This window comes from Apodemus sylvaticus, chromosome 5 (genome assembly GCF_947179515.1).
Source record: "Apodemus sylvaticus chromosome 5, mApoSyl1.1, whole genome shotgun sequence".
NCBI classification, from domain to species: domain Eukaryota; kingdom Metazoa; phylum Chordata; class Mammalia; order Rodentia; family Muridae; genus Apodemus; species Apodemus sylvaticus.
The window spans coordinates 63,463,984-63,608,162 of NC_067476.1; the positions used below are offsets into that span (position 1 = coordinate 63,463,984).

General features: G+C 36.6%; 1 protein-coding gene across 2 annotated transcripts; it reads left to right on the forward strand.

Annotated features, from left to right (window-relative positions):
• The first annotated feature begins 23,835 nt into the window (after window positions 1-23,835).
• Window positions 23,836-102,680, forward strand: Fsip2 (fibrous sheath interacting protein 2). 2 transcript variants are annotated; one of them, XM_052181173.1, is made up of 23 exons: window positions 23,836-23,934; window positions 24,208-24,333; window positions 25,975-26,136; window positions 27,322-27,411; window positions 28,524-28,663; window positions 29,969-30,110; window positions 31,185-31,295; window positions 34,328-34,451; window positions 37,062-37,148; window positions 42,241-42,356; window positions 44,428-44,494; window positions 45,066-45,151; window positions 46,735-46,798; window positions 49,126-49,183; window positions 58,489-58,522; window positions 60,307-69,256; window positions 70,003-79,637; window positions 92,299-92,793; window positions 94,068-94,159; window positions 95,961-96,007; window positions 99,106-99,149; window positions 101,262-101,331; window positions 102,544-102,680. In XM_052181173.1, exons 1-23 carry the CDS (start codon window positions 23,836-23,838, stop codon window positions 102,678-102,680), a joined length of 20,976 nt encoding a protein of 6,991 aa, XP_052037133.1. The 2 variants fall into 2 exon arrangements, with proteins under 2 accessions (XP_052037133.1, XP_052037134.1); XM_052181174.1 differs by having other exon boundaries at window positions 44,428-44,464; window positions 45,048-45,151.
• Window positions 102,681-144,179: the final 41,499 nt, after the last annotated feature.

The window sequence follows — 144,179 nt, forward strand, 5'->3', positions numbered from 1 at the left end:
GCGCTTTGGGGAATAACCCAAAGCATATGGCCTATGTGTTATTCTGTAAACGTTAAATTATCCCATTTTACCCCATAAACATATATAATTATAGTGTATTGATTAAAAAATTTAGGAACTGGAAGTTCTATGCTTGGTTTTAAACGTTAATTAAAGCAATATATTTCCTCATTAAAAATCAAAATCTCTAAATCAGCTATTAATCTCTTCAGATTTTAATTACCAGGGTATCTCTCTATGTTTGGAATATTTAACTGAATGTACTAAATAAAAATGCAAGTAACCTATATGCTTTCCATTTTTTCTACCATATTAAAGGCATTAAAGATTGTTTTTAATGGCACTCAGAGGTTATCTAAGAATCTTTATTATCCTTTGTGTTATAACTTTCAGCCCCATATCCCATTTCATTAAACTATGTTTTTTAACTTGGTTGTTAGTGATTGCCAAATAGCCATAGATAAAATCAAGCAACTAAAACAAGAGATAGTCTTTATTTGCTATGCATAGGTAGTTCAAAAAATCATGTGTAAATCATAGGGTTGAAACACCTAACAACCTATTTCTCCTTCAATGTCTACTGTAGCCATTTGTAATGCATGCCTTTTCCATAAATGCAATGCCATGAATATATTATTCATTATAATAACAAATCACTTTAGGATGAGCAAAAGAGGTAAAAAAATCAATTTCTAGTTTTAAGTCAATCCCATATGCAATCATTAATATAGTTTTTGAGCTTATTAGCAATTAGTTGGAACAAGAATTGGTAAAGGGGAGAATACAATTTAATTCCCTTGAAATTTGGTCTTAGTATTAATTACATAAATCATATTAATATTCCTCTATACATCATCTTAGATCATTTCAAAATATGTATACTTTAAAAATGAATATAGATTATATTGCAATTTTAGGAGCTTTAAACTATTTTACAGTACTATCTCCATCCTTTATTTCTATCTACTTTGTAGTTTCTATCTGGTACACAGAATGACATTTTATACTTGGATCAATATAGCCCACCCTCTTAACAAGAAATAACAATTAATATTGTCTTCATCTTCTTGTCATTACAGATAACATTTTAATAAACATTTGTCATGGATGTCCTGCATTGAATTATATGTGTTAGTTGATAGGCAGGATTAGAGGAGAAGATGTTGTCTTTTGGGATTGATGTTAAGTATTCCCATAGGATATTTATTTTTATCTTCTCAAAACTCAGAAAACTTGCTTAAGTTTTACATAAATGCCTCATTCTGCTATGCTAAACTCTTGGGTAAAAAGTTAGTCTGTCAAGAGGAGATAAGGGGATTAAAAGTAAAGATTTAATTATTGCAATCAAATGTACAGATTCTGTAAGTACAAAGACAGAAATAATCTGAAGCTGAGAAAGGAAGGTCTCAGATTCTGCAAAGAACCTAGGGAAGAGAGACATTAATGAATCCTTGTATCCTAGAATTGTTCCTACCATCTTCTTCATGAAAGAAAATTCTCTGGCATGTGCTCTAAAACTGTGATGAGTATCGTAAATTTAACTGGCTGTTGGCTGTGCAATTCCTCTGCAAATAGATCTTGCTATAAATTGTTTGCTGTTGCTTTTAACCTTTCTTCCTGACCTATCTAAAATAAAAGCATGCTTCCAGTCTCTATATTTATCCAAAAGAGAAAGCCATATATTTTCTATACCTCCATTCCCAATTATTCTGTGAGGTTGTGATGGAAGCCACCTATTTGATGATATGAGTAGGTAGGATACATTCTATTAACTGCCTTTTTGTTGTCAACTAAAACCAAACATTCAACTCAATTATTTAGATTGAACTTATAACCTTTTAGTTTGCCACATTAGAGGTATTTTCTACATGGGTCCAATATTGATCCGATTGAGAAAGGGGATGTGATCATTGCTTCCTTTGTGCGTTCATATACCCAGGATTTTATATCTTCTGTGCAAGCTAAGCATGAATGTAATTGTTTTATACATACCTGGCGATTGTTTTTTGTTTTGCCTTTAGAGTATTCATAAATACATTGCAAGTAGTTTATACAGCTCTCACCCGATTAAGGAGTTTTGGGAAAACAAGAAATTTAGTTTGATGTGTATGTTCCAAGAAAATTTCCCTGTACTAATAGTCATTCCATTAAGAAAGTTGGTACCTAACTCAGCCCCAATTTTAGTTGAAGTAATTGATGCCAAGTGAGTTAGAAAATGAATTCAGGTCAGTATGAACTCCCTAGACAGGGTAACTAATACTGTACTGCTTCTCCAGAATTCTTTGTGAATCAAAATGAAGACTATACAATGACTAATACATACTGTTGTATCTAGATTAATGCTTTAGCTCAGGTGGAAAGGTCAAAAATGTTTTTAAAAGATATTTATGTACTTTCTAAGTAGATTTCATTAGGATTTGTTCAAAAATAGAGGTTGACACGCTAGGAGTAGACCTAGCTAAATAATGCAGATTAACACTCCATCGTGATGGTTTAGTACTTTGGTGGAGGCTGTGTGAAGTATGAAACAAGGTGAATGGATAAGGTAGCATCCTTCTTTCTCATCTACCCCCTCTTCTAGGCAACTATCCTTTCCACTATTCCATTCCTTCATGCCACCATTTTAGCAGATCCCCATTCTTGTATGACAGGATCCCCACTAATCACACCTAGCAGGCAAACCACAGACACCAGATGCTCCTAAAATCCAGGCTTCCCTGGATTTTACAGAAACAAAGGAGCAAAACACAACTTTTCCACAAAGGCAATATCTGGAATTGCAATCATCCCAAACCAGATGATCAGAAGCCAGCATAAAAACACAGTGTCCTTACAAGTGTCCATCAAGACTACTGAAATAGGCCGGCCAGGAGAAATAAAATACAGTTGACGCACAAAACAAGAACTTGATGTTATATATGATAAAGTATCTTCAAGGGGATATAAATAAATCCATTAACAGAACCTATGAAAACACAGAGTAGAATGGAATGAAAACTGTTTAATACATGAAAGAAGAAATGAATCAATAACAAATACATTGGGGGGAGTATGTATATGTTGTATATGTATATATATGCATAAGATGTATATGTACATGATATCTAAGAATATGATGCCTATGTATATGATGTATATATGTGTATATATGATGCATATGTATATATGTATGTGCATATGTATATGTATATTATATGTATATATGTATAAGTATATGTACATTGTATATAGATATATATGTATATATATGTATATGTATATACATCTATTTCACATATGTATGCATGTATATATTATATTGGTACATGTGCGTATGTATGTATATTATATATGTATATGTACATGTACATGCATATGTATATGTATATGTTATATTTATTATATTATATTATATTATATTATATTTATTATATTATATTGGAATGTCTTACAGGACACAACACAACTAATCAAACAATGCCTAGTTGTGAATGGAAAGTTCCAGAATGTAAAAGTTACTCAATCACACAAGGCTGGGTGTCTCAGCTGGTCTTTTATATAACCTGAAATCTTGGTGAAGTAGACTACAATGCTAGTTAAGGAATGGATGTGCTAGGACAAGCAGACAATGAACAATATCTGTCTTTTTCTTCCATTTTCTTTATATAGATTTTCAGTAGAAGGTGTGGCCCAGATTACAGGTGCCCAAATTAAATGTGTGTCTTCCTACATCAAGATCTGGATTAAAGGCCTATGTCATCCTGCCTGCAGATCAAAACCTGATCTTCCAGCTTCAAGATCCAGACCAAAGGCATGGTAACTTCCGGCCTTAAAATCTGGATCACAGGTATGCCCTCTAATTTTTGCTTGTAGTTTATTCCAAATTCTGTCAAGTTGACAATAGAGAATAGATCTCACAAATAGAAATAAAGAAAGATAACAAAATCCAGGTCAAAGGCTCAGAAAATATGTTCAACAAAATCATAAAAGAAAAATTCTTTAACCTAAAGAAGGAGATGCCTATCAAAGTATGAGCAGCATACAGAACATCAAATAGACTGGACCAGGAAAGAAGTTCCCTCAGCACCTAATGTTCAAATACTAAATATACCTGACAACAACAAAAAAGAATATTAAAAGCTTCAAGGAGAAAATACCAAGTACTATAATAAAGGCAAAGATATTAGAATAAGAACTGATTTCTCAATGAAGACTTTCAAAGCTACAAGGCCTTGATAAATGTCTTATCAACTCTAAGCAACCACAGATGCCATCCCAGAATATTATATCCAGCAAACTTTCAATTACAATAGATGGATAATTAAAGACAGGCTAGGGTAAAATTGAAACAATCTCTGTCTACAAATTCAGCCTGACAGAAGATGCTAAAAGGAAACTCCAATCTATAGAGATTAACCATACCCAGTAAAACAGAATGAATAATCTCAGACAAGGAAATCAAAAGAGGTGATGAGAATCCAAACTTTAATAACAAAATAACAGGAACCAATAAACACAGTCTATGGATAATTCTCAATGCCAATATTCTCACATCCCTGATAATATAGTGCAACTAAACAGATCATATATGAAAACAGGATTTATCCTTTGTGCACCAAAGGAACATACCTTAACATCAAGGATGGGTACCATCTTTGTATAAAAATAAGAGAGAAAGATATTCCAAGCAAATGGAACCTCCCCCCAAAGTACTGCAGGGTAATCATTTAATATCTGACAAAAATACTTCAAACCAAAACCAATAAGGAGAGATAGGGAAAAACGATTATCTTCACCAATTTAGAAGATGGGAAGGTATGCCATGGCCATGGATCTATGGGATAAATATAGTAAAACACAGTTTTCCTACCAAAAGCAATCTACAGATTTATGCAATTCCCAACAAAATTTAAACCTATTCTTTACAAAAATTGAAAGGACAATATTCAGCTTCATATACACATGCGCAGAAACAAACAAAGCAGGATAGATAAAATAATCCTAAATAATAAAAAAAAAACCTAGAGGTATGACCATCTCTAACCTCAAATTATACTAGAATGCTATAGTAATGAAAACTACACAGAAGATGCACACATAAATCCAAATAGCTAAATGGATGCACCCACCCACACTTTCAGGACCAAGGTCACCTGTTATGGCCATGAGGAATAAAATCAGGCTAGCATGGGGGAAAGCATAGCACAACTGAGGCTGTAATTATTTTATTGAGAGAAATCAGACTTTTCATACCTTATTCAGAAACAGAATAGAATGGCAATTGCCATGATCAATACAGTGGTAATTGCCTAGATACAATGATCTTTGCTAGTTATACAAGATATACAAGATTAATGTCTAAGACCAATTGTCCTGTCAAGCTTCCATGCTTCCTTGACTAGTAATAGAACATACAGAGAAACGCAAAGCAGCCTGAATGGTTCACTGCCTGGGAGAGTATATCAGTCTCTCAAGAACAGGAAGGCACATCGTGCTCCAGGAGCCATGGACTATAATGGGAAAAATCAGCGATGCATGCCTTTCAAGAAAGCAGGGTCAGACCAACTCCTTGCTTCTCTGCCCCAATGGATACCTGATTTTTGATGCAGCTGACCATTGTTGGGAAGTTGGACTACAGACTGTAAGTCATCAACAAATTCCCTAACTATATAGAGACTGTCCATACGTTCTATGACTCTAGAGAACCCAGACTAATACAATGACCAATCCAGACAGATGAAATCATAGAAGTTAAAAGGATAGTGGTCATGTAGGCTGAGAAAGAATGGGCCTGGAGAATGGTTAGCTAAAGCTATTACAATTAGGATGAGAAAAGTACTTTTCTCTCATGCGAATAGTTAGTAAGTTCCAAAAAACCCATTTGACATTTTTTTTAATTTTTTTGTTGCATAATAGCTAAATCAAGTTTCATGTTTTATACACACACTGTGTTTTCTATAGATTTATTATTGAAGTAAAGACTATTTCACAATAAAACATTTTAGTTCTTATAACCGTAGACAATAGAAAACTATGGGTTTTTCAATTTGTTTTTATTGATTCTTTGAGAATTTCATATTTTAAAATGGTCTTTCATTATCTTCTACCTCTCAAGTCCTTCAAGATGCCCTCCCCTCTATTACCCTCTTCAATCCACATTTTTAAAAACAGTCCACTATTTCATATCCTGAATTCCTTCCTGACTCTGCCTCTAATTGTCTTTCTTCCTTTTCTCTAAAAATATTTTTTAAAGGATGATTTTTAATTTTTCCATGAAAGCTCTTTTCTAAGATCACTTTATTGAGCCAAAATATCATTATATTAAAACCTAGGTGTGATTATAAACTGCTCACATAATAAATCAGCTAAGATTGTTATTTAGATTTATTATGTGTATTCAGATATTTTAGCAGTTTTCCTTTATATTAATTACTGATTAATCACTTCAATCAAGTGAATGAATAATGCAGAATCTATGCATGTGGCTATGTCTTATGAATTTACCTGCTCATGTGAGATTACAAGATTTATTTGTAACCAGAATTCAGGATTCAGAGAAAGATTCACCCTTTTGAACTTTCCTAGATTAAATAAGAAATAACTTTGAACAACAGATTAATATAGAATATACAAGATTATTTATATTCTGAAGCTAATCCAAATTACTCCATAGGTGCATGGAGTCCATAGCACAGGTAAAAAGAGATAAGTTGTGAGAAAAATGAGAAAGGAATACAATGCAGCATATGTTTATAAACATGCATGAGGACTGTAACCCACAGAATGTAGAGGCATATTTCACATATTGTTATGATTTGTCTGTACATGACTTAGAAAATATGGTGGTTTAAATATCAGTGTCCCCATATGTGGGACAGTGAGCTATACCACCAGATAGAAAAAATTGTGAGGTCGAGCAGATTAAGGAACCCCAGCAGTTCTCATAATTGAGAATGGTAGGCATTTAAATCTACTCCCAATCAGGTTTATGTCCTGGGGTATGTGACCATGACACTCCACTAAGAGGATCATGACAACTGACCAGGTAGCATAGAAACCCAGAGTTCTTCATGTTAAGGACCTATCTAGCTAGGATCCAAGGGTTTAGACAATAAACTTCCCTTCTACAAAAGGTATTTAATCTCTAGTTCACTCTAAGTTGTATGCATCCTCATTTGTCAAGAATAAACAGTTTGAACAATTAAGGACTGTCTCCTTCATCAAGGAGAGTCAGGGTGATGTCCAACCTTCATTATACAGAGATGTGCCTAAGTCTCATGCAGGAGGCCCATCCACACTCCCGGCACTCACCTTGAACTAAATTAGAACCTCCCACTGCTACCCCAGGCTCATCTCAGGCCCACAACCTGTTCTCAACTCCTCATGGTCTTCAGTGGTGTCTGGGTACACAGGGGTATGGGAATTCCATTCTCAGCTCTTCCTGGTTCCCAGCCTTGTCTGAGTGCTGCCCAAGAGTTTGAGAACCACAGCCTTACCTGGAGAAACATGGGCTGGGTCCCTTATCTTAGGCTGCCTGTAGTCTCCCCTGAGCATCTGAGAAAGGAACATAGTGGTTCCCCTCTCCAAGTGGCAACTCAGTGGCATTCTGACACCCTAGTTGTGAAGAAAAATGCAGAACCACACCCAGAGGCTCATATATTTGAATGCTCACTCATCGGTGAGTGGCACTATTTCAAAGGATTTTCTTAGTTAGGGTTTTACTGCTGTGAACAGACACCATGATAAAAAGCAATTCTTATAAGGACAACATTTAATTGGTGTTGGCTTACAAGTTCAGAGGTTCAGTTCATCAAGTAATATAGGAACTACATACATACAATTTTGATAAATTTCTTAGTGTCTTGAACATACGTGAGTAAGTTAAGTTCATTTAAGTAATAATCAGTATCAAAGATTTTTTTCTGTGACAATAGTTAATTTATGTAACTTTGCTGTTTTTATTCCATACTTACAATAAACTTTAGTTCTCTAAAATGTTATATTAGCCAGAGCAGTCTTGAGGAAAAGAGAATACAAATGTAGACATTGTAACATGTAACCTGTGGCAAGCAAAATGGTATGGTATAGGCATAAGAACTTGGCAGACAAAGAAAATATAAAGAAGACCATAGAAATAAATCCATTCATCCACAGTCAATTAATTCTTAAAAATTGTGAAAATCATTGTGATATGCTTACATATTTTATGAAATAGAATCAATATAAATATTTTGTAACATTAACATTTTTAATGTTAGAATGCTATCAATTAGAAAATGTGTCATTATTAATCATTAATTTCATATAAAAAGTAGGAATTTAAATTATTGGTGTCTGAATATCTTCACAAAATTAATGATACTAACTTTGAAAGTTTTCTCCATAACAGTAACAGCATTCTTAATAGAAATGGAAGTATTCTGTCTCAAGTTATTTTGATAAAATTGGAGAAAATTGACAGAAAGTCTGATTTATTTGAGTACAGATTCAGTGAGAAAAATTAAGAGCATTCAAGAAACTGAGTATTCACTTGAATTATTTTGGTCATAGAAAGTATAATATATTAAAATTAATGCACTAATTAATTGCTTGCCTCTATAGATAGAAGATAAAATGCTAATGAGAGCAAGTAGTAACATGTACTAAGTCACATCTGTTAACAATTGCACAGAATCTTCTTGCATATTATTTAAAATGAGTGCTATAATATTTTTAAATAGGTGTTATCATTGCTATCATAAATTGAGATCCTGATGTTTAGGATCCAGTTGGTTGAGAATTAGGTAAGCATAGGCTCTGATGTTTAAATACTTAGTTTCTCTGACAAAGATACCTACCATATAGGGTCAACAACTGTAAACTATGTGACTAAAAGAAGAATTTGAGAGTTTAAAAACTCTAGCCAACTCTAGTTTGATCTCTCAGCTTTGTGCTTGCAGTTAAAGAAGTGCATGATGCCACACTTGAAGCTTCCCTGTGATGATAATAAACTCTCTTCCCTCCGGAACTGTAAAACTAAATAATTCAACTCTTCCTTTTGTAAGTCGCCTTGGTCATGGTGTTTTATCACAGAAATAGAAAAGTAAATAATACGTGATATAAATTTACAACTATCTGACATAAATGCCTACTAGATTTTGCTTTGTTTTATTGCTTGTTTTTAGCGTAACAAAGAAAACTTGTTTTACTAAGATAACATTCAATACCTCAAAAGTATGACAAATATTCCTTTTCTATTCAGTAACACTGCCCAGTCTATTAAGTCTTGAGAAAACTCTAAGGCTTACATTTTCAAATAAGGCATACATGATTTGTGAACCTTATTTGTTATAAAGATTTACTAGTAATGTTAAATGTATACAAATTAATAACACAGACTAATCACATTTAGGAATTATCTGTTTTTACTTTAGTCCTGTCTTATAAAAATACCTTCCTATAAGCTATATGCTCAGAGAGTCCCTAAAAAAAAGTTTACAACAGAAGTTAGGGAGTAATAACAACATAAAAATTAGCACCAAAGAAAGACAAGATATTAAGCATCTTACAACAAAGCAAAAAGTAGGGAATCACAAGGACATAAAATCACCTACAAAAACAAACATATCAGGAACCAACAGTCATCTCTCTTTAATATCTCTCAAAATTAATGAACTCAGCTCACCTTTATTTTTTTAAAATTTTATTCGATATATTTTTTATTTACATTTCAAATGATTTCCCCTTTTCTGGTCCCCCATTCACTGAAAGTCACATAAGCCCCCTTCCCTCCCTCTGTTCTCCCACCCATCCCTTCCCACTTCCCTGTTCTGGTTTTGCCCTATACTGCTGCACTGAGTCTTTCCAGAACTAGGGGCCATTCCTCCATTCATCTTGTACCTCATTTGATGTGTGGATTATGTTTTGGGTATTCCAGTTTTCCAGGCTAATATCCACTTATTAGTGAATGCATACCATGATTGATCTTTTGAGACTGGGTTACCTCACTTAGTACGATGTTCTCCAGTTCCATCCAGTTGCCTAAGAATTTCATGAATTCATTGTTTCTAATGGCTGAATAGTACTCCATTGTGTATATATACCACAGTTTTTGCTTCCATTCTTCTGTTGAGGGAAACCTGGGTTCTTTCTAGCTTCTGGCTATTATAAATAGGGCTGCTATGAACATAGTGGAGCATATATCCTTATTACACTCAGCTGACCTTTAAAAAGACATAAAGTAACAGACAGGATACATAAACAAGATCCAGCATTTTGCCTTTAATCCTAGCACTTGGGAGGCAGAGGCAGGCAGATTTCTGAGTACGAGTCTAGCCTGTTCTACAAGTGAGATTCAGGACAGCCACAGCGATACAAAGAAACCCTGTCTAAAAAAAAAAAATCCATCATTTTGTTGCATAGAAGAAACATACCTCAATAACAAAGACAGACAGTATCTCAGAGTTAAAAAAATGGAAAATGTTCTTTCTTCCAAGCAAATAGTCTCAGGAAATAAGCAGGAGTTGCCATCCTAATATCCAATAAAATAGATTTTTAACCAAAAGTCATCAAGCATGCAGAAGAAGGACACTTTCATAGGGAAAAATCCACAAATAGAAAGTATCAATTTTAAACATATATGCCCTAAATGCAAGAGTACCCACATTCATAAAAGAAACTTTACTAAAGCTCAAAACACACATTAGACCCCACACAATAATAGTTGAAGGCCTTCTCACACAATAATAGTACCTTCTCCAGGCATCCTATCAGATCACCATAGCTTAAGGATGGCCTTCAATAACATCAAAACTACATCTAGCCCACATATACTTGGAAACTCTTTACTCGATAATAACTTGGTCAGGAAAGAAAGAAATAAATTAAAGACTTACTGGAATTTAATGAAAATGTTGACACAAAATATCCAAACTTATGGGACACAACGAAAGCAATGGAAAGTTCATAGCACTAAGTACCCTAGTAAAGAAACTGGAGAGATCTTGCACTAACAACTTAACAGCACACCTGAGAGCTATAGAACAAAAAGAAACAAACTCACACAAGAGGAGTAGATGGCAGTAGTCAAACTCAGGGCTGAAATCAACCAAACAGAAACAAAGAAAATAATGGAAAGGATCAACAAATACAAAAGCTGTTTCTTTGGGAGAATCAACAAAATAGATAAACCTCTAGGCAAACTAATGAAAGGGTAAGAGGCAGTATCCAAATTAACAGAATCAAAATGAAAAGAGAGACATAATAAGAGAAATGGGAGAAATAAAAAACCATCAGATCCTACTATAAAAGCCTATACTCAAAAAAACTGGATGGTTTTCTAGACATATTCTACATACCAAAATTAAATCAAGAGCAGATAAAGTATCTAAATAGGCCCATATTGCACAAGGGAATAGAAGATGTCATTAAAAACTTCCAAAATAAAAGTGCAAGGCCAGATGGATTTAGTGCAGAATTCTACCAGACCTTCGAAGAAGAATTGACACCAATTTTCCTCAAACTATTCAATAAAATAGAAATTGAATGAAGACTGCTTAACTCATTTTATAAAACCACAAATACTCTAATACCTAAACCACACAAGGATCCAACAAAGAAAGAGAAAGTCAGACCAATCTTGCTTATGAATATTGATGAAAATATACTCAATGAAATTCTTGTAAACTGAATCCAATACCATCAAAACATCAAACCCATCATTCATCACAATTAAATGGGCTTCATCCCAGGGATATAAGATCGGTTTAATATACAAAACTCCATTAATGTAATCCACAATAAAAACAAACTCAATCAAAAAGCACGTGATCATCTCCTTAGATACAGAAATGCATTTGAAAAAATAAAACATCCCTTCATGTTAAAAGTAATAGAGAGATCAGAAATTCAAGGCCCATACCTAAACAAAATAAAAGCAATTTCCTGCAAAGCAACAGCCAATATCAAATTAAATGGAGACATACTTGAAGCAATCCCATTGACATCAGGGACAAGACAAGAGTGCCCACTCTCCCCTTATCTATTCAATATAGTACTCCAAGTCCTTGCTAGATCAATAAAACAGCAAAAACATATCAAGAAGATACAAATTGGAAAAGAAGAAATAAAGATGATATGATAATATACAATGCGACCCCAAAAAATTCTACCAGAGAACGGATCCAGCTGATAAACAACTTCAGCAAAATAGCCGGATATAAAATTAACTCAAATAAATCAGAAGCTTTCTTTATACAAATGATAAAAGAGCTGAGAAAGAAATTAGGTAAACAACTCTCTTTACAATAGCCACAAATAATATAAAATATCTTGGGGATAACTGTAACCAAACAAGTGAAAGACCTGTATGACAATAACTTCAAGTTTCTCAAGAAAGAAATCAAAGAAGATCTTAGAAAATGACACAATGGAGTACTATTTAGCCATTAGAAACAATGAATTCATGAAATTCTTAGGCAAATGGATGGAGCTAGAGAACATCATACTAAGTGAGGTAACCCAGACTCAAAAGGTGAATCATGGTATGCACTCACTAATAAGTGGATATTAACCTAGAAAACTGGAATACCCAAAACATAATCCACACATCAAATGAGGTACAAGAAGAAAGGAGGAGTGGCCCCTGGTTCTGGAAAGACTCAGTGAAGCAGTATTTGGCAAAACCAGAACGGGGAAGTGGGAAGGGGTGGGTGGGAGGACAGGGGGAGAGAAGGGGGCTTATGGGACTTTCGGGGAGTGGGGGGGGCTAGAAAAGGGGAAATCATTTGAAATGTAAATAAAAAATATATCAAATAAAAAAAAAGAAAATGGAAAGATTTGTCTTACAGAAACTTTGTAATTTTATGAGGTTCCATTTGTCAATTCTTGATCTTAGAGCATAAGCTATTGGTGATCTGCTCAGGAACTTTTCCCCCGTACCCATGTCCTCTATGGTCTTCCCCAGTTTCTTTTCTATTAGTTTCAGTGTGTCTGGTTTTACTTGGAGGTCCTTGATCCACTTGGAATGAAGTTTAGTACATGGAGATAAGGATGGATCAATTCGCATTCTTCTGCATGCTGACCTCCAATTGAACCAGCACCATTTGTTGAAAAGGCTATCTTTTTTCCACTGGATGTTTTTGGTTCCTTTGTCGAAGATCAAGTGACCATAGGTGTGTGGGAACATTTCTGAATCTTCAGTTCTATTCCATTGGTCTACTTGTCTGTCACTGTGCCAATACCATGGAGTTTTTAATACTATTGCTCTGTAGTATTGCTTGAAGTCAGGGATACTGATTCCCCCAGAATTTCTTTTGTTGTTGAGAATAGTTTTAGCTATCCTGGGTTTTTTGTTATTCCATATGAATTTGAGAATTGCTTTTTCTAACTCTGTGAAGAACTGAGTTGGGATTTGATGGGGATTGCATTGAATCTGTAGATTGCTTTTGGCAAGATGGCCATTTTAACTATATTCATCCTGCCGATCCATGAGCATGGCAGATTTTTCCATTTTCTGAGGTCTTCTTCGATTTCCTTCTTCAGAGACCTGAAGTTTTTGTCATATAGATCTTTCACTTGTTTGGTTAGAGTCACACCAAGATACTTTATATTGTTTGTGGCTATTGTGAAGGGTGTCATTTCCCTAACTTCTTTCTCAGCCTGCTTATCCTTTGAGTATAGGAAGGCAACTGAATTGCTTGAGTTAATTTTATAACCAGTCTCTTTGCTGAAGTTGTTTATCAGCTGTAGGAGTTCTCTGGTGGAGGTTTTCGGTTAAAAGGACAAAATGGTAACCGTCAAATTTGGAAAGAATATTCACTAACCCTACATCTGATAGAGGGCTAATATCCAATATATACAAAGAACTCAAGAAATTGGACCCCAGGGTACCAAATAACCCTATTAAAAAATGGGGTCAGATCTAAACAAAGAATTTTCACCTGAAGAAATTCGGATGGCCGAGAGGCACCTTAAGAAGTGATCAACATCATTAGTCATTAGGGAAATGCAAATCAAAACAACCCTGAGATTTCACCTTACACCAGTCAGAATGGCTAAGGTAAAAAACTCAGGAGACAGCAGGTGTTGGCGAAGATGTGGAGAAAGAGGAACACCCCTCCACTGCTGGTGGGACTGTAAGATGGTACAACCACTTTGGAAATCAGTCTGGCGGTTCCTCAGAAAACTGGACATGACACTTCCGGAGAACCCTGCTATACCTCTCCTGCGCATATACCCAAAGGATTCCTCGGCATGCAATAAAGACACATGCTCCATTATGTTCATAGCAGCCTTATTTATAATAGCCTGAAGCTGGAAAGAACCCAAATGCCCCTCAAAGGAAGAATGGATACAGAAAATATGGTATATTTACACAATGGAATACTGCTCAGCAATTAGAAACAATGAATTCACAAAATTTTTAGGCAAATGGTTTGATCTGGAAAATATCATCCTAAGTGAGGTAACCCAGTCACAAAAGAATACACATGGAATACAATCTCTGATAAGTGGATATTAATTAGCCCAGAAGCCCGGAATACCCAAGGCACAAATCACATAACAAATGACTCCCATGAAGAAGTATGGAGAAGGTCCTGATCCTGGAAATGATTGATCTAGCACTGGAGGAGAATATAAGGACAGAGAAGAAAAGGAGGGAGGTAATAGGAGAATGGATGGAGAGAAGAAGGTTTATAGGACATATGGGGAGGGGGATCCTGGAAACGGGAAATCATTTGGAATGTAAACAAAGAATATAGAAAATAAAATATTAATTAAACAAAAGAATATATTTAATAAAATAGTGAAAAAATAAAAAATATTTCTTACCAATTAAAAAAAATGAAGAGATCTCCTGTGCTAATGGATTGGCAGAATTAACATAGCAAAAAGGGCCATCCTACCAAAGGCAATCTATAGATCCAATGCAATCTCCATCTAAATTCCAACACAATTCTTCAAAGACATGGAAAGAACAATTCTCAAATTCATCTGGAAAGGCAAAAACCCAGAATAGCAAAAACAATTTTTAACAATAAAAAACCAGCTGGGAGAATGACCATCCCTGACCTCAAGCTTTATTACAGAGCAATAGTGATAAAAACTGCATGGTTTTGGTACAAAGACAGGCATGTTGATCAATGGAATAGAATTGAAGACACAGAAATAAAACCACACACTTTCGGACACTTGATCCTTGACAAACATGCCAAAAATATACAATGGATAAAAGACAGTATCTTCAATAAATGGTGATGTTTTAACTGGTTCTCTTTATGTAGAAAAATGAAAATAGACCCATATTTGTAACCTTGCACAAAGCTCAAGCCAAGTGAATCAAGGACCTCAACATAAAACCAGATTCATTGACTCTGATAGATGAGAAATTGGGAAAGATCCTTAGACTCATTGTCACAGAGAGAGATTTCCTAAACAGAACTCCAATGGCTCATGCTCTAAGATCAAGAATTGATAAATAGTACCTAATGAAACTCAAAGGCTTCTGTAAGGCAAAGGACACAGTCAATAAGACAAATTAGCAACCTACAGCTTGGCAAAAAAATCTTCACTAACCCCACATCCAGTAGAGGGCTAATATCCAAACCATATAAAGAACTCAAGAAGCCAATCAAACCAAACAACCCAATCAAAAACTGGGGTGTAGAACTAAGCTGAGATTTCACAATTGAGGAATCTCAAATGTCTGAGAAGCACCAAAAGAAAATTTTAGAGTCTTTAGTGACCAGAGAAATGCAAATCAAAATGACCCTGAAATTCTACCTTACTTCAATCAGAATGGCTAAGATCAAAACCTCAGATGACAACACATGTTGGCAGGGATGTGAAGAAAGCACTCCTCCATTGCTGGTGGGATTGCAAATGGGTACAACCACTCTGGAAATCAATCTGGAGGTTCCTCAGAAAATTGGGAATAGATCTACCTGAAGACGCAGCTATACCACTCTTGGTAATATACTTAAAAGATGGCCCACCATGCCACAGGAGCCCATGCTCCACTGTGTTCATAGTGGCATTATTTGTGATAGCCAGAAGCTGGAAACAACCCAGATTTCCCACAACAGAAGAAGGGATACAGAAAATGTGGTTCATTTACACAATGGAATACTACTCACCTATTAAGAAGAGAGGAGATCATCCTGAGATTTGCAGGCAAATGGATGGAACTAGAAAATATCACCCTGAGTGAGGTAACTCAGACCCAAAAGAATATGCTTGGTATGTACTCACTCATAAGTGGATATTAGCCAGACCAAAACAAAACAAAATATATAGAATACCCAAGATACACATACTTCACAGAACTCAAAAAGGACAACAGCTGAAATGCCCAAGTTAAGAAACCTCAATACCACTTGGAAGGGAAAAGAAAGAAATCACAAGTGGGGAGAGAGGGAGGGACCTTGGAAGAAAAGTTGACCATGGGACAGAAGTGTGGGGGGGAGGGGTAGAGAAACATGATTTGGTATTGGGTAAGGTAAAAGGACAGAATTCCTGAGGGCCAGCAGAAAGAATGGAAACAGTCAACCTCAGGAGGTAGGAGGTGGAGGGGGTTGTGCAACAGAGACCTGGCAGGTGAGAGACTCTCAGGACTCAAAGGGAAGGACCTTAAATAAAATGCCTGACAGTAGGGAGAGGGAACTCATAGAGCCCACCTCCAGCAGGAAGGCAGGGCAGCATCAAATGTGTGGGTGGAAGAGCGTGGGGGCATCCCACAGTCACAAGTCTGACCCATAATTGTTCCTTTCTGAAAGAATTACAGGGATGGAAATGGAGAGGAACCTGAGGAAAAGAAGATCTAGTGACAGGCCCACGATGGGATCCAGCTCAAGGGGAGGCCCCAGGGCCTGACACTATTACTGAGGCTATGCAGTACTCACAAAAAGGGACCTATCGTGACTGCACTCTGGAAGACCCAACAAGCAGCTGAAAGAGTCAGATGCAGATATTTGTACCCAACCAATGGAGAGAAGCTGCTGACCACTGTGGTTGAATTAGAGGAAAGCTGGAAGAAGCTGAAAAGGAGGGCTACCCTGGAGGAGGGCCAGCAGTCTCAATTAACCTGGACCCTTGAGATCTCTCAGACACTGGAGTACCAACCAGGCAGCACACACCAGCTGATAGGAGGCCCCCAACACACATACAACAGAGGACTGCCTGGTCTGTGTTCATTCAGAGATGATGCACCTAACCCTCATGAGACTGAAGGCTCCAGGGAGTTTAGAGGTCAGGTGGGGTGGGGAGCAGGGACATGCAGGTGGGGGCAAGGGGGAAGGGGGGAAGTATGGGATGTGGAACAGTCAGAGGATCTGGGGGGGGGGCGTATAAAATATGGAGTGTAAAAAATAAATAAATAAATCATTTTGCCAAGAAAACTGCAATGCATCACACAACATCGTCAAAGAGTAAATGTCCTAAGAAAATGTACTAGGTTACATTTTTGTTTTGTTAACATTTAACCTTTGTTTTTATTTATGTGTTTTTGCCTGCATGTGTGTCTGTGTGCCATGTGGGTATAGAGCCCCTAGAGGCCAGAGAGGGTATTAATTGCCCTAGAACTAGACTTAGAGATGTTTGTAAGCTTCTGTGCTGTACATGCTACAAATTGAACGCAAGTCCTCTCGTGAAGTATTCATAACCACTGAGCCATTTCTCTGCAACATTAGTACTTAAACCAGAGACACCCTGCTCAAAGAGCCCTAAACATAAAGAGCCATTCCAGGGAAATGTTTTCAGTTTATCTGGGGAGAGGCCAGTTATTTACATTTATTTTACTTGGTAGGATTTTATGAATCACTACCTTCTTCTCCCTTGGGAACACTTACCACTTTTACTCTTAAATGGAAGGGAAATAGATTTAATGTCATCTGCTTTGTAAAGGTCCAATGAAATAATACAGGCAAGGAACTTATCCCCATGCTCACCAAATTTAAAAATATAGTTAAAAATTGTGATCATGCTGTTGTGATGCTAGCCTGATCCCAGCCACTTGGGAAGCTGAGATGTGAGAACTGCATCCACAAGGCTGACAAGGCATCCATGTCTGCACCCGTGAGGCTGAGGACTGCACCCAGAGGCTGGCTTAGGTGAGTTAGTAGGTCCAGGAAAGGCTGTAACGTAGAGAGATCCTGCCACAAATAAAAACTTCAGGTAGCAATAATTATAACTACCATCAGTCTTCCTATATTTGGTCATAATATAGGTAAAATTCAGTCATATTTAATGTGAAAAAACATAAAGTTGTTGCTATTTTTCACTTTTGGTTTAATCACTAAACAGAAAACATCTGTTCTCTTTTTAAAAGATACTAACTGTAAATAATTTTCCCTATACCACAGAAAGCAAAAAGTTGAAAAAATGTAAAGTAACAACTTAGTATTAATAAATGTAAAAAAATGATACTGATGATCAATACTAGTTTTCTGATACAGACCTCTAACACATAAAGCAAAGTTTTCTAGCACATCTTTGCAACAGAGTAAACTCATAGAGTTGCTTCAAACATTTTAAAAAAATTTTAGTTTAAGTATCTGAGCCTCAAAAAGCAAACTTATGAAAAGTAGTTGGCTAATTGTTTCTGTTATAAACGAAAGGAAAAACACTCGAGACAATTAGTTAAAGTACAGTATTATAAGTCCTCCACAGTAAGAACTGCTTCATAAGAGATAATTGTCCTGTAATTAAATTCACATGAAAACAATGCTCAGGATTTGAAGAGTATCTAAAGCATAACAATTTCAGTTTTAAATAACAACAGATCTAAAACAGCTGTAGACCATATTTGAAATGAAGCACCTGTGTGACGTGGGCATATGGAATATTTAGCCTTCAAAGGATACATTTTCTCTAAGTTTTCTTAAGGAGAAATTTTACTTTTGTATCTGCAAAATCACAGGAAAAAAAACCCTGATACTTCTAATGGTCCTTTAATAGAAATCTTTTAATAGTTCCTAACTTTAATAATATTCTCTGAGTTTGTCAGGACAGAAAAGAAATCTTTAAGATTATTAATAAGATTAAATCATGGCAGAGTAGCTCACACCTATAATCCCAGTCCAGAGGCTAATGCTGAATTGTGAGTTTCACAGCCTGAGCTACATAGTTAGACCGTTTTTCAAGTGCACAGAAATACACAAAGGAGTATAGTTTTATGAGTCAATACCTTTTTATTGTGATTTTTTGCATAAAGTTTTCAAAACTAGAGGCAGTATTTATAGTTCAACTAAGATCCCTTATGCTGAGAGTGAGAGAAAAGGGAGAAAAAACCAAAGATATACTAAATATAAATGAAGCAATATGAGGTGTATATAGTGTTTATGCTAATAACTGAAAATGAGTGGTGTAAGAATAATTACTAAGACTCTTTTAATGCACACTATAAAGCAATGGTCTGCTGGTGGCTAGGTAGTTTGGTTTTCACAATGGTGATAAAGCATCCTGACCTAACACAACTTAAGTAGGAAAGGAGTTATTTGGCTTATGTATCCTGAGTCACAGTTCATTGAGAAAAGCCAAGGCAGAAATGCCAATAGGGAGGAAGTTGGAGACAGAAGCTATGCAAAGGTCATGGAGAACGCTGTTTCCTGACTTGCTCTCCAAGATCAGTCTAATCTTTTATACATTCTAAGACCATCTGTGAAAGGGTGGCACCACCCTCAATGGCATGGATCATCCCTCATCAATTACTAATCTTAAAAATATGTTGTAGGGCGGTGGTGGTGCACGCCTGTAATCCCAGCACTTGGAAGGCAGAAGCAGGCAGATTTCTGAGTTCGAGGCCAGTCTGGTCTACAGAGTGAGTTCCAGGACAGCCAGGGCTACACGGAGAAACCTTGTCTTGGAAAAAAAAAATTATGTACCATAGGCTTGCTCAGAGGCCAGCGCGGTGGGGCAAATTTTCTCTTTTGATGTTTCCTTCTTTCTGATAACTCTAGGGTGTGCCAAGTTGACATAAAACAGGGCAACACTTAGGGATTGTATCTAAAATAACATGATTGAGAAGAATTTTCAAAAAGGAAATCAGAAAGAGTATGACAAACATGCAGATGTACTGTATTACAGAGTGAATAGCTTATAGCTGACAAGGTATTCTATATGGAGAATCCTCAGCAGGAAAGGGTGTCTTTGCTTTCTTTGTTTTTGCTTTTGTTTGTTTGTTTGTTTCTTACAGAATGTCTCCAATGACTCACCTTATCCTTAAATTTATTTCATGTGAATGCACATTAAAGATAATGCTTCTCTCAGACTGTTCACTAATTAAGTGAAAATATTAGCAACAATATAAAACCAAGCATAACTGATAAGGAGCTACCTTAAGTAGCACTGTGATCCCGTGCAATGTTAATATAAACAGCCAGCTGGCAGGAGATGATAAGAATGTAGTAATATTTTAATTGGTACTTGTTCTGAGCACATGCATTAAAATGGTTACAATACCAACTACATGAATCAGTGACAATTATTCCATGTTAACAAAAAACAAATTTCCTTTAATTTAGTATTATGAAGATTAAAAAGTAAGGAAATTACAAAACCACAATTAGAGGCACTTTACTTAACTGTGTTAAAATGAATATTCATTCTTTGAAAAGCACCACCTTATTTCTGTGGTAGTTATGCATAATATGATGTGGTTTTACCAAACAAGAACAAAAAAAAGCGTTCTGAACTAAATACTCATTTCAATTTAATAAAAAGAAACTTAGACTTAAATAATTGGATAGTTAGCATGAGCCTCTGTTCCATTAAAATTGATTTGGGTTACAACTTTAAACACTATTATATCTTATATATCTTTTAATTTCTTCATATAATTTGATCCTATATTACCCTCTCAACATCCTCCAAATACCCTAATCTTTCTATCCACACCATGTTATGTCCTTTCTCTCATAAGAAAAATAAAAAAAATACGACAACAAAGATCAAAATATTCAATGAACCAATAAGACAAAAAAATATTCCAAAATAAAACAAAAGTCTAAAAACAAAACCAAACATTATGGCATTGATTTTGAGTTGACCAACTACTCCCGAGCATGGAGGTATGAGGCCTCCTGAAGTGTGATTGATATACACCTCTCAGTGACGAACTGTCTTAAACTTGTACATGCTTGGCACGTTTTTGCGTTCATACGTCCATCAGTTGTTGAGTGTGGAAGATACTGTTTCTTTGAGCCGTTCAACCCCTCAGGCTCTTATAATCTTTACACTTCTCTTCAAAAAGACCCCTAAGCCTTCAAAAGGAAGTTTGATGTACTTATGCCAAAATCTGTTAGTCTCTGCCTGCTGTCCACTTGTGGGTTTCTATGTTATCATCTATGTTATCATCTACTGTAAGAAGAAGCTCCTCTGAGGAGAGTTGAACAAGATCAGTGGATCTATGGATTATCAATATATCATTGGAAGTCAATTTACTACTGTGTTCTTTTAGGAGAATGATATGTAGACTGTCACCTGTTGGCCATGCCATACTTAATTCCAGATTTTTGGCCCCTTTAGCTGTTTCAGGTAAGGGTTTTGTCACCAGGAATAGGCCTTACAACCACTAAAAGTAGCTAATTATTCCCATAACTTTTATACCACTGTCGAACCAGCATATCTTGCAGTCAAGTTGCTATTGTGGATAGCATAATATTATCTTTCCCCTTAGTGTGTAAAGTGTCTTTGTGTACCACAGAATCTAGTCTGTAGAAACAGAGCTTCTAGTTAGACACCAAATCTATTTCTTCATGGTCAGTGACATAATGTAATAAAGTAATGTCATCATAAAGTAATGTCATCAGCAGTAAGGCCTTACCATCAGGTTGTTAAAAGCAACCAACAGTCTTGACAACAGTTTATGTTATGTGGGAGTTTTCATAAGATCCTTTTGGCCAATGATTTCACAAAATGTAACCTATTCTTGGCAATGGAAGTTTTACTTGTTGGCATAAAATGTATTTAGGTCATTGTCTCCCCATAAGCTATTATAATTAATTGTCAAAGTGACTGCATTTCACTCAGTCCCTGGATCCTTCTTATACAAGTATTCAATTAAATGATACACAATAGGAACTTCTACTGTAACATCTGGAAGAATGTTGGTCTTGAGATTATTACCTCTTTCCTTACCCTTTGAAAATAAGAAGGTAACTCATAGACAAGGTGTATATTAATTTATAGAAGAATTTAATATGTGGAGATAATAGTTTTAAAAGGCACAGAAAGAGTGGCAATGGATCAAGGAACCCAGACGCAACAACTGGGTTGACATAGACATGTGAACTTAGAAAATGTGCCAAGCATGCACAAGACCTGTACAAGGTTAGACCATATGGGGTCTCTCAGCACTGGTGTGGACTCATCAACCACACTCCAGGAATCTTTGAAACGAAGTCCTAGTTCTTAACTGGTTAAGAACTGGTTAAGTCCTAGTTCTTTTTTTTTTTTAATTCAATATATTTTTTATTTACATTTCAAATGATTTCCCCTTTTCTGGCTCCCCACTCCCAGAAAGTCCCATAAGCCATTCCCCCCCCCCCCTGTTCCCTCATCCACCCCTTCCCACTTCCCTGTTCTGGTTTTGCCTTATACTGCTACACTGAGTCTTTCCATAACCAGGAGCCACTCCTCTGTTCTTCTTGGACATCATTTGATGTGTGGATTATGTTTTGGGTATTTTCTAGACTAATAACCACTTATTAGTGAGTGCATACCATGATTGATCTTTTGAGACTGGGTTACCTCAGTATGATGTTCTCCAGCTCCATCCATTTGTCTAAGAATTTCATGAATTCATTGTTTCTAATGGCTGAAAAGTACTCCATTGTGTGTGTATATATATCTTGGCAATGGAAGTTTTACTTGTTGGCATAAAATGTATTTAGGTCATTGTCTCCCCATAAGCTATTATAATTAATTGTCAAAGTGATTGCATTTCACTCAGTCCCTGGATCCTTCTTATACAAGTATTCAATTAAATGATACACAATAGGAACTTCTATTGTAACATTTGGAAGAATGTTTGTCTTGAGATTATTATATATAGATTATATATATAATATATAAACATATATATTATATATATACGTATACATATACCACATTATGCTCTAAGATCAAGAATTGACAAATGGGACCTCATAAAATTCCTAGTTGTTAATGATTGGTTAATCAGATCACTACCTAGTACCTACTATTGGAGTAGCCGCTCAAAGATGAGCTCCATATTTTATAGTTATATTCCACCCTGTTCAGCTGTGACTGACTCAAAGCTGAGAACTTTACAAAGCTGGGTTGGATGGTTATCAGCCTGGAGAAGTAGGGTATAATAGAGGATGCAGAAAGTGCGGGAGAGATACTAAAGGAAAGGGGAGGAGTTAGAGAAGGGAGGAGGCAGAAAGGAGCAGGGTTCTTTGTAGGGTGTGGATCTGACAGAACCGCATGAGGGCTTGGGTGTGAAGTAGCACAATGTCTTCATTGGAGAATATGGATGAATAAACAGGCTTCTGGTCCTAGATGTGCATGGAATCACTGTAGATTTTTGGTGGAGATATTAACTACCTTTGTTCTCTTATCTCATCGAGTTATCCAGCACAGTCTTATTTGGGAGTGGGGGTGGGGTGGGGGTGGGGGTGGGGTGGATTGTCAGAGAGAGGAGGGTTTCCAAGAGAAACCGACTTTCGTCATAGTCTGAGTCCCTTGGCGGAATTTCCCAGAAAGAGGCACTCTTACCTCCTACGCAGCCTCCACTGTTCCATGTGGACGTAAGCAAGCTCGTGGGGCCGCAGGGGGCTGGCACCGGTCATTCGGAACTGAGGGACCAAGGCTAAGGAAGCCAGGAAGCATCAAGGGAGGACTTGAGCCCAGGCTGCCATGGAGCTGTACCTCAGTGCCTGCTCCAAGACCGCCAGTGTGGCCGCCAACAAGGCAGCCTCCAGCACCGTTGCTGAGGACAGTCAGCAATGCGGAGATGTGAGTGTCTGGGGCCTCAGGGTGGTGTGGACGTCCTGGCCTCAGGCTCCGAAGGAGCCATTGTGGCCCTGGCAGCAGTAACCACCTCACCAGCTCTTGTATGGCTATAGCAGGGACCCTTAGGCTGGCTGGAGAGACGGACTGCGAAAGGGCGTGCTTCTTCACACCTTACCCGTTGATTCTTGGGTTTATATCCTTGTTGGGTGAGGATTTGGGTCAAAGCAAAAGACTATTACCAAAAGAAAAGGCAAATTCTCTGGTTATATTTGACAGGGCACACACAAAACCCCAATTCCAGGGGTAGGAGCTGCTCAGCTCCTAGATCTTCCTCTTGGGGTCAAGCTGCCCATGATCCCAGGAACTGATACTGTATATTTTACTACGAACATCAGTGAAAAGGTAAGGCAACTTCTCATAATTATGTAAATTGTCTTATATTTCTATACCCTTGTCTCTTTGAGGTTAGAGAATATAGCAGAGTACATTAGGAGAATGTGTACTAAAAGACATCTTACCACAGTTACCGTTTAGATGATATATAAAGCAATTCCATCGAATAAGGGTTTATAAACTCATGATCAAAAGGGTTTAGATCCTTGGCCCTGTTTTAATTTACGTTATACAGCAATATATTAACATTTAATTATAAACTCCTTTCATGCCTATGTATTAAGTTTTTTCTTAGAAACATTTGATTTAAAGGCTATTACTATTAGCTATTAATAATAGTATTAGGTTTCTAGCAAATACTAACTGGAACTAATCACTCTATGAATGACATTTTTGTTGGTTTTCTTTTTTCTTTGAGCCAACTGCTATCTCATGTAATATGTTTTTTTAAAAAGGTGGATTTGAAATAATTTTCATTGTTATTATAATTCTTATAAATGAGAAAAGCCCGTTTCTATGAGGATAAAGGCCCCCGATTATCTTAGCCCTATTTCTCTACTACATCATCAGAATGAGCTCTTCCGGGGCCATATTCTTGATACCCAGGGAACTAACCACTACTTTTTTTTTATCCAACCTGTCTCCAAATTTACTTTAGTTTCTTTTTTCTCCTTCCCTTCTCCTTCTCCTCCTCCTTCTCCTCGTTCTCCTTCCTTCTTCCTTCGCTTTCTTTTTCAGAAGCGCTAGTATAAGCTATTATAATTCTCCCTTTGAAAAAAATGACAGAGAACTCACACCAAAACCTTACTCTAATAATGATTTAATTGATAAATGAGATTAAAGAACTTAGGTATGTCCTTCATAATAGAAGAATATTAATTCATGAACACTGAATGACTGCCTTTCCATTCTTTCATATGGCTATGTTTATTATGGTATTTATAAGCTAATATTTATTTTTATTTGGCAAAATTATATTTATACAATAGCATTTACTATATGAGATTGTGTTTGGTGTTAATGTTTAAGATGAAAACCCATTTTCTTTAAATTCTCCTTAAAACTAGTATTTCAATATGTTGAATTCTATGACTTTCTATATGACTATAAGCTCAAAGTGCATTTGGTTTGTTAAAGTCCCTAATACACTATGATTCTTTATATTTAGTCTTTAGCACCTGATTTCTACTGTCATATGTATTATTTCTACTTAAGTATAGTGAAAGATTTTCACTACTTTTCTTCACTTTCACATTATAGAAACAATAATTGCTATTATCCTTTTTTTTTTCTGAGTATAGTGTTTCAATTTAGGGAGGAAAAGAAAAAAAAAAGCGGAATCCTGGCATTGGCTTCATTTCTTACAACAAATTATACACTGTTCCCTTCTTTTTCTTCTTCGCTCTTCTTGCCCATGGGCAGAGGTGGATGCATCAAGGAAAGAACTGATTTAGAGAGGCCGACTGTTTAAATTACTTCATGTGGCCAGGGGAAGGGGGAGCCTGCATGAGTAAATCCTCCTGGTGCTTGATTATTCCCAGTTCAAATTTAAAATGCATGTTTGGTTTTTCTAGCCATGTCAACAGGTTAATTAAAAGTGAAAATACATTCATTTATATTTGTAACATTTTAATATCTGCTTTTTTGCAGCTTTTTCGACCTTCCTATGGTTTTAACCTGAGTGATCCTTACTGTCGACTTTTGGAAACCCAATATAAAAGTCTCCATGATCCACATTTAAGAACATACTATAAGCGTAAAGACATTCTGAGGAGATTAAAGAAAGGTGGCTACATCACCAGCAATAATAAAGTAAGTTGAGAGTTGCTTGTTTTGTTTTATTTTTTTAATCAATGAGAGCTTATACTATTTTGTGTTTGTTTTTATGCCCTAATGAAAGCCAGTCTCTTAATGCAAAAACACAGCTCTCACGTCAAAGGGAATGAGAAATAATTTCTTCTGGAGCCAAAAATGAGTGACCACAGCTCAGAAGCACCACTATATGTTACCCCCAATTTCCATGATCTAATGTAGAAGTAACTTCATAGAGTTTTTATAATAAACAAACAGAGAAATCATAAATCAAGAGACTTTTCAAATACATGAGTGAAAATCTCAGAAAAATCGTTATATCCAAAGAAAGAAATCTCAGTTCTAAGCCCTGGATGCTATGTGAGTAACATTTAGCTCTTTGATGAGCAGAAAATTGGGTTTTGTTAATACATTTAAAAAGGGAGTTATCTGTTAGTGATAATAGGTAAGTGCCAATACAGATAACCAAGGAACGTGTCAGGATACTCTAACATCAGTCATGACTGGGTTCTGGATCTGTAGCATTCCCACCTATCCACACCACTGAAGCTAGTAGGTCAGCTTTAACAGCTTTTTTCCCCAGGAACTATCTTTCAGAAGTGTCATCATTAACTCTGTTATAACCAGATACTTCTTGTTCAGTTTTATAGAATACTCAGGGTTCAGACAATGAGAACTTCCACATGGTGATAATTTCAGTCACCAATTTATGTTTGATATAAAAATATTGAAAAGTATCTCAAAGAGGCAAAGGTATAGTAATGTGTCTGACTGAACCATGGTTCTCTTTTTCTGTCTGTAATGATACTGTTTCCTTGTATGTAATTTATATTTTTAAAACTTGAAATAGGAATGTAGGAAATGTAGTTGTTAGCATCCTGTGAGATTATTCTTACTGCATTTTAACATATTTATAATCATAATCCAGGTATAATTAATTGAAATTATTTTTTTAGTAATTACAAGTACTTTTGAATAATAAATCTCTTATACTCCAGTAATAAAATTTTATTTTCATGTACCAATTTCTTCCTTACAAATGTGGAGGTACTACCTATGAAATTTACTCTTTTCACCCAATTTTCATTAAATTGTCTTTGCTCTTTTTTTGTCCTCTAATAAACAATTGTTAAGAGTATTCTATCTTCATATATGTAAAACATAGAATTTGGGTTTTGATTTTAGATTGTATGTAGCTTGAGGGAGCTGAATAAATACCGGCAATATCTTACCAGCCTAAAATTAGACTTCGAAAGAAACTATTTAAGAGAACAGGTAAGTTACAAATGTAAAATTAGTTTAAATAGAATCTAAAGTTGTATTTACATGTGCAATATTTTCTTATATTTTGAAGTTTAATTTATCATTAAATCATATTGTATGCAAAATTTGAAAGCAGAAATGAACAATATTTGGAACTTGCAACATTTGTCCAATAAAAGAAAGGGAGTTAGATCATATCATCAGTAGACTAACATTTACTATTATATTTTATATTTAGCTGTTAATTTAGTAAGTCAGTAAACTCAAAATTCAGTAAGGCAGATAAGTTACTGAGTAGCTGGCACCAGATGTTGTCTATTGTACTAAAAGATTTAAAGCTGAAACCAAAGCAGTTCTAGAAACAGGTGATTTGTATTGTCACAGCTGTAATATCGTATGTAATAGTTAAAATTGTGATTGTGATTGTTACTGTGCAATTTATCAATATACATAAACCATATTCATTTACAAAAATTCATAAAAGTGAATTCATAGATTATAGACAATGAGTGTCTTTTAGTTTTGAATCAAAGTTGTGTCTAGAAAGCTCCTCTCATCTGCCTCTTCCCCCCCTTCCTCCCTCCTGGTCTCAATTTCTCCCCTCACCCCCACGTCTGTTCTCTGTCTGTGAAACATGGATTTAAGGTTTTCTTGAATCAAACAAAAGACATCAGAATGAAGCAAGAGTGTGCTCACAATTTTATATTGCAAATGTAATAATGTTAAAGAAAAATGAGAATGGCTAAGATCTGCATGCATTTGAAGTTGTAGAACTCTGAAAAACTGGAGCTGGAGAACGAAGAGTTCAAGCCAGCCTGAGCTGGCTTGTGATTGTGAGGCTTTGTGTCATTTAAAGTCCATAGATTGATTAATTAATTAACTAATTAATAATCAGAGAGAAAATATAGCTATAGAGAACCAAAAAACCTATTTGTCTTATATTTGAACAGAGAAAAATTCTTATTTTAGTTCAGCTGTCCACACATTTGTAGTGGATTCAAAATAGAATTAAATGTCTTTTAAACAATTTATCATTTATATTTTAATATGGGAATTTTAAAGATTCAGTTCTGGGAAATGTAAAAACATATATTACTGGCTTTTATTTTTTTAAAAAAAAATAGCAGTTGATTTCAAAACAGCTACATAAACTGCAAGAAACCAGCCAACTTCCTCACTGTTCTGATGTCACACGATTCCAGAACTGGTTGCTACAGGACAACACTCAGTCTATTAAGGACCAAGAACGTTTGTTAAGACACAGGTGAGACTGAAGTATGTGTGTTTGTGTGTGTGTGTGTGTACCTGAAATAATGAATTGTACTGAAAAACATTGCAAGCACAACTTTTATTTTTTAAATAGCATTGTTTTGTTTTCCACAGGAAAAGAATGTTTATTATTATTGGTTATTTTATTTATTTACATTTCAAATGTTATAGCCCCTTCCTGGTCTCCCCTCCACAAATCCACATTTTTCTCATCCCTACTCCCCCTGCTTCTATGAGGCTGCTCACCCTCCTGCCCACCCCTGCCCCACTGCCCCAGCATTTCCCCACACTGGGGCATTGAGCCTCCACAGGACCAAGGGCCTTCTCTCCCACTGATGCACTGTAAACAGAACCTTTTTTTAAGTAGTAGATAGTATTTAGGGTCATCAATGGAGAAAGAAAAGAAAGGAAAATCAAGAGTGGTACAGGAATTAGGAATCCTGGACATAAAAGTGATGAGTGGAAACTTCTTCCAGGAGAGTTGAGTTTTCTGGGAACCCAAGGGTTATAAAGTAAGGGAGGAAGCACCCCATTCTAGACCCTGCAATAGGAGAAATTATTTTAGCAGCAGGTAAAAAAAAGGAAAGCAACATTTATAATGGCTCTTTAAAGATTGACAGCGTTAAGTGGGAAGATATAAGTCCCAAGTCAAAAACAGAAGTTTTAATATATCTAAAGAGAACGTAAATAACTAAACTGTAGATTTATTCAGATTATGTCCCATTTCTAATCACGAATTAACATTCCATTACCCGATTTATGTATCTGAAAGTATAATGATGTCCCACCTTCTTTCCTTTACTGAATGAGAACTTTTATGTTACATGGCTTTTTTTTACTGTGTAGTTTTGTTTCACAGCAGTAACATAAGATACACTGCTGTCCCTGCCTGAGACTATCGGTGAGAGTTTTGTGTTGCTTCCAAGAGCCTAGTGCCCCACCCCCTTTCATTCAGTAAATGCATTTGAAACCTTGCTTGTTTTCTCTGTCATATTTGCAAGTCCAGATTCCTAAACCCACTGACTTCCAATTGCTCACTGTGTAGAAGAGTAAGTCAGTTTCTCCACGTCCTATTCTTCCTTTGACCAAGATAAGAGACATACTAAAAAAGAATAAAGTGAGCCAAGCTTTATGAGTCCAACTAATCTGGAGAGCAATGAATGGAACTGATAAAAAGAGAACAACAAAATTAGGAAAATCCTGTGATAGTTCTGTCATGACATGGAAGGCAGGGCGGCATTTGGAGAACAGGGGTAAAGCTTGCCAAATCACCTGCAATCCTGTGTTCATCCTAACTCAGATATTTGGATATGATAAGTAAAGAATTGGACCAGCTTGAGCGCACAGCAGAAGAACAGCGCCTACTCCGCATGGACAGAGAGGAGAGACGACAGCGGGAATACGCAAGAAAGAAACTTAGTCTCCGAAGAAAAATTGAAGAGGTGAGCAGTACACTTAGAAAGAAATGCGTGCAGTTTCCCCGTTTGTAAACAATTTCTTTTTTTAAAAATTTTATTCGATATATTTTTTATTTACATTTCAAATGATTTCCCCTTTTCTGGTTCCCCACTCCCCGAAAGTCACATGAGCCCCCTTTTCAAATGTATTATACTGTTTGGAAACATTCCAGTTTTAAGCTTCATACCACTATAGCGCACAAGTTACACTGTAAAATGTGGAGGCAAATCCCACAAACTATATAATGAACCAGTTTTTGTTTTTAAAGATCACTGTACAAAGTTATTGAGCATTGCTTCATTTCCAATTAGACCTCAGTGAGCACAGGAAATATTTTTTTTAAATTATCCTTAGTAAATATTAATCATAGCTAATTTTGTTTTTAATTAAAATTATTCATTTTGTGCACACATGGCATAATGCAGCAGAGAAGTCCAGACAGCTGTGTGAATGAGCTCCTTCCTCCTCCTAGGAGAGGTCTGGGAATTGAACTCAGGTTGATGGGCTTGTCCGCACGACCTCACTCCCGAAGCACCCCCACCCTCAGTTCCTTATCTACTTTCTTAACACCAGTGCAGTAAGAAAAGCCAGTTTATGTTTAAAATTTTTAACACCTAAAATTTTTCTACAATTTTATCAGAAATATTTTCCATGTAAATCTTCAATTCTATTATAAAATGTTTCTATTTCATATTTCAATTAATTTAATAACGTTTTACATGTCTACCACTTTACTGTTTAATTTTCCATGAAAATTGTCAATTTTAATGCATTTTTCGATGTATCGCTTGTATTTTATCTTTAATTTTATCATAAAGTGTTTTTACTTCCCTTTTCAACAACAACAACAACAACAACAAAAAAAAAACCCAAACAAAAACAGAGAGAATTGGATGAATAAACCTTAGGGAACAGTTATTTTAAAAAAAGCTTTGGATGGCTTTCCTGCCTCTGCTGGGCCCTTGACCTGTCAGGTTTTTTTCTTGTGGTTGGCAAAGTGCACCCGCCCTGAAAACAGAATGCATGTGCACCAAGTTTCATGCTACTCTGCTCCTTAGGAATGGAAGACAAAGGAAATGATGCTTCTCACAAAGATCGGCGAAGATGTTAAGAGAGAACAGAGGATCGAAGAACAAAGGCGGAAAAGCCGAGAAGAGAGTGACAGAAAGGTAGGGTCAGCTCTAAGTTCTTCTCTGGAATGTTTAGAGAGATAAGTTGGTGCTTCAAAGTAAATAGTTGTGTGACCAATTATTATAACATATTATTATATAATATTATAAGTAATATATTATAATAATATAATATAAAACTAAATGTTGAAAATGTAATAAAAAAAAAACCCGGGTCTTAATATGCGACCCAGATTGTTCATGAACTTCTGGCCAAGAGATTCGGTGAGTGACCTCATCCACCTGAATCACACGCAGGTGTTGTGTGCACTGTGGAGTCACTTTGTCACAGTGTGAAAAGCACTGCTCCCTGATCTGATGTAACATCTTTCAGATCTATCTTCATAATAAAATAATAGCTCTAGTTCTTATAAAAATCTTACTCTTACAAATATGGTCTTTTAGAGAACTAGAAATTTTAGTAAAAAACCTTTGTTCTTCCTTCATGTTTTAAGTTTTACCCTTTTTTTAGTTTAATGGTATGTTGGACTTTTAATTTAGAATGTAAGGCATAATAAGGGAAGAATGGCAGAGTATAGCATCCTTTTACCAGCTTATTAATTGTTAAATACACAAAGACAAACACAATACAAGTGTTCTTATGAATATTCACTTACCCCAGAAACTAAGCTCACTTTTTAATCTCATTTTTAAAAGATTTATTTTCAGTTAATGTTTATAACTGCTTAACAGCATATATGTATATGCACTACAAGCCTACGTGACATGTGTGTCACATGAGAAGAGAGACACGGATGCTCTGGAACTTGGATTACTTAAGGTTGCATGGCAACATATTGGTGCTGCGAACTGAACCAGGCTCTCTGCGGGTGCTCTTAACCCATGAGCTTTGTTTCCTGTTTTTACTTTTATGTACTTTTTATTACTTTGTAGGCTGATTCTTTATTTAATAAAACACAGCAAAGGATTATTATGTTAATAAATGTAGATCCAAAATTCTAAATTTGGGGAAATTTATTCTTGACAAACATAGATGTAAAATTTACAGTTTGGTTTGTGTTGCAATTTTCATTTTACTTAAACTTCATAAAATATTGGATATTGAAGTATCTATTTCATTTTTCTATAAAAATATCATAAATGAAACTTTATATTTTATTTTACATTCAGCTTCTCACATGTACATCTTAGTCTTGTGTGAGATTCACTGGTCATGTGAGTAAGTAGACCTGTCTTATACAATATAATCTGAATTATCACCTTACATTGAATGTTTTGACAAATTTTTAAAGACATAAATAGAACACACACACATATATACATAAAAATAATTATAGTAAGTTTGCTATGGAGCTCAAATAAAAACAAAACAAAACGAACAATACCATTACAGTTAACTATGAAATCTGTGTGCCTCTCATAAATACTTTTATTAGGTTTAAAAATTCTATTTTTACACTGCCAAAAGTTTAATTAAAAAGGAATGTTGGTGAGTTGTCAAATATTTCCTTTTGTTTAGTGTCTTTGTCTAGATCTGGTATCAAAGCAGAGCTGTTTCATTCACTTGATTTGTAATGCTGTTTGGGTTTCTCCTGAACCTCTGAATTGAATGGATTTTTTAAAGATATGTATTCTTAGATATTTCTGCTCTTATCTCATATTAGTTACTTTTCTCCCCTTGACCAAATATCTGAAAAGAAGTGATTTAAAGAAGGAAGGGTTTATTGCAGCTTTCAGTTGGAGGGAATACAGTCTATTGACTTAGGTAAACAAGATAGGAAGATCATGGTCGCTAGCCACATTGCATCCACTGTGGAAACACGAGGAAAGTAATGCTTGTGTCATCTCACCTTCCTCCTTTTTAGTCAGTCTGGGGTTCTGTCCCCTGGCATCATATTGCCCGCATTTTGGGTGTATCTTCTCTTTTTAGTTAAACCTTTCTGTAAAAACCCTCATTGACCCATGTGGTATGCACCCATGGTGATTACAACTCCCAGCAAGCTGGCAATAAAGATTAGCTGCGCACACACACACACACACACACACACACACACACACACACACACACACATGTTTTCCTCTTTCCAGGACACTGACTACATCAAACTATCTCATACACCTCAGGAAGTCCAAGCCTTTCCCCTCCCAGTGTTTTCTTTAAGGTACTTTCTATTACTGAATTCATACAGCTGTCCTCTGTAATGTCAGATTTGTTATCAATGCTTCCTTTGCATTCCTCTTCTCACATACTGAATTATGTAAATATCCATCTCTTCAATATCATTATCTTACTTTGCAAGCACATAGAATGCAAGTATGCTGCGTATATTGATGTTCTTGGCTTGAATTCTAACTTCTTTGTCTTTTCTAAGTTAATTGTAACTGAGTGGTTTATTTCTGTAGGTCACGTGGCCCTGTTTCCTTACAGGCCCAGCACTGTGTGGCCATAAACTGACTTTGTGTATTCGGTCTTCTTATATCTTTGGAAACAGTTTGATTAGTAAGGATTTTAATGTTTTCTTAGCCTAGGCTAGTGTTACTTTTTATCTGAACTGGTTATTATCAAAGCAAGAGTCATTTTTGTGTTCTAGCTCATATGGCTAACAATGCCTCTGTACTGTAACTTGTGAAATACATGTGGTTCACATCTTCATGGAAATGCTAACTCCTTACGTCTTAGGGTGGTGCTTTATGCTATCTTGAGTATTGCTTTATGTGTTCCGATTCTGTCTCTTGGTGAATGATCAGTAAACATTTCAAGGCTCTCTTTGCACATTTGTCTCTTTTCTGGCATTCCCATGGGCAGTAGTATCCCAGAGATTCATAAAGAAAAGTGACATTTCAAAGAATGTAGTAATTCTACCAAAGTATTCATGCCAGTGCCTTTCACCTAAGTATTTGATAAGAAAAGAAAATGGGTTCCATATTATACTCTCTGCGCTTTATTCACATTAAATTTACAAGTAACAAGACCAGGGTTGAATTCTACTGTACTACATGGTTTGAACATTTGTTTTGCATTTGTGGATGCCAAACGAATACTAACTAGTGTGCTTTCTCTCATATTTTAGAAACAAGCAATGCTAGAGAAAAAAATGGCTTATCATTTACAAAAAATGCAGGATACTGGCTTAAAAGATGACATGGGAAGAAGTGGATTTGAATATAAAGGACAAAATGGAACTATGTTTGAATGTAAGACTATTATGCCACTAAGTAGGAAGCATTGATCTCTGTAACATGAGATATCTTATATATGTGCACTTGCTACCGCCTTTATATGAAATGCTAAACTAACCATTTCCGAATTACTGTTCAAGTGATTGCATATTCACATGCATATGTACACACATACACACACAAAAAAAAAACTAAAACAATTTTATCAACTGGTTTAATAGACAAATTTGACTGCCCTACAGTTTTTATACCAAATTCCCTATACTTAAGATAATGCATATTTTACTTCCAACACATTAAAAATCAATGTGTAAAATAATTGTCCTTACACATCTACATGGCGCTTTTGTATGTTGTCAACTAGTAAGAACAGAAAGAACCTGGGAAAATAAGAAAATGTAGATGGAGGGGAAAGTAGTAAAGAAAAGAAGGAAAAAAGAAGATGGAGAAGAATGGGAGAGGTGTGAAGACAATAGAGCACGACTTGGCTGTGCCACACCAGCTGCATTTTGTGTAACATCAAGAAATCCCAGCAAAAACCTCCCTATCCTAGCTATTAGTAATCGTGGTTGGATTTTTTAATAAATTTCTAGGGATGCATCCTACTGAGAAAGAGCAGGGCCACCCTCAGTCTCGGCAAACATCATCTCCACTTTCAGGTGAAACCATCCTTTTATCACCCCATTGTGATTACCTGGTCTTAACCCGATTCTGTGTTTTACCTTCACCAAGCCCATCTTGCACATCTAATTCTGATAATTTCTTCTGCTAACTCTAAACTGCTATCTGTCAAATTCAGTTTAAGGTATATAGGCAAGTACTCATTACTATATGGAGTCCAGCCAAATTTGAACTTCTGAATTTTATTTTGCACTATATGCTTGAATATGACAGCTGTCCTCTACTGGTGATGGATGGGTGCAGGCTCTGGAGCCAGCCTCCTACTGTATAACTCTCCTTTATAATTTTAAAGATCTTTATTTTTTCTCTTTTTTTGTTGGTTATTTTATTTATTTCCATTTCAAATGTTAACCTCTTCCCAGTTTTCCCTCCACAAACCCCTAATTCCATTGTCCCCCCCCCTGCTTCTATGAGGGAGCTCCGCTGCCCACCCACCACTGACTTCTGCCTCACTGCTCTAGCATTCCCCTATGCTGGGGCACTGAGCAACCACATGATCAAGAGCCTCCCCTCCCATTGATGCCAGATAAGGCAATCCTCTGCTACATATGCAGCTGGAGCCGCGGGTCCCTCCATGTGTAGTTTTCAAGATCTTTAAATGGTTATGGCAAGTTATTTAGCCTTTCACAGATACTTTCACCATCTGTAATTGAACATAATACACTAAACAACTTCAAAATTGGAGCACATAGTAAGGCCTCATAGTTCTGTCAAATAGGAGTAACGACCATTACTAAGCAGATTGTATTTCCCTCTTTTTTGTCTTTCTGTGTCTGTCTTCTTAGCCCACATTCATGTTTCTTTCTACTCACTGTTTCTTTCTAATCTTTCACATGCAATTTAATTTAAATCACATATTTCTTGATAAGTTAAATTGCATGTTTCCTCTTTGAGTCTCTGGAAGCCTGAAAATCCTATACAGCTACAGATTTATTGCAATTTTAATCACTTCAATACTAAACTTCTATTTTGCATGTCATAAAATTTTGAGGAAAATAAATATACTAAATAAGTTTCCCACATAAATTAACTCAATTTATTTACTTCTTTGAAGGATTCTACAGCCTCATTTCAGATTAAAAATCACTTTACCAGTTTTGTAATCCCAATATCTTTTTAGAAGAATATGAATTGTCAATTTTTTCATTTAAAAAGTACTTTATGGATATGAGTTTTTCTGTACATATTTTTGTATGTATGCATGCACACTGTATAATGCCTAATATCTATGGAGGTAGGAAGAGGGCAGCAAACCTGGAACTGGTTGATTGTGAGTTCTGGGAAGCAAACTCGGGTCTTCTACAAAAGGAACAAGTGCTCCTAATTTCGGAGCCATCTGTTTACCTGGTGAAGTAGCAATCTTAAACATTGCCATAGCAAGTCACCCATTTAAACAGTATATTAATATTTTTATAATTCTGAAGTGACAAGAAAAATATATCATTTTCATAAGTCTTATAATTGTATAAAACAACAGTAATATCCTCTTCTACGAAGTAATATTCTTCTAGAGAACCTTGTGTATAGACACAGACACACAGACACAGACACAGACACACAGACACACACACACACACACACTTTTTCTCATCTCTAAACAAATCCAAGAACTTCATAGTCATTTAGGACAATGAGTTTTCATCCATATCACTATGTTGGTGTGTATGTCTACAGAGAGCAAACTACATGTTCCAGTAGACTATAATGAAAATGTCCTTCTTTTCAAAATATAAAACATTAGTCTCTCCAACTCTGCCCTTTAAGTTATAGGCATATTACAGAAATAATTATCTCCTCCCATTTGACATTACTTTTTCTTCTCCTATCTGTTCTCCAAAGAACACATATAGACTAGCAAGCACTTACTTCTTTAGCATGAGAAGATAGTTGAACTTTGGTAATTTCACTGTCACTACTACTAATATGTTTTATTAAATTTTTAAGCTTCCTCAAAGAAGAAAAAGAAGCAGTTTGATGATATAAAAATAGTTTATCCTGATGGCGAACCCAAAGCATATAAAGGAACATCAGGTACTTGAATATTTTTGTAAACACTAAAAATTTAGAGTAGGGATTTGGGGAAAGACTTAGTTGTGGGTGACCTTCAGTTGAATGTAGATAAAACTTGGGTTTATTATGATGACTGATTTTTGAAGCTGCCTGCCTTGTACTGTTTTCAGAATAGATTACTAATTTGGTGTTTTCAACTGGTCATCCAACTATTCCTTATGAACAGTTAAATGCAGGATTTATTAGTACTAATTGCAGATACAGATTGACAGATGGTAAAATACTTTATATTCTCAGAATGATTTTAGAAAACACAAAAATAGTCTAGAAGCTAAACACATTTATTATAAGCTACTGTGAACATTTGTTGAATTACCATTTTCTATATTTCTTATGCTGTGTCACTTTAGGTTCTCAATTTAATCTCACCAGATTATATTGAGAACCCTCAAACAAGTATTCTAATAACAAACTATAAAAATGAAAAATCTTTAAATAAAAATTTTCACTAATAACTCTCAAAGTTACACACAGTTAATGTAAAAACTTAGAATAACTGGTATTTACTGATTAAAAACCTAAAGAAAACCGCATCCAACTTTTTCTTCTGTGTGTAATCTTGTATTTTACAAAATCCAGGAACAAAAAGACAATGCTGCCTAGTCTTCACCTGTCTGCTGTCCACAGGGATTACTGAGTTTGAGGTGATCCATCTCTGTGATACCTTGAATGAGGATGTCCCTCGTAGGCTCCTGGGTTTGATGGATGGTAGTTATTGAAAGAGCTCTTTGGGAAGGTTTGGTAGGTCTAGCCTTGTTTGTTGGACAGAATGTGTCACTGGGGTTGTGATAGCTTCTAGGTTTCAAAACCTACCCCATTCCCACTTAGGTTTTGTTTTGTTTTGTTTTGTTTTTTGGTTTTTTTTTTTTGCCTCCTACTAGAGTTTGATAAATGTAGCATGATCTTTAAGTAAATCTTACTCTTCTTCCCCCAACAGTTATCACAGCTAATAATCACTTTTGTTTCAGTGTTTGTTTGTTTTTTTTTTTTTTTTGAGGGGGTGAAGGAACACATTTTTATTCATTTATTTTTTTATTAGATATTTTCTTCATTTACATTTCAAATGTTATACCCTTCTTTGTTTCCCTTCCAAAAACCCTTATCCCATCCCTCCTCCCCCTGCTCACCAACCCACCTGCTCTGTTTCCCTGTCCTGGCATTCCCCTACACTGGGGCAACTAGCCTTCACAGGACCAAGGGCCTCTCCTCTCACTGATGTTCAACAAGACCATCCTCTGCTACATATGCGGCTGTAGCCATTGGTCCCTCCGTGTACACACTTTGGCTGTTGGTTTAGTCGCTAGGAGCTCTGGGGGTACTACTTCAATTTTTAATACTATAGTATATGTGTTGTTGTTGTTGTTGTTTGTTGTTCTTGCTGATATTGTAATTGTTGTTGTTTTCAGAGTACTGTCCTGAGTCCAGGTTAGCTTCAACCTCCTAGTAGTCTTTCAGCCTCAGTTTCCTTTGTGCTGGGATTAGAATCCAAAATGACCAGACCACTAAACCTATTTTCAAATTGGTTTCCAGCATGGCTGTTGTCTTTATTATGTACTTTGATCAGTTTTATCAAGGACAGTCTCGGTTATAATGCATTTTTCTTCTGAATAAACAACTTAGTAAGTTCTTTCAGTGGACTGTATAATTCCTATTACTTTATCATAATCTTTTTCTCCTTCAGGATTTTCTCATGTAATATATCTACATACATCCCATAGTTAATAGGGTGTGGTAAATTTCCCTGTTAATTTTGTAAATTAAGAGAAAGTGTATATTGTTTTTGTGCTTGTCACCATTGCTTTTGCTTTAATACTTTTGTGGCAGATTATCTTTCTAGTGTTACTTCATCTCTAGCTTCTTTGGTATCTCTCTTATATCAGCTTTTATAGCATTAAATGACTCTAGTTTTTTTTTTTTTTACTTGTTTTTACTTTTTGTTTTTGTTTTGTATTTGCTTTTTAAATTTCATAAACATTTCACATCAATTGCTGAAATTTATTGCTCCCATTTAAAATAAACTGTTAGTTGAAAGTTGATTGTTTTTATACTTTAAAAAAAACCACTGTCTGGGGCCAAGAAAATGCCTGTCTTTGAAGTGCCTTTTCCACAAGCGCCTGAGTTTACATCCCCAGCATTCATGTGAAAACCCTGAGTATATAACTCAGTGCTAGGGTGAGGTGGGGAGGAGATAATTGGATGCCTGGACCTGATTGGCCACCTAAAGAGATGAGCTCCAGTTTCCATAAGAAATTCTAGCTCCAAATATTAATGTGGAGTGTGATCAAAGTAGGAACTTATCATTCACTTCAGTATTTCACTTACGTGTACACATAATTAAGTATACATACATGCATTGTAATAGACATGTACACATACACAGGTCTACACACAGACAAAATATTCTCTTTAATTGTTTCTTCATAGTTCTGACAAAATACTTATATTTTAATTACTGTTTATATAATGTATCAATATGATATTATATACTGTCTTCTGTTCATTGCTATTCAAAATTAGCATTGATTTTTTTTTTGGTAAATATTTTTACCACTTTAAGTATTTTAAAGCATGTCCTAGTAAATAATTCAAATACAAATAAAACCCAGTAGGAGGTGATAATAAAGCCTGACCGAGCTGAGACTACCATTATCAACGATTCATAAGGCATTTTATCTGTCTTTATCATAAATCTGTTGCCAAATTATTTCGAAGCCCATCCCACATATAACATCATCATCAATATTTCAATATGCATTTTAAAATAAGTATCATTTTTAGTAAATGGGACCAAAATACCATTATCATACCATATATACTAATAATTCATACTTCCATATCATTAAATAATTAAGCATTTATACATTTTTCCAGTAGTATTCAGTGTCACAAAATGTTTCAATTTACTTTGAATCTATATTAATCAAAATAATAGACAGGTTATTATACCTTTCCTCCCCTCTTTGAAAAAACTTCAATTAATTCAATGTTGTTTACTTTGATTTTTTTGCCTTATTTGTATATGTTAATCATGAAATATTAGGATTCATTAGGACTTTTATTGCAAATTTGACAGCATATAAACAAACTCAAAATAAAAGTCCACAGTTGTCCAATAGATGAATATATGACTTTTGACAGAAATCCATCCCTTCATAGAAATATTTCTAAGAAACTAGGAATACAAAGAACCTGTCTCAACATAAAAAAGGCTATGCGTGGCAAATCTGTATCTAAGAGTGTACTAAGTTCAAAGTTCAAAGCTTTCCTACTTAAAAAAAATCAAAACATGGCTGTCTACATTCTAAAGCTTTTATACATAACAGTGCTTAAAATCTTAATTAAAGCAATAAGCAAAGATAGGGAAACTACAAGGATATAAATGGTAAAGAAAGAAGCAACATCATGATTCTTTGTTGTCATGTGATGCTATGTTTAAGAAGACAATAAGTCTATAACAACAAACTCTAGAACCTTTGAGCATTTTGGAGAATGCTGAAAGATGTGCAGTCAATGCTGAAAGATGTGCAGTCAATGCTGAAAGGTGTACAGTCATTATACTCTCTCCAGAATACTTATATTCTTCTAATTTTAAAATAAAACATGCTGAGAGAGAATTCAAGGAAACAATCTTATTAATAAAAGCTTAAAAATATCTGGGAGTAAACATAATTAAGAACATAAGAGAATACAGTGAATACATTAAAATACTGAAGAAATTGAAAATTCAAGAATATCAAAAGTCCTCTTAGGTTGTGGATCAGCATAATTAATATTGTGGAAATTGATGTACTTCCAAACACAATCTACAAGCTTGATGTAATGTTTATCTAAATTCTTATGAAATTCTTGAGATAGGTAAAATATTCTCCAAATTAAATGCAAGCACAAAAGACCCTGAATATTCAAAACAATCCTGAGCAGTAGAAACTTATGACAGACACAGTAAGAGAATAACATGGTATGGTTACCAAAAGAAAACACATAGAGAACAATGGAATAAATTCAAAGGTTCAAAGGACCCTCCTTAGACTGCTATACTAGCAGATAGACATTTGTTGGGATTTTTTCACAACTATGCCACAAAACAAAATAAATAAAACACAACGAAAAACAAATCACACCCCCAAATAATTGAACCCCAATTAACAACAAAAAACAAAAACAAAACAAACCAATAAACAAACAGATAAATCATCTTCAGCAAATGAATCTGGGCAGGCTGGATATGAACAAATGTAGACTAGATGCCAGTTTCTTACACAGAAGTTAATTTCAACATCAAATAATGTAAAACAATCTGAAACTTAGGTGAAAAATAGGAAAAAGATTTAAAGACAGAAGCATAGACAAGTACTTAATAAATGTGAAGGCCCAAAATTAAAAGCCTTTACTCTCAGTAATGTTTCTAGGCAATAGAATGAAATCAAATAAAATAGAATAGAACCAAATAGAGTAAAATCTTTTCTAACTATACGTTTAACTTTGTATTAGTATCTGAAATGCACACACACACACACACACACACACCACACCACACACACACACACACACACACACGCACACACATACGTGTGTGCGTGTGTGTACCAAAATCCACTCAGAAATCGCTGAAATTGAGAACAACTGAGATATCTGTGAACTGATGACAGAATATAAAGTGCCATATATACAAATAAAAAAGGAAAAACTTAACACATTACAGCATTATGTTGGATAAAATAAGTCATGTTATTCCCCCAACACAAAGACAAAGGAAAAGTACACAATCATATGAATGAATTCATAAATGATTTCAGAAAGCATAAATTATTCTTAAGAGTTACCGATCAGTAAGACTGGGACTAGAAAGATGGGTTGGTTACAACCATGTAGGGGAGTACTTCTATGAATAATTCTGATACTTGATTAAATGAATGATGCTTTCAGCTGAACCTCTTTGGGATGTATTGTTACTCACAAACATTTTAAATTTAGTGACCAGTTAGGAAAATAAAATTTGTTGCACTTAACAAAATGTTAAAATACAAAAGATTTCTTTCTCATTTACTCCTAGGACAAGTATCAGCCAGTGTTAATCAGTCTCAGAGTAGTTCAAAGAATGTTACAAAAATGTCAGGATCTTCAGTTGCTTATCAGGCAGACGTGCAGAACAGCAGCTCAGAACACAAGGTAAACTGCTTCAAAAATATATTATTTCATCTGCTCAAATTTTATTTATATGCGTTCTCTTTTACTGACTTGGTGTTGATTAATTATGGTGAATGAGTTCTTGAAAGGAAAAATAATTCCTCTCTGGGGCAAAAAAAAAATTAGCTTTATTATTGATGTAGTGTGACGCTTAGCAGAAACAAATCCGAAGCCCATTACCAGTTCTGACAATGATGTTGCTATTCACTGGTAGTGTATTCAATCGAAGCTCAGGTTGTTAACTGAGCCCTGGGATGAACCAAAGCATGGGTCAGATAAGGAAATTGGGTCCATAGGAATGCAAAGGTGATTAAGATATTCACTCAATTTGACTCATTTAGAGTGAGGCATAGAAATGAATGTTACACTAATCTGGAGTGACTAATTTTTCCTCTTGTTCTGGCTCTCAGTAGTATTTTTTTTTTATTTTATTCGATATATTTTTTATTTACATTTCAAATGATTTCCCCTTTTCTGGTCCCCCACTCCCCGAAAGTCACATAAGCCGCCTTCTCTCCCCCTGTTTTCCCACCCACCCCTTCCCACTTCCCCTTTCTGATTTTGTTCTATACTGCTACACTGAGTCTTTCCAGTACCAGGGGCCACTCCTCCATTCTTCTTGTACCTCATTTGATGTGTGGATTATGTTTTGGGTATTCCAGTTTTCCAGGCTAATATCCACTTATTAGTGAGTGCATACCATGATTCACCTTTTGAGACTGGGTTACCTCACTTAGTATGATGTTCTCCAGCTCCATCCATTTGCCTAAGAATTTCATGAATTCATTGTTTCTAATGGCTGAATAGTACTCCATTGTGTAGATATATCACATTTTTTGCATCCATTCTTCTGTTGAGGGATACCTGGGTTCTTTCCAGCTTCTGGCTATTATGAATAGGGCTGCTATGAACATAGTGGAGCATATATCCTTATTACATGCTGGGGAATCCTCTGGGTATATGCCCAGGAGTGGTATAGCAGGATCTTTCAGAAGTAACATGCCCAGTTTTCTGAGGAACCACCAGACTGATTTCCAGAGTGGTTGTACCAATTTGCAACCCCACCAGCAGTAGAGGAGTGTTCCTCTTTCTCCACATCCTTGCCAACACCTGCTGTCTCCCAAGTTTTTAATCTTAGCCATTCTGACTGGTATAAGGTGAAATCTCAGGGTTGTTTTGATTTGTATTTCCCTGATGACTAGTGAAGTTGAGCATTCTTAAGATGTTTCTCTGCCATCCAAAGTTCTTCAGGTGAGAATTCTTTGTTTAACTCTGTACCCCATTTTTAATAGGGTTATTTGGTTTTCTGGGGTCTAACTTCTTGAGTTCTTTGTATATATTGGATATTAGCCCTCTATCAGATGTAGGGTTAGTGAATATCCTTTCCCAATTTGTTGGTTGCCATTTTGTCCTTTTAACAGTGTCCTTTGCCTTACAGAAACTTTGTAATTTTATGAGGTCCCATTTGTCAATTCTTGATCTTAGAGCATATGCTATTGGTATTCTGTTCAGGAACTTTCCCCCTGTACCGATGTCTTCAAGGGTCTTCCCCAGTTTCTTTTCTATTAGTGTCTGGCTGTATGTGGAGGTCCTTGATCCATTTGGAGTTGAGGTTAGTACAAGGAGACCAAGGATATTTTAGATAAACATTATATAGTGCTGCACAGAGTTTGAATTGGAAAAATTTTAATTTTCTGTATCCAATTGAATGGCTTTAAACTTTCATATATATTTAAATATATATAAATATATGGATATATTTATATATGCATACACATACACTGTGACTCTAAATAAAGTACAATGTAGAACAGTAAGCTCTGTATTGCTATCAATTGAGCTCAGTTTTGAACAAAATTGAGATAGTGAAAGATATCCTGGGAAGTTAATGATACATGTACCTGTACCGTGTCTGGTATACTTCTTATGACAGATATAGGGCATAGGGATATAAAAACATCTAGATTCATTTGGTTAGCTGACAGAAGACAGAATCTCCTCCTAAAGTATTGTTACTTACGAATATTTTTCTCTTTAATATTTTGCCATATAGAGAAATGAAATAACGAAAAATTTAAGTGATGAAAGAGGTAAGATTATGAATAGTACTGTTGTTTCTGGTATTAAGTACATATATACACCATTATATACTTTTTAAAGTTATTTTGGCTAATTTGAAAGGTTTCCTTTATTATTAGAGAACCCTTCCTCCACCCACTTCTTTTTAATTCACTGAACACCTTGCTGTGTAAAAAAAAAAAAAAAAAAAAATCCCAAAACAGTGTTTTATCACTTCCATGCCTTTTGCCTAAAATCAGCTCAACATACAGCCTTGTTTATTCCTTTGGACAAGCTGTAAGTTGTCATTGCAGGCTGCATACAATTAAAATGGTCCATTTTGCCAATTGGCCCTATTACTTTCATGAGACTGAGATAAGTATTTCAGATTTTTATTTAGAAGCAATTGAAAAACTGACATTTTGGGGGAGTAAACATACAAAAAAGATTTATCATTCTTGAAGCAGTTTCCTTAAATTAAAAAGATTGCTAACAGTGTTTGTTCTAGTCAGTGAGGCAGCTTACTGGGCAGAATGCTAGTGCATGCCTTCAGGTTATGATTCACCTTTGATGCTACACTGCTTTCGTATTTAAAGCTATCTCTTACCTCTCTAGTCCCTGGAACTACGTCAGCTAGAGAATCAATTATTTCAGCTCAACAATCACCTACAAAGAATGCTAGACTTTCACAGACATCTTTGGTCCATCAAAAAGAAGAGGTATGTGTTACCTGATTTAGTCTAAATTCAATCAGAAGAAAGAAGATATCTTATGGTCATATTAATATATGAAAATGCTATCCTTCAACTTTATGATATAACCTCATCCTATTAAATTTATTATACCATAGTAAGAAGGCAATAACTCAAGTTCAGTATACCTAAATATAATCTGCAAGGCTTAATGTTTACTTTGTATATTGAGCCCTCAGATTAATCAGTTGAGCTACCTTGGTGTTCTGATAATAATGCTGATTTAGCATTTTTGAACAGTAGTCAGATATCTACTAATGGAAAGTTATCAGTAGTGACTGATCAGTATAACCATTACATATAAAATAAATACTATTTATAAATAGCATGGTATCTTAGGAATAAACATTACCATGATGCTATGTCTGTGATAAAATGTATTATAAGTAAATATTTGTTAACTGTATTTTTTGCATAGTTCATTATTCTGCTATGTCACTAGGCCTGCTAAATATGCTAGCAATCATGAAACTTTTGACTGCTGGAATAGTAAAGTTGTTTACCATATTTTAAAGCCTCTAAAATAATGATTAATACCAGTTAAAATGGTCTTTTAGAACATTGCAACACACATCTTTGTTTTATACATTTCAAACATTATGAGGAACAGAAGACAGAAAGGGATGTATAATTTTGTTCATGTGATTGGGAATGAAAATTGGCATGATAAAATACTGTGTGGATTTATTATTGCAATATTCCAGACTCCACAATGAAAACACTACTGTATTATATCTAAATAACTCTTCAGTAAAGTATAAAGAAATAATCTCAGCATAGGCAAATAGTGTATGTAAACTGTATTATTGAACTCTCTGACTATTCACTCTCCATATTAACCCCAATGGGTTAGCAGATTTTCATAGATACCAAATTTACGACAAGAAGTTTGTTCTCCAGCATACTGTGGAAAGTCAAATTTTATTAGGAGTTTTTCTTATTGCCTACAATAATATTTCAAATTTTGAGAAAGTAAGATAACTACTGTCATGATTTTTGCAAGCAGATTTAGTGCCCAGGAAAGAATATGAACTTACAGTCACTTGTGGAGGGTGCATGCCCTCTCTTTTTCAGTAACATTGAACTGCTTTTTTTTCAATAATATTCTGCACTGCCTCTAATTACATCATTTGACTTCTCTGCGTTCTTCATTAACTTAATTTTGGGTTAACATCAAATGTTCTATTTGTAGGAAAGATTTACCATAGCAGATACACAGAACCTTTCTCCTAACCATTTAACCTTTAGTTTTTACTCCAGATGCCAATTCCAATCATGTAAAATTTCATAATATTCTATATATTGCTGTATTATGCATGCATAGAAGTATAGGCTGAGCATCAAAGTTGGAAAATGATCAGATGTGCGAATTGTGGATATTTTTGATAAACATTCATTTTAATTGTATAAATAATAACAAAAGTGCAAAACATGAATATTTCTTATAAATGAGGCTTTGTGAGAAAATTAACATTACATTTCTGAAATTTAAGCATACAAATAGGAGTTAATTGTAAAAATGTGAAGAAATCTTCTTGTTGTTTATGTAGAAAGAGATGCAGGGTGACTGGAATGCAAGGCCAAGCAAGAAGTCAAGCTATGTTGGTGAACCAGGTAAACATCAGCAACAAACTGTGCAGCTAGTCAAACATTCTTTCCCCTGCTACTTATCATGCTCATCCCAAAATCTTTGACAACTTATGTATCAATACAATGATTTCTGCTAAGTCATCTACAAAGTACTGAATACAGAAGGTAAAATTAGCCAGAACTAATACCCAGAGCTTTTAGTCTTGACATACACATATGGTTATACTGTGGTTACATGACATGTTCTTCATCTCACAGAAACAGTTGTGTGTGCATGTTTGAATATATGCCTGGTTAGAACAGTGAAGATCATCTCTCCCTAACAATTAAGTATACAGTGAAGAATTGTTAACAATAGTCACAGTACATATCAAATCTATAATAATTATTAATTTTATAAAATACAAAACTGCAACTAATATCTCTCCATATCATTATTCTTCCATTCCAGTATATTCTCCTGTTATGTGTTTGACAATCCATATTTCACATGTAAGGGAGAACATGTGACAGTTTTCTCTCTGCACTTTTGACTTATTTCGTTTAATATAATGGCCTTCAAATTTGTGAGCACAATTTCAAATGGCCTGTTCCTTTTCCTTTATTTTTTTCTGAAGAATGTCATTAAATTTTTTGTTGTCCTGCCTTCACCCCAAGATCAACTTTTCAATGTACACCAAAGTGTCTATAACAGCATATTTTGCCTTTGCAAACCCACATAATTAGGAGTTGAACTCTGTATATGTCAATGCTAGATGCATGTGTATTTTGTCGTGTTACTATTCTGTAAACAATAGAGATATATTTACAATATAGTGTTACTATTTATCTTTTAGTAATTTATAAATTATCTGGAGAATAATATATGCAGAAGGCATAGCTAGGTTACATGCAAATTCTATGCTATTTCATAGGAAGGACCTTCAGATCTATGACTTGATCCTCAGTGTCCCCTCAAACAAATCTCTTACTGGGACTAGTGGTTAACTTTATATACCAATGTTTTTTCCACTTACCAGCAACAGTTATTTCTCTCTCTGAGTACATTTTTATTCCTCTAACAATATACCCATCTTGGCTAAATTTTCCAAATCTTGGGCTTGAAGAATTGGCTCAGTAATTCCTTACTGCCCACAAACCAATGATTGTCTGTGATGGTTATTGCTTTTAAATACTCTTTTATGTTACTTATGTGTATGTTGCAGTAGATGTGCACATGTGAAGAGCATGTTTACATACATGCAGATACACATGCATGTGAGAGTATGTGTTCATATATGTATACAAATCCACATTTGCATGTAGGTCTCATATGAAAGCCAAAGGAATACTCTTGCTTGTCATACCTTGGGCAACATATTTTTCTCTTTTTACTCAGGGATTCTCAGTAACCTTGAAGGCAAGAAATAGGCTAAGCAATCTTGCCAGAAAGCTTGGGGATCCATATTAGTCTATCTCCCTAGCACAGAGTTTATAAACACACGCCACCATGCATGACTTTTCTCTGTGCATTCTCAAACTCAGTTTCTTCTCCAAAACCAAATACATACAAACATGCACGCTGAAAATATAGAACTTAATAGCAAACTTGTGATTATAAGAATATACTGAGCTTTTAGTGCTTCATATTTAATACATCTATTTTATTTAAAAATATGTTTATGTGTATATCTGTGCACATGTGCATAAGTGCAGGTGCTTGAAGAATATAAAGGTTGGTATGAGATCATCTAGAAAAGGAGTTATACAGCTTTGTAAGCTGCTCCACATGGCTTCTGACAACTGAACTTGGGCTCTCTATAAGAGTAGCATGTGCCTTCCCTAATGATTCCTTTCTCCAGCTCCTATAAAGTCTTTAATATGAGCATTGTAGAGTGTCTGGAAATTCTAAGGAAGGATATGTATTTGTCAAGATAAGTTTCATGGAACAATTTCAGAGGTTTTAAACAAGACTCAGCAAAACCTTATGACATGAGAAGTGTAAATACAATTTCTCAAAAGGAAATGGCCTCAGCAATAATCTAATGATACTGAGAGACCATTACAGAGAGGTATTGATTGTTATTAATAACAATGTTAATATTAATTGTTATATTAGTTGTCTTCTATGTCTTCAGGACATTGAATATATATAAAGACTAGGCATCACAAGGCATTTCAGCGTCAAATAAGAGTTGAGATTTTTCTCTATATTAAATTCTACACTAAGGACTTCATAAATTGCTGTGAAATGTTCTTAAAAGCATGTAAACTAGTCAGTTACAAATTACAACAGGTATTTGAAAATGGTATTGGTATTTTAAACATTACTGAGGATGAATATAAATTAATTTTCTTTTCCTGGTGCTTAGGATCACAGGCAGGCGCTCCACCCCCGGGTATCTTTTCTTCTCCTGTTTACTCAAATATGTAAGTATCTAAAGTATTCGTGTAGAATTATGAATTCATATTTTAATAATTGCTCAAGTACATGACCACACGAATGCTTCCCCTTTTGCCGTTTTACTTAGACTTAGTGAAATGTTATTGTTGAGAACTTTGAGAACTGAGCACACACAGAAGACAAGATGAGTGCCGTCCTCCTGCCTGCCAGCAGTGGATTTGCTCTCTGTGCCCAGTGGATTTGTCTCTTCTCTCCGGGTGGCTTCACATAATTTCAGAGGACATCTTTGTATTTCACTTTGAAATATTTATCTATGAATTTTGAGATTAGGGGCTTCTAAAGACTGATAAAAGAGTATTTTGTCAATACTTTTTTACGGTATCATTTCAATTGCTTGGTTATCTTTCTCCTTCTTAAAAATATTTGCAGTGTTGTCCAGAATACCAATAGAGTGTAAGTTGAAATTTTTAAAAGAAGAGATGTTTAGTCCTAAAATCTTTCACTTATCTACTAATATTGGGGAACAGCTATTTTAGCTTTTATTCAACTTGTGTAGAAGCCAATGCTCTAGACCCATTGTCAACTTCTAAAAAAATTATAAGTTGGGGATGGTATGTATGTTTGTATGTGTATGTATGTGTGGTCTGACAGAGTTAATATCACCGGTTGCTTTTGCTTTGATATTTTATATTTATGAGGCAGACTAACTCTCAGAACATGACCCAGTTTTTTTTCACATTTTTTTATTCGATATATTTTTTATTTACATTTCAAATGATTTCCCCTTTCCTAGCACCCCCACTCCCAAAAAGTCCTGGAAGCCCCCTTCTCTCCCCCTGTCCTCCCACCCACCCCTTCGCATTCCCCGTTCTGGTTTTGCCGAATACTGCTTCACTGAGTCTTTCCAGAACAAGGGGCCACTCCTCCTTTCTTCTTGTACCTCATTTGATGTGTGGATTATGTTTTGGGTATTCCAGTTTTCTAGGATAATATCCACTTATTAGTGAGTGCATACCATGATTCACCTTTTGAGTCTGGGTTACCTCACTTAGTATGATGTTCTCCAGCTCCATCCATTTGCCTAAGAATTTCATGAATTCATTGTTTCTAATGGCTGAATAGTACTCCATTGTGTAGATATACCACATTTTTTGCATCTACTCTTCTGTTGAGGGATACCTGGGTTCTTTCCAGCATCTGGCAATTATAAATAGGGCTGCTATGAACATAGTAGAGCATGTATCCTTATTACATGGTGGGGAATCCTCTGGGTATATGCCCAGGAGTGGTATAGCAGGATCTTCTGGAAGTGAGGTGCCCAGTTTTTGGAGGAACCGCCAGACTGATTTCCAGAGTGGTTGTACCAATTTGCAACCCCACCAGCAGTGGAGGAGTGTTCCTCTTTCTCCACATCCTCTCCAACACCTGCTGTCTCCTGAATTTTTAATCTTAGCCGTTCTGACTGGTGTAAGGTGAAATCTCAGGGTTGTTTTGATTTGCATTTCCCTAATGACTAATGAAGTTGAGCATTTTTTAAGATGCTTCTCTGCCATCCGAAGTTCTTCAGGTGAGAATTCTCTGTTTAACACTGTACCCCATTTTTTAATAGGGTTGTTTGGTTTTCTGGAGTCTAACTTCTTGAGTTCTTTATATATACTGGATATTAGCCCTCTATCTGATGTAGGATTGGTGAAGATCTTTTCCTAATTTGTTGGTTGCCGATTTGTCCTCTTGATGGTGTCCTTTGCCTTACAGAAACTTTGTAATTTTATGAGGTCCCATTTGTCAATTCTTGATCTTAGAGCATAAGCTATTGGTGTTGTGTTCAGAAACTTTCTCCCTGTACCTATGTCCTCAAGGGTCTTCCCCAGTTTCTTTTCTATTAACATCAGAGTGTCTGGCTTTATGTGGAGGTCCTTGATCCATTTGGATTTGAGCTTAGTACAAGGAGACAAGGATGGATCAATTCTCATTCTTCTGCATGCTGACCTCCAGTTGAACCAGCACCATTTGTTGAAAAGGCTCTTTTTTCCATTGGATGGTTTCAGCCCCTTTGTCAAGGATCAAGTGGCCATGGGTGTGTGGGTTCATTTCTGGATCTTCAATCCTATTCCATTGATCTGCCTGCCTGTTACTGTACCAATACCATGCAGTTTTTAACACTGTTGCTCTGTAGTATTGCTTGAGGTCAGGGATACTGATTCCCCCAGATTTTCTTTTGTTGCTGAGAATAGTTTTAGCTATCCTGGGTTTTTTGTTATTCCAGATGAATTTGGTAATTGGTCTTTCTAACTCTGTGAAGAATTGAGCTGGGATTTTGATGGGTATTGCATTGAATCTGTATATTGCTTTTGGCAAAATGGCCATTTTAACTATATTGATTCTACCGATCCATGAGCATGGGAGGTTTTCCCATTTTTTGAGGTCTTCTTCCATTTCCTTCTTCAGAGTCTTGAAGTTCTTGACATACAGATCTTTCACATGTTTGGTCAGAGTCACCCCAAGATATTTTATACAGTTTGTGGCTATTGTGAAGGGGGTCATTTCCCTAATTTCTTTCTCAGCCTGCTTATCCTTTGAGTATAGGAAGGCCACTGATTTGCTTGTGTTGATTTTATAACCTGCCACTTTGCTGAAGTTGTTTATCAGCTGTAGGAGTTCTCTAGTGGAGTTTTTTTGGGTCACGTAGGTAGACTATCATGTCATCTGCAAATAATGATAGTTTGACTTCTTCCTTTCCAATTTGTATCCCGTTGACCTCCTTATGTTGTCGAATTGCCCGAGCTAGTTCCTCAAGTACAATATTGAAAAGATAAGGAGAAAGTGGGCAGCCCTGTCTAGTCACTGATTTTAGTGGGATTGCTTCAAGTTTCTCTCCATTTAATTTGATGCTGGCTACTGGTTTGCTGTATATTGCTTTTACTATGTTTAGGTATGGGCCTTGAATTCCTGTTCTTTCCAAGACTTTAAGCATGAAAGGATGCTGAATTTTGCCAAATGCTTTTTCAGCATCCAATGAAATGACCATGTGGATTTTTTCTTTGAGTTTGTTTATGTAGTGGATTGCATTGATGGATTTCCGTATATTGAACCAACCCTGCATTCCCGGGATAAAGCCTACTTGATCATGGTGGATGATCATTATTATGTGTTCTTGGATTCGGTTGGCAAGAATTTTATTGAGTATTTTTGCATCGATATTCATAAGGGAAATTGGTCTGAAGTTCTCTTTCTTTGTTGGATCTTTGTGTGGTTTTGGTATCAGCGTAATTGTGGCTTCATAGAAGGAATTGGGTAGTGTTCCTTATGTTTCTATTTTGTGGAATGGTTTGAAGAGTATTGGTGTTAACTCTTCTTTGAAGGTCTGATAGAATTCTGCACTGAAACTATCTGGTCCTGTGCTTTTTTTTGGTTGGAAGACTTTCTATGACTCCTTCTATATCTTTAGGTGTTATGGGACTGTTTAGATGATCTATTTGGTCCTGATTTAATTTTGGTATTTGGTATCTGTCAAGGAAATTGTCCATTTCCTCCAGATTCTCCAGTTTTGTTGAGTATAGGCTCTTGTAATAGGATCTGATGATTTTTTGGATTTCCTCAGTTTCCGTTGTTATATCTCCCTTTTCATTTCTAAGTTTGTTAATTTGGATATTTTCTCTGTGCCCTTTGGTCAGTCTGGCTAAGGGTTTATCTATCTTGTTGATTTTCTCAAAGAACCAGCTCCTGGATTTGTTGATTCTTTGTACGGTTCTCTTTGTTTCCAATTGATTGATTTCAGCCCTGAGTTTGATGATTTCCTGTCTTTTACTCCTCCTGGGTGAATTGGCTTCTTTTTTTTTCCAGGACTTTCAGGTGTGTTGGTAAGCTGCTAGTGTATGCTCTCTCCATTTTCTTTTTGGAGGCACTCAAGGCTATGCGTTTTCCTCTTAGCACTGCTTTCATTGTGTCCCAAAGATTTGGGCATGTTGTGCCTTCATTTTCATTAAATTCTAAAAAGTCTCTGATTTCTTTCTTTATTTCTTCTTTGGTCAAGGTGTCATTGAGTAGAGTATTATTCAGCCTCCATGTGTATGTGGGCTTTCTGTTGTTTTTGTTGCTATTGAAAATCACTCTTACACCATAGTGATCTGATAGGAGGCATGGGATTAGTTCGATCATCTTATATTTGTTGAGGTCTGCCTTGTGTCCAATTATATGGTCGATTTTGGAGAAGCTACCATGAGGTGCTTAGCAAAAGGTATATTCTTTTGCTTTAGGGTGAAATGTTCTATAAATATCAGTCAAATCCAATTGGTCCAAAACTTCAATTAGTTTTACTGTGTCCCTGTTTAGTTTCTGTTTTCCCGATCGGTCCATTGAGGAGAGTGGAGTGTTGAAGTCCCCCACAATTATTGTGTTAGGTAAAATGTGTGCTTTGAGCTTTAGTAAAGTTTCTTTTACGAATGAGGGTGCCCTTGCATTTGGCGCATAGATGTTCAGAATTGAAAGTTCTTCTTGGTGGATTTTTCCTTTGACCAGCAAGAAGTGTCCTTCTGTGTCTCTTTTGATGACTTTAGGTTGAAAGTCAATTTTATCTGATATTAGAATGGCTACTCCTGCTCGTTTCCTGTGACCATTGGCTTGTAAGATTGTCTTCCAGCCTTTTACTCTAAGGTAGTTTTTATCGTTGACACTGAGGTGTGTCTCCTGTATACAGCAAATTGTAGGGTCCTGTTTCCTTATCCAGTCTGTTAGTCTATGTCTTTTTATTGGGGAATGGAGAACATTGATGTTAAGCGGTATTAAGGAATAGTGATTATTAGTTCCTGTCATTTTTGATGTTCTTTTTATATTTGAGTGGTTATCTTCTTTTGGGTTTGATGAAGGAAGGTAACTATCTTGCTTTTTCCAGGGTGTAGTTTCCCTCCTTGTATTGGAGTTTTCCTCCTATTATTCTTTGTAGAGCTGGGTTTGTGGAAAGATATTGTGTAAATTTGGTTTTGTCATGGAATATCTTGGTTTCTCCATCTATGGTGAATGAGAGTTTTTCTGGGTATAGTAGTCTTGGCTGACATTTGTGTTCTCTTAGAGTCTGCATGAGATTTACCCAGGATCTTCTAGCTTTCATGGTCTCTGGTGAGAATTCTGGTGTGATTCTGATTGGTCTTCCTTTATATGTTACTTGGCCTTTCTCTCTTACTGCCTTTAATATTCTTTCTTTGTTTAGTGCATTTGGGGTTTTGATTATTATGTGACAGGAGGTATTTCTGCTCAGGTCCAGTCTGTTTGGAGTTCTGTAGGCTTCTTGTATATTCATAGGCATCTCTCCCTTTAAGTTAGGAAATTTTTCTTCCATAATTTTGTTGAAGATATTTGCTGGACCTTTCTGTTGTAAATCTTCACTCTCATCTATACCTATAATCCTTAGGTTTGGTCTTCTCATTGTATCCTGGATTTCCTGGAGGTTCTGGGATAAAAGCTTTTTGCATTTTGCATTTTCTTTGACAGTTGAGTCAATGGTTTCTATGGTATCTTCAGCATCTGAGATTCTTTCTTCCATCTCTTGTATTCTGTTGTTTATATTTGCATCTATGGCCCCCGATTTCTTCTCAAGGTATTCTATCTCCAAAGTTGTCTCCCTTTGTGATTTCTTAGTTGTTTCTACTTCTGTTTTTAGATCCAGGATGGTTTTGCTCAGTTCCATCATTTGTTTGTTTGTGTTTTCCTGTAATTCTTTAAGAGAATTTTGTGTTTCCTCTTTCATGACTTCTGCCTGTTGACTCAAGTTCTCCTGCATTTCTTTAAGGTTTTTTTTTTTTTTTTTTTTTTTTTTTTTTTTTTTTTTTTTTTTTTTTTTGCCTTTCTTCTTTATTGGCTTCTATCTCTTGGGCCTTATTCTCCTGCATTTCTTTAAGTGATTTTTGTGTTTCCATTATACGGGTTTCTAGCTTATTCATGTTCCCCTGTATTTCTTTAAGAGATTCATTCATGTCCTTTTTGTGTTCTTCTAGCAGCATCATGAACAGTGATTTTAAATCCAAATCTTGTTTCTCTGGTGTGTTGGCATAACCAGGACTTGCTGATGTTGGAGAGTTTGGTTCAGATGCTGCCATATAGCCTAGATTTCTGTTAGTAGCGTTCCTGTGTTTGCCCTTTGCCATCTTGTTCTCTGGAGCTAGTTGGTCTTGTCTCTGGCTGCTGTTTCAGCCTCCTGAGAGGCTTTAGGGCTATTTCTGCAACATTGGATGACAGGGTTTCCCCTGTTGCAGATTGCTGATGTGCTGTCCCCCTCTTGTGTGCCCTTGCAGCCTTAGTGTTCTTTGCCCCATATTGTGTCTGTGAACCTGATGGTGCCTGTTTGCTCCTTCAGGGAGTGCTGAGGCTGTATGCTGCAGGGACCTTTTCTGTGTGCTGATCACTCTGCTGGCCAGTGGAACTCCCAACCGGGTTGGTGCACACAAGGCTAGTCTAGCTGCTCAGGTCCTGAGTCTAGGCAAAAGCCTGGCAGGCCAATGTCCGAGCAAAGTTCCCCTCAGCTGTGAGTGTTAATTGGGTCTGTCAGGAGGCTAGGATGGTGGCGTGCGAGTGCTCCCTGAGAGTGCTGGGAGAGTCTGCTGGGCTAACAACCTCCTGGCCGGGTCAGCACACAGATGGCCCACCGAGCAGCCCAGTTCCTGGGGGCAGTCCAGGGCCTGACTGTCTTAGACCCCAGCTATGTCAGCCTTGGGCTAGCCTGTTAGCCGGTTTGGTTTGGTTTTGCCTGCTAGGTCTCTCTGGCTTCCCGTAGGAAAAATGGTGGTGGCGCGCGCGCCAGCCGGGGCAAACAACCTCCTGGCCAGGTTTGCACCCCGGTCTTGGTCTTGGGTTATATTTGCGTACCTCAGTCTGATTTCTCTGGCGACCGAGAACCAATATGGAGGCCTCGTAACTGACTGGCGGGAGGCAGAGTTCTGATCCATGACCCAATTTTATGTTTGTGCTCAGGATCTGAATCCAGGTCTTAGGCACACTAAGCTATTTACATAGGACTATCTTTTTAGCAACCCAGTGCTAAAATCTTCAAAAGAAATCAATAAATCAAATGAAGTTCATACCAAACTACATTCTTTGCAATCCTATCTTTCTATGTAAATGGATGTATAAAAGAAAAAAAAGATGTATGGTGCCAAAGGATTTCCATATTCAGACTAGGCTTTGTTGATTAAGGCTTTCAACGAGGTTGATGGGTGTCAATATGTATAATTTAGTGAATGCTCATAGAATACAAAGCAGATACTATAGCCAGAATGAATGAATCTCATCCAAATGGGATAAAATGAGGAGGAAAGATACCTATTACAGGCAGATAATGGTCACTTATATTATAGAATAAATAAATGTTAAAGGAAGAAAATTATAAAGCCTTTTACTGTCTGCCATGACTGTTCATCACTCATATTGATTTAACTATGTATCATGAAAGACTTTTTCATGGACACCCCATCTTTGTTCCATAGTAAAGCACCTTTCCCCTCCTCAAATAGTTCATTTATTTGTCCTTTATAAAGTGTGAATGCAAAACATTAATAACAAAGAAATAAAAATTCAAGATAGAGCATGAAGATTAGTTTACAGTTATAATGCATAAGCATGACGTTATAAGTTTGAAGTGTTCTGACAAATAAATTATGATTAGAACCTTATTGTTTATTAAGTAAAATTCAAATAGTTTGGATCAATACTATTATGATCTAATTAGCATATAATTAATTACTTTGTCAGCAATACATGGATAAACCACAGGAAAGAAACCAATGGTGTTCTTCATTTGTTATTTAGTATAAGTAGGCATATCCTTAAAACCTATTTATCAAGCATCTATTAAGAACACACTGTGTTTAAGGACTAATGACAGATAATAGGCAAAAAGTAAGATTCACAAAATTAGTGCACTGTTATTATGATGAATTATTTTTAAGGAATCAATATAGGCTAATTTAAAAGGCCCCATGATATATTCACATCTTTATAAAATAAATGTTTGAGATACTGTGAACTTCCAAATATTTTTCTGAATTGCAGAATTGTACTTCTGTTTTTGCTAGTGTCCATTTCTTTTATGAAAAAAAGTGAACTTTTGAAAGTTTTTTATCTTACATTATTATTGATTCTGTGGCTTGCCTTAAAAACAATTCTCTGTGGATACTTGGGATTTAGTGATTTTCATGTCTTTGCTCCCTGTTTTGACCTATGGTACACTGCTAGTAAGGGAACTATAGGACCTTTAAGGGAACTATACCTTAAGACAGTAAAAAGTCCAAAAGTTAAGGTTAGAAAATCTACAATAATAAATAAAAAAGAAAATGGTGTAACTTTGAGTTAATTTGACAAACCAGATCTAAGAAGAAATTGTAGTCTGTAGACTTTTACCACTTCTCCCATTGTCTCCCTTTTATTTCCTCTCTCCTCAAGTCACATTACCTCTTTTTTATCTCTCCTTTTCCTCTTCTCTCTTCTCCTTCCATTGTCCCTGCTACCTGGGAACTCATGGACTCAATATTCCTACTTCAACTTCCTACAGAGCTAAAAAGCCCAGACATCATGCCAGGCTCCCAAACTCATGTCTAAGCTTCAGTGACTAAAGTTTTATTTGCAACTCACAAATAAGTTGCAATATTTAGACAGCTTCTGTTTTCACAATTTAGTTTCAGATTTAGAGAAAAATGTTTAGAATGCATAGGCTTAAGGAAATTAAAAGGAGTAGCAACTTGACTTTATAAAATTTGGAATTAAATCTAATTGAAACACATGAAAAACTGTGTTCCTCACATCATTACACAAAGATGATTGAAGTTAGTACTGAATATAGCCAGAAACCTATAAATTTAACAAGTAGTTATTGAATAGTGATCCTCCACATACTCTTTCTACTATGAGATGTAGCAAAAAGATGATGGGACTATATGATCCTAAAAGGCAGATAAAAGATTACCAAAGAGCTATGATAAAAAAACTTACTGTCTCTATTAGCAGATCAAAGAAACTAATCATCTTGCTCCTTCGCAGAATAAATATAGCTAAGGTATACCAGAATTGCAACTACCAGAGTCAGGCATTGTTTCTGTATATACTAGGTGTGGAGACTGCACTCTTCTAAATAACTAAAGCCAAGTTTTTAAACTACAGGCCCACATTTTAGTAGAACATTAAATACAAACATTGAATAAAGCAAAATAAAATTTAGGGTATTTTGTATTTATGTAGAATAATTTTCATAAAAAGAAACTGAATAAATAATAGGAATTTTGAAAGTATCTTAATAAATTATTTGTCCTAACTTAACTCAATTATAACTATTTTCTTGACTTTACAGGCAACAAAATCTACAACATTGCTTGAAAGATAAAGTATGTACTATAAAGTGAACCAATAAGACATTATATTAATTACTGTGTACCATTATAGAAAAATGTAAATCATATACTAATAATCATCTACTGATATTTTGTTGTTATTACCTTTTGCCTGTTATTGTAATAGAAGTTTAGTTTTAGGTAATTTTAATAGTCTACTATTAGTCCAAGGTTGTTTTTAAAAGATACTCTTGACTCTTTAGGCCTCTTGGGTGTAGAGTGGGAAAACATTCAGAGACCAGCCTTGATGAGCAGCATGAGATATCGGAACCTCATCTATCATGGGATATTATTAACCAGCATAGCTTTGCAGAGATTGTTGGTAAAGTCTGTAGAGATTGACTTACTATGCCTACATTAGTCTACAGCAATTCTCATAGGAAGCACCTGCTACCTAATATCTCATGCATAGATGCTTGGTCACCTGTGAGGTGAGGCCCAAAACAGAAAAAAAAAAATAAAAGAAAGATGGCATATTTCAATGAGACTGAACTCTAATTCTAGCCAGACTAGTAAGGGAAGAATATCATAGCAGTGGGCATTTCTCCTTGGAATCCTCCTCAGTTCATAGAGAATGAGGCACACACAAAACTTCAATTTAAGGAATGTTTCTATATTTTCCATTATAATACAAAGAAGTTGAAAATATGAGATTCCTTTAGCCTCATTTTGCTATATGAAAAACTTTAGGAGTTTCTCTCTTTCTTATATTAAAATTGGAAATGCTTTGTTTTTTCACCTAGTTTAAGAAAAGTATTAGTCTATCATTCATTATATCTTGAGATGATAAAAAAGTTTAGATTTTTATATATACATTCTCTATTGCTCATTTAGAATAATTTTCTTCTAAGTGAAAATGTATGAATTATTCATTGAATTCTTGGTTAAAGGTGTATTTATGCAAAAATGTTTTTATACTTGATGTCAATGCAATGTGTGATAGCTATCATCTATGATAGTGGAAAAATACTATCTATGATAGTATTTTAACTCTTTGGGGAATCAGAGCTAGGTGGCATTTCAAGAGCTCTAAAAATGGATCAAGTGAGATGGCGCTAAGAAATTTTAGCTTTACCTATAAGAGTGACTTAAAACATGAATAATTTCAGTTTACCTTAGATATATTTTTGAGTAGGAACATCCTGTCAGCCTTGAGATCATGTCTTTTGTTTTTATTTCATCTATATTCTGCTTTTGTGGATAGTTTGTTTTGATAAGTCAGGCTAGCTACAAAGCCAGTCTAAAATGGACTAGTTTTTGTATTCCATGAAAAAAAGATTGTATGCTTAATATTGTGGCCTGGAATGGAAATGAAGTTGATTTTTTTATCCTCATAAAAGCTAGAAAAATGCTTCTAAAAGTCCAAAATACTTTTATTTATATAAATACTTGGAAATATTTTTTAATTGTTTTCAAAAATGTAGCAGAGTTCTGAATACCACAGTGTTTTTTTGTTCCAAAAACATTTCATGAGGTTGGATTAGATAGAAATTTGTTAACTTTGATTTCAAGATAATAACTGTTGGGAATCAATTTATATAGATTTGTAAGTCATATAAATAAAATAAAATTTTTTTCTCAAAATAGTCCTCTCTAGTATGAAACAAACCAGCCTAAAACAGTCTGAAGTTCTGAATAGATTCTTTGCCATTTTCTTATAAGTCATGCTGGTATTCTACTTATGAACTCTTGAATATAAAAAATTTGAATGAATCTCCCTGTCCCAAATTTAAAGTAAATATTTGTGTGACATTTTTATATGGTTATCTTCTTTCTAGGTAACTTCTGAAGAATTAAATGGCATAATCCAAAATATAATGACCTGGGTTGTAGCTACAGTAACCAGTATATTATATCCAGCCATCACAAAATATGAAGAAAGGGTACAGAGTAATATATACCCAGTGTCTGATGACTCCGACCTTTCCTCAGATAGTTCAAGCTTCTGTAGTACATGCAGTGAAGGCTTTACATACAGGAGATACACAGCTAAAACTTTTCAAGCTGATCCGTGTACATTTGCCAGTGATATGCCAATGAAAAAACCACCTACACCTTTGAAACCTCCTTCTGCACATGTGGAAAGAACAGTTATTGGCCAAACATATCAAAAGAAAGGAAAATCTGTATCTTCACAAGTCAATTACAACAAAACCAGCATGGACTATCCATTTCCTAAGATAGGAAGCAGTAAATCAGATAGTCACATCTTAACATCATTAGAAACAAGTACTAAGAAATCCAAAGATGCTACCACAGAAACAGAGAGTTTAGAGATTCCGTTGCTATATGATAAAAAAGCGAAGGCCATGGATCAGATTAAAAATTTAAAGAATGTCTTTGTAAACTTCAAATGTCACTTGAAAGGAGAAACACAACTTATTTTAGAGAGTATTTTTCAAGAAATAATGTCTGACTTAAGCCAGGCCATTCCTTCTCTTTCTTCTGTGACTGCTGAAGTTTTTGTTGATCAGACTGAAACTGAAAGAGAGGAGTTGCTCTCCAATGTTGACATATGCTCAGTAGCTTCAGAGATTGTGGAAAACATGCTTGAGAAGCTGGAGTCTGCCGTTGAGAAAAAATGTGTACAGATTTTTTCACAGGAAGACTTGTCAGTTGATATTAAACCAAGCTTATCAACTAGTGGTGAATATTTTTCATCCATTGAAACAAAACCCTCAGAAGATACACTTAGTTGTACTTTGGAGCCAATGTGTGATATTGCAGATGACATGGTACATGCCATTTTAGAAAAACTGATGATTCTTGCATCTTATAAGAAAAATGAAGTCCCTCCAGAAGACACAAGTAAACCTAAACATTTCCAACAACCTAAGACAGAGCCAATACATAGAGTCCATCAACAAACTGACCAAAAGAAAGCTAGCCCTGTGTCTGATCCTGCCAATCTACTTGTGAAAGAAGAGATACAAAGCTTAATAGCAAATATTTTTTCACAGTCCTCTCTGGTGGGTTACGTAGAAGAAGCAATCAGCACTATACTAGGCTATGTCCAAACTGAGCTCAATAATGAGAGACTTATTGCATCTGAAGAAACAGTCGTGCTTCTTCAGCTACTGGATGATGTGTTAACTCAGCTTCACCAGCAGCCGGTAAAAGCGGGTGCTAAAAAACCTAGACGACCTAGAGTAAGAAATATTTCTGACCCTGAAGAAAAGTACAGACTCACAAGCACTAGATCATTTAACAGTCTTAAGTCTAAAAGACCATTTCCACCTGTTAATGTTCCTGGAATGGTTCTTTATTCTGAAGATGATGATGAGGAAATAGATAACTTTGTACAAAGTGTTCTTGATTCATCTTTCAATGACGAGAAAGCAAAATCACAAGAGCAGGTTCCCAACTATTGGCCTAAAAAGAGAGATACTTGTTTTGAATACAAGAGAAGTAATAAAATTCCAACAAAATCTACTTTCCAAAACAAAGTTGGATCTCGTGACTGGGGATTAAAATTGGAGTTATCTCTTAGTAGTGAAGACATTGTGAAGACAAAGCACTGCTTAAATAGTGAGGCTTCCATTTTCAGCCAAGATCAAAAGCACCAAATACAAAAGGCTTCAGAAAGCATAGTTAAACATATTTTAACAGAAATGCTCAAGGATATGTCTTCTGATTCATCTAGTCATTTTGGAAGCCAAACTAGCAAAGAAACTTCTGCTTTTCTCTCTGAAAAATCCCAAGGACTATCAGATCAAGAATGGATGGAACAGATGTTCTCTGGGTCAGAAATTTGTGCATTTGCACATGAAATAACAGATTCTGTGATAAATATACTTCATAAGGCCTCAACGTACATTCCTAATACCATCAAAAATGCCTTTACATCAGCTCATCACACTCGTGTAGATCCTTCTGATACTGCCCACACATCCAAAGAAACATCTAGTAAAATGCCATTTAAAGTATGGTTTGACAGCGAAAAGAAAATGAAATATTTATCTTCTCTCAACATGGAGCATGAAAAGACTTCCCAGTTAAGATCTGGAAAATGTGAACCAAAGCGTGTAAATGATATTACTGATAAGATCATTAATACAATTTTTAAAAGGCTGAAGCTATTTGTTTGCCCAAAATTGCAGATAGGCAGCAAATCTTCACTGATAGAAAAATCATTACATTCTCAACTTAGTACTTACACAATGAAAATAGTCAACATCGTTTTGCATGCTATACAAAGTGAACTAGAAATCAACAAGATAAATCCAAATCTTAAGGAGGCAGACCGCCCCAAGTACCATAAAAACAAAGGGTTGTTTACTGATTCCAACAAAGTCGTAGAGTCCCATGTCACTAGTGTCAATGATGACATTATGGAAAGTCCATTACTGACATGTATTTGTGAAATGATATCAAATACAAATGAAGATAAAAAAAATCCTCCAACTTGTACAGATAAAGCAGTATCTACACCTATATGTGGGTCTGGCAATGTTCAGAAACAAAAAAGTTTGTCAAATAAACAGGATAAAAATTCTTTTCGGCAACTGTTGGCTAAACCTTGCCTTGAGCACAGTTTTGCTGATGAAAAGGATCTCAAGGACAGTTCCAAATTGGAGGTGTTAGATCAAATTGGGGATACGCTGCATGAAATGTTAAGCAAACTCACAGGTGATCAGCCTGATTGTCAGCCATCTTGCAGTCATCAAAACCCAGAAACCTTAGATAAGGACCCGCCAGAACTGTCTAACACTCAGCTTCTTTCCAAAGCAATTCTGGACTATGTCCTTGCAAAATTATGTGATGTTGACACAGATACCAGCATCATAAATTCAGGATTAAAAACTGTCTCCGATTCACTTGACATAGACAACCTATCATTTGCTTCAACCATGGAGGAAATGGCCAAATGCACCAACATAATCTCTAACATAATTTCCAAAATTATGAAAGATAATAATGAGGTGACCAAAAGCAAAGCAAAAGATGATCTTCCAATGTGTTCCAAAACAGAGATCCCAGAAGAAATGTGCCCCCAAAAACTGAAAACTATTGCTTCAGATATTCTCAACATGGTTTTTGCTAAACTGGAACATTTTGCAAGTGGGAGTGTAGAAAATGTCGGTATTGTTAATGATGAAAATAAAAACGAGCATACAGTGGATTGGGAATGTGAAAGCAACAGTTCTCCTGGAGATTCTCATGACAAATCATTGCAATCCACTTTATATAGTCATGCAAAGAAGGTATCAAATGGTATTTTGAAAGCCATTCAAACAGAATTAAATATGAGCCCACCAGATTGTAGTACAGATAAAAAGAGCTCACCAGAGGAGACACAAATGCTTACAAACATTGTTGATTTAATTTTAGATATAGTATCTTCAGATATGTTTGATGAACCTGACTCTGAGAACCAAGGCAATGAAAATTATGGATACCGACCAACTTATGGAAATTTCCTTCCTGGAGGAGCAGAATCAGACGCATTTCTAGATGATGACACACAAAACAAAGAACAAAATGGAGATACATCATTCAGTGAGGAAACTAGAACCCTTTCTACTGACCAGATGGTTCTAGAAAGAACCTTAAGCAAAATTGAGGTGAAACTCAAAGAACCACAAAGATCTCCAATTGTTCCGATTATAAGAAATATTTTGAATGAAATTTTTCAAAGTGCTCTAATCAGTCAATTAAATATGGTTTCACTCTCACATACTCATTTTAGTGGAATGCCACATAATGCTCCTGTATCCTCTACTCAAACCTCTGCTCATTCTATGGATCAAATGATGGGCCCTTTAGTATCTGACACAGATGTAAGTGTAGTGGTAAATGATGTTGTTAGAACAGTATTTCACAAGCTTTATTCAGCTGCCATGACAGAAAAAAATGTAAGTGAAAACAGGTGCAAAACCATCATCTTTTCAGCCAATGTTTCTTTTCGTGAGCGTACCTATGGAGGAAACGCTCCTGTCAGCGGGCTAAACGGAAATGCATGTGATCTTCAGTCCAGCTGGAATGTTGACAAGCAGACCAAAATAAATGTAGTTGAAGATATTGTGCAGGCAATATTAGAAAATTTAGAAACTTTTGCTGCTTCCAAAGTAGAATCTCTCTTCTGTCCCCAAGTCAACTTCACAGTTCCAGTGACTTTGCCAGTACAGCAAGAAGGGGTATCATTAAGCCAAGCATTAACAGGCAAAGATTCATATTCCGATAATCAACTTCCCTGTAGCTCAGTGGATCATGGTAATCCAGAACAGATGGACTCGTGGTGTCAAATGTCTTTGTCCAAATTAAATATTTATGCAAAAGAAGTGGCTAGGAAAATTTTACAGGGTATCAAACATGAGTTAGATAAAGAACAAGAAAGTCCTCTCTTGACAAATAACATTGTGGTTTCTGAGAATATTGCAAGCCAGGTTGTTAACACAGTGCTTGATATTGTGTCATGCAAAAGTAAGTGTGACAAGAACAGTTCTGACAAAGAGAATTACTCAGATCAGCAAGTTGGTATTATTGAAAGGCTAGTCAATAAAACAGAATATCGAAAAATACTTGAGTTTCAAATTCAAGATACCATTGAAGGGATCTTATGTGATATTTATGAAAATATTGTGTATCAGAATAATCTCTCATTTGCCATACCTACTCTGAAATATGATAAACCTGCAAAACCCTCAGAAGCAAATTTTGAACCAGTAGATATGGGTACAAATATTATCCCTAAAGTCTCAGTTCCTAAAGCTGATGTCATTTTGGTGTCTAAAGATATAGTGGATATTGTGCTTCATAATCTGACAAGTTTGGTCATGCTTGCCATAAATGCAAAGGACTCTGCTCCTGCAACATTGGCCATTTATGAGATTTTTCCAAAACCACAGTGCCAACAGCCTCTTACTATAACACAAAGAACAGAAGAAAAACCAGGGCATTTTTCACTTTTGAAAAATAAGAATTTAGGTTATCCTGATGTTTATCAGATGCCTGTAAACGGTAAAGAGGACCCCAAGGAGCCTGCTCCTAACCCATGCGAGGAAAACGCAAACTGCATCACTGAAACTATTTTCAATCGGCTACAGTCTTTCGCCACAGAGAGAATAAACTCACTAATGACTCTTACCTTTCAATCTAAAGGAAATGTATTTGTTAGCCCACAATTTGAAAATGGTAAAGATGACAACTGCATTCTTCGTGAACCAGGCCAAGCTGAATCCGATGTGAATGTCCTAAAATTATCAACAAGTAGAACAGTCCCTAGCCAAGAGCTTGCAGAACCCATGTTTGCCAGCTGCAGAGAAAATTTTGTAACTACACCCCATTTATCACAAACTAGCCTTAAGGACTATTCTGCCTTCATAGCCAGTACTATTCTGAAGCTTATCAAAAATGATTTAGACTTAGAAATACAAAGTATGCACACCTATTCAAACCACATTTTATTTGAAAAGAATATGATTGTGAGTGAAATTGTTAATAGTATCTTAAAGATTTTACACAATACAGAATCTGTAAAGGAATACTTTTTAGCCTCGCCAGAAACCTCTAGCTGTTCACAGTTAACCATATCAAACGACGTTTTGCTGGGATACAAAGAGAAGGAAAAAGCTACTGCATTGCCCCAGTTTACAAATGACTCCTTAGAAGAAAACCAAATAACAGTAGAAAAAGAATGCCAGAGAGATGTTTTGGAAGAAATATTTATGAGAAAAGGAGAATCAAAACCAAAGGAAAAAACTGAAATACTCAGGACAGTGGAAGAGGTTTTGAGGAAGTTGAGTCAGAAGATAATGGATATCATAGGGCACATAGCTCCATTCAATGAAATTCCCTATGTAGTGTCTAAGTCTAAAAGTAAAACGACAGCTACAACACAGAAGAAACTCTTTCAGTCGCATATTAACAACGTAGCAAATGATATACTGGAAAATGTTTTAGGTGAGATACACTCTGTGGTTGTAACATCCTTGTACAAAAAAAGTAAAAACCGGAGAGAGGGAGAAATGTGCGAGAGCAGCGATGGCTCATTAGTAAAACCTCCAGGCTTTAGAGAAACTAAGCCAATGAGAAAAAGAAGCAGTCCCCTGAGACTGGGGGTACCACAGATGCATCCTTATGCTGACAATTTAAATGCTCTTGTGTTAGAAAACACCTTTTTGCCATACTCACCATTACAAATTGGGAAATATTTAGTTCAAATAGTTCTTGATAAGTTATCAAATTTTGTCTCCCTGCATCTAGAAGAGGGTTATCCACCTGAAGGTAGCTATGATGACTTGTATCTTCTTAGACTACACAATTCTAAACTCAGTCCAAAGAACAGCCCAAGGCCAGGATGTAAAACAAGTTTAAAAATGAGATCAAAAATCACATCTCTCTCTAAATTTAAAACAAAACCACATCTTGGTATTAGTGGTACGAAGACCAAAAGCAAGACCAAGTTATCTGCTGGAGAGAAGACTCCAAGAGAGAACAGATCCAAAACCGCCCTTGGGCTGCCCCAGACAACACAGGCAGAAGATGCCAAAACCACACTGAAAACAAAATTACCAGTTGCAGAATTAAGAATATATGCCACAAATATAATAACAGACATTTTAGAAGTAATTATGAGAGGTCTTGAGAGAGCGGCACAACACAGAGCCATGTTTCACACAAAAGTCTTAGCATCTAGTCAAATCCTTGAAGCAAGTAAAATTGTTAATGCAGTGTTGCAAGAGCTGTATGCTGCAAACAACGACAATTTGGCTTCTCCAAATAACATTTCAAATCTGAGTGAACATCGCCTGTCCAAACAGAATCTGGGTGCAGGTTACTCTACGGAGCAACCATGTTTTTACTTAGAAAATGTTTCCTCTCAGTTAGAACAGATATTTCCTAAAGAAGGTATATTGAAAAAAATGTTTGACAAATGGCAAACAGAAACAAGTGATACAGAAACTGAAAAGTCTAAACTTTTAACCATAGCCGAAAACATTTTAACTGAAATTTCAATTAAAGCCAAAGATTTAGAGTATTCACTTTCACTTTTAAATTTGCCACCTCTTGAAGAGTGTGAAAACAGATTCTATGACCGATTTAAAGGTGTCCCTACAAGAGCCGAGGACACAAAAGCGCAAATCAATATGTTTGGACGAGAAATTGTTGAAATGCTCTTTGAAAAATTACAGCTGTGCTTCTTGTCTCAGATGCCTACTCAGGACAGCAACGGAATTCTAACAAGCAGGAAAGAACATGTTTCTGCGAAAAGTAAGTATGGCGTTCCAACCAAGCACATCCTCAGCGGCATGCAGACCTGTAGCATGAAGACAAAAGACCAAGTGTCTATGAGCCCTAGTAACCAAATTGTGCATGAGATTGTAGAAAGAGTCTTAAACATGTTAGAGTCATTTGTGGATTTGAAATTTAAGCATATCTCTAAATACGAGTTTTCTGAAATAGTGAAGATGCCAATAGACAATCTATTTCAAGTGCAACAAAGACAATTAAGCAAAAAGATGCTGCCGAAGTTACCGTTTAGAAAGCCTGGCGATGAATCCAAGTCAAGCACTATTATATCCAAAGAAAATGCACAGAATACACTCCTACAGGTTCATTTATTCCATTCAGAATTACTTACATATTCTGTCACTGCTGTCAGTGGCATGCTTAGGATAATCAAGAATAAGTTAGACAAAGAAATAAGCCAAATGGAACCATCACCAGTTAGCATATTGAAAGAGAATATTGCTGCAAGTGAGATCATTGGAACACTAATAGACCAATGCTCCCATTTTGGTGAGTCTTTGATCAAAAACCTTCCCACCAAAAATTGGTTCCAAGGAACTGAGAACGTTTACATTGTCAATCAGGTTGAATTTGCACCTCCTGTGAAAATGCCTCCATCAAATGTGAGTGACACTACTGGGAGGATTAATAGTCCACAAAGGAGTGTGTCTGGCTTGGGGACTCCTACAGAGGATGATACAAAAGAAAAGTATGGCATTGCATCTAATGTAACTTCACACATCAGTTCCAGTGTAGAAAACACAAGTAAAAAAAGCTCAGAGCCGATGGGGAGGCCCAATTCAAAAGCTATGTGTTCTAGACACAAAACACAAGATCTCAGTTGGAGGAACCCAAACTTTGCACCATTTGAGGAAGTCGCGAAAGCTCACAGCTTTCTCCCTGAAGGGAGCATGTTACAAAAATTGTTTAAGAAAGTAAACGATTCCACAGAAGAATCACGAAAACAAGTTTTGTCATTTATAGAAATGGGGAAAGGTGAAAACCCAAGAGTTTTTCACTATGAGGCAACCAAATCAGCTGAGGCAAATGAAATTAAGACAACTGCATCCCCACTCAAAATATGTTTAGCTGCAGAAAATATTGTAAACACAGTACTGTCAAGTTATGGGTTTCCCCATCAACCAAACATTAGTGAAAGCACAGAGACCATGAAACCATTTTTTATGTCAAGGCAAAATCCTTTGTCTGAAGTATGTGAAGGACAAAAAGATACAGAGAAAACTTTGCTCAGAACGTGGTGTAGCCGAACGACCCTCATGCAGGAAGACGAAAGTGGGGGTCTTGAAGCCTCTCAAGAGGACTTTTCTTTATTATACAAATGGAAAAATAAAAACCCCAAAACAACAGCAGAGACTATGGAGGAAACTGACACCATTGCTTTTTCTGATCATGAACTTGGTCCAAATGAAATGCATTTGGTTGCAAGACATGTTACAACATCTGTGATCACACATTTGAAGAACTTCAAAACTGCAGGTAAGCAAGAAAAAAACTTAGTTTTTGAACTGGAATAACTTAGGGAAAACAGGAAAAGATATCTTTAAAGGTTCTCTTGTCTGAGAGTATACATTTTGATTTTCTGAAAATAGCTTGTGAAAGGTAAATAACTGCTTATTTTTAAATGTTCATGGTGCATCAAAATGTTGCTAACTTAATTGTTTACGCATTGAATCTAGAAGATATTTTCTTTCTGTAGGCTTTGCAGAGAAGGGGACATAAATATATTAGAGAATTTTGTTTGAGCATGCACCATGAATTAAAAAGTATACAAAGTACTTACACGTGTCTCTGCTGCTTCAGTCTATCATTAGACTGAAGTTATCTGGAGTTAACGCACTTGTATTTTATTCAAGATGATAGTATAACACAAATCTTTATACCTTACAAGTAAAATACAGCATAGCGTCAAATATTTTGACCTAATATATTTTTAAATAATCATATCATTGGGGCTATGGCAGGATGTTTCATTAAAGCTCTTACTGCTTCTATAATATTATAATGGCACTCTTAGAGGCCATTATAATACAATCAAGGCAGAGACACCAACCTATGACTTAGACATTTGCATATGGCAAACCTGCTTTCTCAGTATACATGCTTTCTCACGATTGAGAAATATTTAGGGAAAATCTTATTGCTTTTTAAAATTTTTTCACATTTCCTATAAGCTATACTAAAAATGCTTTCATGGTTCTGTTTTTCTTTCCTCTCACTTTTAGTTTCTACTGAGAAGTTCTCTCATATATCTTCACTCTCAAAGAAAAATGATGATGCAAAGCAGTCTCTAAAAAGCATTTACAGTAATTCTTCAGTTTATCAGTTTTGTGAACATCTCTCTGAAGCAGTTATCTTCTACCTAATTTCAAACATTTCTGATGGCACCAACGAATTCAGCAAGGAGAAAGCATGGGAAATCCAAGATGCAATGTTTGACAAAAATATCTTAATTCATTCTCAACTGTATAAAACCAGGTCAATTTCCATTGGAGATCTCGCTTTAAGTATTTTTGAAGTTATTGTTGAAGTTCTTTCTAATGGAAACATGATAAATGCTGACAAGGTTCATCAGGCTTCCATAAAGGCAAAGTATATGTTCTGTCCAGGAGTGACTTCTTCTGACTTTGATGATATCTTTCAAGATCTCTTAAAAGGAGTCATCTCTGTATTGTCCAAAGTATTAGGAATAAATCATTGTGAAAATAATGTAAGAAACAAGTCCTATCCCACACTTAACAATAGTTTACCCATTTTCAACAAAGTCAATACCATGGAAAATCAGATAGGCCGCAGGGAGTTGGAATCATCTCACCTAACTGATCACCTTGCTCAAAAAAATAAATTAAATTACCTGGCACGTAGGTTAAACAGTCTAGTTGGCAGCCTAAGATCTCATGAATCCAAAGAAGTTGTCAATGAAGTCTTTAATATTGTTTTAGATTTATTTTTACCAGATGAGCTCCCTGATGGGGATATGAGTTCTGGTAAACTAGCAAAAACATGTTCCTCTTCAAATAATCAACCGAGTAATAGACCTCTTACAAACAATTTAGGACTTTCCTCTAAATCAATTTTTCTTCTCAATATTGTGTGTGAGAAACTTATTCGAACACTTCTAGAAAAGTGCACAGGGGGCACCGCATTTTTTGAGGATCGTTCACATTTTCATGAACTACCAGAAGAATGTCAACATGTCAAAGTTCTACCAAGTTTTCAAGGTGGAGGTTTTGATTATCGTAAGGCACCAATGGACTGTGAACAATTTCAAGGAGATTACATGTCAGACCTGTTGGAAAATCTGGCAGACATTGATCAAGATTTATTATCATCAGACTGTATACTTAATGTTATTTCCCATAGCTTGGTTAAATCTCTGATGGACAAACTATCTCATGGTTTACAGCAAGCTCCTTTTGAAAACAAATACAGGAACTATAGAACAAGAGAAATACAGCCTTTTATTTCAAAAGCAAAAAGGCAAGAATTAATAGAACCAGAACAGACTAAAAGCCATGTAGGGTTCATGACCTATGACAATAGCTTTTTAACCAAGTCCTTGAATAATGCCAATGCAACTAACTTTAAAATGCACACACGATTTGGCAAACAACATGCAGGAAAATCTGTCTCTTTGTCATTTCCTGACAGAAAAGAATCAAGGGGAATCAACACAGTATCCTTTCATAAGCTATGTCAAAGGGGTGTAAATGGTGGTGTTTTTTCAGCCACATTTTTAGAGGAAATAATCTCAGAATTGTTTTTTAATCTGTCTACATCATTGTGGAGGAAAAATCTAAACATCACTGAAGTCTGGCTAAATGAGATAAATACATTACTTATCAACAATGTAGTGAAAAATTTAAATAATGCTCAAATTACCGTTCTAAGGTATCCTGAAGAAAGATTGTATTTTCCATCAGCCCATAAAGGATGTATTACTAAGATTGTTGATTCCATTTATTATGATGTTTTACAACAATATGAATTTACAGTAACCTGTGGTGGTAATCTACCACATGATAATACTCCAGTAGCTGAACGAATATCTAATAGCATATTGTTAGAGATTATAGACTATCAGCTTCCATCTTGCTTCAAGGGAAAGCTCAGATCAAATCTATATCACGCTCTCAATGCTGAAATCATACTGTATAAACTTCAAAATAGTTTAAAGAAATGTAACTCTGAACCTACATCTTCAAAAGGTTATAGTACCATGTTACCACACTCATTTTTAGAATATGTTATCAGAAGACTGTTAGCGCAGCTTATTCCCTTGCCTACTAAGTCTTCATCTTTAGAAAAAAAGTATTTGAGTACTTCAGATTTTAATGAAATGTCCAATTGTATAACAAATAAGGTTATGTCAGCCATTTCAAAACATAAAATCTGGTTCACCATCTATGATAATCAGTGTCTGCATACAGATAAAAATCTCCAAAAGATGGTAAATTCTGTTTACAGTAATATTTTGCAAATGTCTGATTCTCTTGATTTAATACAGAAAAACATACTTAGTCGAAGTCCAATTATGATTGACCAAATAGCCAGTTTTATTATCCAAGAGATTATTGAAAACCACCTTCAACCATTTTTGTGTGGAGAGACATTACCTCGTCCCAAAACTCCACTGGATGAGGTATCTTATATGGTCAAACAAGTTCTCAATGAAGTCGTAGAGTCCCACAAGTCCCAGAAGCCATCACCTTTTGGCATTTACCCTGATAAATTTGTTGGAGAAATTGTCACCAGAGTTTTAGCACGGATTTTCAGTCCTAAGCCAAATACTAATCTTGAGCTGGAAAATATGACCCAAAAAATAGTAAACTCAGTGAATAACCATTTAGAAAAAGCTAAGATCCCAATTCTATCTGAAAAGCAATCATCATTTCCCTTTAGCGAAACACATATCGTAGATGAACTTGCCACCTCAGTATATAAGAATGTTTTGAAGCAACACAGAGTAGATCCAGACATTGATGAATCTGAAAATAGTGAAGTTTTTATGGAAAATATTACCAAACTAATCACTGCTGCTATTTCAGACTACCTTCTTCACCCCCTGTTTTCTGGTGATTTGCCAGCTGCTTATTCTAATTCAATGAGCGATCATTCTGTTTATGACATGCTTGGTGACATCAATAAATCTAGTAAGCCAAACCAAACTTTACCTCTATATAATACATTACTACCATATACATTTTTAGAAGATATGATCAAGGGATTATTATCTAAATTTTTTCCTTCTTCCCCTAAAATTGATTCATACAAAGCAGCTTTAAAAGATAAAGAAGGAGTCAATTTCAATGAAATTGCTTCCAACCTGATCAGTGATATCAGGAGAAAAATTTCCCAACATGAAATTAGATTTTCAAAAGATGAAGAGAAAACCAAGCCCCTTTACTCAGAAAATGATATTCAGAATCTTGTGGATGTGGTCTTCGCGAATATTTTAGAAAACTCTGGTTCTCCAGAATCAGTGGAACAAAATATCACAAAAAGTAATGATGTTTTCATCGATCAAATAGCAGGTTTTATAATTAAATATATCTGTGAACACCATCTTCAACCATTTGTGGAAAGAAAGCAATTATCTACTGCATCCTACAAATATTTTGATGATGACAGGCAGGAGTTATTTTATGGTAGTGCTTATTCCTCCACATTTTTGGAAGATGTGGTCTCTGGTGTAGTGAGCAAAATATTTCATAGGGTGGTTGGCATTGTACAAGTGGACTCAACAAGAAATACAGAAAATGTCTTGTTTGATAAAGCTGAAACCCTCATATATTGGATAACAGAGGAATTTTCAAAAGCTCACGTTACCACTATAGAAAATGCTGAAGAACGGTTGTGTTTATCACCAGTAGAAGGAGATACAGTCAAAAACATCATTGACACTGTGTCCAGCCATGTTTTAGAAGAACATGAAATGGAAATCATGCGGGATAAAGATTTTCTAAATGATACAAAGGCGTTGGCTGCCCAGATAACCAAAATCATTCTGATTGAGATTTCTTATTTCCAAATTCCACCAGACCTTGTAGCGAATCTTCCTTTACGTTTACATTCCAAACTTAGTCAAAATGTCTTGGTGAATAGAGTTCATTATGACATTAGTAAGTCAAGATTCCGAAGACAGGCTTCAACAATGTACAATACCATGCTCTCACATGTTAATTTAGAGAAATTAGTGACTCAGCTTATGTCTCAGTTAAATCCATCAGATTCCAGTGTAGAACATTCTGACACTTATCAATCAGACTTAAATAACACAGTCATAAAACTGATTGATGAAATTATGTCAATAATTTCAAAACACGCAATATGTATTGTAAAACATGGAAATGAAAAACAGAGTATGATTTCAGAGAAGGACATACAGTCGATGGTTGACTCCATTTATGCTGATCTTTCCCATTCAAATCTATACCAGTCTCTTACAAAAGATAAAAAGGGCATAAGTAGCATACCTGTTTCAAAAATTGCAAGCTTTATAATAAAGGAGATCTTCAATCATCACCTAGAGTCATTCTTATCAGGAGATAAAAGTATTCTTTCAACTTCAGTGGCTCAAACCTGCAAGAAGAAAACAACAACAAATACTAAACAAAGAGAATTGTCATTCATTGTGAACTCAGCTGTCTTTTTAGAAGAAGTAATTACAGAGCTGTTATGCAAAATTCTTCAGACATTTATACAGAATTCCTTGAGTACTGAAACCCCAGAGAGAGCAATAGCAAAAATAATGGACATTGTTACAACATTAGTAAAATCAATTGTTTTTGAGTTCACTACATCTGAGATTTTAGTGTCAGAACATTTGGATGAGAGTTTATGGTTTTCAGACACATATAAAGAAATGGTTCAAAAAACAGTCAACTCAGTTTATAGAAATCTATTTGATGAATGTCAGTCTCTGACTCAACTACACAGGGCTTTACAAAATGACACATCGTGTTTTGGAGGGAAAATATATCATTTTCTATTGGAAGAAATGTATGATTATCAGGTGCAGTCATTAGTTTCAGGAGAATTAATGCCTTCTTGCTATTCTTCACCTCAAGCTGCAAATATCATCAAAAATGTCCTCAATGTCATCTTGAAGGATACCAATGCATTACCATCATGTATCACAGTGCTCCCTTGTTCTCTGATAGAAAATATGATTTACAAGCTTTTAGAAAACATCTTTCCTTCAGATGACACTGAAAAAGAACTGAAGAAGGAAGAGGCTGGGCCAGATGATGTTGACGAGTTCTTGGCTGCAGCTTCAAAACTGACTGATGAAATTATACAAGAAATTTCTGAACATGAGATCAGATTTGCCAATGCAGAGGATACAGCCAGTTTGATATATGAAACAACTGAGAATTTCATTGACTCCGTATGTAATAATATTTTAAAGAAATCTGAATTCCAAGCAGAAGCAAAGAAAGATGCACACAAAAAGGGCGGTTCATTTCTCAGTAAAATAGCTGGTTCAATTATCAAAGAAATCATGGACCATCACTTGCAGTTATTTTTATATGGTGAAGACTCAGCCTCTAGTAACTTACCTCATGCTGGTGGTACTTCTGTTGTTGCTAAATCGGGGAAAGAAAAGGCACCATCCTCTCTATTTTCAGCTGCGTTTTTAGAGGATGTAATTGTTGACCTGGCTCACAAATTTTGTTCTTTCTTAACTCTTACTGATGATGCCAGGAAAAAGGATATGCCAGAGGCAGAAATTGTAAGCTCAGCTATTAAGTTTGCAAACTCTCTCATACGAGATTTTAGGAAAAGTGGAATTAAAGTATTACCACATGCTGAAGAAATATTTTCCTTCCCTCCAATTGCGAAGGAGACAATAGATGAGATATCTAATTTTGTCTATGATCAATTCATAGGGAAATTTGGAGCTGATGGTATTCAGAAGGATGGCACTGGCAACATTGTTATAGAAATGGTTTCTTCTTTGGCACAAAAGGCAATCTCTACATTCAAGATTCAGCCACTATTTTCAGGAGACTGGTGTTCAACTTTCTTCTCATTTCTAGATCCAGAAAATATTTCCCAAAGGGTTCAGCTCCTCCCAAAGAAGACATCCATTCAGATTAGTGGCTCTTTAAAACAGAACCAGCTTGCTCTATCTAAAGACACATCTGTTAAAAAAGATGACACCCAAGATCCAATACTTAACTCTATAGCTACCATTATGAAAAGTAATATCATCAATCTCCTGTCAGGACCAAGTGCAGGAGTCACAGATGCAAAGAAAGAAGATGAAAGCAAAGTCAAACCTGCCACTCAAGAGACCACCTCACCACCTCCTAAGTCTCCCCCCACCAGCATGAAAAGCAAGGATATTCAGGTGCAATATTCAGCTCCATCTCCACCCACCAGCATGAAAAGCATAGGTTCTCAGGTGCAACCTTCAGCTCCATCTTCCCCCCCCAGCATGAAAGGCAGAGGTACTCAGGTCCAACAGTCACCCAAGTCTCCGCCCACCAGCATGAAAAGCAGAGGTTCTCAGGTGCAACCTTCAGCTCCGTCTCCACCCACTAGCATGGAAAGCAGAGGTACTCAGATGCAACAGTCAGTTAAGTCTCCCCCCACCAGCATGAAAGGCAGTGGGACTCAGATGCAACATGCAGCTACATCTCCCCCCACCAGCATGAAAAGCCAAGGTACTCAGAGCCAACAATCAGCTAAGTCTCCACCCACCAGCATGAAAGGCAGAGGGACTCAGGTGCATAAGCTGAGCGACAAACGTAAAAGTAATGAAACTGGGAAGGAGAACTTAGTACTAGTCAATGAGCAGGGGCAGGTTCTTGAAATATTCACTCATTTTGCAGTTGCCACAACTACGGAAAACAGTACTGAGAAGGAGAAGATTGATGTTACTAAAAGTTCAGTAAAAACAGGTGACAAGCCCAAGAGTAAGAATAAAGAGACCATGACAGAAAAAAATGTACTAATACCACAACAGCCAGTCAAGGAAGAGAGGAGACAGTCTGTAGCAGAAACTGATACAGAGGACATTTCATACTCAGAAACTGAATGTGTTGAAAATGTCATTGAAAATATTTATGACAATGTTTTCATAGTATCTTCTCAAGAGCCATTAGATTTTTCCAGACCAATATACAGCAGAAGCCTCATAAGTGATAAAGCATTGGTTATAGTTAAAGATTCTTCACAGCTTGTTACAGCAAAGAATGTATCCTCCTCAGTCCACAAAGACATCCCTGCTAAAGAGAAAACAAGTGAAGGAACACAAACTAAAGGAAGTAGAGAGGAGAGTGAGACCAAAAGGTCAAAAGAGATGAGAAGTAAGTCTAGTATGACAGACCATCCTAGGTCCTCATCAGATAGTAAACCTAAGATTGTTCCTGCTAAGTTTCTAGAAGATGTGATCACTGAACTGGTGAACAAACTAGTATTTACATCTTTACCAGAAACAGAGAAGTCTGATAAATCTACAGATACAAATGATCAAAAGTCAGATGAACTTTATGACACAGCTATGAGACTTGTCGATTCAATGATGAAGGAGTTTTCAAATGCAGAAGTTAAGGTTTTTAGGCCAGATAAAGAAAATGAGGTAGTCTCACAGGCAGTCAAAGAATCAGCTCAAACAGCACCTCCTGAGTCTAAAGAAACAACGACAAAAGAGCCATCATCCAGCACAAATATTAAAAATGAAGATAAAATGTCACATGTGCAGAAAACTCCAGAACAGTCCTTTTCTGACAAGTTGCCTTCCGCAGAGAAAATACCATCAATTGAAAAATCAATAGTCAATAAAATTGTTCACTCTTGTGTTTGCAACGTTTTGAAGGAGTGCAAATCTCAAGAGTCTATTTGCGAGAACATCAACAGTAATGGGGAGAATCTAGCAAAAAGGCTAACTGGCACAGTGATAAGTGAAATTTTTCAGCATCAGCTTAACTTGATATTTTCTGATGAGGTACCAGCTTCGGCATGTGTGCCTCTGGAATCAAAAGATGTTGAGGAAAAGGTCCAAAATGCCGTGCAAACAACCAGTAAAGAATGTCAGACAGCATCCCCCTATACCATACAGTTGCCTTACAAATTTTTAGAGGATGTGACCTCGGGTCTTTTTGCAAAAGTCTTTTCAAAATGGTCCAATGTTAAAACAAAACTAACTCCAGAAAATGTGTTGACACAACTGGACTTCCTTCAAACAAATTTAGTAAAAACAATTGCGGCAGAGATTTCCAAAAATGAAGATTTGATTATACAGTATGTAGAATCCTTGCATCCAAATGATGATGAAATCATTCAACTAGTGGTTCAGACAATTTACAATAATCTTTTGCCACAGTTTGGATCACAGGAAATCTTACAAAAATGTATAATTAGTGGATGCAAACTCCTTTCAAAAAGCATAGTTGACTTAGTTCTACGAGAAGTGACTGGCAACCAGTTGCAGAATTATTTTGGCGGTGAGTTGACTCCATATCAGTGTGCAGAAGTTGACAGTGTTGTTGAAAATATCCTCACCAATGTTGTCTTAACTACTCCTTCACAGCCATCAAGTCCTCGTAAACTATCTTATAACATAATAGAAACAATTGCGGTAAAGTTCTTATCAAAGCTTTTATCTGTGTTTCCAAAAGGCCATACAGAAAGAACTAAATCTCAAGAAACTGAAATGCGAAAAATAACCTCAAAAATATTAAATTCGATCCAAGAATTTATTTCCAAAAGTAAAATCAAAGTTGTACAACCTGCTAAGGAATCAGAAGCTGTGCCTTCAGCTGACAAGGCAACTATTGAAAAAGTAGTCAATTCTGTTTATGAAAACCTTTTGAAACACTCCGGCTCCCCAGCATCTGTATGTGAAGATTTAATGGGGAAGAGTGATGTCCTTTCTGACATAATAGGATTTTCAATGGTAAAGGAGATTTCCAATTCTGAATTTCAACCTCAAGCAGAGGAGGAACTTTCAAGTTCAGAGTTAGTCCTAGAAGCAGTCAAGATTATGGAAAAGGTGGTGAAAATTATTGATGAACTCAAGTCCCAGGAAAAACCCGCATCCATAAAGGATGTAATGTTAGACTCCAGAGTTTTAGAGGAAGCTTTGGCCTTGTTCTTGGCTAAACTAGTACGCACCCCTGGTGCTGCTAGCAAAGACACAAACAGTTTAACAAAGCCTGAGCTAAATAAATTTGCATCGCAGTTGACAAAATCTGTAACAGCTGAAATTTCCAAAAGTAACATTAGTCTTGTGGATTCGAATCATGAAGAACAATCTTTAGATCCAGAAAACATTGAAATGATTTCTCAGGTTGTTGAGTCTGTTTACAGTAATATAATAAAACAATCTGGAACCCAAAATGAACTCTATGATATAAAAGCTGCAAAGAAGGCTTTCCCTAAGAAGGTAGCTAGCTTAATTGTTGATGGAGTTTCCAGTGTTCCATCATGTAGAATTAGCACGGAAAGTTCTTACACTGCCACTTTTGGAGATTTAGACACACACAGAATCATTGAAAAGGCACAAAAACATGCTGTCCTTATGAGCTCTGACTCAGACAAAGAGTCAGAAGATGCATTAGAAGATGAACTTCCAGTTAAAATCATTCCACATGTCAGGGATAAACCAATGAAAATAGATCCAAACATCATCTCAGAACACTTAGCAGTCATCTCTATGAAGACTCAGCCTCTGGAGACACTTAAGTTGGACTGTATAAAGAGAACTGGATGTAGCATAGCAGAGCTACGAAGAGCTTCCATAAGTGGCAAAGGTCCCTCCTCCACAGATGTGTCTGAAATAGGAACGAGACAGAAAGAGAGACGCATCTCATTGGACAGGACTGGGCGGCTTGATGTGAAGCCCTTAGAGGTAAGATGTGACACAGTAATGGGGGAAACGGGCAAATAACAAGCCAGTTCTGTGATTCCCACCCTCTCCTAGATACATGGAAAGCCATGCTTGTTAGTTTGCCAGCCAAACAGGGAGTTAGCTACACCAGCTCATTTCTACAGTCATGATTTTCAAGGACTTGCAAAATCCATATTGCACAGGAAAGACCTAATGCTAGTTTTTATGAGATAATATGCTAAAACTAATCTTTGAAGCACAGAAATGCATGTATCCTTATTAACACTGGACTGACACAAATATAATTTAATTGGACATTTATAAGAACCTGTGTGTAAAGGCACAGCAGAGCTCTTTTAACATATCCCTACCCCCAACTCCTCCTAGATACTCCACACCTTCCTACACACCCAATTTTATATTTCTTGTTTCTCTCTTTCTTAGAAAACAGAAGGAAAGAATATCAAAACAATAACAACAACAACAAAAAAACATGAATCCAAAAGGAAAAAAAAACAAAATAAAAAGCACACAGAAATATAGAGAGTTCAGCTTTTACAGGTCAATTACTTCTTGGTATGAGGCCTGCCCTAGAGTGTGGCTGATAAATCTAGGGAAACTCTCGGAGAAAACTGATATTCCCTTCCCCGTATGTTATTAGTTACAAAAGACTTCTTGCTTAGGGGGGTGGTACTTTGTGACCCATATCTCTTCTCACTGCTGGAATTTGGTTTGGTTTGAACTTGCATGAGTCTTGTGCATGCTGTCACCTTCTCTGCACATTTGTGTAAAAACCCTGCTGTGTTTTGTCTAGAAGATACTGTTTCCTTGTAACCATCCACCACCTGTAACTCTTTCAGTGTTTCCTTCTCTTCTCCATAGATTTCTAGGACTAGAGCGTAAGGGTCTGATAAAGACATCACTTTTAGGGCTGAATGCTACAAGGTCTCTCACTTTTTGAATATTTTTCACTTAAGGATTTCTGTTAATTACCAAGAAGATTTTTCAATTAGTGTCCTGTGAGTCACTGATCTATGGGTATAGGAATATGTCATGAGAAACCATTTTATTGGACTAATAGTAACTGGTTTCGCCCTAAACTAATGCTATGTCTAGTCTTAGGTCACTTGAGGAGTGTCAGGTATGCCTTCTATTTCACTTGATTGGGGTTTACATCCAATCAAAAAGTAGTTACTGTCATAAATTTTGTGCCACTGTTACAACAGTATATCTTTTTTGTTTGTTTGTTTTTTGGTTTTTTCTCTTTATTTCTCTTATTTTTTTTAATATTTTTATTTTCCATCTTGACGTCAGATCATTGTGGTAGATTTCAGGTTTAGTAGCTAGATGATATTGAAAGCTATGTTTTAACTCCTATAGCATGCAAAAGATCTTCCTGTCTCATGAAAGTTAATCAGTAGACATGAGGCTTCTATTTAGGCACCAGCTCCATTTCTTTCTATTTGGGAGCTTATGTTTGTGGTGACTAGAGCAATAGTAATCTACTGTCAGTTATGGAGGGCAGCCAATAGACTTAGCAATAAATTGTGATGTTTTGAGGGTTCTATAGGACCACTTTGATCATCAGCTCAATAAAATACAACCCATTCCTGGCATAGGGGTTCTATTTAAACTCTTCACTTTGAATGTGTGAATTTTTTAGAATTCTGTGTTTTTATTAAGCATGTAATCTGTGCCATGCTACTGACCCAAGTATAAAACTATCTTTTCCAGAATATAAACACTTCAAGTTTTCCCAATATGATTCTGAAAAATCTCTGAATTAAATTTTAATGCTTAATAATTGATTGGTTATTAATAATTGGTTAATTATTTAACCTGCAACTCACGGAAGGCTGGAGATATTTAGCTATTTCTTCAAAAATATAACATCCACTTTTAGACTGAGATATGACTTAAGAATTAAATAAAATTTAAAGTCTCAGGAAGTTCCCAAGACTCTTCTCAGAGTTATCTCAGCAGTAACAACTACTAGAATGTGGAAAGCTGCCTGGGTTTTGTACAAGGAGCTCAGGGGACACAACTGTCGGGAGCCAAAATCCACGCTGGGTTAGGGTTCTACTAATAAAGCTGTCTTTGGGTACTGTCCCCTTCTATATCCTCACCAAATCTCACTAAGCTCTCACTCACATTTGTATCGGTCACCCTAAATAAAATCACAGATTTCAGTGAAACTAGTAAGCTAGAGTTGAATATAATTGTGTTTGGTTTTTTTGTTTGTTTGGATTACATTTTGCAGTCTATCCCTATGCTCTGAGATGAACAAATATTTGTTCATGTATCCCCAGAAAAATTTTACCCAGGTACCCTCTAGCTCCCTCTAACTACCATACCTCTCCCTCTTGGTGGTAAAATTGCAGGCATGTGTTCTATATTTTCTAACTGAAATACTAAAATAATTCTGTACTTATAATCCTGTAATCTCATTTCTTTCTTTCTTTTTTTTACATTTACATATCTTTTATTGTTCTTTGTAAATCATAACTCCAGCCTGTATTCCTGGGTAGGAATCACCATCTTTTGACATCACCTTAATAAATGTACCGTGTTAGGCACGTCTCTTCTGCCTCTGTCAACATCAGGGACAGATACAGGGTGGTAGAGTTTATTTTTGTTCAACATGTTTCCATTTGCTTTGCTTGTCACAGCAGGTTACCTTGGTCTTCCTTTTGCTGACTCTGACTTTCCTTCTTGCGCTGTATAATGCACACACAGCACACTCCAGCCTTTGCAAGCAGTCGGACTTTGAATCACAAAACAGTGGGAATGGCCACTGCAGCTGTGGCCTGACCTCATTTTCTGGTAGTCTAAGTACCTACCTTGTATTCTACCTCTTTCCTTTCTTTCCACTTCCCTCACCAATGGTATTTTAGTTGTCTGTGCCTCAACAACTCTCTAAGGCTTTTTGTTTTGTTTTTTTTTTTTTGTTTTTTGTTTTTTCAAGACAGGGTTCTCTGTGTAGCCGTGCCTGTCCTGGAACTCACTCTGTAGACCAGGCAGGCCTCGGACTGAGAAATCTGCCTGCCTCTGCCTCCCAAGTGCTGGGATTAAAGGCGTGCACCACAACCACTCAGCTCTCTAAGGCATTTCTTATGCCTTATTTTCTTATTTTCTTTTTTTTTAAATTTTTTTTATTCGATATAATTTATTTACATTTCAAATGATTTCCCCTTTTCTAGCCCCCCCACTCCCCGAAGATCCCGTAAGCCCCCTTCTCTTCCCATGTCCTCCCACCCACCCCTTCCCACTTCCCCGTTCTGGTTTTGCCGAATACTGTTTCACTGAGTCTTTCCAAAACCAGAGGCCACTCCTCCTTTCTTCTTGTACCTCATTTGATGTGTGGATTATGTTTTGGGTATTCCAGTTTTCTAGGTTAATAACCACTTATTAGTGAGTGCATACCATGATTCATCTTTTGAGTCTGGGTTACCTCACTTAGTATGATGTTCTCTAGCTCCATCCATTTGCCTAAGAATTTCATGAATTCATTGTTTCTAATGGCTGAATAGTACTCCATTGTGTAGATATACCACATTTTTTGCATCCACTCTTCTGTTGAGGGATACCTGGGTTCCTTCCAGCATCTGGCAATTATAAATAGGGCTGCTATGAACATAGTAGAGCATGTATCCTTATTACATGGTGGGGAATCCTCTGGGTATATGCCTAGGAGTGGTATAGCAGGATCTTCTGGAAGTGAGGTGCCCAATTTTCGGAGGAACCGCCAGACAGATTTCCAGAGTGGTTGTACCAATTTGCAACCCCACCAGCAGTGGAGGAGTGTTCCTCTTTCTCCACATCATCTCCAACACCTGCTGTCTCCTGAATTTTTAATCTTAGCCATTCTGGCTGGTGTAAGATGAAATCTTAGGGTTGTTTTGATTTGCATTTCCCTAATGACTAATGAAGTTGAGCATTTTTTTTATTCGATATAATTTATTTACATTTCAAATGATTTCCCCTTTTCTAGCCCCCCCCACTCCCCGAAAATCCCGTAAGCCCCCTTCTCTTCCCCTGTCCTCCCACCCACCCCTTCCCACTTCCCCGTTCTGGTTTTGCTGAATACTGTTTCACTGAGTCTTTCCAGAACCAGGGGCCACTCCTCCTTTCTTCTTGTACCTCATTTGATGTGTGGATTATGTTTTGGGTATTTCAGTTTTCTAGGTTAATATCCACTTATTAGTGAGTGCATACCATGATTCACCTTTTGAGTCTGGGTTACCTCACTGAGTATGATATTCTCTACCTCCATCCATTTGCCTAAGAATTTCATGAATTCGTTGTTTCTAATGGCTGAATAGTACTCCATTGTGTAGATATACCACATTTTTTGCATCCACTCTTCTGTTGAGGGATACCTGGGTTCTTTCCAACATCTGGCAATTATAAATAGGGCTGCTATGAACATAGTAGAACATGTATCCTTATTACATGGTGGGGAGTATTCTGGGTATATGCCCAGGAGTGGTATAGCAGGATCTTCTGGAAGTGAGGTGCCCAGTTTTCGGAGGAACCGCCAGACTGACAAAATTCATTAGTCATTAGGGAAATGCAAATCAAAACAACACTAAGATTTCATCTTACACCAGTCAGAATGGCTAAGATTAAAAATTCAGAAGTTGAGCATTTTTTAAGATGCTTCTCCGCCATCCGAAGTTCTTCAGGTGAGAATTCTTTGTTTAACTCTGTACCCCATTATTTAATAGGGTTGTTCGGTTTTCTGGAGTCTAACTTCTTGAGTTCTTTATATATATTGGATATTAGCCCTCTATCTGATGTAGGATTGGTGAATATCTTTTCCCAAATTGTTGGTTGCCGATTTGTCCTCTTGATGGTGTCCTTTGCCTTACAGAAGCTTTGTAATTTTATGAGGTCCCATTTGTCAATTCTTGTTCGTAGAGCATACGCTATTGGTGTTCTGTTCAGAAACTTTCTCCCTGTACCGATGTCCTCAAGGGTCTTCTTTTCTATTAGCTTCAGAGTGTCTGGCTTTATGTGGAGGTCCTTGATCCACTTGGATTTGAGCTTAGTACAAGGAGACAAGGATGGATCAATTCGCATTCTTCTGCATGCTGACCTCCAGTTGAACCAGCACCATTTGTTGAAAAGGCTATCTTTTTTCCTTTGGATATTTTCAGCCTCTTTGTCGAGGATCAAGTGGCCATAGGTGTGTGGGTTCATTTCTGGATCTTCAATCTTTTTCCATTGATCCTCCTGCCTGTCACTGTACCAATACCGTGCAGTTTTTAACACTATTGCTCTGTAGTATTGCTTGAGGTCAGGGATACTGATTCCCCCAGACTTTCTTTTGTTGCTGAGAATAGTTTTAGCTATCCTTGGTTTTTTGTTGTTCCAGATGAATTTGATAATTGCTCTTTCTAACTCTGTGAAGAATTGAGTTGGGATTTTGATGGGTATTGCATTGACTCTGTATATTGCTTTTGGCAAAATGGCCATTTTAACTATATTGATTCTACCGATCCATGAGCATGGGAGGTTTTCCCATTTTTGAGGTCTTCTTCCATTTCCTTCTTCAGAGTCTTGAAGTTCTTGTCATACAGATCTTTCACATGTTTGGTAAGAGTCACCCCAAGATACTTTATACTGTTTGTGGCTATTGTGAAGGGGGTCATTTCCCTAATTTCTTTCTCAGCCTGCTTATCCTTTGAGTATAGGAAGGCCACTGATTTGCTTGAGTTGATTTTATAACCTGCCACTTTGCTGAAGTTGTTTATCAGCTGTAGGAGCTCTCTAGTGGAGTTTTTTGGGTCACTTAGGTAGACTATCATGTCATCTGCAAATAATGATAGTTTCACTTCTTCCTTTCCAATTTGTATCCCTTTGACCTCCTTATGTTGTCAAATTGCCTGAGCTAGTACCTCAAGTATAATATTGAAAAGATAAGGAGAAAGGGGGCAGCCTTGTCTGGTCCCTGATTTCAGTGGGATTGCTTCAAGTTTCTCTCCATTTAGTTTGATGCTGGCTACCGGTTTGCTGTATATTGCTTTTACTATGTTTAGGTATGGGCCTTGAATTCCTGTTCTCTCCAAGGCTTTAAGCATGAAAGGATGCTGAATTTTGTCAAATGCTTTTTCAGCATCCAATGAAATGACCATGTGGTTTTGTTCTTTGAGTTTGTTTATGTAGTGGATTGTATTGATGGATTTCCATATATTGAACCAACCCTGCATTCCTGGGATAAAGCCTACTTGATCATGGTGGATGATCATTTTGATGTGTTCTTGGATTCGGTTGGCAAGAATTTTATTGAGTATTTTTGCATCGATGTTCATAAGGGAAATTGGTCTGAAGTTCTCTTTCTTTGTTGGATCTTTGTGTGGCTTTGCTATCAGCGTAATTGTGGCTTCGTAGAAGGAATTGGGTAGTGTTCCTTCTGTTTCTATTTTGTGGAATAGTTTGAAGAGTATTGGTGTTAACTCTTCTTTGAAGGTCTGGTAGAATTCTGCACTGAAACCATCTGGTCCTGTGCTTTTTTTGGTTGGAAGACTTTCTATGACTCCTTCTATTTCTTTAGGCATTATGGGACTGTTTAGATGTTCTAGTTGGTCCTGATTTCATTTTGGTATTTGGTATCTGTCAAGGAAATTGTCCATTTCCTCCAGATTCTCCAGTTGTGTTGAGTACAGGCTCTTGTAGTAGGATCTGATGATTTTTTGGATTTCCTCAGTTTCTGTTGTTATATCTCCCTTTTCATTTCTAAGTTTGTTAATTTGGATACTTTCTCTGTGTCCTTTGGTCAGTCTGGCTAAGGGTTTATCTATCTTGTTGATTTTCTCAAAGAACCAGATCCTGGTTTTGTTGATTTTTCGTATGGTTCTCTTTGTTTCTCTTGATTGATTTCGGCCCTGAGTTTGATGATTTCCGCCTTCTACTCCTCCTGGGTGAAATAGCTTCTTTTTGTTCTAGGGCTTTCAGGTGTGTCATTAAGCTGGTAATGTATTCTCTCTCCATTTTCTTTTTGGAGGCAGACAGGGGTATGCGTTTTCCTCTTAGCACTGCTTTCATTGTGTCCCATAGATTTGGGTATGTTCTGTTTTAATTTTCATTGTGTTCTAAAAAGTCTTTAATTTCTTTCTTTATTTCTTCTTTGACAAAGGTATCATTGAGTAGAGTATTGTTCAGTTTCCACGTGTATGTGGGTTTTCTGTTGTTTCTGTTGCTATTGAAGACCACTTTTACTCCATAGTGATCAGATAGGAGGCATGGGATTAGTTCGATCTTCTTATATTTGTTGAGGTCTGTCTTGTGACCAATTATATGGTCGATTTTGGAGAAGGTACCATGAGGTGCTGAGAAAAAGATATATTCTTTTGTTTTAGGATAGAATGTTCTATATATATCTGTTAAATCTAATTGGTCCAAAGCTTCAATTAGCTTCATTGTGTCCCTGTTTAGTTTCTGTTTTCCTGATCGGTCCATTGAGGAAAGTGCAGTGTTGAAGTCACCCACAATTATTGTGTTAGGTGCAATGTGTGCTTTTAGTTTTAATAAAGTTTCTTTTACGAAAGAGGGTGCCCTTGCATTTGGAGCATAGATGTTCAGGATTGAGAGTTCTTCTTGTTGTATTTTTCCTTTGACCAGCAAGAAGTGTCCCTCAGAGTCTCTTTTGATGACTTTGGGTTGAAAGTCAATTTTATCTGATATTAAAATGGCTACTCCAGCTTGTTTCCTGAGACCATTTGCTTGTAAAATTGTCTTCCAGCCTTTTATTCTAAGGTGGTGTTTGTCTTTGACCCTGAGGTGTGTTTCCTGTAAGCAGCAAAATGTAGGGTCCTGTTTACGTATCCAGTCAGTTAGTCTGTGTCTTTTTATTGGGGCATTAAGTCCATTGATGTTAAGAGATATTAAGGAATAGTGATTGTTACTTCCTATCATTTTTGACGTTATTTTTTAAATTTGATTGCTTAACTTCTTTTGGGGTTGATAAAAGGTTACTATCTTGCTTTTTCCAGGGTGAAGTTTCCCTCCTTGTATTGGTGTTGTCCTCCTATTATCCTTTGTAGGGCTGCGTTTGTGGATAGATATTGGGTAAACTTGGTTTTGTCATGAAATATCTTAGTTTCTCCATCTATGGTGATTGAGAGTTTTGCTGGATATAGTAGTTTTGGTTGGCATTTGTGTTCTCTTAGAGTCTGCATGAGATCTGCCCAGGACCTTCTAGCCTTCATAGTCTCAGGTGAAAAGTCTGCTGTGATTCCGATAGGTCTTCCTTTATATGTTACTTGGCCTTTTTCTCTTACTGCCTTTAATATTCTTTCTTTGTTTAGAACATTTGGTGTTTTGATTATTATGTGACGGGAAGTATTTCTGTTCTGGTCCAGTCTGTTTGGAGTTCTGTAGGCTTCTTGTATATTCATGGGCATCTCTCTCTTTAGGTTAGGGAAGTTTTCTTTCATAATTTTATTGAAGATATTGCTGGCCCTTTAAGTTGTAAATCTTCACTCTCATCTATGCCTATAATCCTTAGGTTTGGTCTTCTCATTGTGTCCTGGATTTCCTGGATATTTTGGGTTACAAGTTTTTGCATTTTGCATTTTCTTTAACTGTTGAGTCCATGGTTTCTATGGAATCTTCAGCATCTGAGATTCTTTCTTCTATCTCTTGTATTCTGTTGTTGATATTTGCATCTCTGTCCCCTGATTTCTTCCCAAGGCTTTCTATCTCCAAAGTTGTCTCCCTTTGAGTTTTCTTAGTTGTTTCTACTTCTGATTTTAGATCCTGGATGGTTTTGCTTAGCTCTTTCACTTGCTTGTTTGTGCTTTCCTGTAATTCTTTAAGAGATTTTTGTGTTTCCTCTTTCATGACCTCAGCCTGTTGACCAAAGTTCTCCTGTATTTCTTTAAGTGTTTTTTGCGTTTCCTCCTTGTTGGCTTTTGTATTCTCCTGGATTTCTTTCAGTGATTTTTGTGTTTCCCTTGCAAGGGCTTCTAACTTTCGATCCATTTTCTCCTGAATTTCTTTAAGTATGTCCTTCATGTGTTCCTGTACTAGCATCATGACCAGTGATTTTAAATCCAAATCTTGTTTTACTGGTGTGATGGGGTATCCAGGACATGCTGGTAGAGGAGAACTGGGTTCAGATGTTGCCATATTGCCTTGATTTCTGTTAGTAACATTCCTGCGTTTGCCTTTTGCCATCTAGTTCTCACTGGTGTTAATTGGTCTTGTCAGTGCTGGACTCACCAGTGCAAGCTGCCCCTTCCCTGTTGGCCTCTGGTGCACAGCTTACCCCCTGCACTGCCTGTAGACAGGGTGCTGCTGCCCAGGCTGTTCAGATCCAGAAGCAGGCACCCGAAGGCTCCCGCTGGGGCCCGCTGGATTCACTGGAGCACACGACTTCTCCCAGCTGGCTGCCCAGAAGCCCCCGCTAGCCTCTTGCAGGACCTGGAGATGAGGTGCGGCCGCCCAGGCTGATCTGGATCCGGAAGCGGAGAGAGTTGAGCTGAGGGCTCCCGCCTGAGGCCTTGCCCCAGATTGTGTCTGTGGACCAGATGGAGCCCGTGTGCACCCCCAGGGAGTGCCGACAGTATATGCTGCAGGGACCTCCCCTGTGTTCCACTCACACCGCTGGGCAGCTGATCCCCCCAACCGGGCTGGCGCACACAAGGTTAGCCTGGCCGCCCAGGCCCTGAGGCCAGGCAAAAGCCTGGGAGGCCAAGGTCCGAGCAAAGTTCCCCTGGGGCTATGACTGTTAATTGGGTCCGCCAGGTGACCAGGATGGCGGGCATGCGCGCCTGCCCTCCCTGAAAGTGCTGGGAGAGTCTGCTGTGCTAACAACCTCCTGGGCGGGTTGACTCACAGATGGCCCACCAAGCCGCCCAGTTCTTGGGGTCAGTCCTGTGCCTTTTGGGGCCTAGACCCCAGCTTTGTTAGCCTCAGGCTATGCCTGTTATTGCTCTGCCCGCCAGAGCTCTCTGTTTTCCTGCAGGCAAAATGGCGGTGCGCGTGCAGGCCCAGGCAAAAAACCTCCTGGATGGGTTGGCACCCCGATGGCCCCTCGAACAGCCCAGGGCCTGGGTCCAGGCCAACGCCCGTCGGGCTCAGACCCCCGCGGTGTTGGCCTCGGATTATGTTTGTGTACCTCAGTCTGTCCGATCTCTGGAGTCCGAAATCAAGATGGAGATAAGCCTCTCCTGACTGGCGGGAGGCCGAGTTTTGAAGTGGCTTCTGTGCAGCGAAAGGTGCTGCACAACCGCAGCTGCTTGCCGCCCGGCTGGTCAGCGAAGGTCAGTGGTCGTGGGCGCAGGGCCTAACTGGGCCCTGTGTCGCCTTGGTTCCACTGCTGATGGCCCTTCAGCTGGACCAGCCACTGCTGCACTGCCACCGCCGCCACCGCCTCCATTTTTTTCTTTTTTATATTTTATTTTTTTATTCGATATATTTTTTATTTACATTTCAAATGATTTCTCCTTTTCTAGACCCCCACTCCCCGAAAGTCCAATCAGCCCCCTTCCCTCCCCCTGTTTTCCCACTCAACCCTTCCCACTTCCCTGTTCTGGTTTTGCCATATACTGCTTCACTGAGTCTTTCCAGAACAAGAGACCACTCCTCCATTCTTCTTGTACCTCATTTGATGTGTGGATTATGTTTTGGGTATTCCAGTTTTCTAGGTTAATATCCACTTATTTGTGAGTGCATACCATGATTGATCTTTTGAGACTGGGTTACCTCACTTAGTATGATGTTCTCCAGCTCCATCCATTTGCCTAAGAATTTCATGAGTTCATTGTTTCTAATGGCTGAATAGTACTCCATTGTGTATATATACCACATTTTTTGCATCCACTCTTCTGTTGAGGGATACCTGGGTTCTTTCCAGCTTCTGGCAATTCGGATGGCGGAGAAGCATCTTAAAAAAGGCTCAACTTCATTAGTCATTAGGGAAATGCAAATCAAAACAACCCTGAGATTTCACCTTACACAAGTCAGAATGGCTAAGATTAAAAATTCAGGACACAGCAGATGTTGGCGAGGATGTAGAGAAAGAGGAACACTCCTCCACTGCTGGTGGGGTTGCAAATTGGTACAACCACTCTGAAAATCAGTCTGGCAGTTCTTCTGAAAACTGGGCACCTCACTTCTAGAAGATCCTGCTATACCACTCCTGGGCCTCAGAGGATTCCCCAGCATGTAATAAGGATACATGTTCCACTATGTTCATAGCAGCCCTATTTGTAATCTCATTTTTTATTTTTAAAGAACATAAGATAGTCTCTTCATGTTTGAAATTTCCTCTCCTTTCTGAGTTCTCATTGTTACATTAGCATATACTGTGTGTAGTATTCACTTATTCATTTATATATAAGCAATTACATGAGAGTAAACTTTGTGTGAACACCCTATAGAATAATATTACTAAAATAAAATTTAATTGCCTACTAAAAAAATCCATAACAATTTCTTTTCTTGCTTACCAATTTTATTTAGGTCACATATGAGCCACAGAAAACAGTAATTGTAAACAGAAAGAAATACCACTTTCTTTTTGGAGGGAAGAAAGTTCCATTTGTGACTAATAATAATAGTAACAACAACAATAATAATAAACAACCAGAATGCAGAGCACAGAAATCTCTTGTGCCTCATGAGATAATGAGATTGAGTATAATCAGGTCTTTTTTCAACGTAGAGACAGACAAAAAACCTGGTAGGGAAGGTGAAGTACTTTAGGCTCTTGGCTTTGCCTCATGGTTTAACATTCTGCTTAGAGATGCTATACCTTTCCCCTAATAAGACATATTTAAACCATGTTCAGTAGCAAATCCCCAAAGTATATTTGGATTTTCTAACTTTACTAATTTTTAACATATAATAATGTTGCTCCAATTATTTAAAGAGTTGCTTCTAAATAGTTAATTTCTACAGAAGATACTTTTAAGCCATTATCACTTAAAAAATAGCTTGGAAAGTTGCAAAGAAAGATTGTGTCAAACAATAATTATAATTAATGAATAATAAAATAATAAAATGCTACTTATTTAAAAATTGCTGAGATAGCCAAAGGCTGCAAAAATAGAGTGTTTTTGTTATTGAATTACAGTTACCATTTCTTGGATTTATCTATAATAATAAAAAATTATCAATGAGAACATTTGAGTGGAGTATGAGTAAGAAATGAAGATTACATATGTTTTTGCAAAAAACAAAGAATGGTATTATGAAGGGGAAAATGTAGTTTAAAGATCACAATTCCAATGTATCATTGCTTTTATAAGTAGAATTTACGTATATTTATAAAATCTTGACATTTCTTTAGTAAAAAACAATGTCTAGATTTCTATAGAATTCCTTAATGACTACATAAGAATGACAAGTAGTTCTATTACAATTTTTAAGAGAAATGACAAAACATCAAAAGCAGTAAGTTCATTAAAATAAAATATAAAGCTTAAGCCATGCTATTAAACAGAATGTTTGGAATAAATTATGACAGATTTATATCATTAGAATGTAAAAATAATGGCATAAGCAAGCAAATATTGCACATGATTTTTAAATAGTTAAAATATACTAGTAATGATATTTGAAGATATATCTTAGGTTAGAGTTAAGAATCATAAATAAGGATTATGGCACAAAGTAATATCAGAAAAGTGACTAATATATTTATTTTTGCTATTCATTGAATTTTCAATTCTAGGCTGTTGGCAGAAATTCATTTCAAAATGTGAGAAGACCTGATATCACCAGAGTAGAGCTTTTGAAAGATATTAATAACAAGAAAGATCTGATCATTCGACTAGTAGCTCATGATATTGGTCAAAAAGATTCAGATAGTAGCTTAAGAGAGGACACGATTTCTGATGATGAGGAAATTGTCCTAGGAGAAGTTGTTGGAGACCAGTGTTTAAGAAAAGTATCTGGAGGTCGTGTTCACCAAGTTGTGAAATCTGTAGACAGCCATGTTGTTTCGCCGAAGACAACAACAAGCACAAGCAGCCTGAAAAAGTTCTTAGCACTGAGCAAATGTTGTCAGCCCACATCTGGCGAAAATATTGAAAGTATTGAATCAACTGGGACTCAGATAATGGAACCTAGCAAGACATATGTTAAAAGAGCCATTGCTGAGCTTGACATGCCCACTTCCAAAAGCCTGGCAGAAGCAACATCTTCTAGGGACAAGCTACAATATAAGGTAGGTGACATGCATAACTCCCAGAAACTGGGAAGGCAGACAGCCTCATGCATTCTGCTACTAGGATGCCACTTGATTACAAAGCAAAATTATCCTAAAGTAGAATCATTATCTATGTAAGCCTGTGGATATACAGTATAGGTTAGATTATTAACAGAACATGAAATTCAAACAAGTATTTGATAGAAAGAAACCTAGAACAACCAGCTGAAGAAAAGTGGAAACTGATTAAGGGAAATTCAACCATATTAATTTATTAATTAAACGATATACTCCATTTTTATTGGGGCTGTAAATATTTGTTGGACATCCATAGACAATTTCATGTCAATAGGAAGAATCCAGATGGACCGGTTAAGTTATAAGGATATTATAAATGATCTTTGGAAAGTCAGATTGCTGCATAGCATGTCTTGAGACCTGGTCCAAATCCACACCACTGGAAGCAAATAGGAACATAAAGGAAACCATTACCTAGGTTTTAATTCAGATTTTCACTTAATAGATGCATTACCTGTCACAAAACAAAGTCACAAAAGGTGAATGCTTTTTTTAAAACTGTTTTCAAGATCCTACCTAAATGTAACAGATTAATGAAAATATTTTTAACATCCATTAAACTTTTTAATCGTTGTGAGGTACAGTCTGTGTTACTGCATCCAAGCTGCCAAATGATGATAAGAAATACAATGACGCCTTTGGTTTCACCCTGTCCATAAGTCTGACCTAATCATATTTTTGGAAATCATATGATGTGGGATTTCCTAGTGAGACAATTGTCTTAAGCACCCTAACAGAGATTTTGTACTTCTGTGTTTAGGCTAACAGAAAACCACAGAAAATATACACATGTATTTTCAGTCAAATCAGAAGCACATGGTTTTCCAACAAACAGATCAGAGTATGTGTTAAAATGTCTAATTAAACTAGCTTATGAGATGCCTAGAGTTCCATCTCTCCTCTTTTATTTAATGATATAAACTGCAATTAAGATATTTTAAAGTCTAAAAATTGAATTTTACATCCTTCAACATCTGTGCTATGTTTATGTTTAAACTGTGTTCAAAACCAAGTATCATAATTTGGAATATCTTCATAGAACCATTTCAAAATTTACAGTACTATGAAAACTTTCTTTAACTTTTAAATAATACTTTAAATACTCTCTAAAGTTTTCTTTTCATTAAAGTGTTTATTGAATGCAAAAATGCCAATGAGGGACAAAGCATACTTTGAGTTCTATCATTTGTAATACCTGACTTGTAATATTACAGAAAGAAGAAATCCTTGCTACTGAACCAACACATTACTTCATACACAGAATTATGAGCACATCATCCTACAACCAAGAAGACCTCCTATCTGGGTACATTAAATTTAATGCAGTGTAAATATAGAAACATGAAATGAGAGCAGGCCTTATGGCAAGCCTGGGGCTGCTAGTAAATTTGTAGTTGACCAAGTGTCCAGCTTCAAAACCTCCTCACTTTTGATTCTCCATCCCTTCACTCCACTATAAGTCTTAACTTTTCTCTTGCCAAGGATTCTGTACCTCTCGTTAGTCTCTATATATTCATTTCAACACTTGCAGTCCAGTATGTAAATGTCATTGATCAGATATTCGCTGTTGTAATAGGGTATTGTTGTTTATAGTTGTTATCAAAACAGGAAGGATATTGCTAGGTCAGTAACACAAAGTGGACTGTCAGCACGGAAAGGTCCCTGTCACTTTTGTTAAGTAAACTAAAGGTTAGACTCTATAGCTCTGATTTACAAGAAGAATCTGAAGTAGACATCGTAAAGGGTTTACTTGGAGCACTCAGATTAATTTTAACAATACAAACTATCTATATATTAATATAAAAACCCACAAAAGTGAAAATAAAAACTATTAAACAGAATAAGATATATACTGTGCTCTGACAAAAAAATGGTTGATTCAAAATCAAAGTAAAATATCAATACAAAGAATGAAAAACAGTTACAAATTGCACACATGCATACACACATACGTACACACACACACACACACACACACACACATATATATATATATATATATATATATATATATATATATATATATATATATATATGCTATCAATATCCAAACTACTCCCCCATACCTCAAAAACCCCAACAAAACAGTAAAAGAATGCAAACTATCTGAATGTTACAGTCCTCTAAAGTGGTGTAGACAAAGCAGATGGAAGGCACTCCACATTACTCCTCACTAAGGAAAGCACATGAGGAGCTCCAGTCACTAATCGCTAAGGAAACACAAATTGAAATCACAGAAGCTGCCATTTTGAACAAATGAGAATAGCTGAAGAGAAATGGGGAGATGAGAGTATAGAAAGGGAAAAAAATAAAATAAGTCTGAGGAATGCAAAGCGCCCAAACCCCTTTTGCACTGATTATAAAATTATAAAATTGTGAAATCATTGTGAAAATCAGTGTGGAGCTTTCCTAAATAAATTAACATGGAATTATCAGGTAGCCCCGAAATTCTGAGCATATTCCTCAAAGAACTGAAAGCAGGCACTGCAACAGGTATTTGTGAACCTGTATCAATAACAGCATGATTCACAATAGACCAATGAGGAAAACAACCTACAACGTTCATCAGTGGATGAATTCATGAGCAGAAACTGTATTAGGTATTCTTTAGGATATTACCTACTATTTAAAGAAAATCCTCACATGCTACGTGATTCACGAAAATGGATTATGTTGAACTAATTAGCATAAATCACAAAATGATGAATAGGATTAAGACTCTACTTATTCGTACTATTCAAAATCTTGAAGACACAAAATAAGATAGTTATTTCCTGGAGGAAGAAATAAAAAAAATGGGTGTTAATGTTCAAGCTCAGAACATGGTCAGGAGGTGGAAGATAGTAATGTTGAACAGCCGTGTGAATGTTCCAAATGGCATGAACCAGTCACTGCAACTTTCTAAGGTGATCAGTTTTATGTATATATAATCATATATTTAAAATTGGGGAAATCAATTTATTAAATTAGTCTCCTCCCATTTTGAATTTTAGCAACATAATATCTGTGGCTTACTTCCATATGAAGAATGGCAGATTTTGGTTAACCAGTAGCTTCTTCATTTGTGAAATGTACACATTAAAATTTTCCTTTTTATTTTATTTTAGTGAAGCTGAAGAATTTATACCAGAACCAAAGGCTCATGCATTAGAAGGTTGGATAATTTTTTTTTAACTTTTAAAAACTCATGAACGAGAAACTTTGTTGACTATCTTGATAACGTAATTGTTTCCTATTAGGAAAATGTTAGTTATCAACCTTGAAAGTGATACTAGTTTATTTTTCCATTAGTTATAGCTACTTTTAGGAAGTGATCGTTATCATTTCAACTATCTCTTAAAATAAGCTTAAAACTTTGTCTTATATGAATTTGGTATAAAGTATATTGCCTATCTTCCTCTAAGAAGAGAAGAATGTATATATACATTATATATACATATATATAATATATTTATCAACTTCTATCTAGACTATAAGTGGATTTAATTTTCTCACTGAAAACTAATAATTCCTTTGTATCAGAGCTTATCCCAACTAGGAGGTAAAAGGCCTTTTAAAGACCAACTAGATTTGTTCACATTAAAATCTGGCTAGCATGAACTGTTTAGTTTTTTCTAATATTATCGTTTATGGACTGCTAAGTACATCCTTAGGATGTTTTTGTCCAATATTTGTTCATAACTCAAGATATAACCCAGACTAAATGATAACAATATAGACAAAAAAGGTATAGGGGTCATTTTTACTATAGCTGGCCTTGAAGTTCAAGCCACAAGTTTATCTCAAGTATTACTTTGCAACCTCTTCAAAAAACACCTTCCCTCAAATTGGATATAGAAATCATTTTCACTGTTTTCAGTGATCCTGTCTGAACACCATTATCATACAAAAATCTGTAGATATGATGGTCATCGGTAGTGAGAATCCTGAGTTATAGGTCACAGATTATAAGATCCAGCATGGACCTGTTCAGCTATATTCTTTTTCATTCTGAGGTTTAAAAACAATTGTCTAAGAGTCCAGCTGAGGCTCATTGCCTGTAATTAAATTTTGTGTCTTATTTTGTTTTGTCTTACTTTAATATTTGAATTATGTATATTTCTAGCATTCCTCATGATATTGTCGCTGACCAAGTCATTTCTTCATTAATTCACTTGAAGATTCATCAAGCAGTCCTTTCTTTTTAATTTTGTTATAATATTACATGTGTGAATAATATTGACCAAGTTTGTTCTTATGGAATTTACATGTTAACTTGAGTTGAAGAGTCCAATGATAAGAACATAAGATAAATCCAGAGGTTGAAAAGTCCTTCCCATTTTACTACTGACATAATTTCAAAATATTCCAGTGGTTACAAGGTTTTCCATTTGCTCATACTAGACCAATTACCTTTCTCACATCTTCCTCCATTTCTCTTGTGGCTTCCACTACTAAAGCAAACTACTTCCTAATCCCCTTGCTGTCCATCAATCCTACAGGGCCTTTCTCTTGCCAAGATTTCTGGAGTACTCTTTCCCCTTAGTGTGTGTGCCTTATTTCTTCCTCTCTTTAGACTCTCCCACTTAGGTTTCCCAGAGCAATCTCTTCTGATCACACTCCCAGAAACGGAATTCTTTGGCATCACCTAGGCCATGCCTTTGCTTTCCTTGTCTCCCATGCAGTTGTCTAAAGTGCATTTATGTTAATTCTCTGATCTTGACTACATTTTATCAAATGCAAACTTGCTGAATTGATTTCCATTGAAGCCTAAAATAGCTTATTAGCATATAGAAATTAAAAACATCAAATAATATATGAATGAAGCTAAAGGAATGGGGAAGAAAAATGTAAAAAGAGTTTGAGTTATGATATTAAAGTATCTCTTAGACAATTAAGCGAGATAACTTGAGCAACTGGATATTTCAGGATAAATTTCAATGGAGAGGTCAGGCTGGACACAATTATTCTTAGTTCCATACACTATAAAACAAAATTCCCAGTGTGAATAGCTACCTATTCACAGTGAATAGTCCAGTGCCTATATACTATAGAGACATACATTGATGTTTACAATTATGGTTCTCATATGAAACCTAACTCTTTTCAATCATCTCAAAGCAAAACTCAGTTCAGTTGTGTACAATGGAAAACAGAATCGTGTTCTTTAGGAATATAATTAATCAATCATAAATTTACTAATTTTTTCACATATCTCAATCATTCTTATTTACTTGCAAATATTGCCTTTACTCTTTTTGCTAAAATATATATTGCTCCCAAAGGATTATTTATAATTACTTGTGATGGCTTTTGATGACTTCATATGTATAGAGTATACAGTACTTGAATGTGATATATTTCCATCTTCCCTCATGGCATCTTATAATTAAAATAAATAGTTTCATTTCTATTTTACTTATAAGGAAACTAAGTCAGAAAAGTTAGATTTAGTTCTTCAAGTTCTAAACAACAAAGCTAAGACTCAACAAAGCTTCTTCGCTGACAGATTACTTGCCTCACTGACAATGTGTCTCCCAGAAACTTTGCTTGCAAAGTTATTTCTAATTCCTTGTGTTTCAATGATGAGCTGCTCTCTATTGGAACTTTTTGAACTCATGTGATGCCACTTGATTTTCTTTTCATTTTTGAGTATTGACTCAAAGATTCCACATTGTAAAGCATTGTCACTATCTTTACTTCAGATGTGTTTGTGTGTGTTGCTTTTAAGACAAGATCTTAATCTGTGGTTCTGCCTAAACTGGAAATTGCTATGGAGACCAGGCTGACCTTGAACTCACAAAAATTAGACCCTCTCTGACGAGATTAAAAGTGTGTGCCAGTATGCCTGGCTCATTTTAATTTCTGTAATTAAACAAATATAAAGCAAGGTAAAGTTGGGAGGGCGCTTAAGATTTATCATTAAGGTAATCTGTCTTTTATAGGTTAAAAAAAACCTGGCACTGGATTTGTGTGGCTTTGACTAAAGGTTTAGCGACTGAAGTACAGAGCTTGTCTCTCCTGATGCATCACAGTTATCTTTCATTATTTCCAATTTGAAAACAAATACAAATTCTATATTCTAGGGTTCTCATTTATGTCAAATTTGTTCCAATTGTATGTCCACTAAAAATAATAATAACCTTATATGCCTATATTACATGATTTAAGGTGAAAAGATTGTATTTGTATCAACAAATATATGTATGTGTATATTTATGTATAAGTGTATTATTTATGTATATTTCTAAGAATTTTTTCTACCTTTTACAGAAAGTTGTCAGGACCCACAAGAAGGAAATTCAAATAGTGTTGAGGTAAATATTTTTTCACTATCCTCTAATTTCTGTACTCCAGGGTCCAGTTGTTAAATATCTCAATTTTCAAATTCTTTCAGAGACTGAGTGGCATTATTGACCAACATCAGGAAACATTGCCCTGTTCACAATCCCTTCACACACAAACCTCCCCTTCCAAATGACAACTGTCTTTAATATCGTAAAACTCTTAATGAAAATTTTTGGCATTGGAGTTGAATCAGAATTCAGTGATTTTGACAGTAAGCCACTGATTCTCAGCACCTAACTTCAGTTCCATTAATAGTTTGTTCTGTTTCTGAAGAAAAGCCTGAACATGAGTTACTTGATTCTACCTAGGGCTAAGAGCCCAGTGATGATACGTTAGATGTAGACAGGACACACAGGGAAATTTCAAAGATGTGCAAGGAGATGAATGCTTGGTTCTACCATGTTTATTTGTTCTTTACAAACTGACTTTACATGCAGCTAACCCCTTCATTGTGTGAGCTGAGGAATTTTCCTGTTCTTCAACCCTTTTAATTTAATAGATACAGCTATTGTATCTTCTCTTTGCTTTGTTCTTTTTCACAGTGACTTCTTGGTTTATTTAGTTCAGCTTTGTAATCTCCCCCACATCAATTAATAGAGAATAACGAATCCACTAGTGACTCAGCAGTTTTCCAGTATTACAAAATAGTACAATTTCAGACCCAATTCATAAACTCCTCTATAATACTTTGCCAATCTTGCAAAGAAACTAGTTTCTACTGTATTCAAACTAATCTTTTTTTATGGACATAAGCATCTATTTAACAATTTCCAATTGCATTAAAATCATACGTTGTAGAAAATAAAATCATATGTCAATGGAAAAGGGGCCAAGAAATTCTAGTTTGAGAGTCATTATTATTCTTTGGATGATGCTAAATTCCTAACTAGTCTATGCTCTTTGGCTCTTGTCCTTTCTCCCTTTCTAATACCTTGTCCATACTCAAACTATGCCTAAAATTTTTACTCAGTGCATTTCTAAATAAAGTCCCACAAGCTTCCTTCCTATATACATGCCCATTAGTTGATTATACTTGAAAACTGTCAGCAATACTCAGTATCTGAAAATAAATAGTAGACATTTAGATTGGGAAACTAAAGAAAAGATAGGATGAAGTTTGCTTAAACTTAAACTCATGAACAGTAGGGATTGGGCTGTTCTCTGCTGCTCTCCTTGCTTTGACAGGAATTGGTCATGACAATAAGATGGCATTTCAATTTCTGAATGAAATTTATTGGTTTTTACCAGAGAAAGTAAATATTCTATGCCGGTCTAAAGTATTGAGTGGGCCTGTTGGTTTTGTTTTGTTTCTGTACTCTGTTTTTTGTCCTAGAAAGTTGGAGGTAGCTGCTGCAATCCTAAGGACTATGAAACACAACATATAAAGAGACCAGATCCCTAGGACATTTTAACCAGATAATTACAATGGGGAGGTTCTGTTAAGAATCAAAGGCTGAGGGAAATTATGAATTAAGAAAAGCAGTACTTACATGTCTTTCTGAAGTTTCTTGAGTACTTGAAATTACATTGAGAAAAGATTTTGAGAACTTATATTTGGCAGTGGATGCATCTTGCCTTCTAGGGACAGTTAACTGCTTTCCTATTCAAAAAAATGATGTCACAAGTCTTCAGAATAAAGCCAGTATCTGGCATGCTCCTGGTAATGCCAACCAACAAATAACTATCACTTCAGAATGTATAAATTGCTAAACTCTCCAAAGAGAAACCTGAGCATTGTGGTTCCTACTTATCATTTTATCTTTTTCACAGAAACACGTTTGTAATTTATTGCAATGAATGCAAAGGAGGCAGTTAATAAGCAGCTAATATTTCCCACGAATTGATAGAGATCAGCCTGTGGTTGTCATGAGGCTTAGGGCCAAGGTCAAAATTCATCACAAGGACAAATGCTAAGAACTGGAAACACACACTTTTCTGGGTCTTAGAGGGGGCTTATTAGATGTAGAAAAAGACAGATTTCATTTGTATGAAATTATGCAATATTTATAAATCTTTAGATATTTATTGGTATGTGTAATGTTTCCTGTCCAAAGACTAAGTATGTCAATGTGTTTTGTCAGTTTGTCACCATCTATGAAGGATCAAAACAAATGGCCAGCAGTTCACGTCTTTCAAAGGAACATGTTCCAGGTATGAAATGCTCTAAACTTTTAACCATTAATGAAACAAAGCACTTATTATTATTGTGAATCAGAAAATTTTATTATTGATCTTTGCAACATGAGTGACCTTTTTCTTGTTTATTATTAATATGTGATTAATAAATAATAACCATACCATTTGTATAAAAAATCTACAGGCTATTACATAAATTGCCTTTTAACTTTGGACACCAAGGGACAACAACTGGTGTGACTAACATTTGTTAGTCCATAGCTATTCCCATATTATGAAAGAATAAAGTGGAAATAATTGAGGAGGAAAACTATAATAAGTTCTCAAAAGTTATATAGCTGCTGGGCTGTAAAGAGCCCTGTGATTTTTTTTTTGAGGGTGAAGGTGGCTACAGTCATTTGGCACCAACACTGTTTACATGAACGTATTACTTCCAGAGCAAGGTGGATGATGTGATAAATGTCCCAGTGGAGCTACCATGATGCATTCATTGGTCACTGAAATATACTAGGTTCTCGGCAGCCTTCTCATAGCTTACTCTTTTAAATGAGAAATTAAGTATGGATAGTGAAAGATTCCGAACTTTTTAAAGTTATATATAAAGTTAGTAAAAATCATAAGTTGGTATACAGACTCAGATTATTAATAGGTGACACAGAAAACTAAATCCAAATACAGACATTTTCATTTTCTATGTAGTGTATCTTACAAGACAACGAAATATACCTAGAAACTTTCAAAAGGAAATTTATACAAAATAGGAGAGAAATTACAGCAATTACAGCACTTTAGTATATTTCTGCTTTTTCTTGAGCGTTATAAACTAGAAACAATGTACAGAGCATTGAGATGTAGCTCCCTGTCCAGCTCATTAGGTATTTTCAAATCGTTTTCAGCAGGGATAAGAGGCAGGCTTCGCACACATACCTAGAAATAACTTAGGATACCCTACCCTCACAGACAACAATGCTTGTACTGTATTGCCTGCTCATATTCATTTTACCTGTGTGATACTAGGCCAAAGTCTTTGACCTAACCAAAGTTAATCAGTCAATGACGACATGGCTGTGTACAATACCTTCAGGAGACCGTAGTAAATCAAATGAAAACAGGCCAGCTGTGCTTTGTCTTTCACAGATTATTTTACAAACGCCAAATTCTAAATAGTTCCGAATTCTAAATAGTTGTTGCTGTTATCTAACCGCTTTTACTAATCTTTCCCCACAGAAGTGCCCAGGAGCAGTATTTCCAAGCAAGGGTCCAAAGTGCTGGCAAAGGTATCTTCTACGCTATCAAAGGTGTTCTCCCGATCGAGCGGCAGTATTCCAAAATCATCCTCACCACCTCACCAGGATAAGAACTGAAGCTTCTCCACTTGATAAAATTGTGATTCTCTATAAAATAAAATGATATTTAAAGTAGAACATATCATTCAATTATTATAGTAAATGGGTTGTTCCTGTTTAATTCTTAGAATCATTATAATGCTTAGCATGTAGATGACAAAACTAATGTGAGTTGTTATGTAAAATACTGTTCACTGTCTAAGGCATGTTCAGATAGTTCATGTCTCAACAGTTTATACAGGTCCATCACCTATGAAGAGTTATTGGCAAACTTATTTCTTTATCACTGGAAGGTTAGAAAAGGAAGTAAGATAATGCCCTACCTAGATTTCTCTTGGCATAAACAACATAACCAAAAACAACTTGGTACAGAAAATATTTATTATAGCTTATAAACTCTCAGGTAACAGTCCACCATAGAAGGAAGTTCAGATGACAGGAAGCAGGAGACAGAAACTGTGACAGATCCATGAAGGAGTGTTTCTCACTGACTCAGTCCTTGTGGCTTGCTTAACCTATTTTCTTATCTAGACAGGCACCACGTGCCTGTTGGTAGTACTGTCCACAGTGATCCCCTGCATCCATCCATACCAAATATTAATCAAAACTTCCCTACAGATTGCTACTGAGACATTTTCTTAGCCAACTTTCCCTCTTTTCAGTTATATCTAGGTTCGTGTTGAAGTAACAAACTTACTAACACAGGAAGTAAAAGTATTTATATTTTTAAAAATGATATAATTATTACTCATTAATAATGAGTAAAAGAAGGAATTTGGAGAAAGAAAATATAATGAGGAGACTGTATATAAGAATTGTATGAATCCTGAATCAACTAAAGGCAAATTGCTGGGCATTCTTCTGAGGGATTTTTCTTGGTCAGATTATTTGAGCAGGAAGAGCCACTCTAAAATGTGGGTAGCCCAGATAAAAGATAGCAGGAAGTTTTGGGTTTGCCTCCTTGCTGTTACTTATTGCTGGGAAGTTCACTGCTATCATCGCTTCTACTGTTGCATTTGTTCTTTGATGTTAGGGCTCAGCCCCAGGCTTTCACTGTGGAAAGAAGACATGGGCCTCTCCTGGGATATTCTGATAATTTAGGGGGAATCTTTTCACCAATAATCATCCAAGAAGTGGATTGATGTTTTGAAGTATCTTTGCTGAACATGGTGTAATAAAATGTGAAGTAACCAATAACAAAAAGTACTCTGGTAAATACACAAAACCATCAAAACTAAACAAAATTCTCTTCAACAATGACTGAGTGAAAGAGGGAATAAAATGTATTTTACAGATGGTTGGACAAAAATTAAAATGAAAACATGGTAAATCAGACCTGGTTGAGTTAAAAGATCACTAAAGGGGAATTTTACACAGATAAATGTCACCAATGAAAAATGTAGAAAAGCACTAATTTATCTCTCAATGATTCAGAAAAATAAGTACAAATTAATCCCAAAATTATCATAAAGAAGGAAATATAGATATCAGATCATAAATAATTCATATAGATAACGAAAGTCAGCAAATAAAATTGTTCTTTGAAAAAAATAAAACTTCCTACCTAACACAAGAAATAAGACACAAATGAAGTAAGAAAATTAAAACAGATGTCTCAGAAACAAAAAACAGTAATAAACTATTATGAACAATGCTGTATAACACATTGGAGCAAACAGGTACATGAAACTGTCATATAAGAATCAAAATAAAGTTGAAAATGTGGACAAATAACAAATACTAAATGAATTTCAATAAAAAAACCATAAAAAGGCCTAGTAGCCTATGTCTTCATAGATGTAGCCTGCCAATATTCAAAGAATATTCAGTAGTAATTATTCCTAAACATTTATAAAATATAAAAATATAAATACTTCCATCCTCACTCTATGAGACTATTGTAATTCTGTTCACTAAAGTCCCAAGGAGAGAGTCGTTAATTTCTATTTATAATTTGCAGTCTAATTATAAATAATTAACTTTATTAACCAACACATGGTAGATAGATGCATTACTACATTAAAATTTAGGTGGTTAATATAAATTTTGAGCATAAATTGCCAAATTATACATTTCCCAGTATCATAAAGAAAAACTCTGGTCTTCACTACATGTTGCTATTTTTCAAGGTTTACAAGAATCTTAGGCATTGAATTTGGAACATTTCTGTGAGTTATATTATTTTGATTTTGTTTTTAAAAATTTATTTATGTATTATATGTAAGTACACTGTAGTAATGCAGTGCCCACCAAGGACAAAGATGGCATCCAATCCTCTGAAACTGCTTTTGTAGAAGGTATGGGCTGCTGTATGGGGACTGGGAATCAAACTGCGTCATCTGGAAAAAAAGAAAGTGCTCTTAACCACAAAATCATCTCTCCAGTCTCTGTTTCTTCCTTTTGCACCATTTAATTATCATGAAAGTTTTAAACATTAAATGATCACTGTTTTTATAGTATAACAGCAAAATTTGCCATTGTTACTAACCATCAATATACGATCAAAAAGTATACATTTAATGAAAAAGTTTTGAAAAATGTATAACAATGCAAACCAACCAGCTAAACTTGCATATCAAATACCTTTGCTTAAGTAAATAAATAATAATAATTTCATTTAGAAGTCTCTAGTTTCATAGAAATTTTTTATTTCTTTTCAAAGTGTATCATATCATGATACATATCAATCATGTGGGTATTAGAAAGTTTCTTTTTTGTTATTGTAGAATATTTAATTTCATTCAGGGGCTTCTACCCTGCTTTAATTATTCAATTCCCAAATAAATGATATAAGTAGCCTTATATTTACAGTAAGTTTTTATCCGCACTAGATAGAGTTGGGCAGATGTCTACCCTCTATGCTATTAGTCTACTTTTCTCTATGACCCCAACTTACTACTTACTATGTTCCATGTGCGCTGCTCTTAACTCCAATTGCCCAGCCCTTGTGGCCATGATTTTAAGACCCCATGTCTACTTCTCCTCTCTCCACTTTCCTCTCTCCACCTGGTGATTCTCCTCCTATACAAAGCCTGGGAATCCCAACCCCTCTACACTGTGACTCTTCTGCCCAACTATTGGCTGTCAGAATCATTATCTAACAATAGTTCTAAATTAAGGAGCAAAGTCAGATAGTACTTTCAGATTCTCTCCTTCCTGGGATCAATCAGGCCTAGGGGGCGAGTATTTATCAACAATATATAAAAAAAACTGCTTGAGGTCAGGGATACTGATTCCCCCAGAATTTCTTTTGTTGTTGAGAATAGTTTTAGCTATCCTGTGTTTTTTGTTATTCCAGATGAATTTGAGAATTGCTCTTTCTAACTCTGTGAAGAATTGAGTTGGGATTTTGATGGGTATTGCATTGAATCTGTATATTGCTTTTGGCAAAATGGCCATTTTAACTATATTACTCCTGCCGATCCATGAGCATGGGAGGTTTTTCCATTTTTTGAGGTCTTCTTCCATTTCTTTCTTCAGAGTCTTGAAGTTCTTGTCATACAGATCTTTCATATGTTTGGTAAGAGTCACCCCAAGGTACTTTATACTGTTTGTGGCTATTGTGAAGGGTGTCATTTCCCTAATTTCTTTCTCAGCCTGCTTATCCTTTGAGTATAGGAAGGCTACTGATTTGCTTGAGTTGATTTTATAACCTGCCACTGTGTTGAAGTTGTTTATCAGCTGTAGGAGTTCTCTAGTGAAGTTTTTTGGGTCACTTAGGTAGACTATCATATCATCTGCAAATAATGATAGTTTGACTTCTAACTTTCCAATTTGTATCCCTTTGACCTCCGTATGTTGTCTAATTGCCCGAGCTAGTGCCTCAAGTACAATATTGAAAAGAAAAGGAGAGAGGGGGCAGCCTTGTTTAGTCCCTGATTTTAGTGGGATTGCTTCAAGTTTCTCTCCATTTAGTTTGATGTTGGCAACCGGTTTGCTGTATATTGCTTTTACTATGTTTAAGTATGGGCCTTGAATTCCTGTACTTTCCAAGACTTTAAGTATGAAAGGATGCTGAATTTTGTCAAATGTTTTTTCAGCATCCAATGAAATGTCCATGTGGTTTTTTTTCTTGAGTTTGTTTATGTAGTGGATTGCATTGATGGATTTCTGTATATTGAACCATTTCTGCATCCCTGGGATAAAGCCTACTTGACCATGGTGGATGATCGTTTTTATGTGTTCTTCAATTTGGTTGGCAAGAATTTTATTGAGTATTTTGGCATTGATGTTCATAAAGGAAATTGGTCTGAAGTTCTCTTTCTTTGTTGGATCTTTGTGTGGTTTTGCTATCAGCGTAATTGTGGCTTTGTAGAAGGAGTTAGGTAGTATTCCTTCTGTTTCTATTTTGTGGGATAGTTTGAAGAGTATTGGTGTTAGGTCTTCTTTGAAGGTCTGATACAATTCTGCACTGAAGCCATCTGGTGCTGTGCTTTTTTTGGTTGGAAGGCTTTCTATGACCCCTTCTATTTCTTTGGGGGTTATGGGACTGTTTAGATGATCTATTTGGTACTGATTTAATTTTGGTATTTGGTATCTCTCTAGGAAATTGTCCATTTCCTCCAGATTTTCCAGTTGTGTTGAGTATAGGCTTTTGTAGTAGGAGCTGATGATTTTTTGAATTTCCTCAGTTTCTGTTATATCCACCATTTCTTTTCTAATTTTGTTAATTTGGATACTTTCTCTGTGCCCTTTGGTCAGTCTGGCTAAGAGTTTATCTATCTTGTTCATTTTCTCAAAGAACCAGCTCCTGGATTCGTTGATTCTTTGTATGTTTCTCTTTTGTTTCCACTTGATTGATTTCAGCCCTGAGTTTGATGATTTCCTGTCTTCTTCTCCTCTTGGGTGAATTATCTCCTTTTTGTTCAAGAGCTTTCAGGTGGGCCATTAAGCTGCTAGTGTATGCTCTCTCCGGTTTCCTTTTGGAGGCACTCAAGCCTATGAGTTTTCCTATTAGCACTGCTTTCATTGTGTCCCAAAGATTTGGGTATGTTGTGCCTTCATTTTCATTAAATTATTTCTTCTTTGTCCAAGGTGTCATTGAATAGAGAGTATTGTTCAGCCTCCATGTGTATGTGGACTTTCTGTTGTTTTTATTATTATTAAAGACCACTTTTACTTCATAGTGATCTGATAGGAGGCATGGGATTATTTCAATCTTTTTATATTTGTTGAGGTCTGTCTTGTGACCAACTATATGATCTATTTTGGAGAAGGTACCATGAGGTGCTGAGAAAAATGTATATTCTTTTGCTTTGGGATGAAAAGTTCTATATATATCTGTTAACTCCAATTGGTCCAAAGCTTCAATTAGTTTCACTGTCTCCCTGTTTAGTTTCTGTTTTCCTGATTGGTCCATTGGTGAGAGTGGAGTGTTGAAGTCACCCACAATTATTGTGTTAGGGGCAATGTGTGCTTTGAGCTTTAGTAAAGTTTCTTTTATGAATGAGGGCGCCCTTGTATTTGGGGCATAGATGTTCAGGATTGAGAGTTCTTCTTGTTGGATTTTTCTTTGACGAGCAAGAAGTGACCTTCCATGTCTCTTTTGATGACATTAGGTTGAAAGTCAATTTTATCTGATATTAGAATGGCAATTCCGGCTTGTTTCCTGGGACCATTTGCTTGTAGAATTGTCTTCCAGCCTTTAAGGTAGTTTTTGTCTTTGACACTGAGGTGTGTTTCCTGTATGCAGCAAAATGTAGGGTCCTGTTTAAGTAACCAGTCTGTTAGTCTATGTCTTTTTATTGGGGAATTGAGTCCATTGATGTTAAGAGATATTAAGACGTAGTGGTAATTGCTTCCTATCATTTTTGATTTTAATTTTATACTTGTGTGGTTATCTTCTTTGGGTTTGATGAAAGAAGCTTAATATCCTGCTTTTTCCAGGGTATAGTTTCCCTCTTTGTAATGGTGTATTTCCCCTTTGTAGGGCAAGGTTTGTGGAAAGATATTGTGTAAATTTTGTTTTGTCATGGAATATCTTGGTTTCTCCATCTATAGTAATTGAGAGTTTCGCTGGGTATAGTAGTCTTGGCTGGCATTTGTGTTCTCTTGGAGTCTGCATAAGCTCTGGCCAGGATCTTCTAGCTTTCATGGTCTCTGGTGAGAAATCTGGTGTAATTCTGATAGGTCTTCCTTTATAAGTTACTTGGCCTTTTTCTCCTACTGCCCTAAGTATTCTTTCTTTGTTTAGTACATTTGGGGTTTTGATTATTATGTGACAGGAGGTAATTCTGTTCTGGTCCAGTCTGTTTGGAGTTCTGTACGCTTCTTGTATATTCATGGGCATCTGTCTCTTTAGGTTAGGGAAGTTTTCTTTTTGTTGAAGATATTTGCTGGCCCTTTAAGTTGTAAATCTTCACTCTCATCAATGCCTATAATCCTTAGATTTGGCTTTCTCATTGTGTCCTGGATTTCCTGGATGTTTTACAAGCTTTTTGCATTTTGCATTTTCTTTAACTGTTGAGTCCATGGTTTCTATGGTATCTTCAGCATCTGAGATTCTTTGTTCTCTCTTGTATTCTGTTGTTGATATTTGCATCTATGGTCCCTTATTTCTTCCCAAGGTTTTCTATCTCCAAAGGTGTCTCCCTTTGTGCTTTCTTAGTTGTTTCTACTTCTGTTTTTAGATCCTGAAAGTTTTTGCTCAGTTCCGTCATTTGCTTGTTTGTGTTTTCCTCTAATTCTTTAAGAGATTTTTGTGTTTCCTCTTTCATGACTTCTGCCTGTTGATCAAAGTTCTCCTATATTTCTTTAAGTGATTTTTGCGTTTCCTCCTTATTGGCTTTTGTATTCTCCTGAATTTCTTTCAATGATTTTTGTGTTTCCCTTGTAAGGGCTTCTAATTTTTGATCCATTTTCTCCTGAATTTCTTTAAGTATGTCCTTCATGTGTTCCTGTACCAGCATCATGACCAGTGATTTTAAATCCAAATCTTGTTTTTCTGGTGTGTTGGGGTATCCAGGACTTGCTATTGTTGGAGAATTGGGTTCAGATGCTGCCATAATGCCTTTGTTTCTGTTCGCAACGTTCCTATGTTTGCCTTTAGCCATCTAATTCTCCCAGGTGTTAGATGGTCTTATTGTCACTCGCTGGTGCTTCAACCTACTGTGGATCTTTAAGGTTATCTCTGCAACACTGGATTACTGGGTTTCCTCTGGCACAGATTACTGATATGCTGCCTTCCTCTTTTGTGCCTTTGGAGCCCTTCTCAGTCTTGCCTCAAGCAATGTTATACTAAGGTTGTCAAGGTCAACCAGGTGTTCTCTGCTCTATTATGGAGCAAAGATGTGGTGGTGGGGGTCACTCCCTCTGTTGATTCTCACATAGGACACAGGTCCTGCGATGGACTGGCTTGCCGATGAACCGCCTATGTGCTCAGTTCCTGAGTGCAGGCAGACCCCTGGCAGTTTGCACCACCAGAAATCTAAAGCTCACGGTGATACAGTACCTAGTGACACTTTTCTGTCCCGGCAGGCAATGAGTATGGCCGCGGGGCTTCTCTCCTTCCACAGCTCCCTGGGCAGGACACAGGCCCTGTGCCTGGCGGGCTGGCAGACAAATTGCCTATGTGATCAGTTCCTTGGCACAGGCAGACCCTTGGCGGCTTGCACTACCAGAAATCTAAAGCTCAGGGTGATACAGTACCTAGTGATCCTTTTGTGTCCCCGCAGGCAGCGAGTTTGGCCACGGGCTTCTCTCCTTCAGCAGCTCTCTGGGCAGGCCTTTAGCAGCTCTCTGGGCAGGACACAGGCCCCACTCCAGGAGGGCTAGCAGAAAAACCGCCTATGAGCTCAGTTCCTGAGTGCAGGCAGACCCCTGGCTATTTGCACCACCAGAGATCTAAAGCTCAGGGTGATACAGTACCTAGTGACTCTTTTCTGTCCTGGCAAGCAGCAAATATAACCGCGGGGCTTCTCTCCTTCTGCAGCTCTCTGGGCATTGAGGCGTGTTTCCTGTATGCAGCAAAATGTAGGGTCCTGTTTCCTTATCCAGTCTGTTAGTCTATGTCTTTTTATTGGGGAGTTGAGTCCATTGATGTTAAGAGATATTAAGGAATGGTGATTATTATTTCCTGTCATTTTCGATGTTATTTTTATATTTGAGTGGTTATCTTCTTTTCGGTTTGATGAAAGGTTACTATTTTGCTTTTTCATGGTGTAGTTTCTCTCCTTATATTGGAGTTTTCCTTCTATTATTCTTTGTAGGGCTGGGTTTGTGGAAAGATATTGTATAAATTTGGTTTTGTCATGGAATATCTTGGTTTCTCCATCTATGGTGTTTGAGATTTTTGCTGGGTATGATAGTCTTGGCTGACATTTGTGTTCTCTTAGAGTCTGCATGAGATCTGCCCAGGATCTTCTAGCTTTCATGGTCTCTGGTGAGAAGTCTTGTGTGATTCTGATAGGTCTTCCTTTATATGATACTTGGCCTTTTTCTCTTGCTGCCTTTAATATTCTTTCTTTGTTTAGTACATTTGGGGTTTTGATTATTATGTGATGGGAGGTATTTCTGCTCAGGCTCAGTCTGTTTGGAGTTCTGTAGGCTTCTTGTATATTCATGGGCATCTATCTCTTTAGGTTAGGGAAGTTTTCTTCCATAATTTTGTTGAAGATATTTGCTGGCCCTTTCAGTTGTAAATCTTCACTCTCATCTATACCTATAATCCTTAGGTTTGGTCTTCTCATTGTGTCCTGGATTTCCTGGATGTTCTGGAATACAAGCTTTTTGCATTTTGTATTTTCTCTGACTGTTGAGTCAACGTTCTGGTTAGAACTTCAAGAACTATATTGAATAGATAGGGAGAGAGTGGGCATCATTGTCTTTTCCCTGATTGCAGCTGAATTACTTTAAATTATTCTCCATTTAGTTTGATGTTGGCTACTGGCTTGCTGTATATTCTTTTTTTATAATTATTTTTAGGTATATGCCTTGTATTGCTGACTGCTCTAAGACTTTTTATGTGAAGGGGGTGTTAGGTTTTGTTAAATACCTTTTCAGCATCTAAATGATGATCCTGTCATTTTTTTCCTTCAGTTTATTTATGTGGTGGATTCTGTATATTGAACCATCCCTGTACCCCTGGGATGAAGCCAACTTGTTCATGATTTATTTTTTATGTGTTTCTGGATTCATTCTGTGAGTATTTTATTGAGTATTTTTGCATCAATGTTCATAAGAAGTTGCCCTGAAATTCTTTCTTTGTTAAGTCTTTGTGTGGTTTTTGAATTTGGCATTGTTCCTTCTGTTTCCTTTTTGTGGAATAGTTTCAGGATTTTGCTATTAGCTCTTTTTTGAAAGTCTTGCTGAATTCTAAACTAAATACATTTGGCCCTGGGAGATGTTTAATGATTGTTTTCATTTCCTTAGGGGTTACAGTGTTGTTTAAATAATTTACTTCATTTTGATTTGACTTTGGTAAGTGGTATCTGTCTAGCAAATCATCCATTTCATTAAGATTTTCCAATTATATGGAGTACAGGATTTTGAAGTAAGACCTAATGATTCTTTGAATACTTTAGTGTTATGTCTCATGTTTCATTTTTGATTTTTTTATTCTGATATTGTCTCTCCATTTTTTGGTTAGTTTGGCTAAGGATTTTTGTATCTTGTTGATTTCCTTAAAGAACCAACTCTCAACTTTATTGATTCTATGTATTGTTTTCTTTATTTCTAACTAGTTGAGTTCAGCCTTGATTTTGATTATTTCCTACCTTGTACTCATCTTCAGTGTACTCCTTTTTTTTGCCTTTGGCTTTGGCTTAGGCTTTCAGGTGTACTTTTAAATTGCTGGTAGATATGAAGGCACTTGGTACCATGAACTTTGCTCTTAGCACTACTTTCATTGTATCCCATAAATTTGTATATGTTCTGCCTTCATTTTCATTGAATTCTACAAAGTCTTTAATTTCTTTCTTTATTTCTTCCCTGTCCCAGAAATTATTGAATAGAAAGTTGTTCAGTTTCCATGAATATGTAGGCTTTCTCATGTTTTTGTTGTAGTTGTTGAAGTTCAACTTAACCCATGGTGATCTGATAAGATACAAGATATTAGTTCAATTTTCTTGTATCCATTGAAGCTTGATTTGTGACTGATTTTGTGGTCTGTTTTGGAGAAAGATCCATGATGTGCTAAGAAGAAAGAATATTCCTTTGTGTTTAGGTGAAATATTCTGTAGATGTTTGTTAGGTCTATCTGATTGATAATGTCTGTTAGTTTCATTATTTCTCTGTTTAAGTTTTTCTGGATGACTCTTCAATTAGTGAGAGTGGGGTGTTGAGGTTTCCTGCTATTAATGTGTGGGGTTCAGTGTACAATTTAAGCTTTAGTAATGGCATAACATAAGGGCACCCACATTTGTAAAAGAACATTTCAGAGTTGAAATATTATCTTGATAGTTTTTTCCTTTGATGAGTATGAAGTATCCACTCCTATCTCTTTTGATTAATTTTGGTTGGAAGTCTATTTTATTAGATAGTAGAATGGCTACTCCAGCATCTTCCTTGGATCCTTTGGTTTGGAAAACTATTTTCTACAGGCCTTTACTCAGAGGTAATAACTGTCTTTGTTCCTGAGGTGCATTTCTTGTGTGCAGCAGAATGATAGTTTTCATATCCATTCTGTTAGCCTGTGTCTCTTGTGAATTGAGTCAATTGATGTTGAAAGATATTAATGACCATTGATTATTTTGATGTTGGTGGAGATTGTGTGTGTGTGTGTGTGTGTGTGTGTGTGTGTCCCTTGTTTTTGCTGGTATAGAATTAATGATTTGCTGGATTTTCTTGGATATAGTTATCTCCTTGGGTTGGAGTTTTCCTTCAAATATTTTCTATAGGGCTAGATTTGTGGATAGGCATTGTTTGAATTTGAATTTTTCTTGAAATATTTTGTTTGTTCCATCTATGGAGATTAATGGTTTTGCTGAGTATGGAAGTCTAGGTCGGCATTTGTGGATTTTAGAGGTTATAAGACATCTTTCCCTGCCCTTCTCGCTTTTAATCTCTGTTGAGAAGTCAGCTATAATTCTGATAGGTCTGCCTTTGTATATTACCAGTCTTCTACCCTTGCTGCTTTTAATATTCTTTCTTCTGTAAATTTTGTGTTTTGATTATTATGGTGTTGAAGTATTTTCTTTTCTATTCCAGTCTAATTGGTGTTCTATATGATTCTTGTTTGTTTATAAGCATCTCTTTCTTTAGGTTAAAGTTTTTTTTTCTATGATTTTGTTGAAAATAATTTCTGAGCCTTAGAGCTGAAACTCTTTAACTTCTTCTATTCCTATTTTTCTTAGGTTAGATTTTAACATGGAAATTCAGATTTCCTGGATGCTATGTGTCTAATTACTTTTAGATTTAACATTTTCTTTGACTGATGTATCAATTTCTTCTCTTGTATCTTCTATGCCTACGATCATCTCTTCCATGTCTTGTATTCTGTTGGTGATGTTTGCATCTGTTGTCCCTGTCCTCATCACTAAACTTTTCATCCCCAGAATACCCTCAGTTTGTGTTTGCTGTATTTTGTTCTATTTTCATTTCTATGTCTTCAACAGTTTTATTGATTTCCTTCATCTGTTTAATTGTATTTCCTTAAGGGATTTATTGGTTTCCTCTTTAAAGACTTCTACCTGTTTGATTGTATCTTCCAATATTTCTTTAAGGTATTTAATCATTTTTCTTTTTAAATGTTTCTATCATCTTTATAAGATTGGATTTAAGATCATCATCTTGTGTTTTGGTTGTGTTATGATATCCAAGGCATAGTATGATAGGGTAGCTGTGCTCTAAAAGTGTCTTTTTTATTTTTTATTGAATATATTCTTCATTTACATGTCAAATGTTATATCCTTTCCCAGTTTCCCCCTTCCAAAAATTCCGCAACCCATCCTCCCACCCCCTGCCTCCAAGAAGATGCCCTTCCACCCAACCCACTTCCACTTAGCACCCATCGATGTCCCCATGCTGGGGCATCAATCGAGCCTTCATAGCACTAAGAACCTCTCCTCTCACTGATGCCCCACAAAGCACTTCTTTGCCACACTTTTGGCTGGAACCATGTGTACCCCTTGGTTGATGGCTTAGTCCCTAGGAGCCCTAGGACATTGGGCTGGCCAACTTCATCATTCTTCCCTTAGGGCTGCAAACCCCTTGAGCTCCTCCAGTCCTCCCTCCAACTACTCCAATGGTTGGCTGCTAGTATCTGCCTCTGAATCTATAAGGCTCTGACAGGGCCCCTACAGAGACAACCATGGTATGCTCCTTTTGGTATGCACTTCTTGTCATCCATAGTAGTGTTGGCATTTGGTGACTGTTTATAGGATGAATCCACAGGTAGGACAGTCTGTAGTTGGCCTTTCCTTCAGTCTCTGCTCCACATTTTGTCTCCATAATTGTTCCTGTGAGTATTTTGTTCCCTTTCTCAGAAAAACCAAAGCACCCACACTTTGGTCTTCCTTGTTGAGCTTCCGGTAGTCTGTGAATTGTAACTCGTTTATTTTGAGCTTTTGGGCTAATGTACACTTATCAGTGAGTGCATACCATGTGTGTTCTTTTATGATTTGGTTACCTCCCTCAGTATGACACTTCCTAGTTCCATCTGTTTGCCTAAGAATTTCATGAATTCAATATTTTAATAGTTGAATAGTACTCCATTGTGTAGATGTAACACATTTTCTGTGTTCATTCCTCTGTTGAAGGGACATAACGATTCTTTCCAGCTTCTGGGTAGGACAAATAGAGCTGCTATGAACACAGAGGAGCATGTATCCTATTATATGTAGGAACTTCTTCTGGGTATATGCCCAGGAGTGATATAGATTGGTCCTCAATTAGTACTATGTCTGATTTTCTGAGGAATCACAAAACTGATTTCCAGAGTGGTTTTACCAGCTTGCAATCCCACCAACAATGGAGGAAATATTCCTCTTTCTCCACATCCCCTCCAGAATCTACTGTCCCCTTAGTTTTTCATCTTACTCATTCTGACTGGTGTGAGGTGGAATCTCAGGGATGTTTTGATTTGCATTTCCTTGATATGTAAGGATGCTGGACATTTATTTAGGTGCTTCAGATCCATTCAAGTTTCCTTAGCTGAAAATTCCTTGTTTAGCTCTGTTGTTAATAGGATTATTTGACACTCTGGGATCTAACTTCTTGAGTTTTTTTTTGTATACATTAGCCCTCTATTGGATGTAAGATGGGTAAAGATCTTTTATTTATTTATTTGTTTGTTTGTTTATTTATTTAATTCAATATATTCTTTATTTGCATTTCAAATGATATCCCCTTTCCTGGATCCCCTCTCCTAAAAGTTCCATAAGCCTTCTTCCATCCCCCTGTTCCCCAATCACCCACTTCCCATTTCCCTATCCTGGTATTCCGCTATACTGCTTCACTGAGCCTTTCCAGGATCAGGGGTATCTCCTTCCTTCTTCTTAGGTATCATTTGATATATGAAATTTTTCTTGGGTATTCCGATATTCTGGGCTAATATCCACTTATCAGTGAGTACATACCGTGTAGGTTCTTTTGTGATTGGGTCACCTCACTCAGGATGACATTCTCCAATTCCACCCACTTGCCTTAGAATTTCATGAATTCATTGTTTTTAATAGCTGAGTAGTATTCCATAGTGTAAATATACCACATTTTCTGTATCCATTCCTCCATTGAGGGATATCTGGGTTCTTTCCAGCTTCTGTCTATTATAAATAGGGCTACTATGAACATAGTGGAGCATGTGTCCTTATTATGTGCTGGGGAATCCTCTGGGTATATACCCAAGAGGGGTTTAGCAGTGTCCTCCAGTAGTATCATGCTCAGTTTTCTGAGGAACCACCAAACTGATTTTCAGAGTGGTTGTACCAGCTTGCAACTCTACCAGCAGTAGAGGAGTGTTCCTCTTTCTCCACATCCTCAACAGCACCTGTTTTCTCCTGAGTTTTTGATCTTAGCCATTCTGACTGGTTTGAGGTGAAATCTAAGCGTTGTTTTGATTTGCATTTCCCTGATGACTAAAGGTGTTGAACATTTCTTTAGATGCTTCTCAGCCATTTTTTACTCCTCAAGTGAAAATTCTTTATTTAGCTCTGTACTCCATTTTTTCATAGGGTTATTTGGCTCTCTGTAGTCTACCTTCTTGAGTTCTTTGTATATCTTGGATATTAGCCCCCTGTTGGATGTAGGGGTGGTAAAGATCTTTTCCTAATCCGTTGGTTGCCGTTTTGTCCTATTGACATTGTCCTTTGCTTTACAGAAGATTTGCAGTTTTATGAGGTCCCATTTGTCAATTCTTGTTCTTAGAGCATAAGCCAATGGTGTTCTATTCATGAAATTTTTCCCTGTGCCCAGGTATACTAGGCTCTTCCCAACTTTCTCCTCTATAAGCTTCAGTGTATCTGGATTTATGTGAAGGTCATTTATCCACTTGGACTTGAGTTTTGTACAAGGAGATAAAAATGGGTCAATTTGCATTTTTCTACATGCTGACCTCCAGTTGATCCAGCACCATTTGTTAAAAATGCTGTCTATTTTCCACTGGATATTTTTAGCTCCTTTGTCTAATACTAAGTGACTGTAGGTGTTTCTGCTGTTATGTCTCCATTACTATTTCTGATTTTATTAATTTGGGTAGTGTCTCTGTGCCTTCTGGTTAGTCTGGCTAAGAGTTTATCAATCTTGTTGATTTTCTCAAAGAACCAGCTCCTGGTTTTATTGATTCTTTGCATAGTTCTTTTTGTTTCTATTTGGTTGATTCCGGCCCAGAGTATGATTATTTCCTGCTATCTATTTCTCTTGGGTATATTTTCTTCTTTTTGTTCTAGAGCTTTCAGGTGTGTTGTCATGCTATTAGTGTAAGCTCTCTCCATTTTCTTTTTGGAGGCACTTAGAGCTATGAGTTTTCCTCTTGGCACTACTTCCATTGTGTCCCATAAGTTTTGTTATGATGTGTCTGCAGTTTCATTAAATTTGGAGCATATATGTTCAGAATTGAAAATTCATCTTGGTAGATTTTTCCTTTGATGAGTATGAAGTATCCCTCCTTTTCTTTTTTGACAACTTTTGGTTGAAAGCCGATTTTATCCAATATAAGTATGGCCACTCCACCTTGTTTCTTGGGACCATTTGCTTGGAAAATTGTTTTCCAACCTTTTAATCTGAGGTAGTGACTGTCTTTATCACTGAGGTGAGTTTCTTGTACACAGCAATATGTTTGGTCCTGTTTACATATCCAGTCTGTTAGCCTATGTCTTTTTATTGGGAAATTGAGTCCATTGATTTTAAGAGATATTAAGGAAAAGTGATTGCTACTTCCTGTTATTTTCATTGTTAAAGGTGGAAGTCGGTTTGTGTGCCTATCTTCTTTTGGGTTTTTTGATAGAAGATTACTTTATTGCTTTTTTCTAGTGTGTAGTTTCCTACATGCTTCCTTGTGTTGGTATTTTCTACCCATTACCCTTTTATAGAACTGGGTTTGGGAAAGATTTTGTATAAATTTGGTTTTGTCATAGAATGTCTTGTTTTCTCCATCTATGGTAATTGAGATTTTTTTCTGGGTATAGTAGCCTGGACTGACATTTATGTTCTCTTAGGGTCTATATGTCATCTTTCCAGGACCTTCTAGCTTTCATGGTCTCTGGAGAGAAGTCTGGTGTAATTCTGATATGTCTGCCTTTATATGTTACTTGACCTATTTCCCTTACTGCTTTTAATATTCTTTCTTTGTTTAGTGCATTTGGTGTTTTGATTATTATGTACCAGGAAGACTTTCTGTTCTTGTCCAGTCTATTTGGAGTTCTGTAGACTTCTTATTTTTTCATGGGCATATCTTTCTTTAGGTTATAGAAGTTTTCTTCTATAATTTTGCTGAAAGATATTGACTGGCCCTTTAAGTTGTAAAACTTTGCCCTCTTCTATACCTATAATCCTTAGGTTTGGTCTTCTCATTGTGTCCTGGATTTCCTGGATATTTTGAGTTACCAGCTTTTTGCATTGTGCATTTTCTTTGATTGTCAATGTTTTCTATGGTATCTTTAGCACCTGAGATTCTTTCTTCTATTTCTTGTATTCTGTTGTTGATGCTTGCATCTGTGACTCCTGATTTCTTTCCAAGGTTTTCTATCTCCAGAGTTGTCTCCCTTTATGATTTCTTTATTGTTTCTACTTTCATTTTTAGATTCTGGATGGTTTTGTTCAGTTCCTTTACTTGTTTGTTTCTGTTTTCCTGAAATTCTTTAAGGGATTTTTTTGTGTTTCCTCTTTAAGGGCTTCTCCCTGTTGACCAATGTTCTCTTGTGTTTCTTTAAGGGGTTTTTGTGTTTCTTCTTTAAGGGATTCTACCTGTTGACCCATGTTCTCCTGTATTTCTTTAAGGGAGTTATTTATGTCCTTCTTCAAGTCCTCTACCAGTATCATGAGATGTGGTTTTAAATCCAGTTCTTACTTTTTTGGTGTGTTGGGATATCCAGGATTTGTGGTTGTGGGAGAACTGGGTTTGGATGGTGCTATGTTGCCTTGGTTTTTGTTGATAATGTTTTTGAATTTGCCTTTTGCCATCTGGTTATCTCTGGTGTTATCTGGTCTTGCTGTCTCTGACTGTGGCTTATTCGTCCTGCTAGCCTGTGTATCTGTACTCCTGAGATTTCTATTCTCTCTATACACACAGGTATGTAGGCACTTCTGGGAGACCAGCTCTCTTGTGGTGGTGTTTGTGTATATTGCTCTGTGGCCCAGGACCAGCTCTGTGTTCTAAGGCTTCTCCACAATCCTGGGAGGTTAGCTATCTCCCTGTTCCACCTACATATGGCAAACTATGGCAGAGGATGGTCCCCAGTGAGAGACATAAACTGGAAGCCTCCCACCTGAGTGTTCCAGAAGGGTTCCTCTGAGCAGCATGGGTAGTCATACCTGTGCTCTCAGGCCTCTACACACTCCTGTGGAGGGAACAAATGTCCTGAGTGCAGGGGGTTCTTTAGGATGTATCAGAAAATGGTGTCTTCATTGTGGCAGACCTGGCTAGAGTCTGCCCCAGCAGAAAGGACAGGTGGCAGAAGGGACAGAAGGAAAGAAAGGAGAGTGGTATATGGGAAGGTGGGGCTTTTGATGTTTGCTGGGCAGCAAGTCCCACTGGACCCCCCAGCAGCAGCTCTTGGACTCCAGAAGTGGGAGGGGGTTACTACCAAATCATGCAGCAGTATCTCTATGATGTATCCAGAGATGGTGTATTCACTGTGGCTGACCTGTCAAGAATCTCTGAAGTTCTTGTCACTTGTTTGGTTAGAGTCATACAAAGGTGTGTAATATTATTTGCGACTATTATGAAGTGTGTTGTTTCTCTAATTTCTTTCTCAGCCTGTTTATCCTTTGAGTTTAGGAAGGCTACTGATTTGTTTAAGTTAATTTTATATTCAGCAACTTTTCTAAAGTTGTTTATCAGGATTAGGAATTCTCTGGTGGAATTTTTGGAATCACTTAAGTATACTATCATATCATCTGCAAATAGTCATATTTTGACTTCTTCCTTTCCAATTTGTATCCCTTTGACCTCCTTTTGTTGTCTAATTGATCTGGCTAGGACTTCAAGTACTATATTAAATAGGTAGGAAGAGAGTGGGCAATCTTGCCTAGTCGCTGATTTTAGTGGGATTGTTTCAAGATTCCATCCATGTAGTTTGATGTTTTCTACTTGTTTTCTGTTTATTGCTTTTACTGTGTTTAGGTATGGACCTTGAATTCTTGATCTTTCCAAGACTTTTACCATAAAGGGATGTTGAATTTTGTCAAATGCTTTCTCAGCATCTAATGAGATGTTCATATGGTTTTTTTTTCTTTCAGTTTGTTTATGTAGTGAATTACATTGATAGATAGATTTCCATATATTGAGCCATCCCTGCATCCCTGGGATGAAGCCTACTTGATCATGATGGATGATTGTTTTGAAGTGTTCTTAGATTCTGGTTTTGAGAATTTACCTGAGTATTTTTGCATTGATATTTATAAGGGAAATCTGTCTCTTTCTTTGTTGGTTCTTCAGGTGGTTTAGATATAACCATAATTGTGGCTTTATAGAACAAATTGGGTAGTGTTCCTTCCATTTCTATTTTGTGGAATATTATTTTGAAGTGTATTGGTATTAGGTCTTCTTTGAAGGTCTGGTAGAATTCTGCACTAAAACCATGTGGTCCTGTGCTTATTTTGGTTATGAGAGTTTTAATACCTGCTGCTATTTCTGTGGGGGTTACAGGACTGTTTAAATGGTTTGTCTGATCTTGATTTAACTTTCACACCTGCAAGGGCCTTTAACCCTCTGGATGGCTTTCGTCCCTGGATGTTCTTGTCATGGTAATTATTAGGAGGGGTCTTAACTTAATGGTCTTAGTGTGACAGTCCTCCGATAGGTATCTTTGGACTGTATGGCACTGGATCAGCAGATCTGATAAAAGTAGAGAAAGAAAGGTGTTGGAAAATGGAAGTCGAGGGCCATAGCAGACTGTTCAAAGCAGATTGGTGTGCCACAGAGGACACAGGGAGCAGGGAAGATGGATTGGGGAAGTGATTCTAACCTATGTGGTTTAGGATCCACATTCTGAGGATCAAGAATTTTCTTAATCTTTTGATTCAAAGTGAATTTTTTAATATTTTTGACACATCTTTTTAATTAATTAGTTTATATATTCATTTTACATCCTAATATCAGACCCTCTCATCCCAGTACCCTTTCTCAGTCCATTCTCCCCTCCTCTTCTCTTGTGAGAAGGGGAGATTCCCTCTTGGCATCACACCCACTGGTACTTCCCCACTCCTGGGCACATCAGTCACTGCAATACTATGCTCATCCTCTCTTACTGAGGCCAGGCAAGGTGGCCCAGTTATGGGAACAAGGTCTGCAGGCAGGCTACAAATTCAGGAACAACATATTACATGGAAAAATAAAGATCAAAAAAATTCTCATTTTCTCACTAAAACTTATTAAATGGTCCCTAAATATTTCATCAAATAATTTTAGTTTCTACCTGTAAACATTATATTTTTAGGTTATATTTCAAATAACCTGGGAGTTCATGCTTATTTTTTAAGGAATTATATTAATACATGTGTGGTCTTGATGCTTCTTATAGTATTGTAGAAAACATGGTTAACTTCTGTATACAAAGATAATTAATTTTCATTACAATTTACTGAAGCTAAGATCATTATTTAAATAAAATAATATTTTTACATAAAACAAAAGAATATTTTCAATAATTTATTTACTCTCAACTTCAACAGTTTTGCAAACACAAGCCATGATTCAAAACCTTTTTCTAATTATTTTCTGTTGAATAAGTAAAATAATTTAAAAAACCTTGAGAAATTGGAGTCTAGTTTATTGTATAGTGTTATCAGCAATGTATTCACATTCAGTTTGCTCCATAAAATTCCCTATGATTTTCATAAGGAAAACACCAAATGATTGCAGATAAACCCTGTCAATATTAGTATATTCTGGTTACTACAACTGAAACTTGTGAAGACTATTTGTAATGTCAATTTGTATTTTTTTCACAGTTCTTTCTCTACCCAATAATCCATAGTAGAAGGTCCAACATAAACATCCACTGCAGATACAATGACTCTCAAATTGTATTTCTATGTGGAAAACATGCATGGTAGAGCAAGGGTTCAATTTGGACACTTTACACTAATGTATGAGTGTTACAACCCCATTGGGAACTGAAGAGAATGCAAATCAGTTTCTATTTAGGAGAAATCTCATTCAGTAATAAATACTGTTTCCACTACTGTTGATATTACATTTATTCTCCTTGTGTACACATAGATACACACTAACATACACACACAAACACACTTGTAAAAAAAGATGTTCTACAATGTAGGTTCAGCTTCTTGGTCAAAAATCAAGTGTCTATAGGTATGTGTTGTAGTCCGTTGTATTCTGTTGCTGCCTGCAGTTACTACGAACTGGGTTGCTGGAACAGAAGCTGAGGGACAGATGGGGAAGGGGTTAAAAGAAGGAGACCAGAATGAGAGTTTACTGATCGAGTAACTTTAATGGTGGTCAGACAAGTTATCAGTTTAGGCAAGCCCCTCCCCCCAGACTCTGGGCTTAGTTTCAGGGCAGTCATCTGGTGGTCCTTGGCTCTACTGCTCAGGCAGCTGGGTGGGTCATCTGCTTAATTCAGGAATTTGTAGACCTGGAGGAACAATGAACTTAACCTTCACCCTGAGCTTCTCCACCTTAGGTTGAACAGGTTCAGTCTGTGCTCAACGTAGGCTGGGAGAAATTCACCTTGATCAATGTCAAGTACACTCTTAGCACTCTACGCTAGGATAAAAATTCCTGCTGTAACCTACTTCCCTATTATGCCCTAAGATCAGATTCCTGTCTGAAGCCAGGAATTGTCCTTGGCCAATGTCAAGTTCCTACCATGTGGCATGACACTCCAATATAGCTCTGTATAGGTATGTGGGTTTATTTATGAGTCTTCAATTCTATTCCATTGATATCTCTGAGATCATCATTCAACAGATGATGTTGGAGTAACTGGTAGTCTTCATGTAGAAGAATGCAAATTGATCTAATTTTATCTCCTTGTACAAAGTTCAAGTCCAAGTGGATCAAGGACTTCAACATAAAACCAGATATACTAACTGTAATCAAAGAGAAAGTGAGAAAGAGCCTTGATCACACTGACACACGGGAAAACTTCCTTGACCATTAGCTCAGGCTTTAAGATCAACAATTCACAAATGGGACTTATGAAACTGGAAAGTTTCTGTAAGGCAAAGGACATTATCAATAGAAAAAATGGCAAACAAGATTAGGAAAATATCTTCATTTTCCCTACATCTGAGAGAGGGCTAATATCCAAAATATATAAAGAACTCAAGAGGTTAGACTCCAAGACCAAGTAACCTAATTTTAAAATGGGATAAAGAGGTAAACAGATTTTTCAACAGAGGAATCTTGTATGGCTGAGAAACACCTAAAGAAATGTTCATCATCCTTAATCATCAGGAAAATACAAATCAAAACAACCCTGAAATTTCGCCTTATACAAATCAGAATGGCTAAGATCAAAAACTCAGTGACAGTACATGCTGCAGCAGATGTGGAGAAAGAGGAACATTCCTTTATTGCTGGTGGGTACAACCACTCTGGAAATCAATCTGGAGATTCCTCAGAAAATTGGAAGACCCACCTATATCATTCCTGGGAATATACTCAAAAGATGCTCTACCATACCACAAGGATATATAGATGCATGGAACTAGAAAATATCATCCTAAATGAGGAACCCAGACACAAAAGGATGTACATGATAATTATTAAATGATAAATGGATAGTAACCAAAAAGTTCAGAATGTCCATAAAGCAACTCACAGACTAGAAAAAGGTTAACAAGAAGCCAGGCCCAGGTGTGGCTATCTGAAACCCACTTAGAAAAAAAGAAAACAAAATAGCCATGGAAGCAGAAGGAGGGAGGAAACATGGTAGAAGAATGGAGGAAGGAGGGGAAAGGAGGAACAGGAGTAGGTATTGGGTGAGACAGGAGAAATTCTCAGAGTGCCAGGAGAGTGAATCAAAATATGCAACAGTGGGGGATAGTGGGCAGGGGCAATCTCTAGAAAATCCCAGAGACAAGGAATATGGGAAGCTACCAGGACTCAATGGAGGTGGCATTAACAGAAATGCCCAGCACCAAGGAGATAGGACTGGAAGAGATCACCTTCAGTAGATAGGCATGGCCCCCAGTTGAAGCAGAAAGCTACCCATCCATCTCCAGAATTGTTCCAGTCTAAAGGAAATGCAAGGACAAAGATAGAGCAGAGACTGAAAGAAAGGCCATCGAGTAGGAGCCATTCCAAGCACACACACCAAATCCTGACACTTACTGAGGTCATATTGTGTGTGCAGACAGGAACATAGCATGGCTGTCCTCAGAGAGGCTCTATCAGAAACTGACTGAAACAAATGCAGATACTTACAGCCAACCATTGGATTGAGGCCAGGCACCTCTATGGAAGAGTTAGGAGGACTGAAGGAGCTGATGGGGATTACAACTCAACAGGAAGAATAACACTGTCAAATAACCATGATTCCTCAGAGCTCCCAGAGACCAAGCAAAAAACAGAGGAACATACATGGGATGGTTCAAGGCCCCAGACACATGAGTAACAGAGGACTTCCTTGTATGGTCTCAATGGGATGGGATGTGATTAGTCCTATAGAAACTTGACATCCCAGGGAAGAGGGATGCTGGTGAGGATGAAGTGGGGGTGGGTTGGAAGGTGGGTGAGCACCCTCTCAGACATATGGAGGGAAAGGGGAATGAGGTGAAGAACTCAGGGAGGAGGGACTGGGAAGTAGGGCAACTTTGGAATGTAAATAAATAAAATAATTTAATAAAAAATGTTCCACAAAACATTTTGGAAATTCTGATACTAGCAAATGTTGCCATAACATCACATATATTTTATTTTAGTCAACAGCATAACTATGACCTTAAGATCAAAGAGTAGCCTACCTCAAAATCCTTTGTCTAGATTCTAGAGCCGAGTCCAGTTGGCACTCTTACTCCAGCTGCAAGATCAAGAGATACAGAGAAAAGTATGGTTGATATTGTGTCTGGTTATAGAAGCCCAGATAAGCTTTGATGTCAGTCAAATCTTAGAAGGTACAGAATCTAAAGATCCCCAAGGTCATGGTTGGGACAACTTTATGAATAAGCTGTTAGACACTTGCATGTCTACTTCCATGTCGATCTGAAAAGCAGGATAGTTTGTCTTTGCAGCATATTTACATACTATATTTGTCTTAAGTAGTTTGTGATTTCATGTTTTCATTTTGTCTTTCTTTCTGCTGCCTCATTTATGTCATAAAGCTTAATCCTGGGTACATCAAATCACAGAACATATGATTACCATTTTGACTTTGACATGTCTGTTATCCTTTAATGGTATCAGAAGGTAAACATGCAACACTTTGTCTAGTGCCTCATGTCAATTTCTTCTGTGTATAGATTCATACGTCCTTTGCTGGTATTTTGCTGATACCTGAAAAAGAACCATTAAATTTTCTCTAAATACATGTCACTTTTTATCCAGCTTTTTTAATTTAAAAAGCATTGTTTAAACTTGTTCCAAAACTGTGATTTCATGAATATAGAATTTTAGTTTGAACCCTTTTATGGATAACTTTATTTTTCCTGTTTTCTTCTCTTTTTTCATGAATTAATTAATTTGTTTTTTTAACATCCTGATCACTGCTCCCCTTCCTTTCCATCTCCTTCTCACAGTTTCCCCCTGCCACTTCCACCTTCGCTTTCTCCTCTAAGAGGATGTAGGGCTACCCCAACCCTGGCACATTGGCTTTGCAGAGCCAGATAAGGCCAGATAACGCAGCCCAGTTAGGGGAATTGGATCCACAGACAGGCAACAGATTTAGGGACAGCCCCTCCACCCTCCCGCTCCAGTTGTTCAGGGACCAGCATGAAGACAGAGCTGCACATCTTCTATATATGAGTGGGAACCCTAGGTCAAGCATGTGTATCCACTTTGGTTAGTAGTTTAGTCGCTGAGTGCCCAAGAACAGTCATTGGTTGGCCATTCACTCAGCTTCTACTTTGTCTTTGTCCCTTCATTTCTTGTAGATAGGACAAATTTTGGGTGGAAAGTTTTGTGGGTGGATTGGTATCCGTATCCCTCCAATGGAGGTACTGCTTGACTACATGTAAAGTCTACTTCTGGTTCCATATCCCTACTGCTAGGAGTCTTAGCCATAGTCACCCACATAGACTTCTGGGAGCCTCTTCCATCTGGAGCATCCTAGAGATGCCCACCAGCCATTCATTCTCCTGGTCCTCAGACCTCTCCCTTATCTCTCCCTACACCTAATCCTGAACATTGTCCCCATTCCCCTCCATACTTCCACCCAGTCTCTTCCCTCCATCTGCCTCATAGGACTATTTTATTATTTCTTCTAAGTGAGATTCAGGCATCTTCACTTGGGCCTATCTTCCTGTTCCTTTCTTTTGGGGGGCAGTGTGGGGGAGGGGATTCTGTGGATTGTGGCCTGAGTATCCGGTACTTTATAGTTAATATCCACTTATAAGTGAGTACATACCAGGCTTTTCCTATTGGAGCTGAATTACTTCACTCACATTTTCTTTCACTTCATCCTTCTTTATGTAACTTTACTCTGGGCCTTTTTGTTCTATTTTTGTTTCTGTTATCAGAGATGTAAGCTAAGTACATAAAGGCCTTGAACTTTGTATGCAACCTAGACTGGCCTTCAATTCAGGCCTGATTCACAATGACAAACACTAGAATCACAAATATGAAGCAAAAGGCTTGGATTATTCTGTCTCTTTTCCCAGATTTTCATTTTACCACTGGGTTAGAATTGGGTTAAAGTTTGACTTTTGTGACTGACTAAGCATGTACTTGTATAAGGGATTATTACTTTCAACAACTGTGGGTGGAAAGGTTTATTTTCTCCCCCAATTCTCTTTCCCTCCTTAGGTTGCTCCATTTATACATTTATTAACCCTTAGATATAGTTTATCAACCTCAGACACCAATTCACTACAATTATTTAAGAATGTCATTCTGGGATTTAGTCAGTAGTTTCCATTGCTATATTATAAGTTTCATTAAATTCCTGTGATCAAACTCAGGTCATCAGGCTTGGAAGCAAGTACCTTTGCTTGCTGTGCCTTCTGGTTTCTTTCAGTCCTTTGTTTTATTTGGCCACATCTCCTATCTTCCTGCTTGTTTATTTGTCTGGCAGTTTTTTGTTAGCTATCAGGTATGACCTTTAGATTGATGATACCAAGATTTGCTTATACAATTTAAATAATATAGTACTCTACTTTGGCAGTTATTCATAATCAGCTTCTCTATTTAGGCTTGTTAAATTTTGATAGGAAGGATGCTTGCAAATATACTACAGGGAAAAAAACGTCCTTTACAAAGCAGTAACTTAGTCTGTTAATTTTGTACACTATAAAATCCATATGTTAGGTGACACATCAAAAAGTAATATTTGCATTGTTTGTAAATCACTTACGTTAATGATTTCTGGTAGCTCCTATCCTTATCTTCAGTGCTTTCCTTTTATGCATTCACAGTCCTGCACAAATCAGTACTTGGTTAGAATTTTTAGAGTATAAGAATCTCTCTGAAGATCTTCAGACTCTGTCCTCTCTCCACTCTGTCTCTGTTTGTTTCGATCTGTCTCTCTGTCTATCCTATCTCTCTGTTTCTCTATCTCTCTCTTTTTCTCCATCCCTACCTTCCTCCCTGCCCCCGTCTCCCCTCCCTGCCCCTGCACTTGCCTCTTATCTAGTGTTGGGACTTTTCCTTGTCAGAAGAGCTTCTGTCTTCTGAGCTCAGTGGTGAGTTATAGTAGTCTTGTTTCTTCCGTTTCTCTTGCTGCAGTATGAAATCTCTTTTCCTCTGGGGATAGTGATCCATAACTTTTATCCCAGCACTAGGGAGGCAGAAGCAAGTAGATCTTTGCCACCCATCCTGATTTACAGAGCAAATTCCAGAACATCTTACTACTGCTTAATGAGACATTTTTTAAAAACAAAAAATAGAAATAAGAAAGGAAGGAAGGAAGGAAGGAAGGAAGGAAGGAAGGAAAGAAAGAAAGAAAGAAAGAAAGAAAGAAAGAAAGAAAGAAAGAAAGAAAGAAAGAAAGAAAGAAAGAAAGAAAGAAAGAAAGAAAGAAAGAAAGAAAGAAAGAGAGAAAGAAAGAGAGAGAGAGAAAGACAGAGAAAGAAAGAAAGAAAGAAAGAAAGAAAGAAAGAAAGAAAGAAAGAAAGAAAGAAAGAACAAATGAAGGAAGGAACAAAGGGAGAGAGGAAGGAAGAGAGAAGGGAAAGGGAGGGAGGGAGGAAGGGAGGAAGGAAGGAAGGAAGGAAGGAAGGAAGGAAGGAAGGAAGGAAGGAAGGAAGGAAGGAAGGAAAGAAGTAAAGACCAATCTCATTCTCATTATTAGGATGCCTAAAGGACATACCTGAATTTTCTTTTCTCAAAGAATATAGGCTTAAACTGTTTTTGTTCAAAATCTGAGAATTATTTCATAAAAATTTGTCTTCTGGCTATCACATAAGGAGGCATGACATACTTGGTCCATTGTTCTGTCACATATGGAGAAGGAAGAAATTAGATACATTCTTTACTGTGCACATCAACCCCACCTGAGCTTGGACACATCAAATATAAATGAGGTGGACCTTTGAAAGCAGCGATGAAGACTTCCAAGTACTCACAGAGCAAAGCACAGAAGCAGGAGCTTAGCTTTTTACTGACAAGAATAGTGGTAAAGATAAGTCATGTTATTGTACTCCTAACCAGCTTAGTACATCATCAGAAAGGTTTCACGTTTTCCCAATTCCCATTGCTAATATGAGCCCTGATGATCTGGGAAACTTTTAAACAAGTCTCATAAATGATCATCTCTGGCAGATAACTAAGGATTCCAAGTTTCACAAATATAATTTTCTTTAAAACTTAAATTCAAAAGATGTGTATTTTGTTTATATTTTACTGAAGAACATTTCAATTATTACTGCATCATACTTAGAATAATTGATCATTATATCACATATATGATACATATTCATTTTCTGAGAATTATTCATTTGTAACTTGCAGAAATCCAAATCTAAATACTGAATAAACTATTGTATTGTCTAATGCATTTCCTATATTTTTTCTTATTTGCAGTGTAACGAATAGGAATGCAGCTGAATTTTCCAGCTGTGGCAAAATGCTGCAGTAAATGAGACAAGAAACACCAGTATTAAATAAAGCAATTTGTTTGATCCTCAAAATGGCTATCTCTATTTTAAAACAAAACTGTCACTGCTGGTGGAGTCCAACAGCTGCTATAGCTAAACTGAACATTGATGAAGAAATAAGCTGCCACTGTATTAGTGATATTATAGTGAGAAGAGAACACTAGATTCCTATGGAAGCATTTAAAAGCCTTATCTTTTAATTCATTACAAAATGTAAAAAAGAAATGTCATTTTGTTTTGGTCACTGATACCAGTTAAGTGATAGACTCTATTTCTACTGTAAGTAATCAACTTCTACTTCCCTTTGTAGGCAGAGTTTCCAGCAGAGCCTTTAATAATAATAGATAGGAAGAAATGTAGTGAATCCACATGACTGACACAGAAAGTGGAGATGACCTTACATCTCTAGAGGTTGCTGTCTCTAAGAGTCATGGAAATGGAGTAGATTCCAATACAAAGGCTGATTGTCATTCATTGCTTTTATACACACACTTCTGGTTGTCAGGTATCACAAGTTGCAGTTCTACAGTAAATTTAAACTTCCAAGCATGTCTGAAATGCTATCATTTCTAGTGACTACTAGCACCATCAGGATCTACAATTAGTTAAAATTCTCCCTACAGTAAAAACAAACCAACAAAAAGTACAATTACCCAATATACATGTATCAAATTCCAACCTGGAATTGTGTTACTGTGCTAAACTTGAGTCATAATTTACCCATAGATCCATAAATGTGCCTGCAACATAAATATTCTCATCTCTAAAATTAGTATCATTTCCATATTTCTCTGAAATATAGTTTACGCTTTCATGCCACAATGCATATTATTTTATAACACACATTTTATTGATCATTCAAGACAGGAGATAAATTACTGTTCTATTTGAGATATCAACAGTTTTAACAGAGTAAATGATAACCTCAAGCTCCATATGTAGTTGCTCACAATTTGACTTTTTGCAAGAGAGTGAAAAAGGAAAAGTGTGCAATAGCTTCCAGAATAAGGTCTTCAGGTTTTGCACTGATTGATATTCTCTATATCGTGGTTTCAGTAAGTTTTGTATACATCTTTGACCTTAGTGATTTTCTGCATTATTTTTGATTTCAGTTTAGCTCTTTTCTATTCTTCATATTTCCTTCCTTTTACTTTATTTAGATTCTTCCAGTTTCTTGAAATGGAGACTGGATTGGTTTGGCTCCCAAGCAAGAGAGGATGAGACAGCAAGAGTGGAAGACAGAATAAGATTGACACTGGCCAAAGAGGTTAAAAAGGGCAATTAATGCAAGAGGGCATAATGGTCTCTTAACTGAGAATCTTGAAAAACTGTCTCACTAACTTATAAAACCTAGGTGCCTACTGTGCCAATGTAAAGAAAAATGTCTCACTCAAGGTTTCTAATGAACGTTTAGCAGAGCCACTTTAAAGGTGATCACATAAAATGGGACCCCCAAATGGAAACCACTTGGTTTTGTCAGCAAATATACCTGGCTTTTCCAAAGATTCAAGAATGAGGCATTCTTTTCTGTATTTTCCTCTCTGTACAACACCAAGGGAGGATTTTGACATCACTTGACAGTTGGCTGTGAGAAGACACTCTCTTCTTTTTGTCACTACTTTGTGTAACCATTGTTACCCATGCTCCAGTAGATACGTCCACATCCTTGATCAAGCAGATGACCCTGGTTGCAAACAGTAGGTGACAAATCAAAACAAAAGGACTAAATGTCATACGGAAACTTGAGAGGAGAAGGGAGCTTGGAAATTCATCAGGAGATAGATAAGAGAGGATACGGAGATGAGTGTGACCAAAATGTATTAAATACATGAATGGAATTGTCAAAGTATAGATCACTTAGAAATAGTAATGACAACACAAAATCGATGTTTATAAATTTAGATCTAACCCAACTATATGATTTAAGTATGTATATTATTAAATAAACTAAACAGAAACTATCAGTCCATTAATTAATGAAGAATTTGTGAAACTAAATAAAGCTCACCTAAAGAGATCACAAAAGCAATGGCCATTCCACTTCCCATACATCTATAGAGACAGCCATATCCAATGGCCATTCCACTGCTCATACATCTATAGAGACAGCCTTATCCTGTTATTTTCACAAAGATGAGTGAAGGCAGATGAGCAGGAACATTTTTTATAGAAGAATCAAAAGGCTTCATGAGTTTTCACTTGTGTTAAGCTAATGAGAAAGAAGGATTTCTGGATGGCTGGATAGGAAACTGTTTTTGGTTCTCTTAAATACTTTCAATGTTTGACATGGTCTAGCTGTCCGCACCCAACAGCTGCTGGGAGAAGGGGACTTACACTTTGAAGATGGTCTGGCTATCATCTAACCCTACTGTCGCTCTCTTTCAAACAGAACAAGTATTAGCTCATAATTTTTTGAGCAAATTAGCTCATAACTTTATGAACTTATTATAGTATCAAACTAATGTGTAAAATAATATATTCTTCTGTAAGCTACAGATTGCACATGGAAAAGAACAGAAACAAGTCACACACTATCAAAATTAAATTGCTAAGTAGAAGTGCTTCAAATCACCAAATTATTTTCAAGCATATGAATACAGTATAATATTTGAGGAGAAATATCAGGGTCTGGAATAGTCCAAAGGCTGTATGATGATGTAAATAACTGTAATTAAACAGAAGCAGACTGGAGGTTCAGAAAATAGATGATAAAGTTTTAATTTATCATAAGGTTCAACATCACCACTAAATGTAAAGTAGTATTAGCATGCTACAGAAGATATCTACTCTAAGGCACTAACAGTAATGCCTGAGGAAACTACAAATGAAGTATAAATGTAAGTCCATTGCCTTGCTTTCTTTACCAGAAACAATGAAGAATGTGAAGCCTCAGAGAAAAGAAAGTTAGGTTTTAATTTGCCACATTTATTCATTCCATGTATTGGGACTACGGGTGAGTATGTGTACGTAACAGCACATCTGTGTAAGTTAAAGAGCAACTGTAGGAGCTGCTTCTCTCCTTTCTCCATGTGGCTCCTGGGGATTGAAATCAGATCCTCAGGCCTTATGCAAGATGTCTTTCCCCACTGAGCCATCACTCTGGGTCAATGTTTTATTTAAACATTAAAAGTCATTTCTCACTCTGTAGTTTGCCGTGATGGGTAACCATGTAGTCTCTAAAACCAAATCTTACCTCAACTCTTTGTCATGAGTCAATTTCCCTCACAACATAAAGCCTATCACCTAGAATTGTTAGTGGATCTTCAAAGTCTGATGCCAATGTGTTGTTCAGGTAAGAAATGCCTGTTTGTATCTACTGGTTTATAGCTGTCGTCCTTTCTAACACTCGTGGTAAACCAAATGGACAGATTAGTTTTAGAGAGGTTGCATTGTCGAGCAATATAAATGCTGTAAAGAGGATTAAAACAAAGAAAGGTCTGCAGAGAGATAGTGAGGAGGTTTGTTATAAATAGAAGGCCCAGGAAGAACCATTCAATAAATCACATGGAGTCAAGACCGGAAGCAAGTGAAGGGAAAATCCCACAGAGAGGCAGAAAGCCGTATAAACTGAGCATGATTTGTTGTCACTCAAATTCATGTTGCAGCTTGGTCCCCACTGTGCTCAGAAATGGCACCTAATGAGAGAAGTCCATGTCATGAGGCCAGAGCCCCTATGAACAGTGTAATGTCTTTCTCATATGAATGACATTTTTTTCTCTCTCCTGAGAGCTCTCCTGAGAGTGGCCCACATAAAGCAAGTCATCATGTCATCTCCTTTTTGCAACTACATTTGATTTTTTTAAACTATTTCCCAACACTGGGAGCACTTACTTCCTAATGTAGACAACTTCTCAAAGTTAATAAAATTCTTTACATCAGTCAATGTTAATAAAACTCTTTACATCTACCAGTCAGGTTAAATTAAATAGGTTTAACTGTTTTTTATTGTGTAAGTATAACAGTTATAATTTATATGTTCACAATTTAAATAATTTGAGAAAATATTGATTGGTATTTTTATTAAAAATGCACATTAACAATCTCTCAAAAATATATGTAAAGGCGAATGGATATCAGGAACAACTAAACTGCTTTATTCTATTCTATCACACAAAATATTTACATTAAGAATTTTGTGACACATAATATGGCTTATCTACCCTCTTTTGCGTTAAATAATTTGAGGAAACAAATCTTGAAGAAATTAGACTCCAAATAACAATACTAAAACTGTGTACAATGAAGAATGGAACATGCTTCATGAACCTCTATGACATTTTTAAATTTACATATTTTAATGAGGATGTCAGTACATAAATTGTAACCTTTGAATAAACATATTGCTTCTGTAGACTTGAAAAATGTTTCTGAAAGTAATTTTTGCCAAGCAACCTGACTTGATAATCAACAATAATGGAATTTTCAAAATAAAGAAAAAATCTAATTCTTTATGTTAATGGAATTCAACTTTAAAACAGAAGAGAGATTTTATGTGCAAAATAATTAGTTCTTTTTCAGAAAGAAAGCCTCCAGCTAACTACCTTCAGAGTAAAATGTATTTTTCATAGTTCTAAAATATGTAACATGAAAATGTAATGCTTAAAATTACAAGTGTATTTCATAAATTAACATTAGAATATCATGTTTAAGTACCATTTAATATTAACAGTGATATATGTTATAATTTATTAGTGAATTTATGTTTTGTTTCTATTATACTTCATAATTAGGCCAACTACAGTTGTAGTTTGTTAGCTTTGAAAAGTGAGTATTTCACATAATTGAATCATAAATTTTACCCATTATACCTGGACTTTACATCTTTATTCTGCATAAGAGTTCTAACATCCGTAATTGCATCCTGTGTTGCTTTTTATAAAATGCTTTGTTTTATAGATTTATTGCACAATTATTTCAGAACAATATGAGCACGTAGAGATATCAAATTCACTTCACACATACATTTTTCTTCTCATTTTATTTTATGGCTAAGTAGGGAACTGCTATTCTATATTTCATGCTTTATATGAATATTGGAAAGTACATTAATTTAATTGAAATAGTAAAAATGAAAAACCAAAACCCAGTCCTCACAGAACTCTATAAGTAAGAAACTTTATTTCAGCTCTTGGTGGAAACAGAGGAATAATGCCAGATTCCCCACATCAGGAAACCCAGTCTTTCTATGTCGGAATATCACAAATAACATTGTTTGACTTTTGCCACATTTTTTGTTTAATAGATATAGGTCAGTCTGTAGATGAATGGAGAACAGCACCATAGAACTTAAATTCTTCACAGCCTGGTTTACTCCCTGATCTCAGATTCCACCTAGCTCCCTGGACTTCCCAGAGTTCCACATTTCATTTAACTGAGACAGCTAAGGATTGTGGAAACTGATTGCTCAAATCATGTGACCCACCAGCATATACCAGTCCCCAGAAAATCTGCCTTCCAGGCTTTGTACTGAGCTGCATTACTCATTTTAGTTTTTTTCTACACAAATCAAATTTCAGCAGTATTTATATCCATGAAGATCTTTTAAAATATATAAATTCTGAAGCTTGTCACAATTAGATCAGATATTCATACATTTCTCTTTTAGCACCTCCAGATGCTGATAGATGCTGTAGTTTGAGAAGCACCAATCATTCCACTGAATTCTTCTCCCATTGCATTTTCATTATACGTGGAAACCAGTAGTTAATACAACCTTAGTTTTCAGTCCCTGTAAGTGTAAGGACTGGGTAGTCCCAGATCTGTTTGATTCAAGTCTGTTACGATCAACTTATAGTTATGATCACTAATAATTATGTGTTACCTTTAAAGAGCCCCATAAACCTTCTGTGTCATCAAGTTTTGGTAAATAACATGCACTAAAATAGTCTGCTGTGAGCAATGCTTTGATCACTTTTCAGCTTTTAAGTCAATTCACTGTCAAAGTAGATTAATTTCTCCTCATGTAGTCACTATGGAAAATAAATAGGATAGAGAGTATAGAAGCTTCCACTTCTGTGGAAGAAGGTCTGTGACCTGTATTTAGTTAAGAGAGATGCTTCAGAAATCTAGTTCCTTTCTTCAAACCAAAAATAGAAATTCTATGTTATTTTCTCTGATATAAAACCCAAGACATTTTTGGGATTTGGAATTTCAGAATCACCAGGTTGCCTGAGTCTCTGTTGTAAACAATAAACAGAACTGAAAAAATAGTTTCAGAAGTCTAAGCAATAAGATGGGACCTGTCCTCCTCTGGGCTCAGGTCATGCCCATCTTCTATGGACTCCCCATCAAAGGGCAGTAAAGGCCTTTTGGACCCATGGTATTCTTTTTCACATCCCTTATACAAATAGGTTCTTGTATTAAACTTTTTTAAAATTTGTATTAGACTCAGATGAACACATGATGTTTTCTTTGAGCTGGGTCTAGTTTCTTATACATTAAGAGACTGAAAGAATGAAAGTTAAGTATAAATTTTATAGAAAATTCCATACAAGATGTAAATAAGAACCCCATATCCCCAATGTTGTACATCAGAACTAAGCCACCCACACTGATTCTTGTGTGCTTCCCTTATCCCACGTCTCTGTCTCTTCCTGGAGATGTCCCCTACTCCTCATTACCTTCAGTTTCATATTTCCATCTGCTTTCATGGCCATCTAACCATCTCTTCTGTCCTTCCACACACCTGATCCTGACTCCCCAGGTCTATCCCCATGCCCCTCCCTCCAAATTTCCCACATCCATCTCCCTCGTATGACTATTTTATTTCTCCTTCTAAGTGAAACTTATGATTCCTTTCTTCTGTCTTCCATCTGAGGCTTGCTGATGGCCACTTCCAGTTCTCCATATCCCATTGCTGCATACTTCTGTTCAATTCCTGACCCTCTGTATATCATCCCTGTCTCCTCTCATATCTGGTCCTGCCCCCCTTTGCCACCTCCTCTCTTCCTCTCAAGTCCCTCTTACTGTTTACCTCCCATGAGTATTTTATTCCCTCTTCTAAGAAGGACTGAAGCATTAACATTTTGGTCTTCCTTCTTCTTGAGTTTCATATATTCTGAGAATTGTATCTTGGGTATTCCAAGTTTTTGGTCTAAGATCCACTTATCATTAAGGACATATCATGTGTGTTCTTTTGTAATTGAGTTACCTCACTCAGGATGATATTTTCAAGTTCCATATATTTGCCAAAGAATTTCATGAAGGCATTGTTTTTGATAGCTGACTAGTACTCCAGTATGTGTATCACATTTTCTATATACATTCCTCTGTTGAATTTTTACAGCTTTCACTTATTATAAATAAAGCTGCTAAGAACATGTGTCCTTATTACATGTTGGAGAATCTTTTGGATATATGTTCAGGAGTGGTATAGCTGGGTCCTCGGGTAATACTATGTCCAATTTTCTGAGGACGCTCCAGACTGACTTCCAGAGTGGTTTTACCAGCTTGCAATCACACCAACAATGGATGAGTGTTCCTCTTTCAATACATACTTGCTAGCATCTACTGTCCCCTGAGGTTTTTTGGTTTTTTGTTTGTTTGTTTGTTTAGGGTTTTTTTGGGTTTTTGGGGTTGTTTGTTTGTTTGTTTGTTTGAGACAGGGTTTCTCTGTTGTAGCCCTGGCTGTCCTGGAACTCACTCTGTAGACCAGGCTGGCCTCGAACTCAGAAATCCACCTGCCTCTGCCTCCCAAATGCTGGTATTAAAGGTGTGTGCCACCACCGCCTGTCCAATATAGATGAATTTTTTATCTTAACCATTCTGACTGGGTGTGAGGGGAATCTCTGGTTTTGATTTGCATTTCCCTGATGACTAAGGATGCTGAATATTTCGTTTTTAATATTTTTATTGATATTTTCTTTATTTATATTTCAAATGTATACTTTCCAGATATCCCCCTCAAAAGCCCTCTATACCATCCTCCCTCCCACTGCTTCTATGAGAGTGTTCCCCTACCCACCCATCCACTCCTTCCTCGAATTCTATACTGGGATATCCATTGAGCCTTCATAGGATCAAGCGTCTCTTCTCTCATTGATGCTTGACAAGGCCATCTTCTGCTATACATGTGGCTAGAGTCATGGGTCTCCCCATGTGTATTCCTTGGTTGATGGTTTAGTCCATGGGAGCTCTGGGAGCTCTGGTTAGTTGATATTGTTGTTCTTCCTATGGCGTTGCAAACCCCTTCAGTTCATTCAATCTGTTCTCTAACTCCTCTATTGGGGACCCCATGCCCAGGCCAGTGGTCAGCTGAGAGCATCCACCTCTGTATTTGTCAGGCTCTGGCAGAACTCAGGCTGAACATTTCCTTAGATGCTTCTCAGCTTTTCAATATTCCTCAGTTGATTCTTTGTTTAGCTCTGTACCCAAATTTTAAATAGGGTTATTTGATTCTTGGGAGTCTAACTTCTTGAGTTCATTATATTTATTGGATAGTAGCTTTGTTTTTAAAGAGTCAATTCATACAAAAATACTAGGACTAACTTTAAAATGTTAAGTTTGTCTACATCTGATAAGATTATGTTAAATTATAAGTTAAGGACACACTGAAGCAATCTTTCCATCCATTAAGAATGTACATTTTCTTCAAACCTTAGGGTTGTGAACAATACTTAATATTATGGGCAATTTTAAATCATTATTTATACATGTGCATATGTTCTTTTAAGTATACAACCTTGAGAACTTTCCTTTATCCTTTCCATACACTTCTGCAATGACTTATGTCTGCTGGTATTCAAGGTCTCTTATAAGACACTAAACTTAAATATGGGCTCGAAGTATTCACCTATATCTACTAAACAAAAATATGGCAGGTGTAAAGCAATGTGACTTGTCATATTAGTTCTTAAAAAGACTGGGTTCCGGCCCTTGGTCCTGTGAAAGCTCATTGCCTCAGTGTAAGGGAATGCCAGGACAGGGAAGAGGGAGTGGGTGGGTTGGTGAGCAGGGTGGGTGGGGCGGAGGGAATAGGGGGTTTTCAGAAGGGAAATAAAGAATATGGATAACATTTGAATTGTAAATAAAGAAAATATCTAATTAAAATAAAATAAAATATCCAATAAAAAAAAAAGACTGGGTTCTTTGTCTTTGGTCCTGTCTCATATTGACCAATTGGGGAATATTAGGTACCATGCCATGTGTGATGTTTAATACTGATTTTCTGCTTGGAAGTCTCTAGAATCACTAAAAAGACAAGTCTCTAGGTACACCTATGAAAGAATATCTAGATAAATGAGCTTGTGGTCGTGCCAATGAGGAATTATCTAGATTAGGCTGAATGAGGTATAAAGACCCACTTCATTCCTGGGCTGTGTAACTAACTGAATAAAACAGAAAAAGCATGATGAGTGTACCACTCATGGCCCTTTGCTTCCTGATGGTGGATATAATAAACCCTGACCAGCTACTCTATGCTTTTACTGCAATGGCTCCTTCACCATGATGGAATGCAACTCTTTGAACTGTAGCCTAACATAAATTTCTCCCCTTTAATTTTTTGTCAGGGTAATTCGATCATATCATCAAGGAAAAAGAGCAAAAATTAATATTTGAGACCAGGAGTGTGGTCACTGCTGTAATAAACATAATTATGCAAACTGTAGGTGCTTGGAACTGGGTTATGGGGAAAATGTTTTAAAATTAGTCAGTTTTGATAGGAAAACCTTGAATTCTCTCATCAGAGTTTAATGAATTATGCTGGTGAAAGGTTGAAAGATACAAATGCTGGATAGATAGGCAATAGAGGTGGGGCTCATGAGGTTACAGAAAGAACAAAGACTCCATGAAGAACTTAAAAAGGATCTTTCATATGATATTTTACAAAGAATTTGACTGCATTCTGACTCATCTTGAGAACCTTACTTCAGCTGATAATGTGCTCATTTGTGTAAGATAAACTCTCAAGGAGAGCAGTTAAGTTGTGGTTTGTGTGCTGCTTCCTGCACGTACTTGAGTTTACAATGAAAACCCACAATAAGAACAGAAAGATTTTTCAAATGTGCAGACGATGGCCTTTTCAGATATCAATGAGAGGAGAGGCCATTGGTCATGTGAAGGGGAATGCCAGGTCAGGAAAGTGGGAGTTGTGGAGGGGGTGATTGGTGAGCAGGGGGATGGAGGAGAGGAAACAAGGAAAGGGAATAACATTTGAAATGTAAATAAAGCAAATATCTAATTAAAAAATTGCAATTTGGATAGGAAAATATCTAGTACTAGCCAAAAGTTGGAAAATTTCAGAAATTACAGACTCTAGCTCAGGGGCCTGAGAGATGGCTCAATAGCCAACAACTTGCTGTTTTTAACAGATGACTGGAGTCTGATTTCTAGAACCCAAATTGGACAGCTAACTACGTCCTACCTGTACCTCCATCTCCAGAGGATCTTACAGGTTCTTCTGGTTTCTTTGGGCATTCAAATATGCATGTACAAATATATATGTATATATATATATATATATATATATATATATATACATACATACAATTTAAAGACTTCAGCTTAGGGAAAAGCGCTCATGGATTTGAAAGGAAAGGGCCTAGGCTGAGAATACTACTGAAGCTGCTTCTTCTCTCTTTCTTTTTTTAATTGAGTATCTTCTTCATTTACATTGCCACTGGCAAAACCTTTCCCAATTTCCCCCCTCCCAAAAGCTCCCCTCCCCAAAGATTCCCTACCACCCTCCCACACCCTGCCTCCATGCCTATGCCCTCGACCCGACACACTCCCACTTGCCCCCACCCCCCACCCTTGTCCATTTCCCTTTGTTGGGGCCTCTATTGAGCCTTTACCTGACCAAAGACCACTCCTCTCACTGATGCACAACAAGGCATTCCTCTGCCACATTTTTGGCTGGCACTATGTGTACCCCTTGGTTGATGGTTCAGTCCCTGGGAGTCTTGGGGTGTCTGGGTGTCCGAAGTCATTGTTCTTCCCATTGTGCTGTAAACCCCTTCAGATCCTCCAGACCACCCTCCAGATCCTCCGCTGGGGACCCCAAGCCCGGTACAATAGTTGGTTTCTAGTTTCTGCCTCTGTATTTGTAGGGCTCTGGCAGGGCCCCTCTGGAGACAGCCATGGCATGCTCCTTTTGGTACACTCTTCTTGTCATACTGTTGGGGTTTGATGACTGTTTATAGGATGAATACCCAGGTAGAGCAGTCTCTGGGTGGCCTTTACTTCAGATTCTTCTCCACCCATTGCCTCCCTTAGTGTGCCTGTAAGTATTATGTTCCCTTTCTCAGAGGAACCATAGCACCCTCACTTAAGTCCTCCTTCTTCTTGAGCTTCTTGTGCTGGGTGAATTGTAAATTGTTTTTTGGAATGGCATCTGCTTATTAGTGAGTGCATACCATGTGCATTCTTTTGTGACTGGGTTACCCCGTTCAGGATGACACTTTCTAGTTCCATCCATTTGCCTAAGAATTTCATGAATTCATTGTTTTTAATAGCTGAATAGTACCATGAAGGAGATTGGTCTGAAGTTCTCCTTCCTTGTTTGATAGATATTCTGGGGGAATCACCATCCCAGACCTCAAGCTCTACTACAGAGCAATAGTGATAAAAACTGTTTGGTATTGGTATGCAGATAGGCAGGAAGATCAATGGAATAGAATTGAAGACCCAGAAAAGAACCCACATGTACGGTCACTTGAAGAAGAAGCTAAAAACATCCAGTGGAAAAAAGACAGCATTTTTAACAAATGGTGCTGGATCAACTGGAGGTCTGCATGCAGAAAATGCAAGTCAACCCATTCTTATCTCCTTGTGCAAAGCTCAAGTGCAAGCGGATCAAAAATCTACACGTAAAATCAGACACACTGAAGCTTATAGAAGAAAAAGTGGGGACAAACCTTGAATACATGGGCATAGGGGGAAAGTTTCTGAACAGAACACCAGAGGCTTATGTTCTAAGAACAAGAATCAACAAATGGGACCTCAAAAAAACTGCAAAGCTTCTTTAAGGCAAAGGACACAATCAATAGGACAAAAACAGCAACAACAAATTTGGTAAAGATCTTTATTAACCCTACATCTGATAGAGCGCTAATCTCCAATGTATAAAAGAACTCAAGAGGTTAGTCTTCAGAGAATCAAATAACCCTATTAAAAATGGGGTACAGAGTTAAAAAGGGAATTCTCAACTAAGGAAACTCAAATGGCTCTAAAGCACCTAAAGAAATGTTCAGCATCCTTAGTTATCAGGGAAATGCAAATCAAAACAACACTGAGATTCCACCTTACACCAGTCAGATTGGTTAAGATGAAAAGCTCAGGAGACAACAGATGCTGGTGAGGATGTAGGGAAAGAGGAACACTTCTACATTGTTGGTAGGATTGCAATCTGGTAAAAACACTCTGGAAATCAGTTTGGTGATCATCCACCATGATCAAGTAGGCTTTATCCCGGGAATGCAGGGTTGGTTCAATATATAGAAATCCATCAATACAATCCACTACATAAACAAACTCAAAGAACAAAACCACATGATCATTTCATTGGATGCTGAAAAAGCATTTGACAAAATTCAGCATCCTTTCATGCTTAAAGTCTTGGAGAGAACAGGAATTCAAGGCCCATACCTAAACATAGTAAAAGCAATATACAGCAAACCGGTAGCCAGCATCAAACTAAATGGAGAGAAACTTGAAGCAATCCCACTGAAATCAGGGACCAGACAAGGCTGCCCCCTTTCTCCTTATCTTTTCAATATTGTACTTGAGGTACTAGCTCGGGCAATTTGACAACATAAGGAGGTCAAAGGGATACAAGTTGGAAAGGAAGAAGTCAAACTATCATTATTTGCAGACGACATGATAGTCTACCTAAGTGACCCAAAAAACTCCACTAGAGAGCTCCTACAGCTGACAAACAACTTCAGCAAAGTGGCAGGTTATAAAATCAACTCAAGCAAATCAGTGGCCTTCCTATACTCAAATGATAAGCAGGCTGAGAAAGAAATTAGGGAAATGACCTCCTTCACAATAGCCACAAACAGTATAAAGTATCTTGGGGTGACTCTTACCAAACATGTGAAAGATCTGTATGACAAGAACTTCAAGACTCTGAAGAAGGAAATGGAAGAAGACCTCAAAAAATGGGAAAACCTCCCATGCTCATGGATTGGTAGAATCAATATAGTTAAAATGGCCATTTTGCCAAAAGCAATATACAGATTCAATGCAATACCCATCAAAATCCCAACTCAATTCTTCACAGAGTTAGAAAGAGCAATTATCAAATTCATCTGGAACAACAAAAAACCCAGGATAGCTAAAACTATTCTCAGCAACAAAAGAAAATCTGGGGGAATCAGTATCCCTGACCTCAAGCAATACTACAGAGCAATAGTGTTAAAAACTGCATGGTATTGGTACAGTGATAGGCAGGAGGATCAATGGAACAGGATTGAAGATCCAGAAATGAACCCACACACCTATGGCCACTTGATCCTCGACAAAGAGGCTGAAAACATCCAATGGAAAAAAGATAGCCTTTTCAACAAATGGTGCTGGTTCAACTGGAGGTCAGCATGCAGAAGAATGCGAATTGATCCAGCCTTGTCTCCTTGTACTAAGCTCAAATCCAAATGGATCAAGGACCTCCACATAAAGCCAGACACTCTGAAGCTAATAGAAAAGAAACTGGGGAAGACGCTTGAGGACATTGGTACAGGGAGAAAGTTTCTGAACAGAACACCAATAGCGTATGCTCTAAGAGCAAGAATTGACAAATGGGACCTCATAAGGTTACAAAGTTTCTGTAAGGCAAAGGACACCATCAAGAGGACAAATCGGCAACCAACAAATTGGGAAAAGATCTTCACCAATCCCACATCAGATAGAGGGCTAATATCCAATATATATAAAGAACTCAAGAAGTTAGACTCCAGAAAACCAAACAACCCTATTAAAAAATGGGGTACAGAGTTAAAGAATTCTCACCTGAAGAACTTCGGATGGTGGAGAAACATCTTAAAAAATGCTCAACTTCATTAGTCATTAGGGAAATGCAAATCAAAACAACCCTGAGATTTCATCTTACACCAGTCAGAATGGCTAAGATTAAAAATTCAGGAGACAGCAGGTGTTGGAGAGGTTGTGGAGAAAGAGGAACACTCCTCCACTGCTGGTGGGGTTGCAAATTGGTACAACCACTCTGGAAATCAGTCTGGCGGTTCCTCCGAAAACTGGGCACCTCACTTCCAGAAGATCCTGCTATACCACTCCTGGGCATATACCCAGAGGATTCCCCACCATGTAATAAGTATGCCTGCTCTACTATGTTCATAGCAGCCCTATTTATAATTGCCAGATGCTGGAAAGAACCCAGGTATCCCTCATCAGAAGAGTGGATGCAAAAAATGTGGTATATCTACACAATTGAGTACTATTCAGCCATTAGAAACAATGAATTCATGAAATTCTTAGGCAAATGGATGGAGCTAGAGAACATCATACTAAGTGAGGTAACCCAGATTCAAAAGGTGAATCATGGTATGCACTCACTAATAAGTGGATATTAACCTAGAAAACTGGAATACCCAAAACATAATCCACACATCAAATGAGGTACACGAAGAAAGGAGGAGTGGCCCCTTGTTCTGGAAAGACTCAGTGAAGCAGTATTCGGCAAAACCAGAACGGGAAAGTGGGAAGGGGTGGGTGGGAGGACCGGGGAAGAGAAGGGGGCTTAAGGGACTT

Excerpts from the sequence above, each read along its gene's own strand:
- Fsip2 (XM_052181173.1), top strand. The coding sequence starts at position 23,836 with ATGGAGCTGTACCTCAGTGCCTGCTCCAAGACCGCCAGTGTGGCCGCC. Across the intron at positions 45,152-46,734 it reads TGGTCCATCAAAAAGAAGAG|AAAGAGATGCAGGGTGACTG; the intron begins GTATGTGTTACC and ends TTGTTTATGTAG. Across the intron at positions 49,184-58,488 it reads TCTCCTGTTTACTCAAATAT|GCAACAAAATCTACAACATT; the intron begins GTAAGTATCTAA and ends TTGACTTTACAG.